The sequence below is a fragment of the Sminthopsis crassicaudata genome, chromosome 1 (assembly GCF_048593235.1).
Source record: "Sminthopsis crassicaudata isolate SCR6 chromosome 1, ASM4859323v1, whole genome shotgun sequence".
NCBI classification, from domain to species: Eukaryota; Metazoa; Chordata; class Mammalia; order Dasyuromorphia; family Dasyuridae; genus Sminthopsis; species Sminthopsis crassicaudata.
The window spans coordinates 445,426,051-445,570,229 of NC_133617.1; the positions used below are offsets into that span (position 1 = coordinate 445,426,051).

Sequence of the window (144,179 nt, forward strand, 5' to 3'; positions counted from 1 at the left end):
CTCAGGACACTAGATAAGTTTAGAGCCAGCCATTTTCCTTTTCTAAGATTCACAGTATCTTGTCCTCTTTTAATGGAGGACTTACCTGATCTTGCCAAAGGAAAATAGAAGAATCCTTATGGACAGAACCACCTAGGATTTTCTCCCACTATTCAGACAATTCACAAGTTACTTGGCAGTGGAGAGTTAGTCTCTCCCCTCCTCACCATTTCTTGGCACCCAAAGGGAAATCGAAGCCTTTCCTAAATTCTCCTAATCCCAATCACTCAGATAAAATCACCAGTTCTTGCATTTATCTGGGCTGTGCTGCATAACTTTCCTGACTGATTTCAAATTTTTCTCACCTGGCTTAGCTCCTGAGCTGAATTAATCCTCTATCTTTGCTAGCTTATTTTCATTCTTGCTTTCTTTGAGTCTCTCTCTTTAGGAGTTTACCCTATTAGAGTAGAAATTCCTAAGCCAAATCTAGAGGGTACTTGCTCAAGGATTCTGTACAGGAGAGACCCCTCACAAACAAGAAATATCCTGGATGATCCAAGAGTTCTGGAAGAAATAGAGTGGAAGGACTTTACCATGAGACTGCAGTCTGGAGACTGAGAACACCAAACTTAAAGAACTTGTGGAAGAACCTCAAGAACAGACTTTTAAGGACAATTTATAACCTTTAAAATTGACTTTGCAATTAGGAATGTTTTGGTGGGAGGGGAAATTAATTGTGCTTAGAGAAATTTTAACAGTATTGGTGTTGTACCTGTTATTTATATTTCCAAAAAAGTTTATAGGAACTCCTTATTAGAAGAAATTGAATTAACATTTTTTTAGTCTGAATAAATTATTAATTCTGATAGGGTTCCTTAATCTGAAATTAAGATATTCTATATTCTATGTGAATTTTAATTGGTTATTTTAAGTCATTATTTAGGGAGATTCTGAGAATTGTAGTCTCCTGTCCCTTTGAACAGGTTAATACATGAACATGTTTTGATTTAGATTGATTATTGAGCATCCTAAAGTAAAATGATTTGTGTAATATTAAATTTAAAACTCATTTACTTAGATAAATATATCTCGAGATATCTTTATATATATATAAATATGCACATATATATAATATATATTTGTGTATTTTATATATATAAATAAATATAGATATAAAAACTTGAGAGTTTTCTAGGATGAAACTGTTACTAGTATTAGTGTAAGATTGTAGACGATACTTATTTAGGATATGTGATCCTTGAGAACTAAATTCATCTAAAGCTTTGATTAATGAAACTTGCTATTTGACATAAAATCTCTTTGGACTGTAACTGATATTATTTGGAATTTTGAATTGAGATATGATTGTCTGATGGATCACCTAGTTAGTAATCCATCTGAAAGGAATATGCCACAAGCTATTCAGAGGAATGTGATGCTGAATTGTTCCAGGCAAAGGTTAGTATCCAGTTGGGAGGACAACCTTGGTCTCTGCTGAAGGTGGGATCCTTTTGACTTAGTTTCTCAATAGTGTTTCTTTGAATTAGAACCCATCTACTTATATATTATTCCTTAGTCTGCCTATAAAGGTAGAATCCTTAAAGTGAGCAAAGGATACTTTATCCTGTCATGCATGTGCTCTCAGACTGAGGCCTGAAGGACCAGTTTTTTTATTATAATCATATCCTTGCTTTTTCTTCTTCTATAAATTATTTTATAATCAAGGCAAATGTTCAATAGATGTAAGATCTTGCAGTTTCCTATCTGAAAATGTGGCCATTATATCCTAAATAAGTAAGTGAGTATTCGGTGGAGTCATTTGTCTGTTGCTATATATATATATATATATATATATATATATATATATATATATATATATATATATATATATATATATATATATATATATATATATATATATATATATATATATATATATATATATATATATATATATATATATATATGTGTATATATATATATATAAATCTGTCTGTTTCTTTTAGTATTTTTGTTGTTGCTGATAGGCATTTTTATTTTTGAAAGGTCACCTACCGTAATTACTGGGAACACAAATGGTGGGGGTGATAGATGGCTCCAGATGGGAGTTGTGAATACAGAATCCCAATTTGTATGCTGAACAGACTCATTAGACTCCAGGCCATGGTCAAAATAATTACTAACCAGATGACAAAGCCAGTAGATTTGTTATAGATTTGAGAGAGCATATAGTTATCAAGGAAAGGGTTTTTATAAGTTCCTTAGTGGGACTTACAATTTCTCAGTAGAAGGGGAATAGCCCATAGGGTTGGGGTATGCCCTTAGCTGTCAGGCTAAATTCTGAAAGGGGGTTAGCATCCTAAAAGAGTTAGCTGTAGGGAGGAGAAGTGGGGTCAGAAAGCATAGTGAAGTTAGGAGAGATAGGAGAGATGTGGTATAGGAAAAGTGGAAAAGACACCACTGCAAATGTTTATTTCTGTATTTGCTATTGCCAGTCTCTCCTAATTCCCAGGGCTTCAGAGAAATCTCTGGTAACTGTTTAATGCCAAGCTTACTTTCTGAGGTCTAGAGAGACCTCTGGCTGCCATAATGGACAGCAGTTGGAACTCAGCAGAGCACTCAAGAGCAGTTGTATGCAAGCTCAAGATCTTTATTCATGGGTCTACATCCTACCTTTTGACCTTTGCACTCTCTTAGTTCCTACTCCCAGCAGAGTCCAAGTGAACAGAGAGCAAGCTCCTTCTCCATATAGGTTAAATAGGATCTATGAAGTCACATGCACTTCCAATCAGAGAAGGAGACACTGCTGTTAAGAAGCTATCTCAATGCGACTAGAATTTCCACTCACAATAAAGTCTCTTTTTTTGCACACAGAAGTTACTTCCAGAGTTCTCAAGCATTTCTTGCTTGTTCACTTCCTGTTTGCACTGAGCAACTTTTTTGTCTTTTGGCCCTTACACAGTACAAGGCAGAATGCTGTGGTGGGTTGACCCAAAGGAAGGTAGCAGCCATGGAATAGCCCACAAGTAAGTTTTATAGGGAAAATTTAACCTCAGGGACATGACTAAGATTTCCACAGAAAAAAGGCTGTGCAACCTGAAGAGAGAAGTCTAGATAAAGATGTACCCTAGGGGAAAAAACAAACAAAAAAAAAACAAAACAAAAAAAACAACAAGTCAGATCTAGAGAAATTGAGATGGAGAACAAATGGTTGGGAAAATGTATCAAGAGGTGAGAGGTATTCAAAGGATAATAAATAATGAGGAGGCAATGTATGGGATAAAATATTTGAAGACCCTCTTTAATCTATAACCTATATATATGTATATATGTATATATATAAAATATACAATAATATATATAAATTATGTTATATTTATATATATTATGTGTAAATTATATATGTTATATTATATTATATATATAATATATAACCTATAATCTATGAATGAGACTTTGCATTAATAGTTAAAAGGCTGCAGTGCTATATTGTCTTGAATGAACATTCCTTTCCTGTTTCCCACCAACTCTTAATTAACATTTAAGTGCTTCTTTTAAAAGCAATTTATTCTTTTGTTTCTGGGATAGATTTCCATGCTTAAAGTATAAGCCTACACTCCCCCAAACAATGAGAGAAAACATTAAGAGAGTGGGGCTTCTGTTCTATTCAATCTTGTGTTTTGTAGTTTACTGACCAACACCTTGTCAAATGGGAGATGCCCTTTCTCAGGAAGTCATAATAAACATCTTTTTTTGCTCATTTTTACCTTGAGGATCTGATTGATTTTGTGGTTGTTGCTGTCCCATAAAATAGTCACAGTCGTGTGGTTTAGGACCATGACTGCAGCTGACTGAGTATGGACTAGAATGAGGAGAGACTTGAAGCAAGCTGACTGGCCAGCAGGCTACTGACAATAACCCAAGATGAGGTGACAAAGACCACCACCAAGGTGGTGGCAATGTTAAAAGAGAGAAGAGGGCATATATGAGAGATGTTATGGAGGTAAAATCTACAAATGTTGACTATAGATTGGCTATGAAGAATGAAAGTGAAAAAGTAAAGATGTACTATCTGAAGTACTCCTAGTACTAATAGGGAAGGTAGAAAAAAGGAATGGTTTTTTTCGAGGGAAATATAATTAGTACATTTTTCAATATATTGAGTTCAACATATATAATAGGTATTGGAAATGGGACCCTGGAAGTCAGAAGAGTGTTAAGGCTGGGTTAGATTTCAGAATCTCCATCATTGAGATGATAATTGAATCCTTGGGAGCTAAGTAAGATCACCAGGTGAAAAGGAAAGAGTCCTTTGAAATATTCATAATTATGTATTACCTGGATGAAGATATGTGTGTGTGTGTGTGTGTGTATACACATATGTAAAACCATTCTATACATCTACTTATCAGTTCTTTCTCTTCTTTCATGTGTTCTTTATAGTTAATTTGGGAGATGACTGAAACTGCAGAATTATACTGTGGAAATGGTTCTTTTGTGAGAGATAAGCCAACTATTTTTTCAGAGTTTACTTAATAACAGCAATTTCTTCATCATTCATTTATGTTATATTAACTAGCACACAGTACAAAAGGATGCATATCAGAAATTGTATGTACATTGAGGCTGAGCACAACCACTTCTATGGAAGGTAATTTTGCAGGAAATGTGTTAACGTTTGAGGTTCTACCGAGTACCAATTTGTCTTTGTTGTTATTATTATCTATTACAGTAAAGAAACAATCTTACAAAATCTGCAACAATTGCCTCCAGAAGATCTAGTAAATGTACTATTTAGCCTTTAATGAATTGAGCTGCTTTTTAATGGCTCCAAAACCGAAAAACAAATAAATAAAACTTTTATATATGCTCAAGCCTCCCATTGAACACCACTCAATATTGAGAACTCATTGAATTTCTGCCAGATATTATTTCAGCTCAGGTTTGCAATGTTGGAGATTTGTGTTTTGGATATGCAATTTGACAATCACTAACTTATTCTTAAGTATTCTGATAAGAAGAAAATAGGACACAAGTGAATATACCTTTCTTTTAATAGGTGCTTTAGTCAGCTCTGAAAGAACTCAAGTAGTTCAACTGAGCAGGAAGTCCTTCCTTTTTCATTTTGCACAGGTCTAAAAAATTTAGCAAGGGGCAGGGGCAGTCAGGTGGCACAGTAAATAGAGTCCCAGGCCTGTCATGAACAGTGATCTCCTTAAATTCAAATATGGCCTCAGATACTTATTAGCTTTGTGACTCTAAACCAGTTACTTAACTTTGCTTGCCTCAGTTATTCATCCACAAAATGAGCTGATTAAGATACTGCAAACTATTTCAGTATCTTTGCCAAGAAAACACCAAATGGGGTAAGAGTCACTCTCAACTGGAAAAAAAAGATGGAATAAAAGAAAGTCTAAAGGTTAATTCTTAGATCATAGATCTTATAATGGAACTTTTCCTATAATGTGGCTGTTACAATCTTCCAGATTTCTAATCATTGGATTGTAGATTTAGGTGTCAGAAAGGACCTTAAAGGATATCAAGCTTAATCCCTTCATTTCACAGTGACTTGCCCAATGTCTGATGCAGAATTTGAACTTGGGATGTCTGACCTCAAGAACAATGCTTCTTTTTTCTATCTCAACTAATTAATTATGCAAAATAGGTATGTCTGCATGGATTGTCTAAATGTCATTAGTGTGTAGCATGGACACATATAGTTTAAGACTTGTCAAGCTCCTACAGAAAGGAGAGCTAAAGATAGTGTCTGTACTGCCAACATTTAAGATAAGGGGTGGAGGATGAGGATAAGAGAGAGGCAAAAAGTCACTCAGGAATATCTTGTCACTCTTGACCCAATTTCTGGAATATAAAGCTAAAATCATAACTGTCTGCAGATGTCAAAAATTTCTGATCTAGTGAATTCAAAAATTCATTTCTCTGCTGTTTATTAAGGAGAAAGATAGCTTTTAGCCTACACTTATCAGCTTAGATCTTTCCCCCCAAATGCTAATTACACAAAAAACCCACCACACATAGTGAATAGTAGGAGCCAAAATGGCAGAGGGAAGCCAGAAAGTTTATCTGGAATACTAAAAGGTCAAGAATTTCAAGGGAATTAATGAAAAAAATGCAAATAAAGGTGGCCTAGCTATACCAGACCTAAAACTATATATAAAGCAGCAGTCATCAAAACCCTTTGTTACTGGCTAAGAAATAAAGTAGTTGATCAGTGGAAGAGGTTAGGTTTACAAAACATAATAGTGTAATAGTGACTTTAGTAATCTAGTGTTTGATAATCCCAAAGACTCCAGCTTCTGGGATAAGAACTAGCTATTTGACAAAATTGCTGGGGAAATTAGAAAATAATGTGGCAGAAATTAGGCATTGACCAACATTTAATACTTTAAACCAAGATAAGGTTGAAATGACTTCATGATTTAGACATTAAAAGGTGATATAAGCATATTAGGAAAACAAGGGATAGTCTGCCTTTCAGATCTGTGAAGAGGGAAGGAATTTATGGCCAAAAAAGAACTAGAAAACATATGTAGTGTTGCCTATTTAATCTCTTTTTGGTCACAACTCTTTGGCAGTGCAATTATTCTTATATTTTCTCTTCTTGATCTGTTTTCTGGATATGTTGTGTTTCTTATGAGATGTTTCAAATTCTATTTTGTTTTCTCATTCTTTATAATCTTTTTTTTTGTTTGTTTTTGCTATTTCTTGGTTTCTCATAGCTTCACTGACTTCCTCTTGCCTGATTTTAATTTTCAAAGAGTTGTTTTCATCTTTGAGACTCAGTATCTCCTTTTCTAATTGGTTAACTTTTTTTTCATAATCTTATTTTTCTTGGATGGTTCTAATTTTTTTTTCCTTTAGTTTTTCCTCAGTGTCTTTCATTTGATTTTTAAATTTTGTTTTGAGTTCTTCTATAAATTCTCTCTGGGCAGGGAGCGATTTCATGTTACTCTTTGGGGTAGAAGCTTTTTTTCACTAAAGTTTCCTCCTTTGAAGATGCACTCTGGTTTTCCCTGTTCCCATAATATGTTCCAATGGTGGGGTTCTTTCTTCTTTGCTGGTTTGTTTTCTTTTTGTTTTCTTTTTTTTTTTTATTTTAGTGTAAGCACCTCTAATTGTACGTTGAGGGAATGGTGCTTCATACTTTCCTTCAGCTCTCCACTTTGACCAAGGACCCCAAAGCAAGAGCTCCATCCTCCTGCAAATGCCCACAACAAGCAGCACTCCTATCCTACTGCTTCTGCACTCACCCCAGGTGCTGATTCTTCTCACCCAAGGCCACGTCTCAGCAGCACATCTAGACTGGTGGTCTCATCAGGCTTTGCTCAGTCTTCCTAGATTCAAACCCCCACACTATAGTCAAGGAGGTGAAAGTCTCTGTGGTTCCTGCTGAGAATCTAGCTATGCCACAACCAGAGAGCCTGAAGGATCCCCACTAGGTGTTTCTGTAGAGCTAGACTGGAGGTGTTTGCACTTCAGAGAGGATAATCCCCATCTAGGGTCTTTCTTCAGATCTTGTAAGTTTGTGTCAGGAGGACTGCTATTCTGCCCAAGCCTTGGTTTTTCATCAATCTATGTTCACCCTGAAGCACAAATTTGTGCCATCTAGTTGACCCTTGAATCTTAATTTCATAATAAGATATTTGAATTTCTAATAAGGAAAATATCAAAAGACATAACTCCTATTAAACAAAAACTCTTTGGAGAAGTTCTCAATATTTTTAAGAGTATAAAGAAGTCCTGAGATCAGAGTTTGAGAATGCTAATCTTAATAATTTCAGTTTCAAAAAAGGCAAAGTTGGATAATGGTTAGAAAGGTGGCCTTAAAAACAGGAAGACCTGGCATCAGAGCTTGGGCTTGTGAGGTAAGCCTTCCGTGTTCTAGGTAACTTTTAAAATTGAAACAACTTTCACGGTATGTGTGTGTGTGTGTTTTAAATAAGCATTTTTGAAAATTTTCTTTCAAATGATTGACTCTGTGAGAAGCTATCATTTTTTTTTTTCCGGAGGCTGGGGTTAAGTGACTTGTCCAGGGTCACAGAGCTAGGAAGTGTCTGAGACCAGATTTGAACTCAGGTCCTCCTGAATTCAGGGCTGGTGCTCTATCCACTGCACCACATAGCTGCCCCGAGAAGCTATCATTTAAGTTTTTTCTAAGTGTGTCTTTTCACAGCATCAGACCAGAGTTAAGCTAACAGGTTTTCTTTCCCTGTTGTTTTTACCAGGCCCTTTTCTGTAGCTCTGGTTTCACCAGGTTATAAGAGGGCCAATGGAAATCTTATTCTTCCACTCCTATGCATCATCAATTAGAGGATGAAACATTTGGCTATTTTAAGAAAGATACAGAGATCTACTTGCACTGGTAGAGGGGAATTTGCTGCTTAATAGCTAACAGTTATATAGTATGTAAAAGTAGCTTGCTTTTATCTAACACTTTAAGTTTTGCAAAACACTTAACAAACATTATCTCATTTGATCTTCACAACAACCCTGGGAGGTAGATGCTGTTATTACCCTCACTTTATAGAGGAGGGAATTGAGGGAAGTGGAACAAGTCCATTTCCTGTTCTTATTTCTATTTAAGAAGATGAAAACAAGGGGAGTAGGTAATGGAAAATGAATAGAAAATTATGACATAAAGTGATGAAATTAACTGTTTCAAGAGAAAACTGGGAAGACTTTTTTATGAATGGATACAGAGAGAGTAGTGAACAAAATTAAGAGAACATTTTATACTATTACAATAATGTTATAAAGAAAAAACACCTTTTATATGAAGGTTATGGAATATTATTGCTCTGTAAGAAATGACCAGCAGGAGGAATACAGAGAGGCTTGGAGAGACTTACATCAACTGATGCTGAGTGAAATGAGCAGAACCAGAAGATCGCTGTACACTTCAATACTGTATGAGGATGTATTCTGATAGAAGTGGAAATCTTCAACATAAAGAAGATCCAACTCACTTCCAGTTGATCAATGATGGACAGAAATAACTACACCCAGAGAAGGAACACTGGGAAGTGAATGTAAATTGTTAGCACTACTGTCTATCTAGCCAGGTTACTTATACCTTCGGAAGCTAATAATTAATGTGCAACAAGAACATGGTATTTACACACATATATTGTATCTAGGTTATATTGTAACACATGTAAAATGTATGGGATTGCCTGTCATCGGGGGGAGGGAGGGGAGGGATAATTTGGAAAAATGAATACAAGGGATAATATTATAAAAAAAAATGTTTAAATAAAAAAAAAAAAGAAAAAACACCTTTGGAAAAATTAAAACACTGTTCAATGTAATAAAACAATTCAAAGAACTAAAAATGAAACATTCTTCTTTTGCCAGAGAGGCAATGATGAACTTAAAAGTGCAAACTAAGATTTTCTTTTTACTTAGCCAGTGTAGGGATATATTTTTGAAAGATTATGTACCTTAACAGTTTTATTGTTGTTGTTCAATTGGGAAAGGAGCCATGGGAAGGAATGATAATTGTTGCTGTTCAACTCATGGTCTACTCTTTGTGATAGCTGGGTGGCACACTGCACAAAACACAGGGCTTAGAGTCAGGAAGACCAACTTCAAATCTAGCCTTGGATACTTATTAGCTTGGTGACCTTGAACAAGTCATTTAAGCCTGTTTGCCTTAGCTGGAGAAAGAAATTGCAGGCCACTCCAGTATCTTTGCCAAGAAAACCTCAAATAGGATTACGAAAAGTCAAACGTGACTGAAAAAATTTTTTTCTTGTTCTTGTTTCTTCTGCCTTGCGGCAAAGGGATTGTGTAGGAGAGAAAATAAATATTTGGAAAAATAGTGTGGCAGGACAAAAGAGGAAAGAAAAAGCTTTTATAGTGGAGGAGAAAGGGATGATGATTAGGGGTTGAGTGAATCTTATTCTTATCAGAATTGACCCAAAGAGGAAATGACATGCATATGTATAGAGATCTACCTTACCCAGCAGAAAATTAGGAGAGGAAGGGAAGGTGAATAAAAGAAAGGGAATATTAGGAGAAGGGATGGTCAGTAGCAAAACACTTTTGAGGAGGGTCAGGGTAAAAAGAAAGAGAATAAAATAAATGAGGTGGGGGGATAGTTAATAGTAATTGGGAAAAGAATTTTGAAAGAAGTTTCTTTGGTAAAGGCTTCATTTCTCAAATATATAGGGAATTGAGTCAAACTTATATTAAAAAAATAAGAGCCATCTATAGAGGGCTGGAATGATTGCAGAAGGCTGGAACTCTGAAAAGATATACTTGAATCTAAGACAACAGACTACTTAAGGCTAAGTACCTACTCAATTTGATATAATGGCTCTATAAACATATATTTTGATGATATGGTGTTATGATAGCTCTCCTCAAGATTGGTGCCTGCTGAATGTCTTGTGGTAAGGTAATCATGAAGAAGGTTTGGAGGGCTGAGGGAGAAAGTCAGAATCTCTCTGCCCCAGAGTGCTCAGCAGGGAAGACTTCAGGTTCCAGACTGGAGTCCAGGATTCATCTTTAACAAGCCATGTGGCAGCTTGGCTGCCTCCTTTACTTCTCCTCCTAAAGACCAAGAACTTTGACTGATCTTGACTCTGACATCCTGAGGTCCTCCAGAAATCTCACCCGGACATTACAGCCATCCCCCAATTGATAAATAATCAAAAGATATGAACTATTTCCAATGGGGTATAAAATCATATATATCCTATGACCTAGCAATACCAATCCAAAAAAAAAAAAAAAAAAAAAAGGAAAAGAACCCACAGGTACAAAAATATTTATAGCAGTTTTTTTCCTTAGGGCAAAGAATTAGAAATTGGGGTATGGTTGAATAAATTGTTATGTGATTATGATGAAATATTATTGTTCTATGGTAAATGATGAGAAAGATGCTCTCAAAAAAACACAGAAAGTCCTCATGAACTCAAGTAAAGTGAAATGTAGAGCGTACAAAGAAATAGCAATTTTGTGAGATGACCATCTATAAATGACTTATTCTCAGCATGATTCACAACTACTTTGAAGGACTTCTGATGAAAACTGCTGTCCATATTCAGAGAAAAAACTGATTGTGTCTGAATACAGATTGATGTATATTTTTTCAAACTTTATTTTTCTTGAGTATTTTTTTTTTTGTGGGGAGGAGGAAGATCTATATGTTTTGTTTTGTTTTTTGATTTCTATGGAAATGTTTTGCAAAACTTCACACATAGGGAGGAAGGGAGAGAATTTGGGACTCAAAGTTTTAAAAACAAAAGTATAACTAAAAATTTTTAATCTGGAAGAGGACATAAAGGGTGATGAAAAATTGTTTGACATATTTAAAGGTCTATGATTGGGAAAAGGGATTATATTTGTTCTCTTGACCCAAAGGGCAGAATTAAGAACAATGGGTAGATGATTCAGAGAAACAGTTTTTTTTCTCTTTCCTTTTTTTTCTTTTTGTTATTTTTGTTATTAATTTTATAATTATAATTTTTTTATAGTACCTATGCATGGGTAATTTTTTTACATTATCCCTTGCACTCACTTCTGTTCTAAATTTTCCCCTCCTTTCCTCCACCCCCTCCCCTAGATGACAGGCAGTCCCATACATGTTAAATGTAGAGACACAGATTTTGGCTTAATACAAGGGAAAACATCCTTAAAATTAGGTTTATCTAAAAGCAGGAGCAAAAGTTGAATGTCCACCTCTTGGAGTTGTTATAGATGGGGTTCTTATTGATGATTGAGTTGAAATAGAATTCTTAACCAGGAGCCCATGAACTTAAAAAAAAATTCTGATAACCATATTTTAACATGGTTGATTTCCTATATCTTTTATGCATTTAAAACATTATCCAGGAGTCTGCAGGTCTCACCATACTGCCATGGCACAAGAAAGGCTGAATCCCTACACTAAAGATTCTCCAATGTCCATTCCAACTCAAAAATTCTATGCAGTTGAGGCTCAGTAGAGTTGTGATATTTAAAATTAAAGTTAGTTATTGGAAGATCAGGTACTAGAACTGTTCTTCTGCCTCACTGTACATAACTTTTTCCAAAATGATACTTTTAGCCTTATTTCTCTCAAATCCTGGATCAGCAGGATTTTCTGTCATACAGGAAGGGGGATTATCCTAATTTTATCTCACATTATTATCAAAATTATTCTATAAAATTTTTTAATTGTCTCAAAAATGTCATAGTGGAAAGAGTTCTTAATTGGACCACAGAGAACTTGGTATGATGAGGTCATAGTGGTTCTGTCACAGTTAAGTGATACAGCTTGAACAGCTTGATCTTGGACAAATCATTTAACCTCCCTCTGGCCTCTTATTCTTTTCCTCTTCCTTTTTCTTTTCTTTTCTTCCCTCCTCCCGTTCTTTTTTTCTTTTTTTTCTTCCCTCCCTTCCTCCTTCCTTTCTTTCTCTCCCTCCTTTCCTCCCTTCCCTCCCTCCTAACCCATTCCTCAGCTTTAAAATAGTCTGTACTCTATTACCTATAAGGTTCACTCCAAATATAGATGTATTTTGAAAAAACACAGGGTTTTTAAATTATAATTTATTTGAATAGAAAAATGTGGGAAATATATATTTGAATTTTTCCCCCTTAGTTTTTGCATTCTTTCATTGGCATATCAGAAGGTACTCCTAATTTCTTTTTGAAAGTTCCACCTAGGCAAAAGCTAACATTACAATACAGGAATTTTTACTTTGGGGTCCACAGATCTCCAAGGAGTGCATCAATAGATTTCAGGAGGTTCTATGAACTTGGACAAGAAACAATTAATTTCTCAATTTTCAGTATACTCTAACTGAAATTAAGCACTTCTTACAATTATGAAAGTAAGTGTAAACTCTGTTCTGTAAGGAGGTCCACAGATTTCATCAGTTAACTTACAAAAAAGTAAGAATTCCTGTATCGTGATATAGTAATGCAGAGGGCTGAAACTCCAAAAAGGTATTCTTGAATCAAACAACTGAGCACTTAAGGCCAATTACCTTTTTGAGGTAAGATAAGACTTTTTTAGCACATATTTGGATAATGGCTCTTCTCACCATTGGTGCTTGCTGAATGTTTGGTATTAAGATAATCATAGACGAGGATTGAAGGGCAGAGGGAGAGAGGCCAGAGTCACTTGGCAGCAGGTTGAGGAGGAGAGAGGTTGGTGACTCCAGACTCCAAAATCGAGGATTCTGCTTGCCGGCCTCCTTCACTTCTCCCCCTAAAGACCAAGGACTTTAATTTATCCTGACTCTGGCTGACCCCGAGGCCTCCAGGGAGCTAGCTAAAAGTAACCTTTTTTTTTTTTTTTTTTTTTTTTTCAGGTTCCTCATTTTTTTTTTTTTTAAATTATACCTTTTTATTTACAAGATATATGCATGGGTAATTTTTCAGCATTGACCTTTGCAAAACCTTCTGTTCCAACTTTCCCCCTCCTTACCCCCACCCCTTTCCCTAGATGACAGGTAGACCAATATATGTTAAATATGTTAAAGTACATATTAAATGCAATATATGCATATATATTTATACAGTTATCTTGCTGCACAAGAAAAATCAGATTTAGAAATAAGGTAAAAATTACCTGAGAAGGAAAACAAAAATGCAAGCAGACAAAAACAGAAGGAATGGAAATGCTATGTTGTGGTCCACACTCATTTCCCATAATTCTTTCTCTAGGTGTAACTGGTTCTTTTTATTATTGAACAATTGGAATTGATTTGGTTCATCTCATTGTTGAAGAGAGCCACGTCCATCAGAAATTATCATCATATAGTATTGTTGTTGTATAATAAGTGTATAATATCTCCTGGTTCTGCTCATTTCACTCAGCATCAGTTCATGTATCTCTCCAGGCCTTTCTGAAATCATCCTGCTCCTCATTTCTTACAGAATAATAATATTCCATAACATTCATATACCACAATTTATTCAGCCATTCTTCAATTGATGGACATCCACTCAATTTCCAGTTTCTAGCCACTACAAAAAGAGCTGCCACAAATATTTTTGTACATATGGGTCCCTTTCCCTTCTTTAATATCTCTTTGGGATAAAAACCCGATAGTAACACTGCTGGATCAAAGGGTATGCACAGTTTGATCACTTTTTTGAGAATAGTTCCAAATTGCTCTCCAGAATGGCTGAATGCATTCACAATTCCACCAACAATATACCAGTGTCAGTTTTCCCACATCCCCATGAACATTAATCATTATCTTTTCCTGTCATTCTAGCCAATCTGAGAGGTGTGTAGTGGTATCTCAGACTTGTTTTAATTTGCATTTTTCTGATTAATAATGATTTGGAGCTTTTTTTCATATGGTTAGAAATAGTTTCCATTTCTTTATCTGAAAGTTATCTATTCATATCCTTTGACTATCAATTGGAGAATGGCTTGACTTCTTAAAAAAATTGAGTCAATTCTCCATATATTTTAGAAATGAAGCTTTTATCAGAACTCAGTAATAATCTCTAATTCTTCTTTAGTCACAAATTCTTTCCTCCTCCACAGGTCTGAGAGGTAAACTATCTATCCTATCTTCTTCTAATTTATTTATACTCTCATTCTTTATGCCTAGATCATGAACCCATTTTGACTTTATCTTGGTGTATGGTGTTAAGTGTGGGTAATGCCTAGTTTCTGCCATACTAATTTCTAATTTTCCCAGAAGTTTTTGTCAAACAGTGAATTCTTATCCCAAAAGCTGGGGTCTTTGTGTTTGTCAAACACTAGATTGCTACAATTATTGACTATTTTGTTCTGTGAACCTAATCTATTCCACTAATTAACTAGTCTATTTTTCAGCCAATACCAAATGGTTTTGATGACCACTGCTTTATAATATAGTTTTAGATCAGGTACAGCTAGGCCCCCTTCATTTGATATTTTTTTTTTCATTAGTTCCCTTGAAATTCTTGACCTTTTGTTCTTCCAGATGAATTTTATTGTTATTTTTTCTAGGTCATTAAAATAGTTTCTTGGGAGTCTGAAAGGGTATAGCATTAAATAAATAGACTACTTTAGATACTATTGTCATCTTTATTATATTTGCTTGATCTATCCAAGAACACTTAGTATTTTTCCAATTGTTTAAATCTGACTTTATTTGTGTGGAAAGTGTTTTGTAGTTTTGCTCATATAGTTCCTGCCTCTCCCTCGGCAGATAGATTCCCAAATATTTATACTACGGCAGTTACTTTAAGTGGAATTTCTCTTTGTATCACTAACTGTTGGATTTTGTTAGTTATATATAAGAAAGCTGATTTATGTGGATTTATTTTGTATCCTGCAACTTTGCTAAAGTTGTGAATGATTTCTAATAGCTTTTTAGTAGAATTTCTGGGGTTCTCTAAGTATACCATCATATCATCTGCAAAGAGTGATAATTTGGTTTCCTCATTACCTACTCTAATTCCTTTAATCTCTTTCTCAACTCATTGTCAAAGCTAGCATTTCTAATACAATATTGAATAGTAATGGTGATAGTGGGCAATCTTGTTTCACTCCTGATCTTATTGGGAATGGTTCCAGTTTATCCCCATTACCTATGATGCTTACTGATGGTTTTAAAATAGATGCTCCTGACTATTTTTTTTTAAAAGTCCATTTATTCCTATACTCTCAAGTATTTTTAATAGGAATGGATATTGGATTTTATCAAGTGCTTTTTCTGCACCTATTGACATCATCATATGATTTTTTCATTTGGTTATTGATATATTCAATTATGCTAATAGTTTTCCTAATATTGAATCAGCCCTGCATTCCTGGTATAAATTCTACTTGGTTGTGGTGTATTATACTGGGGATGATTTTCTGTAATCTTTTTGCTAATATTTTATTTAAGATTTTTGCATCAATATTCCTTAGGGAGATTGATCTATAATTTTCTTTCTGTTTTCAACCTACCTGGTTTAGGTATCAATACCATGTCTGTGTCATAAAAGGAATTTGGGTAGGAGTTCTTCATTCCCTATTTTTTCAAATAGTTTATATAACATTGGAATTAATTGTTCTTTAAATGCTTGGTAGAATTCACATGTAAATCTAGTCCTGGGGGGTTTTTCTTAGGGAGTTGATTAATAGCTTGTTCTATTTCTTTTTCTAAAATGACTATTTAAGCAATTTTCTTCCTCCTCTGTTAATCTGGGCAAGCTATATTTTTGAAGGTTGTCATCCATTTCACTTAGGTTATCAAATTTATTGGTATAAAGTTGGGCAAAATAGCTCCTAATTATTGCTTGAATTTCCTCTTCATTGGTGGAAAGTTCTCCCTTTTCATTTTTAAGACTAACAATTTTATTTTCTTCTTTCCTTTTTCTATTCAAATTTACCAAAGGTTTATCTATTTTGCTGTTTTTTTCCCCATAAAACCAACTTTTAGTTTTATTTATTAATTCAATAGTTTTTTTTTACTTTCAATTTTATTAGTTTCTCCTTTTAATTTTAGAATTTCAAGTTTAGCATTTGATTGGGGGGTTTTAATTTGCTCTTTTTCTAGCTTTGTTTTATCTAGCTTTTTAAGTTGCAAGCCCAATTTGTTGATCTTCTCTTTCTCTATTTTATTCAAGTAAGCCTCTAGAGATATAAAAATTTCCTTTATTACCATAAAGTAACCTTTTAAAGTAAAAAAATCATATGATTATAGGCTCATGGATCTAAGACTGGAAAGGATCTTAGGGGTCTTATAGTTCCAACTTCTTTATTTTTCAGATGAGAAATTTAAGCTCAGAGAAGTTAAGTCAAATCAGTACTGACAAAGCTAGGAACTTGAATTTAAGTTTTTGCACTCTCATGATACAGAACAGATGATGAGATAGGCCACCACGTGCTAGAAGCATATTTATTGTGTTCTGCTCTCTTTCTCTAGTGAGAACAGTATTCCAAGATGTGCTCTCTCCCTCTACAAAAATCAATTCAAATCATAATTAAGTTAGACACAAGACTGTTTTTATTTTTGTTTTTGCAACACATAAGCACTCAATAAATAAGCAAATCAACACAAATATTTTCCCCCTGAATACATATACTTAAGAGTAGTGATATGCAACATTTTAAAAGCAGTTTCCTTAAAAAGCATTTTGTGACAAAATATACAAATCCATTTCTTCCAACAGATAAGAGAGGGCAGATACTCCAACTAACCAAGGTATCAGGAAACACCTTAATTATCTGGGAGGTCATGGACACAGAAGGAATAGGGAGGAACAGTCTTAAAATACATAATTTCTTTTCATCATTGGTGCTAAAGGTCAATTTTTGTACTTTAGTAAAGCAGATTAAGCAGTTTCACCTTCACGACTTCTTATCTACAGATACAAAGGGAAGAATTGGGTTGGGAGCAGGGAAGAGAATGAATGAGTAGAGGAGGAATGAGATAATTAATGTTAGGGTTTGAAAAATTTACTTAGGTTTTTATATGCTTTTCTCCTATAAAGACATCACATTCAGGGGTTAAATTATTTAAATTCACCATTGTCTGAAATCACATTTGAATTAGATTGGAGAGTTTTTTTTTTTTCAATCTGTTCTTTGAATAAGACACCAATTATATACGAGGTAACTCTGCTGAGCTTAAAAATAATGTGAAGTCACTGGTCTTGGAACATTCTATAGTTACCAAAGAAACGGACATAGTAACATGATAGAAGTTATACTTCCTTTGAGATCAAAGGTCTTAGATTTGAGTCTTACTTCTGCATTTATTACTTATGTGACATTGGGCAAGTCACACCAGTGACTCGTTTTCTTCATTTGTGAAAAGAAGGTTGGATGTGATTGCCTTGAAAGGTCTTTTCTAGCTCTAACTCTGTGATTCTATAATCTTTATAAGTAAAAATTGCCTCAATCTTGGAAAATTTCAGAGTCTGGACAATTATCATTGGCTTTAAAATTGTGCCCTTATGAAAGACTTCCTGTTAGGATGCAACTGACGGAGGCAGCACAACATGCAATGAATGCAATGTGCCATTATGCCTTTTGGGATAAAAATCCTGAAGAGAACTCTTAGAGGGGAAAGGAACAGGAAAAGCCAGGAGGAAGTGAACATTCAAAACCCTCTGTGAGACCACATACTCCTAAATGTATCCTTTTCCCCACAGCCTCTGAAGATACTTATCAATGTTGGCTGACTGGTAGTTTAAAGAAAAAAAATCCCACTGAGGATTATGAAGTAGTTTTTCTCTACTACTAATATTTGTTCTAATTGTGGAATTTCTATTTATATTAGAAAGATATCCAAAAGAATAGCTTAAAAAGAGTTCTTTTTTTCTGAGGAAAATCTACTCTTCAGTGTATTCCTGTATTCTCTATTCTAAAATTTGTCACATTTAAACATAAAGGGCTGAAGACCAAGTGTAAGAAAATCATAAAACAATTAAATAACTCATACCATTTTATCAACAGCCTACCTGTTTCTCTGCTCAGTTTACCCATGAGCTGTTTTTAAAAAATCTGTTCTCTTTCTAATTAGTCTTCCATAAATCACATTTTTCTTAACTTGAGAAGCTTTTTTTTTAATCTGTTCTTTTTCATGGAAACTGTAGTTTTTAACCTTTTTCTTTTCCTTCCCTAAAGCTGTAATAAACAAAATACAAGCAATGAAGGTGAACCCTGAAACTGTCTTCCCTGATTTTGGGGGGGAGGAGCCATGGGGGTGAACTCTGAGAAATTCTCCTCTGGGAAAGGCCCACCTCAGGGAATCAAGGTAAGTTATCTTGCTGGTGACTAGCTGCCCCCTCTATTGAGTTGAAACTAAGTCCAGGACCACTCTTACTTAGCTGATCTTAGTGGTCTCATTCAACTGGAAATCTAGGCCTGGGGGCAATGACAACATTGAAGGAATCTCATTCAATTGAAACTCTAGTCTCAGATCTCTTATAAAAAGACAATTTTAAACTCATATCCTTGCAGAAGTCTAAAGTAGTATGCTTTGCCAAGGGACTTCTCCTCTTGGCATAGCTGCCTACTAGGATTCCTGCCCACTGTGAAGAGAACTTCTCAGTGATAACCTCTTGTTATTTCTCTGTCAGGATCTGACTTCCTAGCAAAACTGGTTTCTCAGTGCCAATAGAATAAACTTTTCTTTTGCTATTCAAACTTTTTGGATTTGTGAATTCTTTTCACATTGGACCTGCATTGACCAGAAGGGGTTCCCCCAACTCTCTGCACTGCCACTAACCGCATCACAAGCAATTCTTGGATAAACTAGCCTGACAGGTTTTCTATTTCATGCATCAATTCACAACTCTTATAATCTGCTTTCAATTCAATTTAAAGAGTAAATGTTTTTAGCTGTACTTTCAAAAAACAAATCTTCTGCTCTCCTGAATTTAATCTTAGATTTGGGAGGCAAAAGGTAAAGTAGAAAGGGATGTATGAAAGCAATCAGATTTAGAATCACAGAGCTGATGGGGGCCTTACTCATCATCTAGTCTCTTCATTTTATAAATGAGCAAACTGAGGCTCCTTAACATGATATGATTTGTTCCAGGCTTATCTTGCCAATGAAGAGCAGAGCCAGTGTTAGAAATGTAGCATCTTGTAGAGAATACATAATGGAGAGAAAGCCACTGGTTCTGTAATTAGAAGACCTAGTTCAAATGCTGCTTTGGACATTTATTATCCATGTGACCGACTATAAACAAGTTACTTCAGCTTTATAGAACCCTCTAGGATATTTCCTTAAAAATGAGAAGGCTGTACTAGATGGCTTCCAAGACTCTTCCATCTCTAGATTTGAACTCTTGACCCCCCTGGCCAGGATTCTTTCCATTGCCCCATACTGCCTCTCAATTCTTTATTATGAACGTTGTTTCTTTCTTTTATTATTCTGGATGATGAAAGAAGCCTTGGCTTCTGCTTTAATATTCTGTTGCAACAGCATTTTTTGTGAGGCTAGAGCAACATCATTCCAGAAAAATGTATATCTGATTAAAAAGGGCTGAGTACACTCCAGTAGTATGTTGGTGTAATTTGGGTTGGGGCATTAGGGTGACAACAATTGACAACAATTTTCAAAAAGACTTGCTTAAAATCACTGTCATAATTCTTACCTGCTTTTGTAAGAGCAGAAAACATTCAACATAAAGTGACACCCCGATTGCCTCAGTGTGCCACTGTCTCACGATTCATGAAATTATACAAAGGAAAATAATATATTTAAAATGTAGAACTTCACTTGTCACATAAGCAGATGCAATGTACAATAACCCTTTTCTTGGAGAAATAAAACACTAAGAGTAACAAGGAGTACAGGGAGCTCAAAGGATATTAATATTTCAAGCAGCTTCCTTAAAAAAAAAAACAAAAAAAACAGAAAAACTCTATAGCATGATGGTTTTGGAAAAAAAATCTCAGAGCTCATCTTGTCCAATCCTCTCATCTTACAAATGAAGAAACTAAGGCTCAGAGAAAGAAGTGTGACTTGCCCAGAGCCACATATAGTAAGTGGCAAAGATGAGATTCAAGATCAGGTCTCCTGATTCCAAATTCAGTATTCCTTCCACAAAACTATGCTGATCTTAGCATACTATCTGGGTAAAGTCTTTCCCCTCCCCCCCTTTTTTGTTGCTATATTGCCTTTTTGATTCCATGCTAATTCTAAGTATCAATGAAAACCAATGATTAACATTTAAGTTCCATTTACAATTCAGATACAGAAGAAAGGGAGGTGAAGGAGAACCAGGAGGCTAGGAGTATGATTCTGGTGCAGCTTGGAATCTCTTATTAGCAATCATTTGTCTACTTAATCTCCCTAACTTTGTCAAGAATATGTGAACTAGAGTCAAAAAACACCTCTTGTAAGTAAGTAAAAATTCCACCTGGTTTCTCTGAAATTTTAGAAAAGCAAAGAATTATTTATTGTGCTATTCAATATCTCCAAATGCTTACCTGGTGACCAAAAAAGCTTTATCTTTAAGTTGGGATGAAGAACAACTCTAGGAAGATCTCTGGGAAAAGATGGTCTACTTATTAAAGACAGAAGTCTGAAACCAGACAAAATATATTGGCTAGGCAGAATAAGATGATTTTATTTCAATGAATTTTCCAAAACAGGAGATATTTTATTGAAGAGTTACATATATGCATATAAAGTTTTTCAATATTAGGGATGCAAAACAAAAGAAAATTAGAGTAAGTGCCCCAATTGCTGCCCCAATTGCTCACTTGGAATACTGAGGAAATTTTGGTTTCTTCCTGATTATTGTGGTTTCCAGGGCCAAAATGCATATGCATGAAAAAAAAGCTGTAACATTTATAAAATTAGCAATGAGTTATAGTCCTAAATAATAATGCTCAAAGACTTATTACTGGGGTAAAAATTGTTTCCAATTCCGGGATATGGCAAAGAGCAAAATATTAATAAGTTCAAGTTGCTTTTAAAGGTTTTGTATCATTCTAAACATGAAATATTAATTAACCAACCAATCAATAAGCACTTATTAGGTACTGTCCATGTACTGGGCACTGTTAAGCACTGAGGTTACAAATAGAAGCAAAAAACAAATAACAAACCAGTTCCTGACCCCAATATCAAATCCAGTGAATGAATTTTAAGGCAGTATTTGATTATATTTCATTTCTATTGAATTGGAAATTTCTTAGAATAAATGGGAGTATTTTTAGCCTTAAAGAATTATCTGCTTTTAAGGGAGAGTCTTTTTAAGTAATATCCATTTAAAAAAACACTTGAGATGTATTTTTAAAATGCCAGCTATTGCTTGGTATTGGCTTTTGAAATTCATCAATTGTGACTGATAGTGTAAGTAGAAATTGTCTTTAATTAATGAGCCTTTCCATTTAAAAGTCTTGATCAGTAAGAGTTTTCCCATTATTTGTAAGAGATGAGATAAATTTGAAGATACCTATTGTCTTCTCTGTCTTTGCAAATTCTAATCTGTAGTTCTATGATTCTACTCCCTTTTTCTTTCCAACAGTATAATTTTGATCAATAACAACACTGCACAGTTTATAATTTAAGATGTGTTTAAGGTACTCAAAAATACTCCTATATATGGCATGTAAGTACATTGATGATAATCCTAAGAGGCTTTTACAAAGCCATTTTCCAGCTTTCAACACACATTAACAAGCACAAAACTATCTTAATGTAACATTTAGCATTTTTTTTAATCCAAAACAAAGCCAAAGAACAATAGCAAAATATCTATGAAGTACAAGTTTCAGTGACAGCAAATTTCTAAGTACACAAACTTGCTCTGAAATCACATTCTAAAATTCTGCAAGGTCTCTCTTAAAATTTGTATGCTTGACATGTAATTTTCACAATGAATAACTTTAAATGATTTCGTTTCATGCTTTTTTTTTTTTTTAAGACTTCTTTCTTCATTAAGATTTCCTCATTAGGCAATTTTCAACTTTGTGATTGAAATTTTTCACATGTGTGCTCAAGATTCATTTTTATAAGAAAGAAAAGCATCTCTCACTATCTTTTTAAACCATTTCCATGGAATTAATTTAATATTTCAAATGAATAAAGTAAAATTTATCTTTGAATATGGCCAAAAAACTCTATCTCAAAAAGTAAAATTTTCATATATAATGAAAGCCACTCAACCCAGAAACCTAAAATGATCCCTGGTTTCTTTCTAGTAATTTCTCAAGTGAATGCCCTAATTAGACACAGAAACTTAGTAGTCATTCCCAAAAAGAAGGTATTATATTTTAACCAACTCTTTCCAACTCCACCTGGGCTCAACAGAGAGATGAACAATCATCAGTTATCCCAGGAGAATGTCTTCATAAGTCTAATGGTCTTACACCGAGCTTGAAAAAGGAACAACTTGCTTGCCACCCACATATACTTCATCAATATTTCGATCATCTCCTAAAACAAGAATTAGACAATTAATGCCTACTATGTACATGACACTGAACTTAATACTAAGAAAGATATGAAGATGCAGCTGATATGGCCTTTTGTATTACATAACCAGAATTTAAGGTTAAGTAGTCTTCTCTTCGGATTGAAACCAGAATTAAGTTCATCTAGTATAATTCATATAGGCAGTTCTGGGTTGGAATTAATCACAGTTTTCAGCATCATTTAGGGCTTTGAAATAGCAAAATCCATAATTGTGGAATGACAGACAATTGTGGCTCTCTCAACACTAATGCTAAATGGAATAGCTACTGCATTTATTTAAACTTCAACCAAGCTGTTTCACTTGTAAACAAGTTAGAAAATCCAAATTCTTAATCCACTATATGGCTCTCTTTTAGAAATTCAACTAGCTTGATATTCACTTCAGTTTTTCCCCAAAGTCCTATAATTGTATAGAGAATCCCAAAGAAATTTTCAGTCAACTATACATAATATGAATTGTCCTTTCTTCTGGTCCCAAGTCCTGTAACACCCCAGGTGTTACCTATTAGCTATGGTAGGAATTCAGAAAAGAGAGAGATCAAGGTGGGATGAAGTAATGGAAGAGTTAAGACCTGAATTGGATCTTGAAAAAGGGATAGGCAAAGAAAAATTTTTTAAAAGGGAAAAAGGAACTATTTAGATTTTTTTCAGTTACATATAAAGATAGTTTTCAACATTCACTTTTATAAGATTTTGAGTTCCAAATATTTTTTCTCCCTCCCTTTTTTTCTCTCCCTCCTCCCCAAGACAGACACATTGTTTACAATGTGTTATAAGTTATACATGTACAATCATTTAAAACATTTCCATAATAATCATATTATGAAAGAAATATTAAAAGATAAAGGAAAAGCCATAAGAAAGAAAAAACAAAGAGGTAAAAATAGTATGACCTGATCCACATTCAGTCTCCATAATTCTTTCTCTGGCATTTTTCATCCCATGTCTATTGCAAGTGTCTTGGATCACTATATTGCTGAAAAGAGCTAAGTCTATCATAATTAATCATCACACATTGCTATTACTGCATACAATGTTCTCCTGGCTCTGCTTTCTTCACTCAACATCAGTTCATGTAAGTTTTTCCAGGCTTTTCTGAAATCAGCCTGCTCATCATTTCTTATAGAACAACAGCATTATATTACATTCAAATATCACAATTTATTCAATCATTCCCTAGTTGATAGGCATTCACTTAATTTCCAGTTTCTTATCAACACAGAAAGAGCTGCTACAGAAATTTTAGCACATATGAAACCTTTACCTCTTTTATGATCTCTTTGGAATACAGAGCCAGAAGTGACACTGTTGGATCAAAAGTTATGCACAATTTTAGAGCTCTTTGGGCATAGTTCCAAATTCTTCTCCAGAATGGCTAGATCAGCTCCATAAGCAATACATTAGTTTTCCTGCATCCCATCGCAACTTTTATCTTTATCTTTTCCTATCATCTTAGTCAATTTGGCAGGTGTGAAGATAACACCTCAAAATTGTTTTAATTTGCATTTCTTTAATAAAGTGATTTAGAGTATTTTTTCACATGACCATAATTGGCTTTAATTTCATCTAAAAATTGTCTGTACATATCCTTTTACCATTTATCAATTGGGGAAAGGCTTGGATTCTTATAAATTGACTTAGCTCTCTCCATATTTTAAAATGAGGCCTTTATTCAAACACTGTAAAAATTGTTTCTTAGCTTTTTGCTTCCTTTCTAATCTCGGCTGCATTAGTTTTAATTTAATGTAATAAAAATTCTCCATTTTCTATTTCAAAAGTTATTTATTTCTTGTATGTAATAACTTTCTCATTTTTTCAAAGATCTAAAAAGCTCTCCTAATTTGCTCTCCTTTATGTCTAAATCATGAACCTACTGTGATTTTATCTGTTTATATATTTATAGGATGTGAGACTTTTTGCAGTACTAATTTCCAGTTTTTCCAGCAGTTTTTGTTAAATAGTGAGTTCTTATCCCAGAAGCTGAAGTCTTATCATCATTGATTACTGTGTCTTGTGTGAAATAACCTATTCCATTGATCCACCAATCTATTTCTCAGTCAATATCAAATGGTTTTGATGACTGCAATTTTGTAATGCAGTTTTATAGTCTAGTATGGCTAGGCTATCATCCTGTCTGTATTTTATTTCATTCATTCATCCTGTGCCATTTCATTAGTTGCTTTGATATTTGATAAAGATCAAGAGATCTTTTGTCCTTCCAGATAAATTTTATTATTTTTTCTCTGTACATAATATAATTTTTGGCAGTCTAATTAAAATGCACTGAATAGATTAATTTAGGGGAGAATCATCATTTTTATTATCTTTTTTATTTATTATTATTAGCCTACCCACAATCTGTTGACATTTTTCCAGTTATTTAGATCTGACTTCATTTGTATGAAGTGTTTTGTAATTATGTTCATATAGTTCCTGGATTTGTATTGGCAGGATAGACTCTCAAATATTTTATATTGTCTATAGTTATTTTAAATGGGAGTTCTCTCTATCTTTTGCTGTTGGGCTTTGTTGGTAAAATATACAAAAGCTCATGATTTATGTGGTTTATTTTCTATCCTGCAGCTTGACTAAAGTTAATTGTTTCAAGTGCTTTTAAATTGATTCTTTAGGATTCTCTAAGTACAGCATGATATCATCTGCAAAGAGTGATTGATAGTTTTGTTTCCTCATTGCCCATTCTAATTCCTTTAATTTCTCTTTCTTTTCTTATTGCTAAAGCCAACATTTCTAGTACAATACTGAATAATAGTGGTGATAATAGGCATCCTTGCTTCAACTTAATCTTATTGGGAATGCTTCTAGTTTATCCTCATAACATAAATCATATTCTAAGCCTTTAGTCCTTAATGTAGAAGCTGTTAAATCTTGTTTTATCTTGACTGTGGCTCCACTATACTTGATATGTTTCTTTCTGGATGCTTGCAATACTTTCTTGACCTGCGAATTCAAGAATTTGGCTATAGTTTCCCATAACATATAATGTTTGCTAATGGTTTTAGATAGATATTACCTACCATCTTAAGGAAAGTTGTTTATTCCTATAATCTTTACTTTTTTTTTTTTTTAAACAGGAATGGGTACTGTATTTATCAAAAGATTTTCCTGCATCTATTGATATAATCATGACTTCTGTTAATTTTGTTATTGATACTGTCAACTATGCTGATAGTTTTCTTGATATTGAATCTGCTCTGAATTCATGATATAAATCTCACTCAAACACAACGTATTATCTTGGTGGCAAATTGCTGTAATATCTTTGCCAATATTTTAAAATTTTGCATCAATATTCATTAGAAAACTAGTCTATAAATTTCTTTTTGTTTTGACTCTTCTTGATTTAGGGATCAATACCATGTTTGTGTCATAAATGAAATTTGGTGGGACTTCTGCTATTTTTCCAAAAAGCTTAGAATTAATAGTTCTGTAAATGTTTGGTAGAATTCACTTGTAAATCCATCTGACCCTATAGATTTTTCCTTAGGGGTTCATTGATTATTATTAATTTTTTTCTCTAAAAAGGGGTTATTTGATTTTCTCCTTTGTTAATCTGGGCAATTTATAGTTTTGTAAATATTGAGACATTTTAGTTAAATTGTAAAATTTATTGGCATATAATTAGGCAAAATAAATTGTTTTAATTTCCTCTTCACTGGCAGTAAGTTCCTCCTTTTCATTTCTGATACTGGTACTGTGGTCTTTTTTCTTTTTTCTAATCAAATTAAACAAAGATTTACTATTTCATTGTCTTTTCATAAAATCAACTCTTAGCTTTGTTTATTAGTTTAATAGTTTTCTTACTTTCAATTTGATTAATTTCTTATTTGATTTTCAAAATTTCTAATTTGGTATTTAATTGGGAACTTTTATTCTTTGTTCTAGCTTTTTAGTTGAATGCCCAGTTCACTGATCTACTGTTTCTATATTTTATTCATGTAAGCATTATAAAATTTCTCCCAAGAACTGCTTTAACTGCATTCCATAAGTTTTGGTATGTTATTTCATTATTGTTATTGTCTTTGATAAAATTATTATTTCTATGATTTGTTATTTAACCCACTCATTCCTTAGGATTAGATTTAATAAATAAATTAATTAATTAAAGATTAATTTAATTTTAAAAATAGTTATTAGTCTATCTTTCCATGGCCTTTTTTATTACATGTAGTTTTTGTTACATGATCTGAAAAGAATGCATTTAATATTATTATCTTTCTGAATTTGATTGTGAGGTTTTTAATGCTGTAATTCATGGTCAGTTTTTGTATAGGTGTCCTGGGGTAAGGAAAAGTTATATTCTTTTCCATCGCCATTCAGCTTTGTTTAGAGATCTATTCACCTCAACTTCTTTCTTGTTTAATTTTGCTTGGTTTTATCTAGTTCTGAAAGGGGAAGGCTGAGGTCTCTTACTTACATAGTTCTGCTGTCTACTTCTTCCTGTAACTCATTTAACTTATCTTCTAAGAATGTGGATGCTGTATCACTTGGTACATATATATTTAGTACCGATATTACTTCATTGTCTATAGTACCCTTTGGCAAGATATCATTTTCATCTTTTTCTATTTTAATTAGTTTTATTTTTGCTTTTGCATTGTCTGAGAGCAAGATCACTACCCCTACTTTTTTTTTTTTTATACTTCAGTTGAAGCATAAATGAGTATTCCAACCTTTTACCTTTACTTTCTCTATATTTCTCTGCTTCAAATGTGTTTCTTATTAAACAACAACAACAACAACAACAACAACATATTTTTGGATTCTGGCTTTTAATCCACTTTGCTATCAACTTCCATTTTATGGGAGAGTCATCCTATTTGCATTCACAGATATGATTACTAGTTGTGTATTTCCCTCTTTCCTATTTTTCCATGTTTACACCTTTTCTCCTTTCATTTTTTCCCCTCCTCACCACTGATTTCTAACCCCCACCTCCCTCAATCTGCCCTCTCTTATGTCAGCACCCCGACTCTTTTCTTTCTCCTTTCCCTTCCTACTTTCCCATAGAGTAAGACTAAGTTGGTATGTTATTCTCTCTGTAAAGCCAAATCTAATGAGATTAAGATTCAAATAATGCTTATCCTCCTCCATCCTTTCCTTTTACTGTAATAGGTCTTTTGTGCCTCTTCATCTAATGTAATTTACCTCATTTTACCCCCTCCTTTCCTCTTCTCCCAGTACAATAATCTTTCTGTCTCTTAATTTTTTATATCATCACATCAAAGTCATCTTATATTCACACCCTCTGTCCATGTAAATTCCTTCTAATTGCCCTAAGATATAGTTTTTAAGAGTAATAAGTATTATCCAGCCAGGTAGTAATGTAAATAGTTTAAACTTTAAATAACATTTTTTCTTTCCTGTTTTTATGCTTCTCTTGAGCATTATATTTGAAAAGTGAATTTTCAGTTTAGTTCTGGTCTTTTCATCAGACATAATTATAAGTCCCCTATTTCACTGAATGTCTATTTTTTCTCCTGAAAGATTATGTTCAATTCTGCTAGATAGTTGATTCTTGGTGGTAGTCCAAGTGCTCTGGCCTTATGAAATATCATATTTCAGGTACTCAGTGAAAATGACTAAATCTTGAGTAATCCTTGTTGTGGGACTTCAAAACCTGTAGAGATCATTGGATTTCCCTAACATATAAGAGAATCCAATGATTCCTGAGGAATCCTGATTAATTACTAATTACCAATATTGAGGACAATATTTGAATAGTTTCTTTCTGGCTGATTACAGTATTTTCTCCTTGACCTGATAGTCCTGGAATTTAGCTACAATATTCTTTGGAGTTTTCATTCTGGGGTCTCTTTCAGAAGATAGATGATAGGTAGATTCTTTCAATGATTTCTTGAAAGATGTTATGTAGTCCCTTTTTTTGATCATGGCTTTCAGGTAATCCAATAATTCTTAAATTATCTCTCCTAGGTCTATTTTCTAATTCTGTTGTTTTTCCACTGCAGCATTTTATATTTTCTTCAATTTTTTAATTTTAAAAATTTTGTTTGACCGATTCTTAGTGTGTCTCATTGAGTTGCTAGCTTCCATTTGTCCAATTCTAATGTTTAATGAATTATTTTCTTCAGTTAACTTTATCTCCTTTTCCATTTTTAAATTTCCAATTAAACTTGTAAAGAAATTGTTTTCTTAGTGGATGTTTTTTTCCCATTTCACCAAATCTATTTTTTCAGGAGTTGTTTCCTTCAGTCAGTTTTTGTGCTTCTTTTTCTAAACTATTGCACAGCTTTCATTTCTTTTGCCATTTTTTCTTCTATTTCTCTTACTTGATTTTTAAAGTTCTTTTTGAACCCTTCCAAGAAAACTTTTTGAGTTTGAGATCAATTTATGTTCCCCTTAGAGGCTTCACTTTTTGCCACTGCTGTCCTCTTCTGAGTTCTGTGATTCTCCCTGTTGCCATATTAGCTTTCTAAGGTCAGGGCTATTTTTGGTTTTTTTTTTTGTTTTGTTTTGTTTTGTTTTGTTTTGTTTTGTTTTGTTTTGTTTTGTTTTGTTTTGTTTTAGGTTTAGCTTCTAGGACGCAAGAGAGATTGTTCCAAGCTTCTTTTGCAGGGGGATTGGGGTCTCTCACAGGTTTTCTGTGCTGGGTATGAGGTGCTACCACTTTTTCCACTGTGCTGTGTTGGTCTGGCATAGTCCTTGAAAACTTACAATTTGCCAGAAATTAGGGGCTTACAATTTGCTTCTGAACTGGGCCTGGAGATCTCAGTTAGCTTGCTGAGCCAATAGCCCCCTGAATCAGGATAAAGAGGCATCCATTACTGATCTATGCTTTGGCTAAGAGCTTCCTGCTAGACTTCCCACACTGCACACAAGCTGGGCTGCACTTCCCTTTTACTCAAGTGAGACAAATCTTTTCTGAAATCCTTTAAGATAATAAGATAACTTAAGCTGGAAAGTTGTTTCACTCTATGTTTTTGTAGGTTCTGTTATTCCAGAATCCGTTTAAAGTCTTGATTTCACATTGTTTCTGAGGGAAATTTGGGGAGAACTCAGGCAAGTTCCTGGCTTTTCTCTACTATCTTGTATACAAAAATATTTATAGTAATTCTTTCTATAGTAGCTAAGAATTGGAAACTGAGGAGATGCCCATCAATTGGGGAGTGGCTAAAAAAATTATGATATGTGATTGTAATGGAATATTATTGTGCTAAAAGAAATGAACAGGATGGTTTCAGAAAAAACAAAACAAAAAAACCTTGGAAGACTTACATGAACTGATGCAGAACCAGAAGAACATTGTACACAGTAATGGCAATATTGTATGATGAAGGATTTTTCTCAGCAATGCAAAAATCCAAGATAATCCCATAGGATTCACAATGAAAAAATAAAAATACTATCCTTTTCCAGAAATAGAACTGATATTGTCTTTAATGTAATTAAAGCATAATCTCTCTCTCTCTCTCTCTCTCTCTCTCTCTCTCTCTCTCTCTCTCTCTCTCTCTCTCTCTCTCTCTCTCTTCTTTTCCCTCCCTCATGTTGTTTTCTCCTTTATTTGGTTGAGTCTTCTTACACAAAATGACTAATATGTAAATGTTTTACATGATTACACACATATAGTCTATATTAATTTACTATATCAGAGAGGAGGAAGGGGAGCAAGGGATAGAAATGTTTTTACATGTAATTGGGGGAAAATAAAATATTATTTTATAAAAGAAATAAGAGTAGGTTTACAGACAAAGGGAAAACATTCTAATAGAAACAGCATGATTAGAGGCATTGAAGCCTCTAATGAAGCTGATGAAAACAAAGAACAAAATGTTTGGAAAAACTGAGAAGTTGCAGGAAATAAAGCACAAAAGTATCAAAAGGCAGAGAAGTTTGAACTGGATGTATTTGATAACAGGAATTCACTGAAGGATATAAAGCAGAGTCATGCTAAGATGAAAGTCTAAAGAGAATTGGAAAGGGTGAATCTAGGGATAGAAAACCTAGGAAACTGTCATGGTAATACAGACCAAAGCTAGGGTGGGATATACATTTGATGATTGTGAGTCCTGAATTTTTTTGGAAAATAGTTAAAAACCTGGCAACAGTCTCCATGATGAGACTAAAATGAAGTAAGATTAAAATGAAATTTACGCAAGCCTCTTGTGTAGCATAAATACCAAGGATGAAAGAAATCCAAGGACCCACCTAGATAGAAGAACTTCTGGATGACAGTCTAAAAAACAATGAAAGACAAAAATTAGAAAGCAGAGTTTTGATATTTCCTCTAGAAAAGTACATTTATAGAAAGTCACAAAATTTAGCACTGAAAAGGACCTTGGAAGCCCATCTAATTTAACCTCCTCACTTTAAAGATGAGAAATTTGACACCCTAAGATGTTGTGATTTGTCCAATATCACACTATTAGAATACAGCAGCTACACTGTACAGAAATAAAACCCTGGGCCTGGAATCAGGAAGAATTAAATTCAAACCTAACCTCAGACATCTGCTCTGTAGGCAAGTCACTATACTGCCTGGCTCAGTTTCCTCAACTATAATTACAGTACCTACTGCCTGTGGTTGTTAGAAATATAAATTGAAAAAATATCTATAAAGTGCTTAGAACAGTGCTTTACACACATAGTAGGCACTACACTGTTTTTTCCTTCATTTCCTTCCTTCAAACTTGGATATAAACTCAAAAATTAGTTTCAAATTTAGTGCCTTCCAGACCATCAGCAATCACCATGGCCAAAATACATGAGTTTGTTTTTTGGCAATGAATTTTCATTCTGGTTTTTTTGTTTTTTGGTTTTTTAACAGGGATCTCTACTAGAAAAGTATTTAAAGTGTTTTACAGTTTTTAGAGCTGTTCAGAGAAAAGATGCTCTTAAAGTTTAAAAATAATAAGTATGATAAAATAAATAACCTATTTCAGAAATTGTATAATATAACACCATGATTGGATGAATAGATTTGGCATTAGGAAGCACATTCCACTGTGAAACCAAACAGTTAACAAAATAATGAATTATATCAATGTCAATTTATATAGTTCTTTTCTTTAAGAAGCTCAAAATATGTTACACTTTTTCTAATCAATTCGACTTACCATGCCTATGAAATGGGTCAATTCATAAGTGATATTTTATAAGTGTCATATTTTTTATTTTATTTTATTTTTTTATATTTTAATAGTTTTTATTTACAGATATATGCATGGGTAATTTTACAACTTTGACAATTGCCAAACCTTTTGTTCTAATTTTTCCCCTCCTTCCCCACCCCCCCAGAGAGCAGGTTGAAGTGTCATATTTTTTATTAAATCATTGATTAAAAAAAATAGCCAAAAATGTACAGAAATTTTATTAAACTAAGAGGCACCAAAATATATATGTAGATATGTACATGTGCAGATGAATGTAAATGTGTTTCTATATGTGAGACTGCATATCAAAGTGGACATAGGACCAATTTTGGAGTCAGCCAAATTAAAGTTCAAATCTTGCCTCTCGTGCTGTAAGATCCCAGACAAGCTACTAACGTTTCCTGTGCCACCAACAGGTAACTAAAAACCAGAAGTTACAAATGAATAAAAAAATATGCATTGGTGGAAGGAGTTTTAAACATTGGGAGCTTCCTACTCCAATGAAATTAGAGATCAAACTCCTCCTATGGGCCACTCTCCTTCCAAAAAAAAATAATAGTTTTCCATATGGAAAGAACATGATATTAAATAAAGAATGTGACTGTAAAAGAGATTGCCTTTCTTATGGCTCTCTCTCTTTACTTGGTAATCATGATGGGCAAAATTAGTTTCTATGCCTAATTTCTGCCTTATGAATGTTGTTCATTCATTCAAAAATTTACTAAGCATCTATTTATATTCATATATGGAGTGGGAAGTAGTTAGTCTCAGATTAAAAAAAAGATAAATTCTTCCTCATCCTTGATCCTGATTTTAAAGACTTTATTATTGTTATCTTATAATTATGATTAATGAATATTAATCCAACATAATGCCTCAAAATCATTCCTAATGCAAAGATTTTATCATGCAATTTATGTTTTTTTAAAAATTATTCAAAACATGATTGGAAGATTTTAATAGCAAATGTTTTAAGCTAAGTAGGGGGTCCTACTTAAACCCTCCAAAGACTTTCTCTTGGCTTACCTCTGAAAGCTCTCCAGCCAGATCACCACAGAAGAGATCGATTGGAGAATCTGAAGCCTTAGGGTTGATCAGGAGGGCATCAAATTCTTTTCCAACTTCAAAGTTTCCAATCACATGATCTAATCCCAAGGCTGTAATACAAAGCAAAACAGTGAGTTTATGGCACTTTTGAATCCTCAAAATGCTCAAATGTCCCAAAACTAATGTTAAATTTATGAAGTTTGCTTGTTTGCTGGTGTTTATATTAATTGAGGGGGGATAGCAACTAAGTGTTTCAAGTCAACCATAAAAGTAATTAACTTTTGTGCACTCATTTCAGTTAGTTATACGGATAAGTAGGTAAATTAAGTACATTGAAAGTGAAGTCTAATAATGAAATGTTTATGTTCTTTTTTCACTCAAAATTCAGTAACTGGCTGTGATCCTGGGCAGGGCATTTAACATCTCTCAACCTCGATTTTCCCCAATGTAAAATAAGGGAGTTGGACTTGATGGCCTCTAAGGTCTCTTTTATATCTAAAAGATATGATTTTACATTTAAAATTTTTTCTCTTTTGAGCTGAGCCAATGAATTCTGAAGACCTGCTAAACATAATCCTCTCACACATATTCACACACTCATTCTACCCCAACAAACACCCACTTATCATATACCACCATTACTTAAAACCTACTAGCGAACTGCATCCTCTTTGCTATTGAATCTTCCCTTCTGCTTCCAACTTTTATTGTTTCTTCTATTCTGCCACATACTTATCCTTTTGATACCAAAATCCATTTTTATGGAAGTGACATTATTTCGAGATGCTGTGTGATACAATAAAAAGAATGCTGAATACAGAGTCAGAATAATATTTTTTTTGGATATTAGTTATGAGGCCACTGATGTTATTTTCCCTTAGTGTCAATATCCTCATCTATCAAATTAGGAAAAAGCCAATAGTAATAACCTCATAGGGTGGTTGTGAGAATCTCTCTCCCTCTCCCTCTACTTCTCCCTCTCCTCCCTCCTTTCCCTTCCCCCTCTCCTTTCCCTTCTTCCTTTCCCTCTCCCTTCCGCTCTCCCTCCCCCCTCATAAACACACACACAGTGCTTTGCAACACTATATAAGTGTTATTTATTACTATTACCTTTAAAAATTTAAGTATACCATCGCTCATATATGTCATTGGTGCAAATCCTCTGAAAAGAAACAAGCTTCGTTTTTTTTTTTTTTAAAGGAGCAAATTATTTAATGACTTGGGTATTTCAATGGGATGCTTATTACAGTAACTTAGAAATTTTTCCTGATCACCAGGGCAAACCTAAAGTTTAAGGAAATATGGATTCAGTCTGCAATGCCTCCTTTTTATTTTTTTCTTTTTTAAAGAGGAAGATTTTTATTGCAGAAAGCAAAAAGACATTGTAATGAAGACTCATTTTCTGTGGAAAAAGTTTTGTGCTTTCTTTGCCCAGGGAGAAGTTGATTAACTGGATGAGGCATTTAAAACAAACACTCCCTCATAGGGAGAGAGGCAAAGAGGTTGCTGAGAACAAAGCCTCCTAGGGAGGATGTTGGCTGGGGGTACCAAATATAACATATGCAGCATTGCTCATTTGTAATCTTCAACCTCTGCATTTTCTTCCTTTCTTCAGGAACAAGTTTTATCAATGTCATTAAGGAATACATAATTGATCCTTTCTACTGTTATTCTTTCCATGCACTACAGTGTAGTCATTGTATTGTTTGAATTTGTATATATTTGAAAGTTAAGGTAAACTGGGAGACAACAGTCTGAACACAATCAATTAATTAATGAGGCTATCAGTAACCAAAAAAGTGGGTCAATGGCTTCTCTCTAAGACCAAAGACCTTTGCAATGCCTTTTAATGATGGATAATGAACTTCATGTTCAAACATTCTTTACTACTAGAGTTAAGTTTACTACTAGAGTTATTTATCTAGTAAATAAACTAGAGTCCTCAAAATGTAGCTTTTCTATAAATGTAGTTTTTTGGCCCAATGAAAGTACTAGGTTCAAATTTAGAGCTAAACAAAACTTCAGCGATGCCATTTAGTCCAACCCCTTATTTCACTTTAGGAATCTAAGGGACCGAAAGAGGAATTGACCTGCCCTGGTTGAGTCAGGATTTGAACTTACAATCTGGTATCTGTGCAATGCAACCAAGAGGCACTCTGTAAAACCAACCTACAGATTGGTAGAGATGTACATACCAAGACTACCAGAGAAGTTTGGATTTAAAAAAAGAGCAAACTTGTTTATTTCATTTGTAAAAGTGATTTCAGGAAACCAAATTGTACAACTGTAAAGGGAAAATCTCTGAAATAACAAACAAACAAGTAACAAAGAGGTGACTTTTGATCTTCAAACATCCACTATGTCTAAGAAGGATTTTGGCAAAATTACTGGGAAATGAATTTCACTTTTCTTTTTTCTTTTTAAAAAATATTTATATAAAGGTAATTTTTTTCCCTTCTCAGGGAAAAAAGTCTGCAAGCCAAAGAAATATCACAATAAAAAAAGGGTGCTATGGTCATTAAAAATGGCCGAAGATAGATGTCTTCAATTAGGTTTTTCTTTGTATTTTTGTTGGAGAAGAATTAAAAGTAAGAACACTTGGATAACTGGAAATTCTTCCACTCATGTATGAGACATCTGCCTTTGGATTCTAGAAGTATTTGTCTAGTTCACAGAAAAGTAATACTGCAAGTCAAGTCAATGTATAAAGGCTGTAGACTTAATAAGCCAGTAACCAAAGATAAGGATGTTTCTGATTATACTGATTTGGATATTTCATTAATACTTGCATAGATACTATCCAAGAATCTAGATAATCTTTATTTTAATATGATTTGATTAGTTTCACTGAATTTATAAATAGATTCAAATCCAGATAAATCAAAAGGCATTGATTAAGTGCCTAGTAGAGGGGTTGGTGCTAAAAAAATTTGCAAAGATATATAAAGGCTGGTAAATAACTTTAATGCATTTATAGAAGATCTGTTTTATTGAAAACTATTGTCCTCTGAAGGAATATTTCAATTCTTTGAGTATAGGAATAAATGATATAACCAAATCTACCAGAAATTTTAAGCACTGAAATGCAAATAAAGCAAAAAGCATTCCTTAAGTGTCTACTAGAGGTCAATCACTATTAGGTCTGCAGAAGCATACCAAAGTTGGTAAACAGTTCAAATACATTTATAGAAGACTGGTTTTACTGAAAACTACAGCCCTCTGGAGGAAAATCTGGACTTCCAAATCAAGAAATATTTGTTAATAAAGGACTATATCCAGGGAGCTGTGCTAGGTGCCAGGGAAAATATAAAGTTTAAACAGAGTTATATGCCTGCTCTCAGGGACCTTTCGGATATAAAGAGATATAAAATATGATAGATATGAAATGCCAATTACCTTGGCTTCCTCCAAGAGTTGCTAGTCTGAACACTTCTTTAAGAGTGAGGCTTTTCTCGTTTACTTTTTTCATGTAAAGGGTGTTGGCTACCATGATTGTTTTTCTGATAGCATCAAGCATGGAAGAGGAATAACCACCAGCAACATCTATAGCAGATTAAAAAAATATATTAAGAATAAACTCATGCAGATAAATAAGAATTAAGTACATAAACAAAGAAGTATCATGTAATAGTTCATTGGACTTGGAATCAGAAAGCCTGGTTTTGAATCCTGTCTCTGAAAGGTGTATAGCTGCAGGCTCTCTCTGGCTCTCTGGCTTCCTAAACACCATCATAGTTGGCTTATCTTTACTTGTTCAGCTTCCTGGACTTCCAGGACAACAGCTAGATTGCATTTCAGACACTCCCTTTGATCATTTAAGCTTCAGAGCAGTTGCCCTGCCTAGACACCATTATTACCTCCCTACCCCTTTCCCAATACATCCTTCTTAACCTCTTTTTAGATAGACTCTGACATGGTTAATAGCCTTCTCCTTGACATTCTCTTGACTCCAGGTTTTCATGACCCTGTTTTCTCTTCGCTTTTTGCTTACCTGTGTGAACACTCCTCAGGATCCTCTATTGGATAATAATCTAGGTCATGCTCATTAAATATGGTCACCGTAAGTCTATGTCTTGGGTCCTCTTCTCTCTCTCTCTCTCTCTCTCTCTCTCTCTCTCTCTCTCTCTCTCTCTCTCTCTCTCTCTCTCTCTCTCTCTGCTTTTTTTTTCCTTCCTTATTACTTTTGAGTCACTTTCAATTGTATAATTTTCATTCTAAAGCCATATAGAATAAGACAAAGAGGTGCCAGTACACATTCTGCTCAGACATCTGGGCATGATTCACTTCCTTAAGTGAACAGTTCAACACACATCTAAAAACATCTACTATGTACGTTCAAACCAGAAGGCATCTGTTGATCCATCAGCCACCTAAAAGGCCTGGTCAACATCCAGACTGGTGGGGAAATACAGAGAGGAATCTTATTTTGCTGAATCTGTCAGATGTCTGAATTGCTGGGGTGTTCTTCATTGTTTATTCATTTTGATAACATCATATAAAATAACTGATTTTTCAAGAGTTAGCATTTGTACTTAGACAACTACTGAGAACATAAAAAAATGTTCAAACTTAGAAGGACAAGAGAAAATGCAAGCAAAAGAAAAGAACAATTCAAGTATGTTTAAAATTGTTTTAACACTAAAGGAATAAGAGAAGGCCATTCATCAGGCCTGATACCAGTTCTGATGGGCATAGAAGCTTTGACTTGTATCAGGTGAATCCTATCCTAGGAAGCTCACTACACTGGTGCCAGACAAAAGGTGGACATCTGATTACTTTTACTGCTGAGAAATTCTGAGCTCCATCAATCCACCAGCTTCAGACTGTGCAGGATGGGTTTTAGGATATTATGGTCAGCTGAATAATAGTCTTTAAGGTCATCCCCTTTCAAGCAGCCCTTTAAATAGACATTTAAGAGCACTGGTGTATAATGGACAGAAACACTGGACCTCAGTCCAGAAAGGCCCAAGTTCTGATCTTTCCTCTTTCACTGATAAACTATAAGATGATAGGCAAATCCTTTAACACCTCTGAGCCTCACTTGGGGAAAATAATATCTCTAGGTTGTTGTAAGTCTCAGACAAAGTGATATATGTGAAATGTTTGGCAAACCATGGCTAGGGACCTACTAACCTGTGCCCAGTCCAAGCTTCACATTATGTTTCAGGACATTCAGCACATTTAGTAATCCACTGGAGATCCTAGAGACAGGAGAGAAAGAAAATCCAAAAAAAGAGTACAGAGCCTGCTCCTTCCCACTTTCTCTTCCTTTTTCTTTTTATTCTTTTTTCCTTCCTTTCTTCTTTTTTCCTCTCCCTCCTTTCTCTCCTTTCTTTCTCTCTTCATCTCCCCTCATCTCTCCCACTCAGTGTCTCTCTCTCCCTCTTTCCTTCTCTATCCCTTCCTTTTGCTTCTCTCCCACTCTTTCCTTCTCCTTTCCTCTCTCCCACTCTCTCTTTATGTCTGTCTGTCTCTCTGTTCCCAACATCATACCAAAAAAAAAGTTACTGCTTAAATATTTAGGTGGTGGAAGCGCCCAAGTTAAATTAATCAAAGGAAAGCTTTCCAGGATCCAGGAGAAAGAAGGATAACCAATTGCAAAAGCCTTACTCTGCTGCTAGATCATTTTGCCAGTTACCCTTCAGGAAGGAAATGAAATAGCATCATCAAAAGAGGAAAATAGAAGGGGAATGGGTGAAGGAGAGTAGAAAAAAGTTACCTAAATGGAAAAGTAGTGCAAAAGTTTTGAAATGAAGCCCCAAAGTTAACCATATTATACCGATTTGTTTATTTGGGTCAGACCATTTGGCCTAATATACAAATGGAGGAATAAAAACCTAATTTCGTCTTTTTTTTGGCCTTGGGCCTTGAGGATCTTATTAGATCACATATGGATGATGATTTAAGATGAATATATCCTCTTTAGTTGTAGAGATGTGAATGGGGTTGGGCTAAATAAACTAAGGGCTACTTCTGAGCAAATCTTATATAAGTTAACATCAACAAAGGAGGGGTAGTCTTTTTGGATTTGCTTGACTGTGGAGAGGAATAATTGTTATCATATTTGCAAACACATGTGTGATTAAAAAGGGAGCTACATAGGTGGCATAATAGGTAATGCTGGACTGAATTTGAATCCTTCCTTAGATATTCACTAGCTGTGTGACTTCAAGCAAGTCACTTACTTACTTTAGTTTCATCCATAACCTGAGAATAACAGCACGATCCTCATATGATTGTTGTGAAGATCAGTTAAGTTACTCTAAGTGTTGGCTGTATACATGCTATCATTATGAATTCCTTATATTTATATTAATGAGATATTTCTTAAAAGTAATTTTTAAAATCTTGTCTCTCAGTAACTCTGCAAATTTCAAGTCATTGACTTGGGTACACTCCAATGAATGAGAACTGAGAAGAGACACCTGTATATTCTTGTGAAATGTTTATTTACTAAGAGGATTTAAGAACTTTTCTTTTCCTTATTCATTATCTCCAGCAAGGGACTTTCATTTGGAGCTAGTCTGTACCTGGCCCAAGACAATATATAATAAAGTATTGCTCACCCTGAATGAAATGTTATTTTTCCATGTAAGGACAAATAGGGAGCCTATGCTTCTGAGTAGCAGAATAGTAATAAGACAGACACTGAGAATTCTATTTTTTCCTATGAGAAAAATCTGTAATGCAGGTTACAAAAGTGTAGGACCAGATAAAACAGCTGGATTCTGAAACTTATTAAACCCCAGTTTAAGTGGGGTATTTATAGCTTCTAAGAGGGCAAAGTAAAGTATAACTAAGAAATAATTATTTTGATCTTTAATAGGTCACCTAGCATAGGATAGAGAGAAAACTTGGATAACTTCCATATGAAAGGTTTTGAAAGAGACCGAGGTGGCTTAGATATAGTAACGTAGATAGTCACAGTAGATTCTAAAGTCTGCAAATTAGTCCAACAGCATCACATACAATGTCATTCACACTTTTCCCCCCAGAAACATTTTCTTTCTATATAACCTTATATTGAATTAAGAAACATGTATCAAAACTTTTACTACCATTTCTTTGTTTAAACAGTATTTTAATCCCCCCATTACATGTAAAAATAACTTTTAACATTTGTTGATATGCTTAGTTTTTTGTTCCTAATTCTATCCTTCCTCTCTACTCTCACTGAATGAGCAATCCATTATCAGTCAGTCATCCATATGCAAGAAGATATCTGTTATTACCGTTACTTTTGGAAAAAAAAAAAAAGTTTGACAAGCAACTAACTCCACTAGGGCTCCAATCACCACCCCAGGAAACGAATCAAATAACTCTTTGCTACAACTCATCTGAAGTTCTATCTCTTTTCTACTAGATGATAGGGTTCATTAGGGCAGGAAATGTCTCATTTTAAAAATTGTATCTCTAATACCTAACAATGGGCATCACTTTCTTTCATTCATTAATCTATTCATTCACTGTTAAGCACCACCCCTTGAACTTAGAATTCCTCAAAAATATACTCTCATCTACTTACGACAAGTTTGAATTGGGACAGTGGGAGACTGAAGCTCCACGCTCTTGAAATACTTTGAGCTCTTCATCAGAGAGATAGCAGCCATGAGCCATCACTGTCTACACAAGAAAAAAAAAAATCACATAAATTTATTGCTATGATTTTAATATCTGCCAATTTGGTCCAGAGACATGGTATGAGTTCCTATTTTTACTGTTATAACTGATAAGAACATGTCTAAATTACTTGCACATATTAATAAGTAATTTTTTTTTTGGCTAAATCTTGCCTCACGGAAACTCAGCAAATTATGTTATCTGTAAGATGATGAGGACTAGAGAATCTCTTAGCTCCCTTTCAGCTCTAAAGTCTATCATCCATTTATCTCCATTGCTACATAGGCAGACTTAATTATAACTCCAAATCACAAAATGAATCCCTACAAGAATTGAGGGTTTCTTATATTAAATAAAATTTCTTTAAAAGAAAAAGGTCTCGGGGGCAGCTAGGTGGCACAGTGGATAGAGTACCAGCCCTGAATTCAGGAGGACCCGAGTTCAAATCTGGTCTCAGACACTTAACACTTCCTAGCTGTGTGACCCTGGGCAAGTCACTTAACCCCAGCCTCAGAAAAAGAAAAAAAAAAGAAAAAAGAAAAGAAAAAGGTCTCTATTCAGCAGAACCATCTTTTGGGATGTTGTGGAATCATAATTTGATATCATTTCTTCATTTTGCTTAAGTTAGGTTCCAAAGGCCTTGTGACATGATGCTATTTCATCCTTTTAGATGAAAATAATTACATTTCTTTGAAGGAAAGAGCAGCATGGGATGGAATCTCTGATGATAGGCATCCCTTTGTTTTTAATTGAAAAGAAATCTTGCTCGCAATAAAGCAGGCCTTGCCTAGCATTTGAAACCACTGCTTATCTCTCCATAGTTTGGCAAAATCTATAAGGTTCTACAGAACAGGATCTTTCTCTTCAACAACTATAACAGTAAGAACAAAAGTTGTATCAAAATAATTTTCTATTTTGAACTGCTGCAATAAATTTTCTACAATTTACATGTAAAGAAACTACATATGCAAATTTGAAGTTTAATTTATAAATCACATGAAAATAAATGTAAGAATGTAATCATTCCATTTACAACCTTTATGTTATGCAAAAATTAGTCTTTTCTTGTTTCAATGTTCATGTTCCCATAAATCTGAAGTTGCCATTGAATTTTTGTTTCCATTGACTGAGAAAGTAAAAATTTGTTTCGTGAATTAAACTACCTTTACCCTTTTTTCTTGAGGTTCAAAACACATTTAAGCTGATTCTCCAAATAGGTCTAATGCAGGGAGGCAAAAAACATAAGAATGGTACTCAGAAAGTTTATGTCACTCCATTAATCAATAAACATATACTTAGTCCCTACTACATGTTAAGTACTATGCTAATAAATACTGAAAATAAAAGTAGTAAAAAAAGTAGTTAAAAAAAAAAAGAAGTAAAACACAATCCCTACACTCAAAAGGCTTACAATCTAATGGGAGAGGCAACATGCAAATAAATATAAATCATATACAGGCTATATGTAATCCTATACAAACTGGAAACTACAAACAAGAGGGAAGCCACTAAAATTAAGAGAGATTGAGGAAGGCTTCCTATAGTAGGTCATCCCTTCCTGTAGAAGGGACTTAAAGGAAACCAAGGAAGCTAGTAGTTGCAGCAAAAGAGTTTACTTTTCAATAGCTCCAGGATCAAATATAAAATCCTCTATTTGGCTTTTGAAGCCCTTCCCACATTTTCAGTCTTCTTACAATCTAGTGACCCTGGCCTCCATGCTGCAAAATACTCCATCTCTGGTCACCAGACATTTTTATTGATTGTGTCTTGGAATTATCTTCCTTCTCTCTTCCTTTCTTCAAAATCTCATTCTATAAAGAGCCTTTTCCTATTCACTTTAATGTTGGCCCCTTCCTTCTAAGATTATCTCCAAGGTATCCTGTTTTAATTTTATTCATATACAGTTATTGTCATGTTGTTGCTCTAATTAGACTGTGTCTCCTGAAGAGTGAGATCTATTTTTGCCTTTATTTGTATCCTCAGCACTTAGCACAGTGTCTGGCATATTGTAGGTGCTTAATAAATGCTTGTTGACTTGATTTTTCTCCTTTATATGGCTTTGGAAAGAGTAGGAATAGCATAAGTAAAATATGTCTGGCTATTCATTTAATACATACACTTATGTACTAATAATTAGTCACTTTACAACTTCCATAATGTACTTTGAGAAACAAAGGTTATGTAGCTCAAAGTATATTAAATAACTTCTTTAAAAAATTTATTATAGTCAATCTTCCATTAGCTACATTAATGGCCAGAAGAGAAGCAATCTAAAAGACTAGATAAGGCAAATTTTGCTTTAGATCGAAGTACATGCCTTTTTTAAAACTGTAATTTAATATAATATGCAAATTAGTTTAAATTCCATTAGAATATATCAATAGTTAGTAGAGTACAAATTCAGAAGTATACAGACTAGAAGTTAACAGAAATTTGCAGAAATCCTCATTGGGATTTTTGAGAATTGACTATATACTTATGCCACTCAATAATAGATATTTAATTTCAGAACAGAGAAAACATATCGTTATTTTTAATAAAACCATCAATCTACAAATGGCATCACAGCCTATGTACAGTGTTAGGGTCTAAAACAAGTTTCACTCATAGCAAGTCTGCAAGATAGAAAGTTATATTATTATCTCTATCTTATAGATGGAAAATTTTAGTGTCTATGAATTTAAATAATTTTTCTTTGATCATGAAACTAAGGAAGTATTAGGCTTTCTAAATTCAATTTTCTTCCTAATCTGCATGGCTACAGAAGAACTGTGCAGATGCACAATTTTTTTTTATTAAGAATTATATCTTCATAAAGAGGGAATCTGACCTGAGAAAAATTTAGATAAAACATTAATTTTCTAGTATGAAGAACTTAAAAATTAAAATTGTGAGGACCCTACACACTCTCAGATTGACTAAGATGACAGGAAAAAATAATGATAAATGTTGGAAAGCACGTGGAAAAATTGGAACACTAATACATTGTTGATGGAATTGTAAACTGATCCCACCATTCTGGAGAGCAATTTGGAACTATGGCCAAAGGGTCATCAAACTGTGCATATTCTTTGATCCAGCAGTGTCTCTACTGGGTCTGTAATCCACAGAGATTAAAAAAAAAAAGAAAAGAAAAAAAAGAAAAGAATTCACATGTGCAAAAATGTTTGTAAGAGCCCTTTTTGTAGTGGCAGGGAAATAGAAACTGAGTGGATGCCCATTAATTGGGGAATGGCTGAATAAATTGTTGTATATGTATGGTATGAAATATTATTGTTCTATAAGAAACCATCAGTTTTGATGATTTCAGAAAGGTGTGAAAAAGACAAACGAATTGATAATAAATGAAGTGAGTAGAATCAAGAGAACATTGTACACAGCAACAAGAAGATTATGTGATGATCAAATGTGATGCGTTTGGCTCTTCAATAAAGAGGTGCTTTAGGCCAGTTCCAATAGACTTGTGATGGAGAGAGCCATTTACAATCAGAGAGAGGACGATGGGGACCGAATGTGGATCACAACATGGTATTTTCACTTTTTTTTTGTTTGTTTGATTTTTGTTTCTCATTTTTTTGATCTGACTTTTCTTGTACAGCATGATAAATGTGGAAATATGTATAGAAGAATTGAGCATGCACATGGATGATTTGCTCTCTAAGAGAAGTGGGTGGCAGGAAGGGAAGGAGAAAAATTCAGAACAAAAGGTTTTGCAAGGATGAGTGTTGAAAACTATCTGCATATATTTTGAAAAAAAAACTATTGTCAAAAAATGAAAAAATTAAATTATGAGGACCAAAATGACTAAAATTTTCAACATATTTAGTCAAAAAACCTGATTAATAAATGTCATAAAAGCCTATCTTTTACATTACCTTGTCTGTCAGGAGATTGTTTTTGTCATATACATCTGTGTAATTTTTATAATTAGGAAATAACTTTTTCACAGCTTCAACTTCATCAGGAGTCTCACTTATGTGGCTCTACAAGAAATAAGATGGTATTTTCAATTTTTTTTTACAACATAGTTTTACAAAATTAAACTTTCCATACAATAATTTTTGGGATAGTTTGGCTTGAATATATAAAAGGGTTTTCTGGGAAGTCAGATAATGGAAATTATGATCTTTCACAGTCAATAATCACTTAATGAGAGCAAATTAAATCTGTTCAAAGTTAAACTCTAGTCAAAAATTTTGAAATTCAGAAACTTATCAGAATAAGTAAAATGTTTTCTGTGAAGACAAAAAAAATATCTTTTCTGGTAAATTGCCTTGTCAAAGGTGAAGAAATCTATGTTACTAAAAAGTTTAGCAGATATCAAAGAATATAGGTGACATTATTTATTGGAACCATGCATTGAACCCGGAGTCCAGACACTTAGATTCTAATCCTATCCCTTTTCTGAAGGTATTGTGTGACCTTAGGCTAAGTGCCTTTATCTTTCTAGTTTTTACTTTCTTTATCTGTGAAATGATGACATTTAAGGTCCTTTCTAATTCTAACATGCCATGGTCCTAATTGCCCTGTTTTTCTATAGTCTTTAATTTAGTCTTTTCTGGGGAAAGAGGCCATGCTCACTTGTGATAAGTTCCCTGACTTCAATCTACACAACTCTCTGTTTTCCTGTAGGCCCTTGCACATTTCTTAGCAGATTGCCGTGCAATCTCTAGACTAAAATAACAATAATCTCAGGGCAATCAATGGTGGTATGTGTATAGGCTAATAATCCACTAAGCAACTTAATTTCAAAAATGACATTGTATCATTCCCCTTATCATCGGTATTTATAGTTTGTACAGTTGTATCAATGAAATAATGAGTGAGTGAATGAATCAATTAACATTTTCATCAATGTTAAGTATTAAATTGTAAATACAGGTCCCAAAGAGAAAGAGAATCAAAACTATTTATTTGTCCTTTGACAGATTGGTGCTAATCATTCATTCTTCTCTGTTTTGGTGGTCAGCATTCTTTCTGTAGGCATAGATAATAGTAAAGATTTGATCTTTGAAGTTCATTAACTTGACAGAATTGGACAGACAATTCATGTAATTTAGCTCACAAAAACTATAGTGCTCAAATGTACCAAAAAGTAGGATATAAATTATAGTCAAAATTAATGAGACTCAGGAAAGCCAGACTTTATTTTTTTTTTTTAATTACCATAAAAGTGGTCAAAAATTCTTATACTACCTCTGCTCTACCTGTTCTTTCTTGTAGTACCACTGAATTATTCTCTCCCCCCCCCCCCCAGGCTTGGGTTAAATGACTTGCCCAGGGTCACACAGGAAGTGTTAAGTATCTGAGGCCAGATTTGAACTATGGTCCTCCTGAATTCAGGGCTGGTGCTCTATCCACTGCGCCACCTAGCTGCCCCTGAATTACTCTTACGTAGAGAAATTTTAGTACACTGTATAATTAAGGCTTGATATTTTACCACAGCTATAGGCTTTTTCAAAATTTCAGCAACTTAATGATAAAATGAGACATAGGGTGATTTGCCTTTTGTTTTTGGTTACTGCTGTTAAAATAAGAAAGACACTTGGAACAAAAGGATTTTTAAATGTATTTTTGTAAGGTGAAAAAAAAAGCTTTTCAAATGGTAATGAGTTTTCCCCTAAAAGAAGACTGAGTGTTCTGGAAAAGTGTCATATAAAATACAACTAAGAAAGAAATAAAATAATCTAAATCTTCAAAGAAAATAACTAAACAACCTCTCTTATGATCTGCCACATTAATGGATTATGAAAATGTCTTTTTCTAAAAGAGCATTATGGGCACATGTTTTAAGCTAATAATTCACCCAACAGATCAACAAATCCAAAAAAAGACTAGTGGAAGGTGCAATAATAATGAGAATGAACATTTATGCAGTATCTTAAGATTATGACAGGAGTAATGTCTAGTTAATACTTCAGCTTCCTCATGTGAGATGAGGGAGTTAAATAAGATGATCACTGGTTTTCTAATTGTAAACTACTAGGATTCTATGAGACACTGAAAAAATTAAGGACTAATCCAAGGATGTGTAGTCCAGAGACAGCAGGCAACTATTATTAGATGTGAGAACATAAATACTCACCTGAACATGTAGCTTGTGGTCCTTCGCTATCTCACCAAGTTTATGCATCAGAGTCTCAGAGCAGGAAAGGGAAAAACGCGGTGTCACTATAGGCTTTACCCTAGTATACTGGAAAACAGCCAAAAGATATTTAATATGAAAACATGAGGACTTGGCCCAAGAAAACAAACCCAAGTTTATTACTTCAAAATGAAAGGGGGCTGACTTTACAGTCACATGGAGTTGGAGTGATTTTTTTTTTTTAAATTACAAACCTTGATTCCAAAATATATTTATAACATAGGGCTAGTTACAGACATTACTGAATTAATTATAAGGTACTAAGACCCCTGAACTCAGTGACCCTCCTCCCAAATTCAGGCTGATAAATATATTCTGAAAAGAAACCACTGGTCTAACCAATTGTTAGGTTTTTTTTTTTTTCAACTAAATATAATTCATTAAGAATAAGCTAGACCCAAATAATCTACTAATGAAGAGCAAAACCAGGACAATGCTGCATAATCTAAGAAAGCTCAATTTAAAGAAATGTTTTTAGTTTTATTACCAGAGACATAATCATAAGTTTGCTGTTTTATGGCATTACTTACTTCCTTTTTTAGCATTTCATCAACAAACCTATGGCAAAATAACAAACAGCAAATTAGGAAAAGCAAAAATCTACAAGTAAGCCTTCTTTTAAAATAATAATGGGTCCACATGACAATTTTTATGCAAAAACCCTCTAATCTCACATCAATTTTATCACTGATAATTAAAAAAATACAAGTGGTAATTACTATGCTTTTTCATTTTGAATCAAAAGCATGCTGAGTAAAATCAAGTGAAAACATAATTATACATTCTAACATCCATAGAAAAGCTCTTCCTCCTTTGGGCTGGGCTATTCATGAGTGTTTCTACAGAACTAAATCCATTCTAGTATTTTAAGCTCTATTTCTGGAATGTTGAAAAACATTATGTTCCACATATAATATGGTAGTAAAGATTTAATCTTGTGTTGAGACTTGGAAGTCAGAGGGCTATTTTCAATTCATAGCAAGTGGACAGCTATTAGTCAACTTCTAATGGATTTCTTCACAGAGACAAGTTGCAGCAGGCAGTTAGAGAAGAGAAAATTAGTGAAGGGAGGAAACAAACTGGTGGAGTTAAGAAATCGTGTGTCTGGTAAAGCAATTGGTGACAAGTTACTGTAAGTTATAGAGGAAGCAACTGAAGATGTTGCCATCTTCAGATTCATGTAAATTGAAGCCACTATATGTAGCTACTACTTTCATATCTATTTCCAAAGGGCCACTAGCTGGCACAGTGGATATAGTGCCAGTCCTGGAGTTAGGAAGACTCATGTTCTTGAGTTCAAATTTGGTCTGAGACACTTACTAGCTATGTGACTCTGAACAAATCACTTAATCTTACCTTCCTAAATTTTATTATCTGTAAAGTGAACTGGAGAAGAAAATAGCAAAACTACAGTATCTTTGCCAAGAAAATCCCAAATAACTAAAAACACTATTGAAAACAATGGAATCAACTTAACATCTTTACATGCACAACATTTAATTAATTTCAATTCCATTAAGTGTCTTAGTACATGCAAAGCATGGAGTTGGGGTACTTAGGATAAAAAAGATAAAACTTCTGATTTCAAGAGCTTAAATGGTGGTGGATGGAAGGGCAAGAAACAACACAAGCAAATAAGTCAAAACAATAAGTATATAATGTATTTACTCAATTCAAGAATAATATAAGTATTGCAAGCACGGAATATATATTCCATGTCAAAATATTAAATAATAGCAGGCCGTTGGGTCACAACCTACATGCTATTCACATGCATAATAGCTGAAAAAGTTCTACACGTATGCCAAATCATAATATAGTGGTTATCAGTTTGCAAGGATTATTGGAATGTCCTTGCAAGCGAGATAGATTTTGCTCACAAACCAAGAAATAAACCAAATTCTTGTCATCCCGTGACCAATTCTAAAGGCAGAAAAGTTCATCAATAGATAATGAAACTTTTTTGATCATAGCAACTCAAGAAGGGAGTCGAAAGTGCTGGACCTGAAGTCAGAAAGACCAAATGGGACCCCAGACACTCACTTACTCTGTGACCCTGGGCAAATAATAGTACTTATTTCCTAGGATTGTTGTGAAGGTTAAATGAGTTAATATTTGTAAAGTATTTAAAGTGTTCTATAAATGTTATTTATTATAACAATAATAATCATAATTACTGTAATAAGAATAACTTCTACAATGTTTCCCTTTTCTAGGTACATTTAGAAGCTAGCCATCCTTAGTTTTATCTGCTACAATTGAAAAAAGAATTATTTTTAGATAAGGATTGAAAATTTTTTGACTCTTGTAGCACAAATGAATTCTTCATATGGGTTACTCCTATGCATTTTGAGACAAAAACATGTGAATACTCTTGTCAAATCATCAATGTATTGTGGTGACAGTCCTTTTGGGAGGCAGCCCACACCCACATACCCACCCACCCACAAAACACAGGTTGAAGATCTGCCTCTGACTTATACTGGCAATGTAACCCTGGACAAGTCACTCATTTCTCAGTGTCCTAGGCAATCTTCAAAATTATAGAAACAGTTATGACCTGAATTAGGCAAAGAGTATTTCTTCACCCAAGAGATTCATACATCAAAGAAATTATGATGTTACCTATTACTTTCTCTACTTGGGGCACTGAAATTAAAGAAATATTGAGGGGATTGTTATGCAATCCATGAAGCATACTAGTGTCATCAGAAAGCAGAAAGTTATGCAATCTGTCATAAAGTGTGACAATATTACTCAGTTGCAATTATTTGGGGTTTCTTAATTACAGTTGTATAATACAAAGATCTCCCTCCTTGCACCCCTCCCCCAATTCCTCTTTAGAAACAGACCAAGAAAATAACTTATCTATCTCTTGCAGCTAAAAATATACATTTTTCTCTAACAAATATATGATTCTTTTTATATAACCATCTGTGTTTTATGGATAACTATCTTACTTTTTCTTTGTTTTACACATTTTTACTTTGAAAAATGCTGCCCTAAAAATGTGCATATCAGAAATCTGTTATGTGAGGCTCAGGTTAAATTGCCAACCATCTTGCAATCTGCCATCCCCTCTCCCCTCCAGCTGAAACAAATACTTGCTCATTTACTAATTACTCTTAATAGATAATTAACGCTGACTTCAAGAACCCAGATTGGTGAGTGTCAACCCTTTTAATTCATAAGAAAAAACTCAACTACAATACATATTGTGGTTGGTATTGTCTGATTTTTTTTTTTTTTTTTTTTGGTGACTCCAAGGACTTTGGCTAAGGGATTTTTCTTGGCAAAGATACTGGAATGCTTTGTCATTTCCTTCTCTAAAGGATTAAAGCAAATTTAAGGGACTTGCCCAGAGTTACATAGCTAGTTAAATATCTAAGCTGTAAGAAATTTAATAACTATTTATAAATCAAGATCAAGGTTTTCACCTTTTCTCCTCTTTATCCAAAATCAATTAGTGTGGAAAATAAAAATACTGTCTTAAAGATAACACACAGAAAAAGAAATTCTAAGTTTGGGCAAAAAAGTGCTCTTTTGTTTGCTCAGATAAGTCTAGAGGAAGTGCTGATTCTCTCTTGTTTTAACAAATTATGTGGAAATTGATGTCTCTATTGACCAAGATTTGGGGGACATAGGTCACATACTCCAAGACTCTAATTTTAATATTAGCTCACCTTCTATTATAATATGCATTCTCTTGTTAACCAATCAGAGTTGATTTTCACTTTCAAGTGAAATCCTTTTTAAAAAGATTTTATAACTATCAAAGATCCAAGAGGTTTGGTTTTTTGGTTACTTGGGGGACAATAAGTTTCTTTTGACTGACTTTTTCAGATGTTGTCAATAAAATTGATCTTAATTTACCCAGAAACTTGGTCTAACAGAAATTTTTTAATTGTCATAAAATCAAATTTGAACTTAGATGTTTTTGACTTTAGGCCCAGTGCTCTATCTACTGAACCACCTCATAATACTTATATTTTTTATACACACACATACATATATATACTTTATATGAATATATACACACAAGCATATATATATATACAAAGATACATATATATATATATTACATAGTGTGTGTATTTATACTCAAGATTACATGTGTATATATGCATAAACACACACATGCATATTGGATGGTTAAGATAGAAATTGAAAAGCTCTCTGTCTCAAAATATACCAGCATTTTACCTTTCTGTCTCTTTAATTGACTCCTCCATGGTTTCCTTGTATTCTGGAACAGTGTCATTCATATCCATGCAAACTTTGCCCACAAATGCTCTCTGCCCAAATTTATCTGCAAAATGTGAACAAAATAAAAAGCCAATTCAGATTTTCTGTTTAGAGAAAATTATTTAGCCCCAATCTCAACTAATTTAGTATGGAAATTTGGAGGTCAGAAAACATGACTTAAAATTTATCACTTATTGTTATGACTTCAGGAAAGTTATTTCTCCCTTTGGGCCTCAGTTTTCTCATCTGTAAAACGAAGGTAGTACCTGAACCACATATCTCATAGGGTGATTGTAAGGCACAAATGAGATAATTAATTTAAAAGTGTTATATGAATTATGAAATATTAAGCAAATTAAGTTATTTTAATGTACCAATTAATCTATCCAAAGGTAATAAGCAAATTATTACTCTGAAAAGCATCTAAGAGGAGTGTTAGTCATACTCTATCATAATTTCCCAGTATAGTACATTATCTCTCTTTTTTCCCCTCTCAATTTACTATTATATCTATTCCCTTACTTTTTTTCACTCTTCCTTTTCTTTCTTTTTATATAGAGTGCTAGTCAATTATCAATAGCAAATTCAGTTACAAAAAAAGGAAGGATGTTAAATAACTCAGTCTGTATTCATGATTTTGATGGAATTTTAATTTCACTTGGAAAGCTAAACAGACACAGAGAGGTATATATATTTTAAAGTATCCCTCTGTTATTTGTAAAAGTCTTCCTACTTTTATGAGATGTAAGGAAATCAGTTTGTAAATATTCATTTACTCTATAAAAATGAGTATATTAGAGTCAGTTCAATTTCAAGAAACAACAAATGCTTATTATGTGCAAGGTATAATATCAGCTGTTGTGGATACAAAAATAAAGCTGAAACAATCCCTACCTTATGTTCCTTATGTTCGACTTTGGGTGGGCAGGAGAGATAGATCAGGGGTATATGACTACATTTTTGCAAAACTCTATTTTTGAAATACAAGATTCTATATCCTGGAAAGAAAATCACCCGGCCAAGAGAAAAGTGCTAATATTTAGGGGAAGAGGGAAAGAGAGAAAAAAGAAAATCAAGAAAATATTCCTAAAAGAAGTGATCCACAAGGAACACTTTTTATAAGAATACTATAAGGAACTGCTTTGAAGAAAGCTAAAGATTCTACAAAGTGTGGAGGACCACTTTAGGCAAAAGTACAGGAGTGGGATATGGACTATCCTGTATAAAGGAGCAGTTAGTAGACGAATTTGAAAGAACAATTAGTGTTGGAAGGGAAATAACGTGAAAGAAGACAGTGAAGATACATGGAGGCCAGACTGAAAGGGCCTACATTGCCAGTTTGAGGGCTTCATATTTTATACTAGAGGCAATAGGGAGTCATTTATCTCTCTCTATCTTAAGTCTCTTACCATTTTTACAAGCTGCTGCTGGATTATAATTCTTAAAATATTGATTGTTCTTCTGCTCAAAACCATTCCCTGGTTCCCCAGTAAATGATGAATAAAAGCCAATGTTTCATAGCTTGACATTCTATGCCTTCTAAAATATGACTCCAACCTACTAATATTCTCTCTTTCAGTTTTCTCTTAATGATACTCCTATTCTTAACTCTGTTCAAAGTTGCTTCCTGTACATATCACTCACTTTTACCCACAACATTACTCCTATCTGGAATGCAACCCTGTATGGCATATATGGTGTTCCAAAAGTTTTAAAGAAGTTGTAAACCTTAATAACTGGAAGACTTATCAATAACCTTAAGACTTATGGGATAGTCTATATCTGTATTATTCCAGATAAGGAAACTAGGGATTGGAGTGCTTAAGTGACTGACTCAGGGTCATATAGCTATTAAACAACTCATAACTATCTATATCAAAGTGAATTTGTTGGAAACTCTGAAAAGAACTCCAAAGACCAAGACATGTACTTTGACCACGTATTTCCTCTATTTGTGTTTCAGCACAAATATGTGTCTACTCTCACCAGGCACTGAATGACTGGGTAAAAAGCAGAGTATGCCTCCTTGGATTGGGGGGGGGCCTTTTTGGAAGAGGGTAGGGTCTTATATTTTGATTTTTGCTATCGCTTCTCAACAAATGTACTTTTTGTAAAAGCTAATTGATACTGGTTAATTGATATTGAGGAGATGTTAACTGGTTATAAGATTTTGAGAAAGCACACTAATGGGGACTCATGAAAGTGTAGTTGCTCAAAAACTACTTGCTAAGTATCTGGACCTACTAATTCTATTTTTTAATTAATTTTAATACACATTGCTTTGTGAATCATATTAGGAGAGAAAAATCAGAACAAAAGGAAAAAACCAGAGGAGAGGAAAAAAAACAGAAAAAAGGAAGTGAACAGCATGTGTTGATTTATATTCAATCTCCATATTTTTTCCTCTAGATGCAGATGGCATTTTCTATCCAAAGTCTGTTGGGATTGTCTTGGATTACTAATCACTGAGAATAACCAAGTCTTTCATAGTTGATCATCATGCAATCTTGCTGTTATTGTATACGATGTATTCCTGGTTCTGCTTGTTTTGCTCAGCATCAGTTCATATAGATCTTTCCAGGCCTTTCTAAAATCAGCTTGTTCAGCATATTCCATTATCTTCATATACCACAGCTTATTCAGCTATTTCCCAATTGATAGGCATCTACTCATATTCCAATTCTTTGTTAGCATAAAAAGAACTGCTATAAAGCATTTTTGCACATGAGAGTCCTTTTCCCTCCTTTCAGATTTCCTTGGGATACAGACTTAGTAACGGCACTGCTGGGTCAAAGGGTATGTTTTATAGCCCTTAAGCACAGTCTGAAATTCTGTTACTACTAATTCTAGTGCCAATTAGAAGAATGAACTCAAAACCTGTGCCCCATTATCTTTCTTGACTTTTTATATATTAATCCCCCATATTAATCACATTCTTTGGTCTAACGACACCAGCCAGCTCACAAACTTCCTACATAATGCTCTGTCTCTCCTCTATGGTTTGGGTCTATGGCGCAGTGGAAAAGATGATGAGTTGGAATCAAAAGGTTCAAAAGTTCACCTAGATCCTATGTAATCACCTGACCTCTCAGGATCTGTTTCCTTTTCTATAAAATGAAGACGTTGTATAAGATGGTTTCTAAGGTCCCCTTCCCACTCTAAACTTATGATTTTTTGGTCTTTTGCACTGACTGTCCCCTATGCCTGAAATATATTCATTTTTCATTTCTACCTTCTAGAATAGTTCCTTGGTAACTTCCTTTAAGACAGCTCAGTTTGTGCCTTCCTTTAAGCTTATATTCCAACTGATTCCATATCTCATTTGTAACTTTTTCTACACATATTGCCTCCTCCATTAGAACAAGAAGAAGCCCTTCTAACTATGCTCAAAGGGCTATCAAACTGTGCATACCCTTTGATCCAGCAGTGTTACGACTGGGCTTATATCCCAAAGAAATACTAAAGAGGGGAAAGGGACCTGGATGTGCCAAAATGTTTGTGGCAGCCCTCTTTGTAGTGGCCTGGAACTAGTAACTGAGTGGATGCCCATCAATTGGAGATTGGCTGAATAAATTGTGGTTTATGAATGTTATGGAATATTATTGTTCTGTAATAAATGACCAGCAGGATGATTTCAGAAAAGCCTGGAGAGACCTACATGAACTGATGCTGAGTGAAGTGAGTTGAACCAGGAAAATATTATACATAATAATAACAAAACTACATGATGATCAATTATGATAAACTTGGCTCTTCTCAACAATACAGTGAGGCAATTCCAAATGACTTAAGATAGGAAATGCCAGTGACAGTCAGAGAGAGAAGTATAGAGACTGACTGTGGATTGAAGCATAATATGTTGATCCTTTTGTTGATTTATTTTTCTTTTGATCTGATTTTTCTTGTACAACATGACAAATATGGAACTGTGTTTAAAAGGAGAGCAAAAAGTGAAGTGAGTAGAGCCAAGAGAACATTGTATACAACAATAATAATATTATGTGATGATCAATTCTGATGGGCATGATTCTTTTCAGCAGTAAGGTGATTCAGGCCAGTTCCCATGGATTTGTGATAGAAAGCGCTATCTACATCTAGAGAGAGGACTGTGGGAATTGAGTGTGGACCACAACATAGCATTTTCATTCTTTTTGATGTTATTTGTTTGCATATTGTTTTCTTTCTCATTTTTCCCTTTTTCTGATTTTTCTTGTGCAGCATGATAAATGTGAGAATATGTATAGAAGAATTGCATATATTTAATTTATATTTGGATTTCTTGCTACCTAAGGGAAGGGATAGGGTAAAGAGTGAGAAAAAATTTTGGGACACAAGGTATTGCAAGGGTGAATGTTCAAAACTATCTTGCCATGTATTTTGAAAATAAAAAGCTAAAAAACCATAAAAGAAACTTGCTAAACTAAAAGGATAGCAAACATTTAACTATATCAGAGTGCTTGCTGTCTTCATGGAGAGAAGATAATGAAGAGAGGGGAAAAATTTTAGAACACAAAATTATACAGAAATGAATGTTAAACTATCTATGTATTTGGAAAATTAAATACTACTAAGGGGAAAAAAGATAGAGGAAAAAAAGAATGGGAAATTCTTTTAGACAATGACTATTTTTTTGCTTTTTTCTTTGTATTTCTAATGCTTAGCCCAAGTGTTTGGGATATAGTAAGCCCTTAAGATTTGTTGATTGACTGATTGCTTGGAGGAGGAAATACTAATCCAGAATGTGGAATGTATTAAAAGATTTAAAGTAAGATCTGAGTTTGAATCCTGTCTCTAGCATTTACTATCTAGATGATAGTAAATCACTCAACTTCTCCCTTCTCCATTTTCTTGGGGAAAATACCTACCACAAAGGATTGTTGTGAGTATCAAATGTGATAATATATGAAAACCTTGGCAAATCTAAAGTGTTAAGTAACCGAGAGTGATGATTATTACCCAGCATAATATCTTATGTACATCAGAAGCTTAGTAAATGTTAGTCAAATTGATTTGAATGTATTTAGTATTCAGTATTTTACTACTTTGTACTGTTACTTACCTTTTCCTGAAGAGTCCTCTTAGTCCTCCCAATCAGCAGGAGGAAGGATGTCTTAGGGGAAGGATATTTCAACCGCAAAAGTCTTTTTGCAGATATTCAATAAATGTTTATTGATGAAGGTGTGGCTGCTAAGAGGCAATTAAAAATGCTTCTAAAAATTCTCAACTAAGAAAATTTGATTTCAGTGATGTATATAATCTTTAGGCTCAAAAGCCACAAACATAAAATCAAGGTTAAAAAAAAAAATCAAAGGGAGTATACATGCATAACCAATATCAGACTACTTATTGTCTCAGAGAGGAGAAAGGAAGGAAGGAGACATTTGGAACTCAAAATATTTTTAAATTAACGTTTAAAATTGTTTTTACATATATAATTAGAAAAATATTATTTAAAAAAAACAACAACAAAACTCCCCTAGGCCTTCAATTTAATGAACTATATCTAGGACTGTTCATGTACAAATCCTAGCCTGGGTGAAGATATCAAAAATTGGTCCGAACTGGCAGCTTCTATATGACACACCTTCTCATAATCTGAACTACTCACCTGTAATATCAGCAAGGCGGAGGGATGAGTCAGTGTGGATTGTTCCAAAGTAACATGCTGTGGTTGTACCATTCTTCAGAGTTCTCCTCTAAAAATAGATCATAAAAACCAAGGTTCACTTGTGCCCCCAAAAGCGACATGATAGAAAGGTCTAAAAGCTTAATTCTAATATTTTAATTTTCAGTCATTTTTATTTGGAGCTGATTTCTTAGAAGGTATAATTTAATCAGGAACAAGAATATATTCTGCAAATTTCAAATGTAGAGAAATTATGTACTAATTCCTTCTTTAATTTATTTCCTTCACCTATACAGCTCAACAGTTCTGATTTTGTAAGATGTCTTTCTAATGAATCTCAAATTGAGGGCTGGGTAATAATTTCTAAACTATATTGAATTTAAGGAAGAGAAATCGGAATTATAACATTTCTAATGGGACACACAAAATGTATCTAGTGAGCAAATGATTTACCTGAGGGAATATTATCTTTGTTCATAGTTGATCAATTGTACAGAAAAGGTTCTGTTGTACCACAGTTCCCTTTTATTGTCCTGCCTCAGTTTCCTTAATTGTCCTGCCTCAGTTTCCTTAAGTTGTTCTGCCTCAGTTTCCCTAATTGGTCCTGCCTCAGTCTCCTTAATTGTTCTGCCTCAATCCTTTAGTTGCAAACCCCGCCTCCAGTTCATGAAGACTGATATAACTCAGGGCTACTTACCCTAAATTTATAAATTGTCAATGTGTAAACTCAAGATAAGGGGGAGTCCAGACTTCCTGGCTCTAAGCTGAATACCTCCTCAACTCCCACTTTGTTAGAATTTATGGTCCTACTCTCTATCCTGTCACTGTTCTTCTTGATCCCAAATTGTAAGAATGTCCAGTGCTTCTCCCCCATCCCCCATCAGACCTGGACTGACAGTCCCTCCCTCTCTCAGTGCTCTGACTCCGCCCTTGCCTCGATCTACCCCTGTAGCTGAACCACATACATACATACATACATACATACATACATATATATATACTTCATGGGAAGCACACATTAGTTGCTGGATGCTTTGGACATCAGCCCTGGAGGCAGCATGCCTCTAGCACACTCTCTCCCTTTCAAATAAAATATTAAAAACTTTCTAATCTCTATCTTGTCTCAGTGTCTCTGGCATTAGAGTTCTAGTTTTGCCATTAACTTGCTATGTGGTCTAGGACAAAGGAGAGGTTAACTATGGATGAGTGGGAATGCTGTGAATTCTAATGGATCTGGCTTTAAATCCCAAAATTTGTGGGATTTGGACAAGGTGCTCAACCTCTCTGGGCCTTAATTTCCTTGTTGGATGAAATCTGCTCATCAATTGGAAACTGGATGAAACCTCAGGATCCATGCTGGCTGAAAATGGGCACTTAATTTTTTGTGTGTCATGAACTCTTTCAGCAGCCTGATAGACCCTAATGGGCCTCTTCTCAGAATAATGTTTTTAAATCACTGAAGGAAATGTTAAGAGCTCAGTGAAAATAATGATTATTATTTCCCTTTTTAGAGTTCATGTATCTCCTGAAATCTGTCCATAAACTGTTAGTCCCACGTTAAGAGTCTTTAGCCTAGGGGTCATCTGTGTTCTCTTTCTGCTCTAAATCTATGTCATTTAACCACCGTGGACGTCAGTTTCCTCACCTATAAATTGAAGGGGTGAGACCAGATGATCAATGAGGATTTTCCAATCATTTAAAGCTGTAATAGTTTTTAGTTAGTCCTATTTGCCTTATGGAAATGAGCTGCCAACAGATCCAGATCCATTGACAGCTTCATAAACAAGCCAGGAAAGAAATTCAGAAACCAATTATAAAACAAACAAGAAACAGAAGTGATGATCTTAGCCAATGGGCCACTTTAGATGTCTTAAAGGGAGCTCTTAAATAATTTGTCTAGGATACAAAAGCTTCTGCAAAGTAATTTAATTAAAAATATGGATGATTATCATATTTTCCTTTTGACCAGGGCACAAGCACCCTCCTTCTTCTTCTCTTTATCTATCTCTAATCTTAAAACAATGCAGCTAAGTGATATAGTAAAATGGGTTTGGAATTAAAAGAATCATCTTGATGAATTCAAATCCAGCCCCAGATACTTACTAGCTGTGTGACCCAAGGCAAGCCTTACTTAACCTTTTTCCCCTTAATTTCCTCAACTATAAAATGACATGGAAAAGGAAATGGAAAACCGTACCAGTATCTTTGCAAAAGATACCTCCAAATGGGCCATTGAGAGTTTGACATGATTGACAGTGACTAGGCAATAACAATGACAAAATCTTAACAATGAGAGATCTGTACCCAGCATTGCTCAAAAAATCTGAAAAGACTCACACCTATGGAATAAAGCAAACTCCTTGGCTTAGCACTTAAATTTCTCCACAATCTGGCTCCATCCTTCTTCATATTATTCCCCTTTCTATGTTCCTGCATACCAGGAAAACTATCTAACTAGCTATTCCCAAACATTGTCCTGTCCTTGTTCTTTAGCTTTTTTTTTTTCCCATTGAACATGGAGCTGAAAAATATCCAGAAGAGAAATTCAAAGAAGTGCACGTGAAAGGTCTGTAAAGTAGACACAAACCATAGGAGCTACTAGGGTGTCATAGAAAGAATATCAGGCTAGGAGTCAAGCAAACCCAGACTCTTCCACCTTGCACTTGAATCAACAAAGAAAGTTTCTCTGGGCCTCAGTTTCCTCATGTGTAAAAACAAGAGAAATTAGGCTGAATGATTGCTAAGATCTTTTTTGGGCCCCAATGTTTATTCCTTTTGACTGAATATCATAGACTAGAGAATGCATATATGATACTCACAACCACTCGGGTATAGACTTCTTCAGCAAAATCTTTATTGCTAAATTTGTTTTCTGTTGGAAATGTATATTTGGTTAACCACTCCAAGAGAGGGAGATCCACATTACTTCCAGCAAATGCATATTGTGGCGCGTGGATATGTGTATCTACCAGGCCAGGAATGAAGAACTCACTAGAAATTAAGATGAGAGAAAACAGGTTAGCTGCACATGAAGTTGTTTTCCATATCCTTCCAGGTTCTCCCTCAACAATATCCTAATAGATGTTAATGGCACTGATTGATGATCTTTATCAGGGATTCTCAAACTACAGCCCACGGGCCAGATGCAGCCTGCTGAGGATGTTTTATGCAGCCGGCAGGGTTATGGCAAATGGGCTGAGGGGTGGAGACAGAGTGTGAGGTTTTGTTTTTACTATAATCCAGCTGGACAGGACTGAGAGGCAGTTACATTCTCTGACCTCTCTTCTCTTCCCTCTTGTCTCTGATTTATTTCATTCCTAATTCACAAGCAACATCTGCATCAGCAAAGGCTAATTTTCAATTCCTTCAAGTGTGCTATGATACACAGCTGTGGGGGCTTTGGGATAATCTACTTGCCTCTTCAAACTAAGGTATGGTCCTTAACAATTCCCTGATTTTTTGTTTTATGGGAACATCATTATTTTTCCCCCAACAGCACAGTCAGTAAGTTTGTCCAATATTGTGAAGCAGCTGTTATCTGAGTCTGCATAATGAGAAATGCAAACAGCACTATCAAAGTCTTTTCATCCGATCATCTGGATGGTTGCAGGTTGAGATACTATAGCAAGTGTTGAATCTTGTGAGATATCATGGAGGCAAACTTTCTGACAAATGGAGAAGAGGACTGTAGTCAAAACAGTCATTTTTCATAAGTCTCTCATCAGTCTCCTGGCTTGGCCCTTTAAAAATGTATTGCCCCATTTAATTATCCGGACTGAAAAAAGTTTTTCTGGGTCTCTTCTCCCTTTCCTATCCCAAGGGTTACTGAAGGAACTTTCCTGGGAGAATCCTATTCACAAACAGGTCTCGAGCACTACTGCTTCTTTGTTTCTTGTATTTCTTGTGTCATTGTTCAAGTGCCATTTGTTATAGGAGCAACCTGCTGGGGATCTAATTCTGATCAGCAGAACAGATCCTTTCTTTTTTTTTTTATTATGGCTTTTTATTTACTAGATATGCATAGGCAATTTTACAGCATTGACAATTACCAAACCTTTTGTTCTAATTTTTCCCCTCCTTCCCCCCACCTCCTCCCCCAGATGGTAGGTTGATCAATACATGTTAAATATGTTAAAGTATAAATTAAATGCAATATATGTATACATGTCCAGACAGTTATTTTGCTTACAAAAAGAATTGGACTTTGAAAGGAACAGATCCTTTCATGTGAGATGATCACAATACAAGGAGACTGAGAGGCAGTTGCATTCTCTCTTTCTTCTTGCCTCCAATTTATTTCATCCCTAATCCACAAGCAATATCTGCTTCAGTAAAGGCTGATTTGCTATTCCTTCAAGTGTTTGATTCACAGCTGTGGGGGCTCTTGGAGTGCCCCTTCAACTTAGGCGTGCTCTTTAACAATAAGGGATGCCTCCTCCAAATGAATGGAGGTATAGGAGTAACAGGTTGCAATTGGTAATAGGAAAAGAGGTAACAGCATAGAATTTTATGTAGCACTTAAAAGTTTACTAAATGGTTTATGTACCGTATAGCCTGTGATTTTCATCACAATCTTATGAGGAAGATGTAGAGGGATGGAACTCTGGAGAAGTATACTTGAAACAAGTATAACTCAGTTACATCAGAATTGATGAGATGATGATTCTCTAAGTTCACATACATACTTAGTATGGTGATGTAATAGTTCTCTAGTTCACACATATTCAGTATAGTGTAATGAATGATGTAATTATATCTGGTCCTAGGGATTTTTTCTTAAGGAGTTGATTAATAGATTGTTGTATTCCTTTTTCTAAGATGGGACTGTTTAGCCAATTTATTTCTTCCTCTGTTAATCTGGGTAATCTATATTTTTGAAGGTATTCATCCATTTTATTTAAGTTATCAAGTTTATTGGCATAAAGTTGGGCAAAGTAACTCTTAATTGCTCTAATTTCCTCTTCATTAATGGAAATTTCTTTCATTCTTATGACTAACAATTTGATTTTCCTCTTTCCTTTTCCTAATCAAATTTGCCAAGGATTTATCTATTTTGTTGGTTTTTTCATAAAACCAACTCTTAATTTTATTTATTAATTCAATAGTTATTTTACTTTCAATTTTATTAATCTCTCCTTTTACTTTTAGAATTTCAAGTTTAGTGTTTGGGAGTTTTAATTTGCTCTTTTTCTAGCTATTTTTAATTGTAAGCCTAATTCACTGATTTTCTCTTTATTTTATACAACAAGTAAGCCTCTAGAGATATAAAATTTACCCTTATTACCACCTTGGCTGCATTCCACACACTTTTTATGACATGTCACTACTGTCATTCTCTTGGGTAATAATCTATGATTTACTGTTCACCCAATCATTCTTTAGGATGAGATTATTTAGTTTCCAATTATTTTTGGTCTATTTTCCCCTGGCTTTTTATTGAATGTAATTTTCCTTGCACCATGATCTGAAAAGGATACATTCACTATTTCTACCTTTCTGCATTTGAATTTGAGGTCTTTAAGTCCTAATATATGGTCAATTTTTGTATAGGTTCCATGAACTGCTGAGAAGAAAGTGTACTCCATTTTGTCTCCATTCAGTTTTCTCCTAAAATCTATCATACCTAACTTTTCTAGTGTTCTATAACATCTTTCTTATTTATTTTGTGGTTTGATTTATCTAGTTCTGAGAGTGCAAGGTTGAGATCTCCCACTAGTTTTGCTGTCTATTTCTTCTTGCAGCTCTCTAAACTTCTTTAGGAATTTAGATGATACAACACTTGGTGCATATATGTTTAATATTGTTATTGCTTCATTATCTATGCTACTCTTTAGCAAGATATAGTGCCCTTCCTTATCTCTTTTAATTAGATCAATTTTTGCTTTTGCTTGATCTGAGATCAGGATAGCTATCCCTGCTTTTTTTACTTCACCTGAAGCATAGTAGATTCTGCTCCAGCCTTTTATATTTTTCTGTATGTATTACCCTGCTTTAAATGTGTTTCCTGTGAACAACATATTGTTTCTGGCTTTTAATCCAGTCTGCTATCAGTCTCCGCTTTATGGGGGAGTTTACCTCATTCCTATTTACAGTTAAAATTTCTAATTCTGTATTGCCTGCCATCTTATCCCCAAATTATGCTTTTCTTTCTCCTTTCTCCCTTAACCCCCTCCACAATATTAGACTTATGAGTACCACTTGCCTCACGCAGCCCTCCCTCTTTAGAATCCCTCCCTCCCCTTTGAAGTACCTCCCTTTTCTTAAACCTTTTCTTTTCTATTTCTGTATTCCCTTCTATTTACCCTAACCCTTCCCTTTTTGCTTTTCCAGTTATGGGCCAGAACTCTGAACTTGAAACAAAGGGTTCTTACAAGGTGCTAAGTCAGTGGAATTGATAAAGCCAATGGTTATTTAGTTTATCATGATTCAGTATGATTGATTTAATCTTACAACAAATAATGCTTTCCTAGTGATATAATAATTGGTTTATACACAGTGTAGAGTATATAAGCCAAGAGCCTCAGCCAGGATTCATTAGAAGAGATTCAGAGGGCAGAAAAGACAGGCGGGAGCTCGAGCTCTCAGAACCAAGAATAGAGAAAGAAAGCTCTCAGAAAGCTAACCAGGCCCCAGGAAAGGAGACAAGACTTTGAAAGAGATAATAAAGGATTTGGACTTTAACTCCTGGCTACTCATGTGATGATTACTGAACTGAAAGGAAGGCTGCTCCAGAGACCCCAAGAAAACCAAACCAGAAAAATTACATTTCTCCTCCCACTGGGAGAAGTTTCTATTTAAGCCAAATATGTCTAATATTTTCTCTTTGAGCCAAATTTGATGAGAGTAAGATTCACACTATGTACATCCCCCTCCCTTCATTCCCTCAGATACAGTTGGTTTCCTTTGCCTCTTAGTGAAATGTAGTTTCCCTCTTTTTATCTCCACTTTTCCCTTTTTCTAGTTCCTTTTTTATGTTATAAGAGTAAAACCAAATTATACATGTACATAAAGAGTACACCCATAATAGAAATACAATTCTTAAGAGTTCTTTTTACCTTTTTGTGCTTCTCTTGAGTCCTATATCTGGAGATCAAACTTTTTGTTTAGCTCTGTTTTTTTTTGTTTTTTTTTTCATTAGGAATAAATGGAATTCACCTATTTCACTGAATGTCCATCTTCCCTGGAAGAAAATGCTCAGTTTGGCTGGGTAAGTTATTCTTGGTTGCATACCAAGTTCTTTTGCCTTTTGGAATATCAGATTCCAGGCCCTTTGATCCTTTGATGAGGATGCTACTAAATCCTGAGTGATCCTCGGTATTTGAATTGTTTTTTTTTTTCTTCATCTGATAATTCTGGAATTTACTTGCAATATTTCTTAAAGTTTTAATTTTGAGATCTCTTTCAGTAGGTGATCGATGAATCTTTCAATGTCTATTTTGCCTTCTGTTTTTATAATATCTGGGCAGTTTGATGATTTCCTGAAAAATAGTGTCTAGGCTCTTTTTTCCATCATGGTTTTCAGTGAATCCAATAATTCTTAAATTATCTATTTTCCAGGTCTGTTGTTTTCCCAAGTAGGTAGTTAACATTTTTTCTCTATTTTTTTCATTTTTTTGGATTTTGCTTGACTAATTCTTGATGTCTCCTTGAGTCATTCATTTCCATTTGCTCAAGTCTAATTTTTAATGAATTATTTTCTTCATTTACTTTTTAAAATTTCTTTTTGTATTTGTTGAGTTTTTAAATGAGTTATTTTGTTCTATAGAATTTTTTACATTTTGCCAATTTTTTTTAAAGAATTATTTTCTTTTTCCAGTTCACAAATTCTGTTTTTCAAGGAGTTGGTTTTTTTATTCACTCTATCTTTTAATGAGTAACATGACTTATCCTGACCCTCTTACAAAGCTTTCCTTTCCTTTCCCCATTTTTCTTCTAGCTCTCTTTTAAGATCCTTTTTACTTTCTTTTATGAGAGCCTTGTGTGATGGGACCAGATCATATCTACCTTTGGATATAGAAACTGCTTTTAGTCTCCTCAGGGTTTGAAGTCTGCTCTCTTTCCATATAAAAGCTATCAATAGTTAGAGCCTGCTTTGCTTTTTTACTCTTTTTGAAAAAACAAAAACTACAGTTTGTTTGTTGGAGGCAGTAGGGTATTTCTAAGCCACCTCTACAGACAACAGGAAGTATGCAGTGGGACAGCACCCACTGGCTGCGCTTGGATTAGCAGTTGTGCTGAAATCAACAGCAGTGGAAAGGCAGCTACTAGGACTGTGCTGGGACCAACTACTGGGGCTGCGCTTGGATCATACTGAGTCACTGGGATGTTGGGTGGGTGTGACCAAGTCCCAAGAGAGTCTAGCGTTTGGGGGTTACAGTCTTTACCCCCTGTGTTTATAGCTTCTCTGCTGATCTACTAGCTTGCTGCCAGAGCAAAGTAGATCACACTGTGGTAAACTTTTCCCCCCAGATTTTCCACCAGCAGAGACTACACCCTGCCCCCCTCAAGTCTGCTCAGTATGAGCTGTTTCCCATACTCTCACTGCACCTGACCCAGCCTTCCCAAGCCATAGCAAAAACTGACCTTTTCTGGCAAATTTCGAGATTATCTTTGATTGGTAATGTGTTGTACTCCCAATATTTGTGGATTCTGACAGTCAAGCTCTAATTCTGAGGCTGAATTTCGTTAAAATTTAGATTGAGGGAAAAGGAGAGTTTAGGAAGATGTGTGTGTCCTCTCCACCATATTGGATCCACCTCCACATTTTGTTTAGTTTTTAATCATATTTTTTCAATATCTCTTATCTATCAATACTATGATCACATTTGAATTGAGTATATGTTGACTTAATTTGGAAGGTCTAATAAGTCCTTTTATAATTTCTTTGCTTCTTCCTTTTCTATAATTGATTACATTACTCAAGCTATATTTAGAAGATTACATAAGTTGTAACTGTCTTCATATTAATCTTTTTGTTTATTCTCATAAACACTTACATGCAAGATGACAAAGTTGCCTTTGGAAACACAAAAATACTACCTCCAATAATTCATTATTAACTTCTCTAAAGAAAACCTGTGACTCATCCTTCCATTTAATAATAACCACTCTATGTCTTTTGGTGTCTGATAGGAGGTCAGACTCTCTGAGGCTATGAATTTCAGAGAAAGTGTTGACTTGCATTAGTATAAGAAATTTCTTCATCCAGATTATTCTGGAAAGATTATTCAAGATGAATTTGAGAGAGCACTCTGAAAGGTGGAAGACCCTTAGAAAGCAGTTATATTAATATCAATGAAATCACTGGTCCAGTCACTGCCACTGTCATTCTTTAGTGAGAGTGTCCATACTGTTATGATTCAGTTCCTCCAGAAGTCAGATGACTTCTTGGTCATTATCCAAGGATCTCACATTTAGAATACACCAGTGAAATTGATGGTTAGCCTAAAAAGTGATGCTATTTAGCACCTTCTGCTCCCCTTTCCAGTCTACCACCATGAGTGTGGAAACAGAAGGTGGCCACGTAAGACTGAGGGGCATATTGCATTTTTCCTTGTTTCATGTGATTTCATTGCTGGAAAAAAAAATCCCTATCAAAACGCTTGTCTATTTGTTACAACTCTTTCTATCCTTAATCAAAACTGATTCTAAGAAAGCAGATATGACCTGGTGCTAAGCCCTGTACTCAAAGCCTTTCTAACATATAGCAGAACATTCCAGAGCTTGAGCTCTACTGACATTACCCTGACATTACTCAAGGTCCCTACTTACCATCATAAGGCACTGGAAAGCACAAAAATATTTAATAAATAATTATTGGCTTGAGTTTGACAGTCTTAATGCAGATGAAGAAAGTTTTTCCACAATATTATAGTAATTCACTTTTAATCTAACATTTACCCTAATCATCTCCAACAAATTTGATTAAAAAGAGTATGAAGTCACATGTTCAGACTTCTAGTGAAATAACATGTGACTTAAACATGTATTTTAACAAAAGAAAAGAGAAACTGAAAAATATTCACCATCCTCTTCACTGATGTAAACTAAGGACCAAGGGGCTTTTCCAGCTGTCATGAAGCTGAAATCCCCTATATGAATGTATTGTCTCCCCTGTTAGCATGAGAACAGGCACTTGTCTTGCTTTTCTATCTGCATCCCCATCACTTATCCCTGTGATTTGCATGTATAAAGTATTAAATAAATTCATATAATAATAAGCAAATAGGTAGAGAGGTTGTAAAGGCATCAAACAGATGTACTCACTAGACTTTCAATGAAAGGAAGAAGAGCCATTGGATAATTATTATATGAAAAACAGTATCAAGTGAAGGTTTTTTTTCCCAAAGACTTAAAAATACCTGTGGATGTATGCAGACAGATGAGAAGCCAGGGACGAAGTTTAAGATACTATAGATCAAAACATAACTGAGAGAGCAATGTTTTTGAGAAGGATAACAATGAAGGGTTACATCCCCAGCAGCATTGCAGATGGTACCTGCTACAAGACAACAGTCTTGTACGCTACACAACAATGTGTAGCAAAGAGAAAACATAATCAAAATGCTTATTAAAATGGATTTGTTTTTTACTCAAATTGGTGACAATTCAAGGTAAGTATCTATACTTGATCCCTTCAGGAATTACTTATAATTTTATCCACATTCGCTCTTGTAGAACACTTGCACATTTGTTCATATTTAGTTCAATCCTTGCTTATTTCCTAAGGGCAGAGATCGTTTCATTTTTTTAGCTCTGAATTTCTAGCATCTAGCTCAATGCCTAATACTTAAAATCCTGATGAATTCATGGTTTTCTCAAAAGTGATCTGCAAACTTCTTGTTCTCCCTTATTTGTTTAGGTATCTAATCCCCTATTCAGTCACTCAGAGCAGAGAATGTATTTCTTCCTATTTGCATTTCAATTTCTAGGCCAGTACCTGGCCTAGCATTGAGTGGAAATTTATTAAATGGAAGGCTGAATGGCAGTCATAGGAGGCAGGTTCAAATCCCAGTGTTGCTACAGGCTGTTCATCAACCAAATGAGAGGGTTGAACTAGAGGACCACTATTAAAGTCTCTTCGAACTCTAATTTTATTAACAGAAAATTGTGTTGAAAATTCAGCTACTTATAAACCCAGCAATAAACAACAGAAATGAAACAAGAAGGGAAAGGTGTTCATTTCTCTCTATTCTCTTCTACTTTTATACAGTGCCCTTAGTATTTTCTGGGCTTTCAATTCAAGTGCCAATTCTCTTCATCTCATCATTCTGTTCCACACTTGAAACACAGCTCAAACATCTTCCCTGACTCTAGAAATCTTATAATCTAATAGGGGGGAGGGGACAAGTACATATTGTGTGTAGGTTTGTGTACATATATAAAGCATAAAGTTAATAAATATGAACATACAAAGTTGAGAATGCTATTTATTTTAATAAATTTATATTTATAAATTTATTTTATTTTATAAATTTAAATTTATATTAATAAGCATTTTGATTGCACTTTGTATTTGCTAACATGCCTGCTGACTTCTAGTGGGTGCCATTTGCTAGTGTCTGAATTTGCTAGTGCCATTTTCTTTGAAAGCATATACTATAAAAAAGCTAAAGTCAGAGGGAAAGGACCCAAATATACAAAACTATTTATACAACAGTTTCTGAGGTAGCAAAGAAGTAGGTGTTCACTAAATAGGGAATGACAGAACAAATTATGAAAAATGGATGTAAAAGAATATCATTACATGTTTGTGGCAGCCTTCTTTGTGGTGACCAGAAACTGGAAACTGAGTGGATGCCTATCAATTGGAGAATGGCAGAATAAATTGTGGTATATGAATATTATGGAATATTATTGTTCTGTAAGAAATGACCAACAGGATGATTTCAGAAAGACCTGGAGAGATTTACATGACCTGATGCTGAGTGAAATGAGTAGGACCAGGAGATCATTATATACTTCAACAACAATACTATATGATGATCAATTCTGATGGACGTGGCCATCTCCAACAATGAGATGAACCAAATCAATTCCAATAGAGCAGTAATGAACTGAATCAGCTACACCCAGCAAAAGAACTCTGGAAGATGACTATGAACCACTACATAGAATTCCCATCCCTTTATTTTTGTCTGCCTACATTTTTTACTTCCTTCACAGGCTAATTGTACACTGTTTCAAAGTCAGATTCTTTTTATACAGCAAAACAACTGTTTGGACATGTATACATATATTGTATTTAATTTATACTTTAACATATGTAACATGTATTGATCAACCTGCCATCTGGGGGAAGGGGGTGGGAAAAAGGGGAAAAGTTGGAACAAAAGATTTTGCAATTGTCAATGCTGAAAAATTACTTATGTATATATCTTGTAAATAAAAAGCTATAAAAAAGAATAATATCATTACAACCTAAGAAATGACAAATCAAAAAATTCTGAGAAATAAAAAGTGAAATGAGCAGAACCAGGAATGTAATTTATAAAACGATTAAAACAATGTGAAGGAAAATAACTCTGGTAGACTTCTGAATTCTGATCAAAGTAGTGACTAACCATGACTTCAGAAGATTGTTGTTGAAGAAAATAAAGAAGAAAAGAATTCAGAGGGAAACAGAAATAGGGTAACTTTGTTATTACCTTGTTAAACTTACTAAAAACAAAGAGAAATCCATGGTTTCATAACAAATACTTTTTTTTCTTTAATGAGTAGACAAACTGTGATTTTTATTGATAACAAGGAATTGCCTTTTGAGTAAACTTCTAACAATATAGTTTAGAATAACGTAAGAGTCTTAGCACTGAGGTTAAATGATCTGTCAAGAGTCACATAATCAGTATCAGAAGCAAGACTTGAACCCAAGGTTTTTCTATCTTCAAGGCCAGCTTTCTGTTCACCAGATCACTGGTATCAAAAACAAATAGAAATCATTCCCAGTATACTACCTTAAAAAAGGTACAAACTAACAATCTGTTTTACTGTTATTTTCATTTATTTTGTTAAATATTTCACAATTACAATTTTAAAATATTTCCCCTTAATATTTTTTCCAATTATTGGTTAGAGGTTTTCAACACTCACTTTTATAAGATTTTTCCAATTTTTTTCTCTCTCCCTCCTTTCTCTTCCCCTCTGCAAAATAGCAATCTGATAAATATTACAATCATTTTAAACATTTCCATAGAAGTCAAGTTGTAAAAGAAAAATCAAAACAAAAAGTGAAAACAGTAATCTTCAATCTGCATTCAGTCTCCATAGTTCTTTCTTTGGATGTGGATAGAATTTTCCATCCTAAATCTATTGGAATTATCTTAGGTCAATGTATTACTGAGAAAATTTAAGTGTGTAATAGTTGTCATTTTGCTGTTTTACTCTTGATTCTGTCAATTCACTCAATATCAGTTCACCTCTAAGTCTTTCCAGGTTTTTCTGAAATGACCCTGCTTTATCATATCTACTAGAATAGTCACGTTACATTACATCCTAATACCACGACTTACACAGCTATTCCTCAATTTATGAGTATTCCCTCAACTTCCAGTTTCTTAACACCACAAATACAGAGGTGTTACAAACATTTTTGTACACTTCATTCCTTTCCCTTTTTTTATGATCTCTTTGGGATAGAGACCCAATTATGGCACTGTTAGATCAAAGAGTATGTAAAGTTTTATAGGCCTTTGGGAATAGTTCCAACCCAATTACAATTTAATCTGGTTCTGGCTACAGTTAGTTTTGTGGGCTGTATGTTGAAGTTCAGGAGTCTGCTATCTCTGTAGTATGTCACACTTTCTCTCTAAAGGTATGAAAGAAGACATACATAATACACACATATTATGTATATAACGCATAAACTTTTGTTGCTTTTATTTAGGCAGGAAGAAGTTAGTGAATAGTAACATAGATTTAAAAAAAATAAGTAAAAGATACAGAGGGGAAAAAAAGGAATTCTTAAGGGAAAATAAATAGGGCAATTTTATTTCTACCTTGCTAAACCTAACCTTATGAAAAACAAAAAGAAATTCATCATTTCATAACAAATACCTTTTTTTTTGTTCTTTGTATATCAAAATGTATAATTAAGTCTATAATAAACAAGTTATTATGAAACCATGATAGGTCCCCTGGGGGAATGACTATCCCAGGTTCAAGATACCCTGTGGATTCACTCCTAAAGCTACAAGTCACAAGCTTCCATTCAGACACTTATCTTCTTTCACTAGTCAGACAGTATAAGCAATTAGCAAAGACATTTACTGAGATGACACCTCAAGAGCCATAGCAACAAAAGATTCTTTCCCAAATCTGGGATTTACTCTTTCACACATATTTAGTGTCAGTGGGAAGATACACTTCCCTACACTCTAAGTGATATACACTTAAAGTACTCTAGTAGGGAGGTGTGCACATAAAAAAAAAAAACAACAACAAAACCACTCATACATATGGCATTCTGGGACCCTAACATTCTTTCCTTTATTGTGATCATGCTCAGCTGGGCTTTTTGTCCCTGCTTCTCTCCAGAGTTCAATTCCTGATGATCAGGGATGGCTTTCTTCTCAACTCACAAAACCCCTCCTCACAGCTCTTTTCTCCACTGACAAACTCTACAGAGTGTTATCTTGCTTTTTAAAGGACTATCATGGCTACCAGGACCAAGTTAGCCTCACTCTAGTGCTATGGCTTGAGTGAAGAACTTTTTCACATCTCATTAAAGGGCAATAGAGACACTTCTTTGCTCTCCTTTTTAAGGCTTCAACACTTATTTTGCTTTACTACCTGCCACTTAACTTCTATGACTTCATTACCTTAACTAGGAAATAAATTGATTAAAGCATAGTGGATATAGCATGCAGGACTTAAGAGTTAGGAAGACATAAGTTCAAATTAAGCCTCAGTTGTTTATTACTTATGTGATTTTTGGTAAATCACTTAATTTCTCTGTGCCTTAGTTTTCTCATTTGTAAAATGAGCATAAAATAGCACCTACCTCAGAAAATTATTGTGAGAATCAAATGAGATAATTATCTTATATATACATATACATATTTATATGAATATACATATGTATATATATACATGTATGCATATACATATGTATGTAGATATAGTGCTTTCCAAACTAGATCAATGTTTGCTATTGTCTCTGGCCCCCTAGTACAAAAGAAAAAAAATTTAATTTCTTTAAACCCACTGCTAAATTTTTTTCAGGTCCTAGCTTAGTTGTACTAAGAGATGGCAGAGTCAATCTAAATTTTATGTGAATTATCTTCTTTTCCTCAGACTTTGACAAGTCATGGTCTTAGTAATTATCATACTCGTTCCACATAGCTATTAATTCTTTTTAAAAAATTCTTGGAAGAAAAATGGTGGGCATAATTTCACATTCCCTTCAAAAGCATACTTCTTTAGGTACAAGATGAAATGGGTATTTTCTTTCTTCTATTTACCTAAAAATAGATCAGTTTGTTCATTTCAAGGAGATTGTGGGCAACCATAAAAACCACTTCTGAAAACAAAAAAAAAAATCACAACCACTATTAAAACCTTCTGATCAATTAAAAAAATGTTCAAGATTATTCATAAAAAGGCCTCAATATTTCATGCTGTAGACCACTAATTGTCAAATATGTTTATCATTCAATTTCATACTCTCTTCTACCCTCTTTTCTCATAAGGGCTCTGTGTCCCAAGGGAGAATTTACTATAATCAAACTCCAATTAATGCCATCAAATTTTAAAAATGGTTTATAATCCATTCTTTATGCTGATTTTAAATTAAAGAGATTTTTGCAGTCTTTAAGCTTCCTCTAAGTATGTGGGCATTTCTAAAAGGAAAGCACTCTCTTTTAAAGTCACTAGAATATTCTGGAAGGAAACAGAACATATCCCAAAAGTCTTGATGCACTTTATTAAAACTGCACCAAGACTTTTGAGATGCCCCATATATAACAAACAACCAAAAATCTAAATTATCCACATCCAAAAGCTCTCTTGTGCCTCTGTTTTTGACAATTCAAAAAAGGGTCTGAAGGAAGAGGATACAAATCCAGAAAAACACTATTCCTCTCAAAGTCTCTCAGCAAATTTTCCATTCATTGTAGACTTCTTAGATGAAAGAATCTTATTTCCTTCCATCTCATCATCGGACTATATTCTTCTTTCCAATCTTCCAAATTCCTGGTAGAATATGAGAAGTGGGGCTAGAGAATCTAGACCCCAGGAGGTCTGGAATAGGTAAATAGTAGCATTTAATAAGGCCAATGGGAGGAAAAGAGGGAAAGAGGAATTTGGAACCTACAGAAAGTACAAATAAACCCAGTACCTAAAAATTTTGTGTTCATCAGGTTTAACTGTTTTTGGTAAAAGAAGAACTTACTGCATACTGAGTTCTCTCACTTCGATTGGTGTGAAGCCCCATTCTGTGGCCAATTTTTCTTGCTGGGAAGCATGTTCCAAAAACACTATCTTTAAGGAAAGAAAAAAGAGTCAGGAAGTTAATGAAATCTCTCTCACATAAACACATAGACACACACACACACTCTCTCTCACACAGATACATACACATGTATGTAAAGTTTAATGTATGTCTTTTAAAATGTGAATCTAGTACAGTGGAACTAAATGATTAATAACTCAATTTTCTAGGTAGATTTTTTTTTAATTAATAAAAAGGTATTCCTGTCTGCCAACAAGTTTATATATTAAGCATTGTGTGCAAAGTTCCAGGAATACAAATACAAGTACAAAGAAAAATAGTCCCTGTCCTATAATAATTTACATTCTAGAAGGAAAGATAACATAAAAGGAAGATGAAAAATGGCAGGGGTAAAGTATAGGCAGAACCAGAGGTATCCCAACCTGACATAGGAGAGGAAATTCTACAAGGAATCCCAAGTACAGCCAACAACCAGGAGAAAAATGACATAGATGGCCTGGATGCCCGCCTTAAATGGAGTAGAGGCTTTTGTATGCCAGGCATTGTGTGAGTAACTAGGGATTCAAAAAACAAACCAAAAAAATGAAATAATCTCTATTCACAATGTATTTTCTTTCTATTGGAGACACTAAGTGTAAATATGCAGCATAAATATAAAACTTACATATATATATATATATATATATATATATATATATATATATATATATATATATATATATATATATATATATATATATATATATATATATATATATATATATATATATATATATATATATATATATATATATATAGATGATACAGTGGATAGAGTCCCAGAGCAAGAGTCATGAAAATTCACCTTCCTAAGTTCAAATCTGACCTCAGAAAAGTGACCCTGGACAAGATTATTTCAATTTCCTCATTTATAAAATGAGTTGGCGAAGGAAATGGTAAACCACTATAGCATCTTTGCCAAATGAGATTACAGAGTTGGACATGACTAAACAAGATGAGGGCCTGAACTAAGGTGATAGCTATTAACAGTTATTTCTGTAAGTTTTATCTCTGGTTTTCCTACCAGGAGCTTGAAAAATCACAGTTCAACTATTCGTTAGGTGTTGGGATTACTAGGTGAGAACTGAGGTTGTCTGGATGGTGACAAGGTGAGAATTCAGGTTTTCTGGACAATTACAAGGTGAGAACTCAGGTTGACTTGATAGAGGGGGCAAGCTCATTGGCTGGGGTGGTTCTTCCCAGAAGCCCTTGCATTATCCCACGCCCATTCTCTGGGAGGATAAAAAGAGACAGCAATGGGCGCAGACAGCAGATCGGCCTGGAGAAGGATAAGAGCTGGAGGAGATTCAGAGCCAGGATTCAAGAAGGAGGACTCTGAATTGCATCAGGCTTGACGGGGCTCTCTGCAGGAAGGGAAGTCACTTCTTTGGACAAGAGTTAACAGCAACTGCCTGGAGACAACGGTTCGTTACAGGAAGAAGAATCTGTCGGAGAGATTTGAGTAGAAGACACAGCAGATCTCTTCCCAGAGAGAGATCCAGCAGCTTCTGGAGACAACAGCGCATTACAGTTGGCGCCCAACGTGGGGCAAGGACTTTTGCTTATCCTGACAAGAGGAGCTAGACCAGACCTTCGCAATTTGGCGCCCGAACAGGGACAGACACAGTCCTGATTCCAGTGGAAAAGCTTCTGATCTAGATCTCAGTCTCTCTGACCCAGAACCGTGAGTAACGAGGAAACTTTGTTAAAGATTAAGTGAGCGTGCTAATAGATAAATAAGGAACTTAACTTGTTAAGGGCTAAACCAGGAATCTCTTATAGCTGAAATGGGGCAGATGTTAGCTATATTCAATCCCTGGACCTCAGCTGACTCATCCCCAGCCCCAGAAGTAACCTCAGCTCCACCCCCATTCAGGAGTGGTACTATAGAGAGTATAATCAACATAATTGAGGAGCAGAGTTTACTTGTAACCTGGGTACAGATTGCTAAACTCTTGGCTGCATTAAGACGCACATCCCCTTGGTTCTTAGAGGAAGAAAAGATAGATGTAGATAAATGGAAGCTAGTGGGATATGAAATGAAAGAATTTCAAGCAAAAAATGGGCCTCGTTCAATTTCTGCAGAAGTATTTTATATCTACAACATAGTTCAATTAGCCTTAAACTATCAAGCAAGTTGTAGGAGAAGGAAAAGTTCTAAAAATGAACAGAGGAGGAAGTGTGAGGAAAAAAGGAAAGATCAAGATCTTTCCCTAGAGCAAGAGGATTTAAATGAGGAATTATGGTATGATTCTCTTGAAGAAGCTTCAACCCTGCCTAGAGAACAGATTATTGACAGGCCCACATCAACCCCACCTTCAGAGATGGAGGAAGAAAGAGGGGAAGAGGCAGAAACACAAACAGAATTGCCTGTGAAGAAGCCTAAGCCTATGACAAGATTAGAAAAAGCATTGGTTAAAGCTAAGAGAGAAGGACAGGATATAAGTGATTTTATACATGCATATCCTGTGATTGAAAATACTGACTCTGTAGGTAAAAAAAGGAGAAGATATGCACCTTTAGATTTGAATAAAATTAAGGATTTGAAAAAAGGTTGTACCCTTTATGGGGCTACATCAGCTTATGTCAAAATGTTACTAGATGGTTTGTCTTATGAAGTCCTAACCCCGAATGATTGGAAATCCATAGCAAGGACATGTCTGGAACCTGGAGAAAATTTATTATGGCTTGCGGAATTTCATGAATTATGTAAAATTCAAGTCAGATGCAATTTGGAAATAGGAGTTAACACACAATTCACTTTTGAGCACTTAGCTGGTGAAGGTCAGTATGGAGAGAATTCAGAACAGATTAATTATACCATGACAATATATGAACAAATTGCTAAGGTTGCAATAAAAGCTTGGGGTGTCCTTCCTGGACAGAAAGATCGCGGAGAGGCTTTCACTAAAATACAGCAAGGTCCCAATGAACCTTTTGCAGATTTTGTGGGACGTTTGCAAACTGCTGTCAAAAGAACTATTGGAGAAAATTCAGCTACAGAAATAATGACCAGACATCTGGCTAAGGAAAATGCCAATGAGATTTGCAAAAGAATTATATGGGGATTAGACAAAGATGCTCCTTTAGAGGAGATCATAAGACGCTGTGCTACAGTGGGAACAAATGCTTTTTACACCCGGACAATGATGAATGTGGAAAGACAGGGTCCCTCCTGGCAAGGGCCTTCTAGAGAAACTCGGCGATGTTTTCAATGTGGAAAAATTGGACATCTAAGAGCTCAGTGTAGGTATGGAGATACAGTGAGAAGACAGGGTGAGAGAAGACCTAAAACCCCATGTCCAAAATGCAACAGAGGACTCCATTGGGCATCAGAGTGTAGAATAATTCAGGGAAATGGGACGAGGGGCCCAGGTCCAGGGCCCCAGGCAAAAAAGACTTGGGGCATGATGGCAGCTGATGTTACACCCAAAGAACCTTTAGAAGGTCAGGACTCTGATTTGATCAACCAGCAGAAATGCAATCACATGGCAGAAAGGGATTACCTGATAAGTCAGCCAAAAGGCAATCAGATTGCAAAAATGGATTACACTTGGGGAGAATACAGGCCTTTTAAACCAACAGGGCTTTGTTCAGTGCAAACAACTCCAATGTAATTGCCAGATGATGAGAAGAGATTTAAAAAGTGGTAAATAGAAGGAAATTAGATAGGCTGGCTGCCTGGGAGAGAGGGTTTGCTTGTATTTCTTCAGCAGGAGAAGGAATCAGATGGGTGCCAACAAGTCATATTCGCCTTGTCCATCAGAGAGAGACAGAAAAAGAGAAAGACCTCAAAATAAAGGAGAAGATCTAAGAAACATCTGACACTGAAAGAGCATGGATAATAAGAAGACTGTTAAAGAACTTAAAAACCAGCAGGAATCATTGGACTTCCTCACACAAGATGAGAATAATGGACAATGGACTTATGGACATTTATAAATTTTCAATTTATGATTATGATTATGTTATATACTTCTAGCATGTGTTATGTTACTATGTTACTATGTGCTTATGTAATTTATGTAATTATCTGTAATACTTCCCATATTGATGGATTTATGTTTCAAGGTCATGACTGTCCTATGTTCTAAATCAAAAGAAAGGGGGAGATGTTGGGATTACTAGGTGAGAACTGAGGTTGTCTGGATGGTGACAAGGTGAGAATTCAGGTTTTCTGGACAATTACAAGGTGAGAACTCAGGTTGACTTGATAGAGGGGGCAAGCTCATTGGCTGGGGTGGTTCTTCCCAGAAGCCCTTGCATTATCCCACGCCCATTCTCTGGGAGGATAAAAAGAGACAGCAATGGGCGCAGACAGCAGATCGGCCTGGAGAAGGATAAGAGCTGGAGGAGATTCAGAGCCAGGATTCAAGAAGGAGGACTCTGAATTGCATCAGGCTTGACGGGGCTCTCTGCAGGAAGGGAAGTCACTTCTTTGGACAAGAGTTAACAGCAACTGCCTGGAGACAACGGTTCGTTACAGGAAGAAGAATCTGTCGGAGAGATTTGAGTAGAAGACACAGCAGATCTCTTCCCAGAGAGAGATCCAGCAGCTTCTGGAGACAACAGCGCATTACAGTTAGGAAAAATCAATTAAACATTTAACAAATATTTATTAAAGTTTCCAACAAGATCAGGGGTGAAACATTGCCCACTATCACCATTATTATTCAATAGAAATGTTAGCTTTCGTAATAAGAGAAGAAAAAGAAATTGAAAAAATCAGAGTAGGCAATGAAAAAACAAAATTATTACTTTTTGCAGATGATATTCTGGTACACTTAGAGAGTCCTAGAGAAATCATCAGCATTTTTATATATCACTAACAAAGTCCAGCAACAAGAGATACAAAGAGAAATTTCATTTAAAATAATTATAGATAATATAAAATATTTGGGAATCTACCTGTCAAGGCAAAGTCAGGAATTATATGAACACAACTACAAAACACTTTCCACACAAATAAAGTCAGATCTAATCAACTGGAAAAATATTAAGTGCTCATGGGAAGGATGATCTAATATAATAAAAAATGAGAATACTATCTATAGTAATCTACTTATTCAGGGCCATATCAAACAAACTCCCAAGAAGTTATTTTACAGAACTAGAAAAAAATCATAACAAATTTCATCTGAAAGAACAAAAGGTCAAATTTCAAGGGAATTAATGAAAAAAATGCAAATGAAGGTAGCCTAGTTGTACCAGACCTAAAACTATATTATAAAGCAGCAGTCACCAAAATCATTTGGTACTGGCTAAGAAATAGAGTAGTTGATCAGTGAGAATTAGATTAGATTCACAAGACAAAGTAGTCAATGACTATAGTAATCTAGTGTTTGACAAACTCAAAGATCCCAGCTTTTGGGATAAGAACTCACTATCTGACAAAAACTGCTGGTAAAATTGGAAATTAGTATGGCAGAAACTAGGCATTGACCCACACTTAACACCGCACATAACAAGGCTGAAATGGGAAGCAGTAAATTGGGAAAAAAAACTTTTACATTCAAAAGTTCTGATAAAGACCTCTTTTCAAGAACTGAATCAAATTTATAAGAATTCAAGCCATTCTCCAATTAATAAATGGTTTCAGGGGTTCTCAAACTACATATGGCCCACGGGCCAGATGCGGCCTGCTGAGGATGTTTATGCGGCCCGCCGGGTTATGGCAAATGGGCTGAGTGGCAGAGACAGAGTATGAATTTTTGTTTTTACTGTGGTCCGGCCTTCCACAGTCTGAGGGACAGTGAACTGGTTTGAAGATCACTGGGTCAAAGGATATGAAAGACAATTTTCAGATGAAGAAATTGAAACCATTTCTAATCATATGAAAAGGTGCTCTAAATCACTATTGATTTTGCATACCCTTTGACCCAGCAGTGCTACTCCTGGGCTTATATCCCAAGGAAATACTAAAGAAGGGAAAGGGACCTGTATGTGCCAAAATGTTTGTGGCAGCCCTTTTCATAGTGGCTAGAAACTGGAAGATGAATGGATGTCCATCAATTGGAGAATGGTTGGGTAAATTGTGGTATATGAATGTTATGGAATATTATTGTTCTGTAAGAAATGACCAGCAGGAGGAATACAGAGAGGCCTGGAGAGACTTACATCAACTGATGCTAAGTGAAACAAGCAGAACCAGAAGATCATTATACACTTCAACAATGATACTGTATGAGGATGTATGCTGATGGAAGTGGATATCTTCAACATAGAGAAGAGCTAATCCAATTCCAATTGATCTATGATGGACAGAATCAGCTACATCCAGAAAAGGAACACTGGGAAATGAGTATAAACTATGAGCACTGTTTTGTTTTGTTTTGCTTTGTTTTTCTTCCCAGATTATTTTTAGCTTCCGAATACAATTCTTCCTTTGCAACAACAACAACAACAAAATTCGGTTCTGCACATACATATTGTACCTAGGATATATTATAAAATATTTAATATGTATGGTAATGCCTGCCATCTAGGGTAGGGGGTGGAGAGAAGGAGGGGAAAAATTTGGAACAGAAGGGAGTACAACGGATAATGTTGTAAAAAAAAAAAATTACCTATGAATATATACTGTCAAAGAAAATGTTATAATTATAAAAATTAAAAAAAAAGAAAAAGAAAAATAAATAAATAAATAAATATTTTTAAAAAAAAAAATCACTATTGATCAGAGAAATGCAAATTAAGACACTACACCCCCTTCAGATTGGTTAAGATGACAGGAAAAGATAATGACAAATGTTGGAGAGGATGTGGGAAAACTAGGACACTGATACATTGCTGTGTACTGATCCAACCTTTCTGGAGAGGAATTTGAAACTATGCCCAAAGGAATATCAATGAGCCAGCAGTGTGGCAGCCCTTGTTGTAGTGGCAAGAAACTGTAAACTGAGTGGATGCCCATCAGTTGGAGAATGGCTGAATAAGTTATAATATATGAATGTTATGGAATATTATTGTTATATAAGAAATGATCAGAAATATGATTTCAGAGAAGCCTGGAGAAACTTACATTAACTGACTTAAAGTGAAATGAGCAGAACCAAGATCATTGTACACAGCAACAAGAAGATTATATGAAGAACAATTCTGATGGACATGGCCCTTTTTAACAATCAACTGATTCAGGCCAGTTCCAATGATCTTGTGATGAAGAGAGTCAGCTACACTAAGAGAGAGGATGACTGTAGGAACTGAGTGTGGATCACAACATAATATTTTCACTCTTTTTGTTGTTATTTACTTTCATTTTGGTTTTTTTCTCATTTTTTCCTTTTTGATCTGATTTTTCTCATGCAGCACAATATTGGATTTAACCTATATTTTTAATATATTTAACATATATTGGATTACTTGTCTTTTAAGAGAGGGAAGGGGGGGAATTTGGAACATAAGGTTTTGCAAAGGTCAATGTTGAAAAATTATCCATGCATATGTTATAAAAATAATAAGTTTTAATAAAAAAATAAAAATAAAAATAATCTTTATTGAAGGAACATTGTGTAGCAGAAGGAAGCCTGAGTTAGAAGCCAAAGATCCTGTGTTCAAAACCTAATCTAAATCTAATTGATTCTATCTCTGTGACCTAGGATAAATTATTTACTCTCACTGGGCCTTAGTTTCTTCATCTGTAAAAAGATCAGAGTATTTAACCTCTGAGGTCTATCCCAGTTCTAAATCTATTATATATATATTATATAAGATCTTGAATTAGCTTTATAATTTGAAGGATACAAACTATAAAATAAGGTCTTCACCTAAAGGAATTTACAATGTTGTTGGGGAATTAACACATACACACATATTAATGAATAATAAAAGTAGTGGATCATAAACACCACTCAACAATTAAGTACTTAATGGAGTTTAGAATAGAGATATTATTGCAGATTAAAGTAATCAAGGAAAGCTTTCAATAAAAGACACCTCTTATGGGGTGACTGGCATTTGAATTTGTAGAGGGAGAAGAAACTGATGTGGGTGAATTCTTTATGACCTGAGTGAATTCTGTAAAATTATGTAAAATTACAGAAACCATGTTCCCTTTGATCTATAGCTCCAAATGGTTTCATATCCTCTCAGAGTGCGATAAACTGTGCTATTCAAGATCAAATCAAACGCCTATTGATCTTGTCAGGAAGTCACAATCCCAGGAAAGATTTCAGATTCAATTGAGAATTATCAAACTTCCCCTAGACTTACACATAAAATAGGTCTTCTGGAAAATGATTCTTTGCAGCAGATCCTTCTTCATTAAGAAAGATATGCCCACTAAGAGAATGTCTCTTGTTGTTTTGTCATAGCTTCTGGGGGTTAATGAATTCTTTTGTTTCAGAATTTGTCTTGAAGCAGAAGGTACCTCATTCATTGCCACACCTCACCATCTGGTGGTCCGTTTACAGGATTCTCTGGCTGAGGTGAGCCCTCCTTCCTCTGACCCTTTTATAGCGAGGGCAGCTCACACTCCTAAGACATTGTTGAGCTGTCTGGGGCTCTACACCCAAGCAGAGTTTTTTTTGACCCAAAACACTCAGCCAGAAAACTCCCATGACTTGACAAAAAACCAAAACCAAAACAAACAAAAAAAAAAAAAAACTTTACTTGGGGAGAATTTTTGTCATATCCTTCTCTCTCTCTAGAGACACCTACAGAGAATGGAAAGAGCTATTGAATAGGAAAAGCTTGGGGCTTGTGGGAAAATGGGACAGCATCCTTCCTCTATTCCTAAAGATTCTCCTTATACTGTCTCTTTAAAAAATAGGGACAAATCGGCTTGAAAGATTTCAAAACAAAAAAGTTCACTTATTTTTGCAACACTCTCTAGCCTCAATATAAGTAAGAAAACCAGAAAACATGGACAATGAATGGCTCAATCAATTATAACATTATTAAAGAGCTGGACTTATTTTGCAGAAGTCAAGGTAAATGGAATGAAGTTTCTTATATTCAGGCTTTCGATGAGTCTGTCTCAGGGCCCTGAATTAAAATTAAATTGCAGAATGCTGCTGGCCAAATTTAATGCAGGGGAACTGGAGATAGAAACTGACCCTTTAAATGACTCCCTTTTTTTCACTCTTTAGGTGCACAAGAAGTGTCTTGCAGCCCTCAGCAGAACACTTGCAAATTCTCTCCACCCTCTTATCAAAAGCAGGACCTTGAGTCCCATACTATCTGACTCCCTTCTCCTCCAGAGTCAGATTCTGGGATCATCCCACTTCTTAGTCCTTCACACATGAAAAGCAGCAGATTCTGACTCCAAGCAACAAAATCTAAGAATATTCTGGACAGCAGCTGTGACAGCTGACCGACCTATGTTCACTATCTATATAAATGGCATACCATTAGAAGGATTGGTAGACACTGGTGCAGGTTGTACAGTTATTAGAGGTGCCAACTGGCCCAGTCACTGGCCAAAGATTAAGGCAGACACCTATATGTCTGGCGAAGGAAGATCAATAAAGGCTGAAGTTAGTGCTACCCCTTTGAGATGGACTTTTCAAGGCAAAACAGGAGTTTCTACTCCTTTTAAAATCCCCATCAATGTGTGGGGAAGAGACATTTTACAACAATTAGGATTACAAATGAGTACTTTGATTTTTTTAGGCAGGGCTGCTGTTGAAGGCCTGCCAACACTTTTACCTGTTCTTGTCCATGGAAAACTAATACACCAGTGTGGATAGAACAGTGGCCCTTAGGTAGCTATAAAATTCAGGCTTTATTAGATATAGTACAGGAACAACTTGATCAAGGACACTTACAATTTTCTCTAAGTCCTTGGAATTCCCCTGTATTTGTTGTAAGAAAGAAATCTGGAAAATGGAGGATGTTGACTGATTTAAGAAAGGAAATGAACAGATGGAAACTATGGGAACTCTTCAGCCTGGACTTCCATCTCCTACTCAATTGCCTAGAGAATGGCCTCTTTGGGTTATAGACATTTAGGATTGTTTCTATTCTATCCCTCTAGAAAAGGAAGATATGAAAAGATTTGCCTTTTGAGTGCCAGCTTTAACTTAGTTGAGCCTTATAAAAGATGAATGGACAGTTTTGCCACAGGGAATGAAAAACAGCCCTACTATGTGTCAAATGTATGTTGCTGCTGCTCTTACTCCAGTATGAAAAGCATTTCCAAAAGTAATGTTATTACATAACATGGATGATATATTGGGATATGCACCTGAGGAACAAATGTTAGAAGCATGTCTACAAAAGACCATGGAAACACTAAGAAACTACAAATTGCACATAGCTCCAGAAAAAACTCAAAGACATGCTCCTTTTCAATATTTAGGATATGAAGTATATCCTAAGGTGCTTACATTACAAAAACTCTCCTTAAGAACAGAGAAGCTAAACACCTTAAATAACTTTCAGAAATTGATAGGAGATATCCAATGGATGTGTCCAGTGTTAGGCTTAACTACCTATCAATTGCAAGCATTGTATGACATTTTAAGGGGAGACACTGCTTTAAACTGACCATGTCAACTTACAAAAGAAGCTCAAGAGGCTTTGAGAGAAGGTTGAACTGGTTTTATCCAATGTGGTTGAAAGAGTCAGTTGGAAATATCAGTTTTTGCTACACAAGAGGCACTCACAGCAGTGCTTCATCAAGGAGACAGTGTGATAGAGTAGGTGAACCTCCCAGCACAATCAGAAGAAAGCCTTACTCCTTACCCAATGCTTGTGGCCAGAATTTTATTAAAGGCCATTAAGGGAGCAGTACAATTATCTGGAATAAGACCTGACAAAATATACATCTTTTATACCAATGCACAAATCAATGTATGCTGTGAAACCATCTCAGAGTGGCAAATTTTATTGGCCACAGCTCCAAATTTTACACATGGGTCTCTATTAAAGATAACCCTATTATTACATAATTGGCCATGGATTTTTGAAGAAAAGGTTTCTAAAGTTCCTCTTAAAGGACCAACTATCTTTACAAATGCATCCAAATATAACATTTGTTCTGTATACTCTCATGACTTAACTATAAAGAGAGTAGTCAGAACTCCTTTTCAGTCCACTCAGCAGAATGAATTGTATGCAATCATTCTAGCTTTTACTTATTATCCAGGAGATATAAATACAATATCTGATTCAGCCTATTCAGTAGGTGTGGTACAAAGAATTGCCACAGCCCCAATAAAATTTGTAGCCTCTAATACATACCAGCTCTTTAAAGAACTTCAAGAGCAAGGGAGAAAGCATCCAGGTAAGATTTATATCTTGCATGTCCATAGTGGGCTTCCAGGTCCTATTTTTTTTAATGGTAATTCAAAGGCAGATAGCCTCTTAACTATGTTGGTCAATACTCCTTCATTTCAGGAAGCCCAAGAATCTCATTCTAAATATCATCAGGCTGCTCAAGCTTTATGTTTACAATTTGGAATAACAAGAGAGGAAGCTAGAAGCATAGTAAAAGCTTGTACAACTTGCCTTCCTTTCCACACTTTTACGTTCCCTCCAGGGAAAAACCCTCATGGTTTGAGACCTAATGAAATTTGGCAAATGGATGTGACCCATTATAAATCTTTTGGTCATCTGTCTTTTATCCATGTTGTGGTAGACACCTTTTCAGGATTCACTTTTGCAATACCAGCAGCAAAAGAGACAGCCTGAGTGGTCACTGAATTCCTATACAAGAATTTGCAATTATGGGCGTCCCACAAGCAATAAAAACAAATTATGGGTGTGCCACAAGGAAAAAAAAACCCAAAAAACCAGGTAATGGACCTGCATATACTTCTAAACATTTTGCACACTTTTTTGCACAATATAAGATTTTACACACTACTGGCATACTCTTTAATCCTCAAGGACAGGCAATAGTAGAGAAGAGAAATAGAGCCATTAAGACGCTCTTCCAAAAACAAAAGAAAGAGGAAGCCACAGTTAATCCTAGAAAACTTCTAAATCTAGCTCTTTATACTATTAACTTCTTGATTTTTGACAAAGATGCACTGGCTCCGGCAGACAGGTTTTATAACCCACTGGAAGGGCAGTGTCCAGTGTGAGCAGCTCCATTATCTTTAGCTAATCGCCAGGTGATATGGAGAGATCTAGAAAGTGGTGAATGGAAGGGACCAGATACATTAACTGCTTGGGGGAGAGGTTTGCTTGTATCTCTACAGATGGAGAAGGAATCAGATAGGTGCCAACAAGCCGTATTCACTTTGTCCATTGGAGAGAGAAGGAGCAGACCCTCAAAACAAAGGAGAAGACCCAAGAAACATCAGGTGGTTCCATCACTGATTGTGCCCACCACTGAAAGAGCTTGGCAGTTATGCCATTTGACTCATGAACATCAAAAATTGTTGGACTTCAAAACTCTCAGGAATCAATGGATTCTCTGAGACATGATAAGATTGTTGTAATTCTTGAAAACCCTTAGGAATCATTGGGATTCTCTGAGACATGATAAGATTGTTGTAATTCTTGAAAACCCTTAGGAATCATTGGGATTCTCTGAGACATGATAAGACTGTTGTAAGACTTGAAAACCCTCAGGAATCATTGGATTCTCTGAGAAATGATAAGACTGCTGCAGGACTTCAAAATCTGCAGGAATTATTGGATTTCCCAACATATAAAAAGACTGTTGCAGGACTTCAAAAAATTCCAGGGATCATTGGATTCCTGACATGTGAAGCAACGGACAATAGATTGGTTTTGAACTATCTCTTGATTGCTGAAGGAGGCGTATGTGTGACTGTTGTTTATATACCCTCCTTCTAGGACTTCTGGAAATCTTTTACAATACCATATTGTTTGTTATATCACTACTTGCATGTACAATTCATTTTGTTACATCACATTGAGCCTGTACCAGCTGTGGGGAGAGTCATCACTAATAGCTTGTGCTTTATTGCTATGTGCTAGTGTAATACCTCCCAGGCTGATGGGTTTGTGTCTCTAGTAAGACCCTTCAGCCCTGAACCCGCCAGCAATATCTGGCTTTTGACTCCCCACTTCCCTTTGGTGTTTTTCATCTCTCTTCCTGAGAAGTCAGGGAGAGTGTGATCACCTCCTTTTGGGGGTTCTTACCTCCCTGAGAAGTAAGGTTTGGCATGACCACCTGTGTTCTAAAACAAAAGAAAGCCGGAGATGTAAAGGGCTGAAACTCTGAATTGGTGCACTGGAATCAGACAATTGAGCACTTGAGGCTAATTACCGATTGAACAATAACTCTATTAGCATATGCTTGGAAAATGGCCCTTCTCACTATTCTGAACTGATTGGATCTTTTGGTGTATACAGATAATTGTAGGAGGGATTTGGAGGGTGGAGTAAAATAAGCCAGAGTCACTTTGGAGGAAAAGAGGAGAAGGGAGGTTAGTGGGGAGTCTCGTTGAGTTTTGTCTATCTCTTTTACTTCTCCCCCTAAAGACCAAGGACTTTTGCTGATCCTGATTCTGGCTGATCCTGAGGTCAACAGGGAGCTAACTTGGACTTCCTTATAGAGTGATAATGGGCTAGCCTTTACCTCTCAGATAACCCAAGCAGTGGCTAAAGCACTTAAAATTTCTTATTTCCATACTGCCTGGCATCCTCAAGCCTCAGGGAAGGTAGAAAAAATGAACTACACATTTAAGAGAGTCCTTACTTAAACTATGCCTAGATATTGGAGAGGACTGGATAAAGAACCTCCCTTCAGGAGACAATTAAGCTGAACTCCTTTGAACTTCTTTATGGAAGGCCTTTTCTAACTAGTAGATTCTAGTGGATTCAGAGCAGCACCTGGTTTGCTACACAGCTTAGTGCCATTCAAAAGGCTCCCTCTGAATGCACATATGAGCATCCCCCTAGGCCCATAGAGGTTCAGGCTCAGATTATCTCCCTTGTAAATCCCTGGGAATATGGTGTACCTAAAAACCTGGAAGCCCCAGGGGTCTGACTCCCTGGGTGTAAAATGGAAAGGCCCAAACAAGGTCATTCTGTCCACTCCAACAGCAATTAAACTGGAAGGGTCCCCCAGCTGGACTCATATTTCTACGATTAAAAATGTTGCTCCTGTTACCTCTTTTTCAGATATCCCAGAGTACTCCTGTGAGCCCACTGAGGACCTGAAGTTTCTCTTCTGCAAGAACCTTGACAAATCTCTGGAGAAGGAAGGGTGAAAATGCCTATAATCTCCTTCCCTCCTCATCATGAGGACTCTACTCCTGATGCTCTCTCTCCAGCTTTCCTGGTCTTACTCTGTGGGCCCTCACCAGTGGGGTGGTAACTTCCTGGTCAGACTAGGACTTGTAAGGAAGGAGGTGTCCAGGATTGTTGGGTGTGGCCACAGATGTGACCTAATGCATTCTTTGCAAAGGTCCCATTCCCAAATGTCACCATCTCTTCCCTGGACACCACCCCTTTTGTACTAGCCAACCCCTAGGGGAACTACTCTGTCCCCTGTTTCTGGCTGGGACAGATCTCATATTTACATATCACCACACTTCAGAGACAGTGGTTGTTACTGTCTCCCAAAATGGCCAGGTTTATATCTCTGATGTTGGGATGCTGACCTGAACCACCAATACTGTTTATGCAAATGAGTGTGATCTCTCTCAAGCCTGCCACAATTTTACCTGGGAAACTAGCTGCACAGGTGGGTCACAGTCTAGGTGCATTTAAGATTATGTACCTCCCCAAAAATTAACCATAGGCAACCCATTCTTAGATTATCCTGGCAAACTCACTCACAATGCTTCTACAATACTTCCTTTGAACCTTTTCCCTAACGTCCTGAAAACTAACACTCCAACTGATAGAATGCTATGTGACTACTATCATCCATGGGGGCAAGCAACAAGGAGACTGCTACAAAGTCTCACTTCAGGTACCATATCTGTTCACCTAAGGGATATGTTTTTTTTTCTATAAAGTAAGTTCTCCATTCCATTTCAATGTCTTTAAGGGGCCTGTTAAGAGAAATGCCTCCGACTGGGACCCTATCCCACCTGTAATTTTCTCCACCCAGTGCCTGACCCCTTTCAAGCACTATGGGTCCTGTACCCTAGGCTACTTAATTGCCTCTTTCTCTGTATACAATGCCAGCCCCTCAAACACAGCCTCCACCCCTTCAAGGAGACAAAGTGGGGATTTGGGGAAAATGTTCTGTGGTACTTAAAGAAAGGCACTAAAATGCTAATTCCCTGGGTTGGATATCTGGAACATGAAAGCTTTCTCTCCAACTTGACAGCCACAATCAACGATCTGGACAACAAAACTGCACATTCTCTCAGGCAAATACAAAAAGTCCCTAGATTCTCTTGCTAACATGGTTTTAGATAATCTAAAGGCCTTAGATTACCTCCTTGTCTCTAGTGGAAGTGTCTGCATTCTGATCAACACCTCTAGCTGCATGTACATTAACAATTCAAAGGAAGACGAGCTATGCATAGAGAGAATCTTACAGAAGGCTGGTTGGATACAAGACATTCATGAGCAATTTCTTATGCCTCCCCAGTCCTGCTCTGGGTGGATTTCCTGGCTATGGTCTCTTCTAACCCCTATACTAACTCCTTCTAATTATTATATTTTTGCTCATATTCAACCCCTGTATTTTCAGGTTACTCATAAGATTTGTTTCTTCTAGGCTTCAAGCTATAAATTTTCAACTTCTGCGACCTGAGGATCATGGGACAACTGATGGGCAATCTTAATATCCGCTGGATGCTGCAGCTGCTATCTCCAGATCTTATATCTCTCCCTCAAGCACGACCCCCCATTAACATAGGGACAGCTCTATGATCGCTCTCAGTGGGAAGAAACTTCAGAAGAATAGAGATCTCCATCCCTTTTCCAAAAGAATTTGGGGTTAACTTCTCGAGGGGGGAGATGATGCGGGTGAACCAGAGTTCACTCTGAGTGAACTCTAAAATTACTTAAAATCACAGAAACCATGTCCCCTTTGATTTATAGCTCCAAATGCTCTCACATCCTCTCAAGAGTGTAATAAGCTGTGCCATTCAAGAGCAAATCAAACTCCTACTGATCTTGTAGGGAAGTCACAATCCCAGGAAAGAGTTCACATTCAATTGAGAATTATCTAACTTCCCCTAGACCCCTAAAATAGGTCTTCTGGAAAATGAGTTTTTGTAGATCCTTCTCCATTGAGAAAGATGTGCCCATTAAGAGAATGCCTCTTGGTATTTTTTAAACAATAAAGCCTCCTCCTTTGCCATAGCCTCTGAGGTTTAGCAAATTCTTTCCCTTTCCAAACTCACATCTCCAAGCAGAAAGTACCTCATTCACTCATCACCACACTTCATCAAAACTATATAAGCAGTGTTAACAGAGGCAGCAACATGTCTGCGGTGAGGCAGAATGATCCTGATTCACATTTAAATAAGGTTTTAAGGATTGCAAAGATTTCTTATCTCATTTGCTCCTCAGAAGAACCCTTTCTAAATAAGAGCTATTTATAGCCATTTTACAGATGAGGTTCAGAGGCTCTTGTCTAGAGTCATTCTGCTACTATGTACACAAGGCAGAATTTGGCAAGTTTACCTGTTGGTAAGATTATATATACATTACTCCTTTTCTCACATTCTGATCTAGCTGGTCTGGCTTTCTCATCATTTCTTATTGCAGACAATATGCAGCTTCTTTCATATTTTTGCTCTGGCTATCTTCCATGCCTAGAATACATGACTTCCTCAATTCTCCCTGACATTCTTGTCTTAATTTGAGAAACTATCCTTTACCCAAAGCCTTTCCTATTCCCCTTCCCCCAACTCCCATCCCCTATTTCTTTGTATTTAACTATTCTATATATTTGTATTTATTAACTATATATATAAAAATAAATATATACATATTTTATATAGCTAGTTGTCTCCTCCATTAGAATGTAGGTTCAGGGGCAGTTACATTGCCAGGTGGATAGAGCATCAGCCCTTGAGTCAGGAGGACTTGAGTTCAAAGTCAGCCTCAGACACTTAAAAGCTACTAGCTAGCTATGTGACCCTGGGCAAGTCATTTAACCCCAATTACCCTGCAAAGAAGAAAAAAAAATACAATGTAGGTTCACTGCAAGTAAGGGTTATTTCATTCTTTGTTTTCATATTCCCAAAATATAAGACTGAGAAACATAAAGTTATGTTCCCGTAGCTGAGAAAAACCAGAAGCCTAGAAATGGAAGTAGTCTCAAAGAGGGGAGCTCTTGAAACCAGTTGAAACTAAATAAAACTAGTCAGAACTAATTGTGTGGTTAAAACAAAACCAAAACCGAAAGTAGGGCAAAGGTCTTAGCATGCTTACTTGCCTCATAAACATTAACTTCTTCCCAGGAGAAGCTAAGGCTCATCTTAATGGTCATACAATATGTAGTGGGAGGGGAGACATATTAAGAGGTATATATTTTTGGAAGATAGGGAAAAAATGTTAACTTCTTCACCCCAGTTACTGGGGAAATAAGTGGGGGAGGTTCTTTGTAACATAGAGAAGGGATAAAAGGCTATGCTCTTGTGGCTGTGCTTATTCTGCGTTTTCATACCCACTCCTGAAATAATGTATTTACTCAACTCATCCTGAGTTTGTTCATTTACTGCATGCTTATTTGGGGTTCAGAATTTTATTTTTAATGAGATGGGCATACAGTAGGTGGCTAATAAATACCTATTTGATTGGAATAAAGAAAGGAACTCTCAAAAAGAGGAAACTTAACTCTACCAATGCTCTTCAATATCTTCTCTTTAACTTTTTGTCTCAGGAAATTACCTAGATCACTGAGGAGCTAAATGAATTGTCAGAATATGTCAGAAACAGGACTTGAGCCCAGATCTTCCTGGTTTAGCAGCCAGATTTTTATTTACAATTCCATGCTACTTCTCTTTGTATTACTATTATTTGTTTCCCAAATGTAATATTTTCCTGATGACAGAAAACTAACGAAGAAAGGAGCCACTTGGCCTTACAGCAAGCTAACACAAGAGGCCTCACACAGCCCAGTCCCTTAAAGATGTAGTTCCTTCTTTGTAAGAATCGAACGAAGCCTATCGGTAAGCAGCTGAGTTTTTCCTTTAGTCAAATACATCCATGCTCTAAAACCTAAAATTAAGAATACTTGGGATGAGCAATAATGAAAATGTCAGAAATCCTAACGCCAAAAATGAATGAGTAATGACTGTCGGCTGATGAGCAGGATCTTTATAAGATATAGCCTTGCAACACCAGATGGAGAATTTGGGCAACCAGCTTGTTGCTATGGAACAACATACAGCCATCCTATCAAATCCATCCAAACACAGCTGTGAAAAGAGTCTAAGAAGGTAAGACCAGAAGCATTAGTGAGCGCTATGCAACAATGAGAATTGTCACAGCATACCAGTTCACATTAAATGATTTAAGACAAAACTAATCAAATGTGAAACTCAAAGGGACCTTAAAAATCATCAATCTAGTCCAGCCACAGGCTTAGAGTAATTCAATTCAGTAATTTAACAAGGATAAGTGTATACTAAGAATACACATCAAGCACTGCATTGTGCCAGATGCTGAGAATACAAGGACAAAAATGATTATTTCTGCCCTCAAGAAGCTTATATTCAACTAGAATGGGATAACTGATAGATAAGTAAGTACAAACATACATGTAGAGAAATTTGTATTTTATCCTAGAAATAATAGGGAATCACAGTTTCTTGGGTAGGGGAGTGACATGATCACAATTATATTTGTGACTTTGTGATTAATTCTATGTGGGAAATGGAGTGGAGACGACAGAAAATAGAGACTATTTCAATAGTCTGAGAAAGAGGTACGAGGACCAGATTGTTGTAGGGTGGTGGTATGAGTGGAAAGGAAATGGATATTAGAGTGGTGGAAATAAATTTGATAACTTTTGGCTAATAATCGGATATAGAAGATATAGAAGAGTAAGGAGTCAAGGCTGAAGAACTCAAGGTAATTGGAAGAATTAGTGGTACCCTAACAAAAACAGAAAAAAAAATAGGAGGCCTGATAGATTTCAGGAGTTTAAGTGGAAGATACTGAGTTCTGGTTTTAAGAAGTCAAAATTAAGATGTCTATGGAACAATCAGATGGAGATGCTGAGGAGAAGGTTGATTATATGGGAACGATTATTATAAATACTAAAAATGAGGGAGAGATACAGTATATAACCAAAGAAATTCCAACAGGACCTATTACTATTAAAGCTAAAAATGGGAAGTTGATAGAGAAAAAGATATTGATACATATTAGGAAATTTTCATATAAAATATTATGGATATAAATCAACTGCCATTGCAAGGAAACTTAAAATTTCTAAAAAGCCACTTTTGCAAAATGCAAATAAAAGAGAATAAAACAAGAGATTATATACAATTATATATATCTGAAAACTTTTAATTATTTTCTGATAAGCTAACTCCTGAACAAAAGCTGACATTCCCTTAGAACTAAATCTTCCTTCTTGATTCTGTGACTTCTTCAGAATCTAGGGGAATTAAGATAATTTCTGTCTTTAAGTACATAGCTAAATGTAAATTTTATCTTGTGTCTTTGAATTTCTATTACTCAATTATTTGGCACTTAGCTTCTTTTGAGTGTGGTGAGGCTGCCCAAAATATTTTTGTATAAATAGGACTTCTTTATCCTACCTCATTGTCTTCTCCCAAGCTTAGTTTATATTTCTAGGTTAAATCATTTTCTTCTCTTTTTCTTTTAGGCAGTTGGGATTAAGTGACTTGCCCAGGGTCACACAGCCAGGACGTGTTAAGTGTCTGAGGTCACATTTGAACTCGGGTCCTCCTGACTTCAGGGCTGATGCTCTATCCACTGCGCCACCTAGCTGCCCCAAAATCATTTTAATATTAAAAATTCTTCTGCTACACATTTTGCTTTTCTGAAAGGTTGAATTAATTCGCAACCCCACAATCTGTAGTTTCGTAGCTGTTTTGCCACAATAATATCAGAACTGAAATTAATCGTCTTTCATTATTTCTGAAGAGGCAATAGGACACAGTGAATGGAAAAACCAGTCTCAAAGCAAGGAAGACATGGTTCCAAGTTCTACAGATAATACAGACTTGCTTTGATCCCCTAAGCTTAACTTCTCAGTACCCAAGGCAACTAGATTAGCACAGATGTAGATATTTATCTGTTCCCTAAATCAGTGAAATCATAGATAAATTGCCTAGTCCTAATTCTTTCATTATCTTTGCCATTTGGATTGAAGTGAGAGTCATAATTAGGGACAGCTTAAGTGGTACAACAGATAGTCTAAGCCTCACATCAGGAAGACTCATCTTACTGACTTCAAATGTTGGAGTAAAATTGTTTATTTGTTAATCTTATACCACAATAAGTTCCAAATGGTTCTGTTATGTAAATATTTTTAAATCACATGTATGTGTGTGCAAGTGTAATACTGTGGGGAAAAAAAATGGCTACAAGAAAATTAAGCCCTACCTCCCAGTGAACAAGCAATATGATTAACTACCAATGTGACCAGTGGCAAATTAAGCAAACTCTTAGCATTATAAGTAATTTCTAAGACTATAAGTTTCATAGGAGATGCTAATCTACATTAGTAGAGGAAGTTTTCTTATTTGAGAGATCCTTATTCCAATGAAATCACTGATTCAGCCCACCATTATCCCTATGTATATACATGTGTTTTTTCTTTCTCTGTCTCTCACTCTCTCTGCCTCTGCCTCTCTCTCTCTCTCTCTCTCTCTCTCTCTCTCTCTCTCTCTCTCTCTCTCTCTCTCTCTCTCTCTGTGTGTTTCTTTCTGTGTCTCTCTCTATGCAAAAGGAGTGAAGTGACTTGCCCAGGGTCACCCTGCTAGTGTCGAGGCCAGATATGAACTAAGAAAGATGAGCAATTCTAGGGCCACCAGTCTAACTACTGCACCATCTCTCTAGCTGTTCTATGGTCATATATGTGTACCCAAGGTCATACACACATACATAGTAACAGAATTCAGGTTCAAATGTCCAAATCCAACTCTTTATCCTATAACATAACTATGTGTGAACAGTTCATATATGTGTATACTAGTTTGCAGAAATATGTAGGAAGCTCACTCTAGATCAGGATTGTTGAGAACTTATATGTGCTCTGCCACTTAAAATCTTTTCAAATATATTCACTACTAAGGTCTTGAAAATCCTTAAGAACTATGCTTAGGTGCCACAGAAATACAGCATACTATATAGCAAGATATTTTCAATGATCATTAATTACATAAAAGTGCAAAGAATACCTTTTTAAAGCTATTCTACTTCTAGTGACATTCAAGGATTGAAGCATGCAACGTAATTCAGCACAACAATCTTAGAAGAATTAAAATTTCAAAAAATTCAAAGGACAATGAATAGGCACACAGTGGTTGTATGTAGGGTGTTATTAACCACATTGTTATTTTTGTTTTTCTTTCATTCTTAAAGAGAAAGGTGATTCAGTGATTTACGAGGATTTTAGTGAGGTGGACTGTGCAAAGTCACCAGCTTCACCATGACATACATGTCAGAAGTAAATGCAAAAACATCTTTGAGTATTCATATAACTAGAAAAGAAGACTGCAATCTCACATGGGTGGGAGTAATCTCCCCATCAATGCAGAACACAACCCCTACTTGGCAATCCAAGCTAGAATGAGACACAATAATACTAGCTAACATTTATATTTCTATTAGGAAGTTAGGTGGTACAATATATAAAGGATTGACTCCTGGAATCAAGAAGACTCATCTTCCTGAGTTCAAAAACAGCTTCTGAGACCCTGTGAGACCCTGGGCAAGTCACTTAATCTTATCTAACTTAAATTCCTCATCTGTAAAATGAGAAGGAAATGGGAAACTATGCCAATATTTTTGCCAAGAAAATCCCAGGTGAAATCATGAAGAATCAGATATAACTGAAAATGACTGAATAGCAACAACAACATTTGGCTTTAAGGTTTGCAAAGCATTTTATATATGCTATTTGATTTGCTTTTATAAGCCCTCTGAGAGAAGTGCTATTGTTATCTACATTTTTCAAATACACTGAGAATGAAAGGAGTTAAATGACTTGCCCCAGCATCATGCAACTAGAATTGAGGCAAAATTCAAACTGAGGTCTTTCTGACCCCAAATCCAGACACACATACACATTCAGAAAGAGAGAGAAGAGAGAGACAGAGACACAGAGAGACAGAGAGCCAGAGCGAGAGCCAGAGAGAGAGAGAAGAGCAAGAGAGAGAACACACATAAAATATTTTGCAAAACTTTAGGTGCTATAAAAATGCTATCTCTCATTATTACCTCCCCCCAAAGTAGCTCCTAACAACAAATACAAATAAGCTCTCTATGGAGTTTTTAGGAAAATATGGCCAAAAATTGCTCATGAAATGAGGGCTATAATCAGGATTAATAGAGGTAATACTGCTGTAACAAACTACTTGTCATTTGCAATAATAACAATGCTAGAGGACAATTAGATGTGAAATTGATAGTGTACCTGGATACCTAAATACCTAGATAGTACCTAAAGTTCAAATCTAGTTAAGTTATCTGTAGCTAATTTATCTAAGTCTTTTTCTGGCTCAGCTTCTTCCCTATAAAATGGGGATGATGATAATAGCAACAGGATTATACCTGAATAACAATTACAGGATTTTTGAGAGAATAAAAATGAGTTAGTGCAGAACACAATCCCTAGATGTCTTCTCATCCTAAGTGATTCTTGTTCATTTTGCTGGAAATAAATCTGACATTTCACTATAGGCATTTTCTCTTTTTTACCACTTAATTGTCAGTATCTAGAAAAAACTACTCAACAAAAGTCTATTCATATGAAAATTGTGGCAAGCTTAGCTTCTGTCAACCAGAATAAATGTCCCTTGTACAGATAGATTATTCACCAAAGCGAGGTGAGCTTTTAGAAGAGTCTTAGGTAAAGCAATGGAAAGTCCAAGTATGCATGTATACAATGCCTGTCACACTGTCAATGAACCTCCAAGAACAATCCATCTTTGCTCTTGGCTGCCTGACTGCAAAGACATTGCTAAATTGTCTATGGCACTATGAAATCAAATGGATTTTCTGAGATTTTTAAAGAAAACTTCCCCAATATAAATCAGAAGCTCATTTTTAACATATAATCTCTACAAAATTGCCTGAAGGTAATGAAAGGCTGACTTATTTATCTATCACACTACAATTAGGTTATGTTAAGCATCTTGAACTCAGGCTCTATCTACTTCACCACCACTAACCCCCATTAAAGTAATTTTAAATTCTGCCTTGGGATTTATCTTATTTACTCAAATACAATGAACTATACTGTCATAGTGGAAATCTTAGTCAGAAGATATATGTTCTAGTTCTGACTAAAAGCAAGTCAATTAATCTCTCTGTACTTTGGTTGTCTATATCCCAGAATTGTGGAGAAATCACTTTGTAAAGCAGGATAGAAATGACAACAATAAATGTTGTCAGCTTACTTATTCAAGAAATCACAAAAGTCTGGAGAAGTGCAGGAACCATCTGCACTGTGAATGAAAGCATCAGGAATATGAAATATGAATGTGGGATAAGCAAAATTTTAATAAGCATAATGTATTGAGTTTAAGTACTTCTAAGTAGTCTCCAATGTAAAGATTCTTAAGGGTAAAGGTTTTGCAAAGGTGAATGTTGAAAACTATCTTTACATGTATTTGGAAAAATAAAATACTATTTAAAATAAACTTTATTTTTCCCAAACAAAAGATTCCTAATTTCTAAGAGATTCAGCAATTCACTAAAAAGCAGTCAATTACTTTAGTTCCATGAGCTTCACCATTCATATGTATTTATATAAAGCTCTTAAAAATAATAAAAGTATAGAAAATTGGCCTGTAGTTTAACTGGATACCCCTATATTGGAGCAGGTTGCCTTTGTTTTTCTTAAATTCTTTTTACCATGTTTGTTTCCCTCCCCTTTGTCACCTGTCCCAGTCAGTCACGTATCTCTGTGCTTATAACAGTTAAGCACTGGATTTTGCTACAGCAAAAAGGGATACATAAATCCTAATTAAAGCTTCCTGTCTAAAGGTAGGGATTTGTTTATTAAAGGAGAGAAATTACTGTATCTCCTCATAACAAACCATGGCCTGTATCTAATATCTCAGAATTAACTCAGAATAATTCAGAAAACAACAATAAAAATTTTTAATTCAAACAACTGGTCACTTTGAAAAAAATATTCTTAAGGAACTAAAATGAGTTTGGCTAGAAATTATTTGTAAATGTTTAGAAATTATTCTTTTGTGTAAAAAATGTCATAAACCCAATTTATAGCTAAAATGGGAAGGGAGAGAGGTAAGAATTGGCCTAATAAAAAGTTAAAATAAGAACACAAAAAAAGTTGAATCCCATCTAATTAACCCTAATTCTGTTGTAAGAGATTCCAAAGTTTAACATTTTTATGTTGCTTCCCTTCTCTGGCATTCAGTTTCTTCCTCTGTGAAATGAGGTTGTGCAATATGACCTCTGAGATGTCTTAACTTTAAAACTTAGTAACTTGATAACCCAGGTCTGCTTTCATTAAAGGATCTGATTGTTTAGAAATTCTTCCAACTATTACAGCATTTTACCCTACATACTTTTGTTTTGTATATTGTATTTACCTGATGAATTAGGTCAGAGGAGCAGGAAGAAGGTAACTTCTTGGGGAGGGGGAAGAGAGGGTAGTTTGGAATTCTGTTTTAAAGGAGTTCTCAAGTAGGAAAAGCTCCATCAATGTGGTCAAAACATGAATGGCTATGATCAAGGATAAATGATCTCAGAATTGTATCTGGATAACTAACTGAAGACCTTCAACCATGAGATCTTCAACCATGAGAATGATATATAATAATCTCAATAAAGTTTCTACTTTGAATTATACCATAAACTCTAAGCTGTAAATAGTTGGGGGTTTTTTTCTTGACAGTCATAAAAATACTTTGAATTATACCATAAACTTTAAGCTGTAAATAGTTGGGTTTTTTTTTTTCTTGACAGTCATAAAAATACATGGAGGCCAGGCAATTCAAGATTTTGAGTGTCACAGAAAAGAATTTGGACTTCATTTTTCTGAAGTTTAAGAATTACACATATCAGGCAACCTTACTCTTTTTCTGACAAAGAGCTACTTGTAAATTCCCAGAAGCTTTATTAACTTAAGGATATGGGGAAGCTATTTCCAGGAATATCTCTAAATAAAAGAGGGCATTGCAAAAATGCCTCACTCTTCTCTCCTAGCAAACTCTAAAGATGGAGCAATAGTGTTGACACCAGCTTGGATACTAGTAAAGGTTTTAAGAACTACAAATAAATCTCAATTTACTGGTAAAAGACCCCTATACAGGACATACCAAAAGTCTTAAGAAAGTTCTAAGTATCTCTATTACAGCTTAAAACAGATCTAAGACTTTTGGAACACCCTGTATTCTAGGTTTTCTGTAAGGAGACAGTCTCCTATGTCCTTCTACCTGCCTTAATCCAAATTAATCCTATTGAATATTGTCATACTCTGCCTTAGGCTGATCCAACTATGATCAGCTATCTGATCCAGCTATGATCATCATGGCTGGACTGTTTTATTTTTAATTCTGAATGCAATAATTTGGAAAAAATATCACAGGATCTGAAAGCTGGAAGAGATATAAGTAGTTATTTAATTCAAATCCCAAATGAATTTTCACTGTAACATACCTGTCATCCAGCCTTTATTTTGCAAAGAAGGAAAACTCACTATCTCTTAAGGTGGCCCATCACACTGACAAAGCTCTAATCATTAGAAAGTTGTTTTTTTTTTTTTTCCTTGACATCAAGATTAAATTGGTCCTTTGGTTCTGCTATCTTGGACATCTTCCACATGAGAGCTCTGGAAAGATAATGGGTCTCGAAATCATACCACATAAAGATTGGTTGAAAAACTAAGTATGGAAAGAAAAAATGTTTCCAGGAAGTTCTCTTCAAGTAATGGTAAGTCCTTTTTCTCATGAAAGGGACAATGACTTATTCTGTAAGGTCAGAAGGTCAGTGCATGAAAAACTAATTAGAGCTGTCCAAAAGTAGGATAGGCTGCTCCAAAAGGTAATTGAGTTTTTTCTCAATGAAGGCCTTCAAGAAAAGATTAGATGATCAGTTGGTACAATGTAGAGATGACTAGTATGCAAGTGTCAGTTGTAATAAAATGACCTCTAACTCTCCAACTTGGAAATTCTGATAAGTCTTTCTGAGATTATCTCCAATTTAACCTGTATTTATCTTGTTTGTACATAGCTGACTTGCACCTTTTCTCTCTTGCCTCCTATTTAGATTTTTGAGTTCCTTGAAGCAGGAACTGTTTCTACCTTTTTTTTGTTTCACCAATACTTAACACATAAGTTTAATAATTCCTAATTGCTTCCTTGAAATTCTGATATTCTATAAATTTTTATTCCATCAAGATGGCAATGAGGCTAAAGTTAAAACAAACAGTACTCTAGGAAATATGAAGCAGAACCCCAATCAATGATTGATCATTAGGCTGCCTTCACATACATATATAATCATATACTTTTTTCATTTTCCAGATTGATCAAATTCAGTTTTATCCTTGCACTTTGTAAAAGTTGGCTTTAAAAGCCCTAAAATTTTGAAGCTCAGCTTTAAAAAATCAGCCTGTATTTGGGCTGAAGTAAATATCTTTTTGTAGGTATGGGTGCTCTCTCTATGGAAAGACATTATGATGCTGTGATTAAAAACATTATCTCCTTGTCCTAGCTGTGTGACCCTGGGCAAGTCACTTAACCCCAGCCTCAAGGGGAAAAAAAAAAAACATTACCTCGATAAATCTCTGAAACAAGCTAAGCTTGTTCAGACTAGTTATGTAGTTTATTATGATGTCCATGCTTTGGGTTATTCCCATACTGTCAGAATCTGGAAAACATTCTATTCCATCAATTTAACTTTTGAACTCAGGGTCATTTCCATAACACTATGAAGTAACAAAGAAGAACTACAGCGTATATAGGTGAGCTACATATTTCAAAACAATGGTTTTTTTTAATTCAAAAGATAATCCTTTACAAAATTTAATATTCAGCATGTACATACTTTTTTATAGCTTTTTACTTTCAAAATAAATGCAAAGATAATTTTCAGCATTCACTCTTGCAAAATCTTGTGTTCTAAGATTTTCTCCCTCCCTTCCCTCACCATCACCCCTAGACAGCAAGTAATCCAATATAGGTAAAACATGTGCAATTCTTCTATACATATTTACACAATTATCATGCTGCACAAGAAAAATCAGATCAAAAAGGAAAAAAATGAGAAAGAAAACAAAAAGCAAGCAAACAACAACAAAAGATGAAAATATTATGTTGTAATCCATATTTAGTCCCCACAGTTCTCTTTCTGGATGCAGGTAGCTTCTCCATCACAAGTCTATTGGAGTTGTCCTGAATCACCTAATTGTTGAAAAGAGTCACGTCCATCAGAGCTGATCATCTCATAATCTTGCTGTTGCTCTTGGTACTACTGGCTTCCCTTAGCAAACAGTTCATGTAAGTCTCTCCAGGCCTTTCTGAAATCATCCTGCTGATTGTTTCTTATAGAACAATAACACTCCATAACATTTATATACTATAACTTATTCAGTCATTCTCCAACTGCTGGGCACTCAGTTTCCAGTTCTTTGCCATTACAAAAAGGGCTCTTACAAACATTTTTGCATATGTGGGGTTTTTCCCCTTTTTTTATGATTTTTTTGGGGGGAATATAAGACCAGTAGAGACACTGCTGGATCAAAGGATATATACACAGTTTGATAGCCTTTTGGGCACAGTTCTAAATTGTTCTCCAAAATGGTTGGCTCAGGTCACAATTCCACCAACAATGTATTAGTGTCTCAATTTTACCATTTCCCATTCAACATTTATCTTTATTTTTTTCTGTAATCTTAGCCAATCTGAAAGGTATGTATGGTATCTCAAAATTGTCTTAATTTACATTTCTCTGATCAATAGTGATTTAGAGCATTTTTTCATATAACTAGAAATGGTTTTAATTTCTTCATTTGAAAGTTGTCTGTTCATATTCTTTGACCACTTATCAATTATAGAACAGCTTGTATTCTTATAAATTTGAATCAATTCTCTATATATTAGAGATGAAGCTTTTATCAGAATCCTTGGGGGTCAAGATTTTCTACCAGTTTTCTGCTTCCTTTCTAATCTCGTTTGCAATTGTTTTATTTGTCCAAAAACTTTTTAATTTAATATAATCAAAATTATCCATTTTGCATTTCATAATGTATTCTAGTTCTTCTTTGGCTACAAATACCTTCTTTCTCCACAGATCTGAGGTAGACTATCCTTTGTTCTTCTAATTTGCTTATAGTATTACTATTTATGTTTAAATCATGAACCCATTTCAACCCTATCTTGGTATATAGGTATAGGTTAATGCCTAATTTCTGCCATACCATTTTCCAAATTCCCCAGCAATTTTTATCAAATAATGAGTTCTTATCTCAGAAGCTGGGATCTTGGGTTTATTAAACACTAGGTTACTATAGTCATAGACTATTGATGCACGGAATTTTTAATAGAAGAATGAAGCTTTATTTTGGAATTTGTAAATTTGGAACACAAGGTTTTGCAAGAATGAATGTTTAAAACTATCTTTGCATGTATTTGGAAAAATAAAATATTATTGAAATGTTAATTAAAAAAACTTCCTGCTGCTCTTAAAAAAAAAAAAAAAGAATGAAGGAGGAGCAATTCAAATGCCACATTTTTTATGCCTTCCTCTCTATCCCCGTTATCAGTCAGGACTTATTTCTCTTAAAACTTATTACATCATTTTATTCTTCTCTGCTACAGCTTACCACATATTATTATATTATTAATATGTATTACAGTTAGCTTTCTTCACCTTCTTCACTTCTTCTAAGTTCCATGAGGGCAAGCTTTTACACAATTCTTTGTGACATTCCCAATGTCTAGCACAGAAATCCCAACCAAATAACAAATATTTGTTGGATTTAATGTGGATCATTATGTTTACAGATATTTCCTCTAATGGCACTGTAGAAGTAGTATAGTTCAGTGAATTTTTAAAGTCAGGAACTCTTGAGTCCTCCTCCCTGGAGGACTTTTTTCCCCTTCCCTTCTCAGCATATCTTCCCTCTCTCCCCTCTCCCTCAAGCTCCATTACAAATATAGTAGTGGTGGTATGACACTGGGTAAATCACTTAATTTCTCAGTGCTTTAAGCAATTCTTAAAGACTTTAATTTTCACAAAAGATGAAAATTAACTAATGGAGGAAATACCCTCTCACTGGTATTTCCAGACTAATAAAATCACAAGTCCAATATCTGTTTCTTCCTTGCCCCCCTCCCTTCATCAGATTTATTGTCTTATATTTTTCACGGCAATAGACAGTCTGAGATTGCAAGCAAGATGTAAAGGTGAATTAATGCAAAAAGAGATAAAACCATGTCAAAAAATACAAGTGTGGCTTGCTCAATCATGAAAATGTCAAATCATGAGCCAACTTTTAACTTTATTTCAAAGAACATTCTGTAATTAACTATATAAATGAGGAAAAATAGATGACTAAATTTAGCAGTCCTGTGGAACTCATCTAGTATCTCTAAATTCCCAAAAGGGGGTGGCAAATACATTAAGTGAATTAAAATACATGCAATTTACAGCCAATCAGTATTAATTGTAAGACAACATTTAGTCACAAAACCTCAATAATAAAGGGCCTCAGAGTGACCTCATCTCATCCAAGCACAAAGTAAGAGCTTTGATTTTCCAAAAAATGATTAGCTAGCTTCCTCTTAAAGACCCCCATGATAAAGAACTCCTTGCCTCCCAAGAAAGCCCATTCCAGTTTTTGATAACTTTTCCTTATATGAAACCAATATTGTCCCTTCTGCTTCCAAAAACTACTCCTAATTTTGTATCCAGGCATCTTGTGAATTACAGCTCTTCAAGTACTGTTATGAATCTCAAAAGTATTTTATTCAATAAGAGAAAACAAAAGGTTTGTTATATAGCCCTGAGTATCTACTTAAATTTAAATACCATAAATGTCTAGGTAAGCCAATGTATCCCACCTTCATCCTTTAAAAAAAAACAAAAAAAAACATGTTTAGATACATGTAAATCCTTTTAAAAAGAGCTTAAATCATGTACTGGTTGCTTATTTTTCTATGAAAACAGAAATTATGGAACGTTAAGGTAGGCATTGTCAGGCTTGTGTACAGATTTAACATAAAAATCCAGAAGCATTTAAAAAATATCACATTAAACAAAGTTAACAGGGATTGTGATTTGGAGTCATGACTATGAATGCTTAAAATCTTAACACTGTAATCACTTATTTTCTGTACTCATCTTGTCTATCAGGAGGACTGTTTAAAATAGCTCCCTGATATTGGATTTCCATTTCTGAATCATATGCAATAACTCTGTCATCTTGGGGAGCAAAGGTATAATTGTTCCTAGAAACTTTGCTAATGGATTTTAAAAGACTAGAAAATATATATTAGGAGTAGATTTTATTAAACATAATTAGGGGAACTTTTCTTTGTAAATTGCCCATGTTGACTGATGAAAAATGGTATAGCCTGGGCTTCCCATTTCAGCCTTTTGCTGAAATGATACTGTTTTCTTATTTCCCTGCCCTCCCCCCATTTAGCAAAATAACCTTAGCATTTAAAAATGTACAATTATTCATAGTGTTTGTGATTTGACGAGTTGTCAAACAAGAAACCTTAAAATCTTGGTTACAGAAGAAAAAATTTAGGGAGGAATGGTCCAGAACATGTGATGGGATTAGAGGACAGAGATTAGGTTGTAGAGAGGTAGATTAAGTTGGGCAAGGATAAGTACAAAGTAGGGAAAGAAATAGTAGAGGAAAATTATTTTTACTCAGCAGATGTAGAATCTGAATCACAGAGTCAGAGGTGCAGGACTAGGGAGTTGATCTGCTATATACTGCAAGTAAGAATTTGTTTATTAGTTTCTTCACCCTCGAGGATCTTGTGAAAGTGAAAGCAAGGGTCTCATTTTCACGGTTTCCAAAAAAAAGAGAGGCAGGGTTTTAAAATGATGGAAAATTGTGTCTATGCAACTGGGTGGGTAAATAACTAGTATTCCAATCTTTGGGGAACAAAGGCAATAGAAGAAATATTTGCATATGGAGCAAGAATTTGTCAGTCTCAAATCTTGGAAGCCCAAGCCTTCTATTTCTCTTAGCACATAAGGCTTAATCTATCTGGCTACTCAAGCATCACCCTATTCAGGAATATATAATTTTTTGCATTATACTAATCTGAGTACATGTTGTACTCATGTGTATCTTCTTACCCCTAACCCCAACTTATTGCTATCTATCTACAGGAAGCAAGTTCATTGGAGTCAGGAGCAATGTGATTTTTCATCTTTTTATGCCCTGGTTTTAGCACAATACATAGTACAGAGTAAGTGGCTAAAATAAACATTTGTTGAATTTCTGTCTTCTTGCAAATCACTATTTAAAATATTGAACACTGAGAAAATGACAACCCTTTGGTGCACTTTGGCTTATAAAAATCCACTAATGATTACCTAGTCTATCCCCTTGAAATCATCCTTTAGAGAATCAATCCTTGAAGAGATGGTAGCCAGTAATTACTTCTGCAGATGCTATAGCCCATTGCCATTACAGCTATTGAAGATTTGTTAGTCAATAAACATTTATTAAGAGTCTACTGTGTGTCAGATACAGTGTTAAGCATAGGGGATACAAAGAAAGACAGAAAACAATCCCTACCCTCAAGAAACTCACAATCTAAAGAAATAATTATTGGAAGTTAGGTTTGGAAAAGAAAGTTCTTACCACTGCAGACTTTAACAGCATCAAATGTTTCAACATCAGAAAGGGATATGATTTTATTAGTGGAAATAACATTACAGAAATTGTATTACCATCTGTTTTGCCTCTATCTTACTGACCAGGAAGTCTTTCTATATTACTTATAGCTGAAATTTACTATAACTATTTTTTTTCTTAAAAGCAGTTTTTCTTTTGGTAATCCCATTATGATTCTTCTAACATGATAAATGTTTAATACTTTTTCATCAATTCATTATTAGATCCAGTCATTCAAAATTATAAATCCACCTAAATCTACATCTTTTTGTTTTGCCCATAATTTTTTCCCTGATTTATCAATCTAGGAAGCCCATAAAAAAAGGAAATGCAATTATCTTGGTATAGTATAGTTTTATGGCTTCATCATCTTGGGAGGGAGAGAAAAATAGGAAGGAAAAGGAAGAAAGGAAGAACAAAAGAAAGATTGTTGAAAATTGAAGATTTGTCAGGGGAAGGAAGGAACACAAGAGAGAGGGTGAAAAAGAGAAAGGGAGTAAGAAGGAAAGAAAGGGGGAAGAAGGAATGGCTTTCTATCCTCAAAGAGCTTATATTAATGTGACTTGGGGAAAATCCTTTCCCTCAACCTCAGTTTCCTCATCATAAAAAATAAAGGCATTTGATTTGGCATTCTAAGGTCCCTTGCAACTCTAACATACTATGATTCTAGAAGTGAATATTGAATTGATAGGCCCATCTCAAAGCTGGTGAGCCTTGAATTGTTTTGTGAAAACAAAGCCAATTCAGCAGATAGACATGAGTTTCCCAGAAGAAATAAAACTCATTGAACATAAAAGTGGTACCTAGCAAGCCATCTCATCAGTCACCTCTATCATAATGTAGATACAATGTTTCAAAGAATTAATTGAGAAGCTCTTTTCCATCTGAGGGGCTGAATAACTTTTCATTCCATTTCTCTTATGGACAATTATAAGTCTTTGGAAAAAGCAATCTGAAAGAGCAATCTGACCTGACTAGGAAAAACATTTCTGAAAAACTACTTTCAGCACTTCGATACTGAAGGCAAGAACATCTTAGCCAGCTAATATTAAACTCGGTTTCAGAGGTAAGAAAAGGCTACTCAACTCAATTCTACTCTTCAGGCTGAAGAGTTCATTATATTGATACTTTTTAAAATTAGAGGAGAGATGAGTCTTGACAGCCTATATTTCTCAAATGGATTCCCTCTTCCCTGCCAGATACCCGTAGAGCTCTTTGGGTTCTTTCTCCTCTTCATTCCAACTGCTACATTTGTTCCATCTTGTAACTGCTTCTAGGTGTTTTAAGCTAAGGGTACAACTTTACATTTATTTCTATTGAAGTTTGTATTAGACTTATATATTTATAACCATAGGTCATATATGTGTGTGGGTATATATACATACAAATGGATATATAATAACTACCTGTCATATATGTGTATACAACTCTATCACATATAAAATATATACACTATATTATATATGTGTACATATAATATATATCCACATACACCACATAAACTCTCTCTATGTGTGTATATATATGTGTGTGTGTGTATGTATATATATATATATATAACCCTACCCACTGTAAACATCTTGAGGACAGAGATTATTATTAGGTATTAGTTTTTGATATCCTTAGTTCCAAGTGCTTTGCATACAGTAGGCATTTAAAAAATGTTTATTGAAGTGTCTATCCCAGGCAGGATTGCAGAATGGAAGAAAGGTAAATGATGGGAGTCAGCGACTCAGATGAATAATTCACAGCAGAGAAGAAAGGAAACATCAAGTATAACCATCCTCCCCCTTATTGAGGAAACATGGTGTGCACAAAATCATACAATGTTATAGTTTTTGTTGTTCAGTCATTCAATAATATGTCATTGTGAAACCATGGGCCATAGCTAGATGGGAATTTTTCTAGTTTAATTCCCTGATACATGAATGCCTTTTACAACATTTCAGAGAAGTGGCCCTCTAATCTTCACTCAGATACCCCAGGTACACTGACAGGAAATTCAATGCTCCACAAAATAATCTATTTCAATTATAAAAAGGCAAAAGAGGCAACTAGGGGTAGTGCTCCAAAAGTAAGAGAGATACTAGAGAAAGAGCTTGCCTCAGAGAGATTTGGGTTCAATCCTGCCTTTTACACATTATATCTTTGGTTTTGTCTTTTAATTTTAATTTTTAAAATATTTTAATTTTATTTAATTTTATCTTTGTTCATGGGCAATACCTCAGTGCTGCAGGCTAGATGTGTTACACATGACAAGGGTATATGTGGCCTGTAACAATCCTAAATATGGTCTGAACCAGATTAAAATGTAATTGAGAAATAGCTGACAAAATAAAGAAAAATACAATAAAACAATAAATGATCTTGACATGTAATTTCCTAAGTCAATATGTGTCTCACAAGAATTTTTATCTTTATCTTTAGTGACCCCCATTTCTATGTGAGATTGACACCATTGCTTAAACTATCCTCAAAAATTATAAAATATAAAGTGCTGACTTTGATGGAAGTGTTTTCTTTACTTGAGAATTTCCTCTGCCAATAAAATCACAAGTCTAGGCCCTATTCTTAATCCATCTAAAAGCAAAAAATTCTTTCTTAAATTAGGTTAAAATATGCCTGCCTATAAATTCTACCCATTGAATCTTGCTAGCTCTGTTCTCTGAAGTCACAAAGAATCAGGCTAATCTTTCCCCCATAGAGTCCTTCAAATACTTAAGGACTCCTTTATAAGACTCATAAGTTTTCTCTTCTATCAATGAACCTTCCATAGACCCTTCAATCAATCCTCAAATGACATGGTTAATTATTTACCATCCTGACAATTATTGTACTCCTAGTCATCTTCCAACACTCCAGTGTCCAGACCCTTCTTAAAATATGGTAGCCATAATACCAATCCAAGTATTACCTAGCCAGGGCAAAATAGAATGGTGCTATCACTATTCGTGTTCCGAATATTATCTTTCTACGAAGCTATCCTGTGCTTATGTTAGCTATGTTAGCTTTTTAAGCTATTGTATCCTAATTCTTAGTGACTCATTCTGAACTTGCAGTTACCTAAAACCCTTTGAATCGCTATATTTCCTCTTTCTTGTAACTGTTTGCTTGTTGGTGTTGAAGCGAAGGACACAACTTTACATATATCCCTGATAAATTTAGCCCCCACATAATAGGAACTTTTTGGATTCTGATTCTATTATTTGGGATACTGGCTATTTATCTCAGATATGCAAAATCCACAGATTGCATCATCTACAGGCAGCACACCATCTATGATTTCAGTGTTTAAAAAAAATACTAAAAACTGCTGGGCTGAGGCCTTGGTCTGGGAGCACAATTAGAGACTTCCCTCTCTTCCCTGATTTTTTGATTCATTAATCAACTCTTTTTTGGCTATAGTCAATCAATAAATGAATATTATATGCCTACTATGGATGAAACACAGTGCCAAGTGCTTGAGATACAATTAGAAAGAAATAATCTTTACCCTTAAATACTGTTTAATCCATTTCTGAATTCATTGAATTTACCCTTGTATTTCTTAACCTTTTCTGAAAGGATATCAAAATTGCCTTTATTAGGTCCCTTGCTGAAATGCAAACATATCTCCATATTGAGATTCTCTCAATCTACTAGTGTTTAAAAAAAATGATCTTTTTTCCTCCATTGAACCCATGCCAATTCCAAGTGTTCATCATTTCTCTTTCAAAATACTCACAGATTTAATAACCAATTATAGAATTTTGTTGGAAAATGATAGCCATTTTCCTGGTCTATAAAATGCAGAATCAACCATTTCCTTCCATTTGCTACATCTATGCTTTCAACAATTTTGCCCCAAATATTTCCTTTATCGTGGCTTCTTGCCATACTTTTTAACCTAAAAAAATGAAGTTGTGCAGTGATGTTTCAAGATTTTTTCAACAAGATAAGGGGGATAAAAAAGAGTCTCTTCCTCCTCTCTTATTTCCTTCAATTCTTTATGAATGTAACCAAAGAGATCTATGGCATCTTTCTGGACTCTAAAACACAGCTGGAACCAGCACTGGGTGACCAGAACATGGTCTCAAGTGACAATTATTCAAAGAGTACATGTTTTCCTCCATCCTCCTACAAAACAACATCTATATGAAAGGTCTTGCTTTGGGCTGACGCAGCCCAATGACCTAGCCCAATTCTGAAACTCCCAGGTTCCCATAGATGTCATGCTCCCTTTCCCAGGGCTGCCCTTCTATTTAACTGGACTTCTCCCAAATAATTCAGTTACTAGGATAAGTACATAATCACTATTAAAGGAGGCATGTGCCAACTACTATTCTTTTAATGGGAAAAACTAGCCTAGCCTATGTGAAGTTGAAATTGCTCTTACCACTCACCATTTTTTCCATAGTAAGCTCACTATTTAACACAATTCCCTATACAAAGTAATGTCTGGAAAAAGTTGTCAGTGTCTATAACAAACTGGCATGTTTCGTACCAATAGAAATAATTTGCTTTTATTTCCAACCCCTCATTATAATCACTGTTACCATTAATTTACCATTAGCTGCTGTTTGATGTGGGCTCCAGGGACATCATGTCTCTTGGAGAAAGAACCCTTCACGTGAAATCCCATCATCTTGTAACTTTGATAATTCAACACACTGTTTCCACTCTTTTCTGATTAGAGGTCTGGAAGGCAGAGCAGTAAACTCTTCCTAAAGCCTTTTTTTTTTTATACAGGGCTAACTTCATTTACATTTAGTTGCTCTATTTGGTTTCAAATTCACAAACATCAAACCCCCATAGACTGGATACCCTCTGGTAGCATCCCCCATCCACTTGCTTCCACATGTCCTTTCCATTTTCTTTTTGTGTACTATCTTCACTTATTAGATTATAAGCACCTAAGGACAAAGATATTTAGCACATAGCAGACATTTAATAAATGCTTACTGACTAATTGTGGGGGAACTCTACTTCAGAGACAGGAGCTGCAGAGGTATATGCATACCACTCTAAAGGCCTTTGTTTTTGTTTTTGTTGTTTGTTTGGTTGGTTTGGGGGTTTGTTTTTGTTTTTGTTTTTGTTTTGTTTTTTTTGTTTGGGGTACTTAAAACCTTAGACCTAATTTAGCTTTTCTGTACTTGATACTTGGGCATCTAGGTAGGACTTCAAGACCTGTGGGCAGAAAGAATCATCTTCTTGAGTTCAAATCTGGTCTCTGACACTTACCAGCTGTGTGACCCTGCAAAAGACACTTAACCTTTTTTGTCTCAGTTTCCTCATTTGTAAAATGAGCTGGAGAAGGAACTGGCAATTCAATTCAGTATCTTTGCCAAAAAAAAAATCCCAAATGGAGTCAAGAAAAGTTGTATGTAAGAATCTAAAATGTCTGAACAACAATAACTTGATATTCCTCACAGAGGACAGTTAGGAAATTCTTGTCCCCTGATTTAGAGTCTCCTTTTTTGCCTTGGTGAAAATCCCTTTCCCTTGCTACCTCTCTCCTTACTCTCACCCTTATACAATTCAATCTTAGTTTTCCCTCTGCTCTATCATTCTAGCTCTTCCCTTTTCACTATGCCCTTTAGAACTACTATCTAGTAATAAAATCAAATTTCATCTGGAATGGAAACTCCCTTTTATCCCCCTTATCTTTATGGACACTGAACAGATCTGTTTACTTCTTGTTATCTGTAAAATGAAGCAGTTGGAGTAGATAGCATCAGGGTCTTATGATAATTTTACTCAAATTTAGCTTTCTGCTGAAAGACCCAAGTCACCCAATCACAACCAAACACCACCTTTTAGCACCTCCCCCAAAGCTCCCTGTTATTTTGTTCTTTGTGGATTCCTCCCAACATGGCTAGGAGGAGGTGATGTACCCTTCCTTTTGCTTTCCCTAATGGCTTTCTAATGCCACTTTTAGATTCTTGACCTGCCACAATCACTCATTTTATATATGAAGAAAACTTTAGTCTAGGCCACTTAGGTATCCTGCTCAATTTTACTTAGGTGGTAATCAGTACTGAGGAATCATCATAACCATGATGACTGGTGACTAATTTTAAAATTTGTTTTTATTTTCTCTTCTTTCTACCTTCCCCCAACCTGAGGGAGTGGAACAAGAAAAACAAAATCCCCAATAAAATATATACATATATATACACACACACATATAAACATATATATGTATATATACACATATATAATAGTCACACAAAACAAATTCTCATATTGTCCATGATCAGAATGCATGTCTCTTTTTGCAGCTTGAGTCTCTTGTCTGTCAGGAAGAGAGCACGTGCTTACTGGTTCCCTTCCAAGTCTCTTGAAACATATCCAAGTCTAGGTCCTCATTCTTATTAAATCTTCAGAATGTCCTATGATGGTTTTCAAACTCTCTCTCCTCTATCTCAGCCAAACTCCTAGGAAAAGTTGTCTACATCTGTTGCCTTCATTATTTGAATCTATAACATCTCTTTCATCCAACCTCTTCCCTCCATCTACATTCTTTTTTTTATCAGAATTATTGCAACTTTCTACTAATTGGTCTCCCTATTTTAAATCTCTCCCTATTCCAAACTATCCTCCATATTGTTGCCAAGGTTATTTTCTTTAAGTGCAAAATTGAACATCTTACTCACCTACTCAATAAATGCCAAAGGCTTTCCATTGCCTCTTAGATAAAAACAAACTCCTTTGATTAGCTTTTTAAGATCTCCACAACCTGGTCCCAATTTATCTTTATCTTTCCAGTCTCACTGTACATTGCTCCACTTCTCATCCTCCAGATCTAGCCGAACTGGTCTTCTTTTTGTTCCTCATGCACAACACTCCATCTCCCATTTCTATATTCAATACTTGGTTTGAAATTTTGCCTCAACTGTGCTTCACGTACCCTTCTCTTTTGTCAAGAGAGCTCAAGCATCATTTTCTGATCTAACTCTTCTTTCCCAAACCACCCTCTACATAATTCCTTTGCATTTATTTGTATTTTCCTTATATTTACTCTGTATATGATTTTATATATATGCATATACATATATGTATACATGTACATACTTAATATTTCCCTCACCGAGGCAGTAGGTGGCTCACTACCTGAAGCACTGGCCTTATAGTCAGGATCAGAAGTTAAATTTTACCTCAGATACTTCCTAGCTGAGACCCTTGGCAAGTCACTTCACCTCTGTCTACCACAGAGTCTTCATTTGTAAAATGTAGGTAATGAAGATTACCTCCCAGGATTGTTGTGAGGATCAAATGAGATAGCATTCTTAAAGTGCCTGGCAAATAGTAGGGGCTTAATAAATGGAAGTTTCCTTTCTTCCTTATTAGAACGTAAACTTTTTGAGAACAGGGCTTGTTTCATTATATTTTATCTTCACAGTGTTTGGCATAAGTAGATGCTTAATAGATGATTGTTGATTGACTAAAATAAAGATGTGAGCTCAGATTTTCTGAGTGAAATCAGTCATTTTAGTACTACTAGGCCACTCTGGATTCCCAAATTAGTCTCCAATACAATCTTTGTTCCTTCTAAAAACTCTGGCCTCCCAATTCTTCACTATCTTCAACATGCCCAGTTCCTATAGTATCTGTCTTCATTCTATGTCAACCATAAGCCGGAGTGTCCATACCACCCCAGCCATCCAAATGACTTTGCTCCAACCAACCAATCACTAAGCATTTTATCAAAAGCATTGGATCTGGAATCAAAGGGCCTTGGTTCCAATTCCACCTCTGTGACCCTGAATCAATCCCTTACTCCTTAGGCCTCTATTTCTTCCTAAATTAAATGTAGGGAGAAGACAGCTTCTGAGGCCTTAATCAATTTCAAATCCATGAATCTGTAACTGATTAAGCAATTTTTTTATTCATCATTTTTAAAAAGTTATTTCCAACTCTTCATGATCCCATTTGGGGTTTTCTCAGCAAAGATATCTCAGCTCATTTTACAGATGAAGAAACTGAGGCAAATAGGATTAAGGGACTTGTTCAGGATTACTCAACTAGGAAGTATCTGAGGCCAGATTTGAACTGAAAAAGATGATTTTTCCTGACTCCAGGCCCAGCCCTCTATCTGCTTTGCCATCTAGCTACCCTACTATTTAAACATTTACTATGAGCAAGATACAATGCTTAATAATGTACACACACACACACACACACACACACACACACACACACACACACACACACAAATTGGAAGCTACAAAAATCTGTTTCTGGCTTAGTCAAATATATAGGATACAGGTATGAAATGTAAAAATTTCAAAATTAGCTTATAATGCTTTTCTTTAGTTTTCTGCTGAATTCATTGTGACTGACTTTTAATTACTATGGTGAGTCATTCTTTGGGCCTGAAATTCTCCATGCACTCACAGATACTGTTGCTTTGACTTTCTATGACTGGGGTAGAAGGTGAGGTCATACTGCTCTTTCTTTCTACTCTAAAAGTAGTATAATAGCCAGCCTAAGATTGAAGAGAAGAGGGGAGCCACATGGGAATGGGGGGTGAGCATAGGATAGTTCTTTTGCTTCAGGTACCCACCAACCTTTCTGGTTTAAAGAGAACTGAGCTCACAATCAACACACAAATCTATCACCTGTCTAGTGATAGTCACACAGAGATTAAGGGCTCATTAAGGATTAGTAGCTGATGCAATTCAGAGTCTTCTTGTGTTCAGATGGGAAGACATTTTCTAGGCCCCATTACTTTGTTTATTTAAAAAATTAATAAATGATTCATCATAGCAATGCTAGAGAAGCAAAGGCACCCAGCAATTTACAACTGAGGAAAAATATTAAAGATATATAATGCAACAAACGTTGTACAGGAATTCCTTAGACAGAGCTACAATTAAAAGTTATGCCTTATACCTAACAAAAGTTCACTGATCAACTATTTGAATTCACTGATTCACTGATCAACTATTTTCGTGTGTCAGTCAACTTGACCAACTTATCTTTATATTCATTCAAGTCTTACTTAATTTGATATAATATTATAAGTTACCAAGTATTACCTAAATATTGCTTTGAATTTTAACTGGTAAGTTACTTGCAACAATTAATCAAGCCCTATCTTCAGATTCTTCTGTAGAACCTAAAAAAGTTGACTACCCCCATAGGTGACTAAATAGCCTCATTATTTTTCTCAGTCACTTATCACCCTGAGCCTGCCCCATATTTAACCAAATTCTGAAAAAAACAAACAAACAAACAAAAAAAACTAAGAGCTAAACATAAGAACCAAGCAGCTAGTTGTCATGTAATATAGAAACTCCAGCTCTAGAGTTGAAGAGGCCTTGAAAACCTCAGCTCTAGAAATGAAGAGACCTTCAAAGTTTATCTCTAAACTAGTCCAACTCTTCCTTTTTTTTTTTTTTTTTTTTTTACAAAGACACTAAGGTCCAAAGTTAGCTTTGAAACTAGTTCCATCCAACATTTTTCTCTTCTGGACTAGTAAATCAACAGCTTTCAAGGCCACCTGTCACATCGATCTAGAATTTAAAGTTTTATAAAGACTTCCCATACATTAACCTAGTGAGGTAGGTAGGACAAATATTATTTTACAGATAAGAGAATTAAGGCTCATAGGTATTGAGTGACTTGATTAAGGTCATGCAAGCTACTAAATATCAAAGAAGTGACTTTAACCTAAGTCTTGATCATATTTTTAGTGAAAATCTCAGCCCTTCTAAACTGAGTTAGGCCAAAGCACTAACCCTGACAGTTTCAGGTCAAAGTCCAGTGTAATTAGTTACAGTATAATGTCACTGTTAATTTAACTCAATCATTAATTCAATAATAATTGAGGACACTTATGATATGAAAGACACTGTATTAGGATATATAAAAATGCCCTTTTTACATCAATCTTGATGATTCTGGGGTCAAACATCTGTGGGTTCATTGGTAACATAAACCTGTTACCTTCAGCTTCCTAAAATAACAAATCAATACCGGAAGAGTGCATTTTATCTTCAAGTGTCTGAAAGCTGTGTTCCATCACCTAGGTAACACAACAGCAAATGTCGCAGTTAGGATTTTTTAAAAATCATATTTAAAGTACCTTAAGAGATAAATATTTTGGCCAATCATTAGATTTCAGAGGCAAGAATCAAAACTGAAAATACCCTTGTTAGCATTTTTTGATTATAGATAATTTCTTAGGTTTTACAGGTCATCAAGATGTAGCTCTATTTTTACTTGCAACATTGTTGATCAGGAATGAGTTCAGGGTATTACCAGATTCATCCTTATTCTCTAAAGCAATAGGGAAATCTACTTGTAAACTTGGTGTAAGGCAATATTTTATATCCCATCTAATTCTATATTGCATTGTAGTAACATCACGACACATAATATTTTTAGATTAAAAGTAAGTGTAGTACTGATGAAAACAGTTATAGCTATAAAAGAATCTCCATCCCTCCCCCTTTTTAAAATACTGCAAGTGGCTCAATGTTCACAGGAAGCATCATCCGCTCACTTAGATGCAACCAGAACTGGTAACACAAGTAATCTGTACTAATACGGTTCAATACCCTCTCTTCAGGTCAATCTTTTTCATGTTTATACATTTCTTCTTAAGCAATGATTAGGTCCTAGGCTTTCTTTGAGCTCCCACCACTGAATCGGGTCCTCCCGCTAGGAGAAAACGGAGCCTAAGAAAAGTGACAGGTCATAATGCAAACATGTGAGGGAACCCTTCTGGAAACTAACAAAAGCCAGAGCTAAACCTGATACCTAGACAATCGGGTGCATTTTAGCCGGCTGTGGCAAAGACACAGGTTCGACCAAGTTTAACTCCCGTGCACCTCTCACCACTCTCCTCGGCCTGGCTCCAGACTGTCGCGTACCAGGGGCGAAGTCCTAGTCCTGGACACCCGCACCCGCCTCCCTTCCTGAGGATTTGCCTGTCCCAGCCAACCTTCTCCCGGGCAGTCAGCCCAGATGCTTACTTTGCCAACTTCGCTTACGCCGAGGATATGGTCGTGCAGCACTTCCATGGGAGAGGTCATGGTGGAATGGACGAAAGTCCCTTTGAAGATGTGTGCCAGGGGCGTCATGTGGGCAGCACACATGCCAGAGGCGCTAGCTGGGCAGGAGACTGAAGGAATCGGGGCTCCGGAGCAGAGTCAACACTCACGGAAGGAGCTATGCAGGAAGCTGGGGACGGTAGACGCAGCAAAAGCAACACGGGCTTTTTTTTTCTTGCACCCGGCAGCAAGTATCTAGAATAGCCTACCCCCTGAAGGCCTCGCCCAGAGATCCTCGATTCCAATAGGCTTTCTTCCAGCGCAATGGGTTCCTCCACCCCACCCCACCCCACCCCTATTTTCCCTTTGGGGAGTGGCCAACGAGGTTGCAAAATTCTTTTCTCCGCCTTCTATTTTTTTCGCTATTTAACTCTCTTTCCTCCCCACCAAAAAAAAAAAAAAAAAAATCAGCTTAAATTTTGAAGTTAAAGTTTTGTGATGGAAGATTCGGAATCACTGTCTTAGGTTAAGATGTGAGTGAATGAAAGGAGTGGAAAACGAGAGTCCTGCCTTGGTCTGGAGAACAAAACAAGCTTTAAAGAGTTCCCTTGCTTCTCCCTTTTAAAAAGACCATGCATTGAGAATTGAGAAAGAATATTTGAATTTAGAATCCAAGGTTTAGGATTTGACTTTCAGTTAGGATACTGGCCTTAGATTACTGCCTCAATTATTGCTAGTTCTAAATCTGTGATCAGCAAAATGAAAGGTTGTACGAAACTATTTCTAAGGGCTCTTACAGCTCCAGACTCTATGGCAGTAGTCCAACCCCACAAATTTAATGGTTACTGTTAGTCCCTCCTGTTATAGCTTTTTATAGCTCTTTATAGCTTCTAGAAAACATAGTTCTGAACTTTTGCCAAAAGTTGATTAACTTAGGACCCCAATAATTTACTTTCATTGTAATTTAGCTTTGAGGGTTGTTTTTAAGTTTTGTGAAACTTCTAGTTGAAATCATCATTTTCTGTCCCCATGATGAGTTTACCCAGGACATCAGAAAAAAAAAAAAAAAAAAAAAAAAAAAAGATTCATGTTTCCTTTGTTACTTTGGTCCAGTCTTGTTCTGTTTTTGCTTTCTATCGCAAATGTCCATCCCAGTCACTCTGACATCTTTATGGAGTTGTCAAAACTTGAACATCAGTTATCCAGTGTTCTTGCTCTTCCCTTTCACAAGTCACACCCCTTGGGCCAGATTATACTCCATACTTCTACTTGCCTACTTTGAAAGGAGGTTAAACCGATGTCAGGCTAGCCTGGTGTGCATTGGTTTTTCAGTTCCTACTTAAAAGTTATTTTCAAAACTGAGTATGCAAAGACATTCTCTGTATTTTCAAGAGCACAAAATGGAGAACTCAATGAATACTATTTGATGAGCCAAAGTCCTAGACTTGGAAATTCCTTTTCCAAACCTCCTTAAAAGACATCCTTCTGATTAAAAGTGGTAATACTTGTTGATCTCTGTGAGAGAGAAGGAAAGAAAGGGAAAAGAAGGGAAGGGAGAGAAAAGGAAGGGAAGAGTAAAGGAAGAGAAGGAAAGAGTGGAGGAGGGAAGGGAAAGGAAAAGGAAGGAAGGAAGGAAGGAAGGAAGGAAGGAAGGAAGGAAGGAAGGAAGGAAGGAAGGAAGGAAGGAAGGAAGGAAGGAAGGAAGGAAGGAAGGAAGGAAGGAAGGAAGGAAGGAAGGAGATAAGGGAGGAAGGGAAGGGAGGGAGGGAAAGAGGAAGAGAGGGAGGGAAGAAGGGAAAGAGGAAGGTAGGGAGGAAAATAAAGTAGATGCCCATTGGCTGAAGACTGACTTAAACAAGTTGTGATCCATGAAGGTAATGTAATATGGAGTTATAAGAAATAATGGGTATAAAAAGACAGAGCTACATAGGAAGATTTATTTGACTAGATGGAGAGGCAGGATAGAAAACCAGGAAAACAATATGCGTAATGATTGTAGCAATATAAAGAACAACAATAAAACAAAAATTGAAACTGAGTGTTGTTAAATTGTAATGATCTAGTTTGGCTCCATAGTAAGAGTGTGAGGATACACTTCCCTCCTTTCTTTGCACAGGCAAAAAGTTATAGGTTTGGAACACTACATATATTGCCTAACTTGATTGATATATTGGTTAATTTTTTAAAGTTTTTGTTTCCATGCCTTTCTTTTTTATCCTTTGTTTTAAGGTATCGTTTCTTAGATGGGGAGAGAGAGAGAGAGAGAGAGAGAGAGAGAGAGAGAGAGAGAGAGAGAGAGAGAGAGAGAGAAATATAGGAAATGATGATGTTTATATGTATATATATGTATATGTATATACATATATATTAATACATAACAATTTCAAGAATAGGAAATATATATTTATATGTGTGTATATATTTAGGTACATGTAAACCTATATTCTTGAAATTGCGATTATCTTAAGAAAAAAAAGCATATGAACCATGAAGAACCTATAACAAAAAATGACCATCTTTGCCTCATCAAAAGTGGGAAATTTTGTTGTTCTCTAGGACTAAGATTTAGGAAGGGACTTCAGTGATCATGCGGATCAATTGGCTCATTACACAGATAAGAAAATTGAAGCTCAGAAAGATGAAATAACACTTGTCTTCACTCTGTTCTGATTTCCTGACTTCACTATTTTCTCTACCTCTTCTACCCAGCCCAAACTCTGCTTCCCAGCAGCAGGCACAGAGATCATAAAAGAAATGTAGAAATGTATTCTTTCTATGTATTTCAGAATAGAAGATGATCTGCCATTCCCACAATATTTCTTGTTACCCTGAGAAAAAATATTAAAAACAAAAACAGTTTCTCAGAGTGTATGTGCATGAGGGGAAGGAGGAGCTGCAGAATCTGCTCTTCATAGCCTCCCAGACAACATCATTCTATTTGTGGATTTCTCCACATGTTCATTTCCTTCTCAAACAGCTCACCCCTAAGAAAGGACCATAGTCCTGTTTCTATTCCCAATCAGGCTGTTGCAAAGTCAAAAGTGTCCAAGAATCATATCCCTTAGTGCTTTTTTACTTCCTAGCCCAGATCCCACAGCACTGATTGTGAGCTTCAATAATCTGGTTGCTTCCTTCTGCTTGATTTCTCTACCATCCTCGGATTGTGTATCTCCTTTAGATTGCAAAACTTTAGCAAGGCTTCAGCAAGGCATTCTTTTCCAGACATTCCCTCTTACCCTTAATGGTTAGTGAGATTCTCAGATAATAATAATACTTGCCATTTACATAACACTTTACATTTTCCCAATGCCCTTGTTACACAATTACTGATTCTTGAAAATTGTAAAAACAAGTACTACAAGTGTTATTATTTCCATTTTACAAAAGAAATTGAAGCTAGAAGAGGTTAAGTGTTTTAACCTACCTCATCTGGTTCCAAGTCTATCACCCCATCCATTATGCTGTACTTAAAAAGAAAAAAAGTCTGGAAAAAACATTTTTTTTTAAAAAGTATGTTATTAAGCACATAAAGATAACCTGGCCCCATAGAGTTCAAGGTTTGGTGTCAGGAAGATCTGTATTTGAATCCTTATCTGATAAAAGCCTAATCATTTCTACCTTCAGAACATCTCTTGTATAGGATTCCTTCTTTCTACTCACACATTTGTCAGCCTGGTTCAGACTCAGTACATGAACTACTTCAATACCTACTTCCTGATCCCTGTTTCTCCCTACTTCAGTCTATCCTCCTGATATGCAGTCATTTTCCTGTTCAATAATTACCTCTCATTTACCCTATCTACATCATATTTGTGATGTGATGTATGTGCAATTCATAGTTCCAAATGATGTATTTGGGGTTCAGAACCAAATATTGAGATTGATATAGGCACCAAATGCTGGGGTCCAGTCATGTGAAGAATTGTCAATGACCATTCTCTTTATTTTTTAATTAATTGATTAATTAATTCTTATTACAGCTTTTTTTATTTACAAGACATATGCATGGGTAATTTTTCATCATTTGACACTTGCAAAATCTTCTGTTCCAACTTTTCCACTCCTTTCCCCTATCCCCTCCCCTAGATGTTACATAGACCAATACATGTTAAATATTTTAAAGTATATGTTAAATACAATATATGTATACATATTTATACAGTTATCTTGTTGCACAGGGAAGATCAGATTTAGAAAGAAGGTAAAAATAACCTGAGAAGAAAAAAAACAAAATTGCAAGCAAACATTAACAGAAAATGGAAATGTTATGTTGTGATTCATATTCATTTCCCATAGATCTTTCCCTGGGTATAGCTGGTTTTCTTCATTATTTAACAATTGAAACTGATTTGGTTCATCTCATTGTTGAAGAGTGCCACATCCATCAGAATTGATCATCATACAGTATTGTTGTTGAAGTGTATAATGATCTCCTGATTCTGCTCATTTCACTCAGCATCAGTTCATGTAAGTCTCTTCAGGCCTCTCTGTATTCATCATTCTGGTCATTTATTACAGAACAATGATATTCCATAACATTCATATACCATAACTTATTCAGCCATTCTCCATTAAATTTCCAGTTTCTAGTCACTACAAAAAAGGTTACCACAAATATTTTTGCACATAGATACCCCTTCTTTGAGATATAAGCCCTGTAGAAACACTGCTGGATCAAAGGGAATGTACAGTTTGATAACTTTTTGAGCATAGTTCCAAATTGCTCTCCAGAATGGTTGGATGCATTCACAGTTCCACCAACAATGTATCAGTATCCTAGTTTTCCCACATCCCCTCCAACACTGATCATTATCTTTTCCTGTCATCCTAGCCAATCTGAGAGGTGTGTAGTGGTATCTCAGAGTTTACTTAATTTGAATTTCTCTGAACAATAATGATTTAGAGAATCTTTACATACAGCTAGAAATAGTTTCCATTTCTTCATTCAAAAATTGTCTGTTTATATCCTTTGACCATTTATCAATTGGAGAATGACTTGATTTCTTATAAATTAGAATCAATTCTCTATATATTTTGGAGATGAGGCCTTTATCAGAACCTTTAATTGTAAAAATGTTTCCCCAGTTTACTGCTTCCCTTCTAATCCTATCCACATAAGTTTTATTTGTACAAAAGCTTTTTAACTTAATATAATCGAAATTTTCTATTTTGTGATCAATAATGACCTCTAGTTCTTCTTTGGTCACAAATTCCTTCCTCCTCCACAGGTCTGAGAGGTAAATTATCCTATGTTCTTCTAATTTATTTATAATCGCATTTTTTATACTTAGATCAAGAACCCATTTTGATCTTATCTTGGTGTATGATGTATGGATCAATGCCTAGCTTGTGTCATACTAATTTCCCAGCAATTTTTGTCAATGAATTCTTATCCCAAAAGCTGGAGTCTTTGGGTTTGTTAAACACTAGATTGCTATAGTTATTGACTATTTTGTCCTGTTAACCTAATCTATTCCACTGATCAACAGGTCTATTTCTTAGCCAATACCAAATGATTTTGGTGACCACTGCTTTATTAGTTTTACATCAGGTACAGCTAGGTCACCTTAATTTGATTTTTTTTTTCATTAGTTCCCTTAAAATTCTTGACCTTTTGTTCTTCCAGGTGAATTTTATTGTTATTTTTTCTAGGTCATTAAAATAGTTTCTTGGGAATCTGATTGGCATAGCTCTAAATAAATAGATTAGTTTAGGTAGTATTGTCATCTTTATTGTATTTGCTCAACCTATCCAGGAGCATTTAAGATTTTTCCAATTGCTTAAATCTGACTTTATTTGTGAGGGAAGTTGTTATGGGCCAGAGCTTGAAACTAGGTGCTAATGCTTATGTACTTCAGTCACACCCTTATAGGAGTTCACACATTAGAATTCACACCTTTATGTATTCTGATGGAAGTGGATATCTTCAACATAGAGAAGAGCTAATCCAATTCCAATTGATCAATGATGGACAGAATCAGCTATACCCAGAGAAGAAACACTGGGAAATGAGTGTAAACTGTTAGCATTTTTTGTTTTTCTCCCCAGGTTATTTTTACCTTCTGAATCCAATTCTTCATTTGCAACAACAACAACAACAAAATTCGGTTCTGCCCATATATATTGTATCTAGGATATACTATAACATATTTAATATGTATGGGAATGCCTGCCATCTAGGGCAGGGGGTGGAGGGAAGGAGGGGAAAATTTGGAACAGAAGGGAGTACAAGGGATAATGTTGTAAAAAATTACCTATACATATGTACTGTCAAAAAATGTTATAATTATAAAATTAATAAAAAAATTTCACACCTTTAAGAGAATTCACACATTAGTTCACATATTAGAGTTCACACCTTTAGAGAGCATATATAAGCTAGGAGCCTCAACTAAGATGGACTTCAGGAGATTCACAAGTCAGAAGCCCACAAGCCCACTCTTGGAGTCTGAGTCAGATTCATTCCAACTTCCACCTTTGTGCTGGGACTTCGGGAGATTCAGAGCCAGGGTTCAGTCGAGGAGATTCACAAGTTGGGCAGATTCACAAGTTGGGCAGAAAGAAGGAAGACAGAGAAGTGGGGGCAGGAGAGCACTGAAACCAAGATCCTGGAAGGCCTCCAGAAAACTAGCCAAGCCCCAAGTGAAGGAGATAACATTTGGAAAGAGACAGTAAAGGATCTGGACTTTAATACCTGGCTGCATTTGGGATGATTGAACTGAACTGAAACTAAGGCTGCTCCCAGAAGCTCCCCAAGAAACCTGCTCCCAGAGGAGATTACAATTTAGAGAAGAACATTACAGAAAGTGTTTTGTAGTTTTGCTCATATAGTTCCTGACTTTTCCTTGGCAGATAACCCTAACCCAAATATTTTATACTATCAACAGTTATTGTAAATGGAATTCCTTTTTGTAGCTCTTGCTGTTGGATTTTGTTAGTGATGTATATAAATGCTGATGATTTATGTGGATTTATTTTGTATCCTGCAACTTTGTTAAAGTTGTGGGATTATTTCTAATAGCTTTTTATTAGAATCTCTGGGATTGTCTAAGTATACCATCATATCATCTGCAAAGAGTGATAATTTGGTTTCCTCATTATCTACTATAATTTCTTTAATTTCTTTTTTCATCTCTTATTGCTGAAACTAGCATTTCTAATACAATATTCAATAGTAATGGTGAAAATGGGCAACCTTGTTTCACTCCTGATTTTATTGGGAATGGTTCCAGTTTATCACCATTACATCTGATGCCTACTGATGGTTTTAAATAGATGCTACTATTTTAAGGAAAAGTCCATTTATTCCTATACTCTCAAGTGTTTCTAATGGGAATGGGTGTTGGATTTTATCAAATGCTTTTTCTGTATCTATTGAGATGATCATATGTTTTTTTGTTAATTTGATTACTGATATAGTCAATTATGCTAATAGTTTTCCTAATATTGAACCAGCCCTGCATTCTTGGTATAAAACCTATTTGGTCATGGAGTATTATCCTGGGCCTGATTTTCTGTAATCTCTTCGCTAATATTGTATTTAAGATTTTTGCATCAATATTCATTAAGGAGATTGGTCTATGATTTTCTTTCTCTGTTTTCAACCTACCTGGTTTAGGTATGCCTGTGTCATAAAAGGAATTCCCTATTTTTTCAAATAGTTTATATAGCATTGGAGTTAATTGTTCTTTAAATGTTTGGTAGAATTCACATGTAAATCCATCTGGTCCTGGGGATTTTTTTCTTAGGGAGTTGGTTAATAGCTTGTTCTATTTCTTTTTCTAAGATGGGACTATTTAAACAATTTGCTTCTTCCTTTGTTAATTTGGGCAACCTATTTTTTTAAAGGTATTCATCCATTTCATTTAAGTTATCAAATTTATTGGCATTAATTGGCCAAAGTAACTCCTAATTATTGCTCTAATTTCCTCTTCATTGGTGGAAATTTCTCCCTTTTCATTCTTAAGACTAACATTGATTTTCCTCTTTCCTTTTTCTAATCAAATTTACCAAGGGTTTATCTATTTTGTTGGTTTTTTCATAGAACTAACTCAGTTTTATTTATGAATTCAATAGTTTTGTTTTTTTTTTTTACTTTTAATTTTATTAATCTCTCCTTTTATTTTTAGAATTTCAAGTTTAGTGTTTAACTGGGAGTTTTTAATTTGCCCTCTTTCTACCTTTTTTAGTTGCAAGCTTAATTCATAGGTTTTCTCTTTCTCTGTTTTATACAAGTAAGCCTATAGTGATATTAAATTTCCCTTTATTACTCCTTTGGTTGCATCCCACACATTTTGGTATGATGTCTCATATTGTCATTCTTTTGGGTGAAATTATTTGTGTCAATGATTTGCCATTTCACCCATTTATTCTTTAGGGTAAGATTATTTAGTTTCCAATTACTTTTTAGTCTATTTTCCCCTGTCATTTTATTGAATGTAATTTTTATTGCATTGTGATCTGGAAAGGATGCATTTACTATTTCTTCCTTTCTTCATTTGAATTTGAGGACTTTATATCCTAATATATGGTAAATTTTTGTATAGGTTCCATGAACTGCCAAAAAGAAAGTGTACTCATTTCTGTCTCCATTTAATTTTCTCCAAAAGTCTATCATACCTAACTTTTCTACTGTTCTATTTACCTCTTTAACATTATTTATTTTGTGGTTTGATTTATCTAGTTCTGAGAGTGCAAGGTTAAGATCTCCTACTATTATAGTTTTGCTGTCTCTTTCTTTCTTGCAGCTCTCTTAACTTCCTTAGGAATTTAGATGATACAACACTTGGTGCATATATGTTTAATATTGTTATTGCTTCATTATCTATGCTACTCTTTAGCAAGATATAGTGCCCTTCCTTATCTCTTTTAATTAGATCAATTTTTGCTTTTGCTTGATATGAGATCAGGATAGCTATCCCTGCATTTTTTACTTCACTTGAACATAGTAGATTCTGCTCCAGCCTTTTACTTTTACTCTGCATGTATTACCCTGCTTCAAGTGTGTTTCCTATAAAGAACATATTGTAGGATTCTGACTTTTAATCCAGTCTGCTATCAGCCTGCGCTTCATGGGGGAGTTTACCCCACTCACATTTAAGGTTAAAATTACTAATTCTGTATTTCCTGCCATCTTGTTAACCCCAGATTATGCTTTTCTCCTTCCTTTCCTCCTTACCCCCCTCCCAGTATTAAACTTGTCAATACCACTTGCCTCACACAGCCCTCCCTCTTTAGGATCCCTCCCCCCTTAGAGTCCCTCCCCTTTTCTTAAACCTTTCCCTTACAATTTCTGCATTCCCTCCTATTTAGGTTATTCCTTCCCTTTTCACTTTTCCCCTCCCACTTTTCAATGAGATGAGAGAAGTTTCTCTGCAAATCGAATATGTCTAATATTTTCTCTTTGAGCCAATTCTGAGGAGATTCGTACTATGTTCTTCCCCCTCCCTTCTTTCCTTCAGATATAATAGGTTTACTTTGCCTCTTCATGAGATGTAGTATCTCCACTTTTCCCTTTTTCTGGTACAATTCCCTTTCTACCTCTAGTTTCTTTATTTATATTATAACAGCAAAACCAAATTATACATGTATTCTTTATGTATACTCATAACAGAAATATAGATCCCAAGATTTCTTTTTACCTTTTAAAGTTTCTCTTGAGTCCTATATTTGGAGGTCAAACATTTTGTTAAGTTCCTGTTTTTTCATCAGAAATAGATGGAATTTACTTATTTCACTGAATGTCTATTTTCTTCCCTGGAAGAAAATGCTCACTTTGGTTGGGTAAGTTGTTCTTGGATGCATACCAAGTTCCTTTGCCTTTTGGAATATCAGACTCTTAGCCCTTCAATCCTTTAAAAAAAAAAAGGATGCTGCTAGATCCTAAGTAATCCTTATTGTGGCTCCTCTGAATTTTAATTGTTTTTTTTTTTTTTCCTAGCTGCTTATAGTATTTTTAACTTGGTCTGATAGTTCTGGAATTTAGCCACAATATTTCTTGGAGTTTTGATTTGGGGATCTTTTTCAGTAGATGATTTGAATGTCTATTTTACCTTCTGTTTCTATAACATCTAGGCAGTTCCTTTTGTTGATTTCCTGAAAAATAGTGTTTAGGCTCTTTTTTTCATCATGATTTTCAGTAAATCCTATAATCCTTAAATTATCCCTCCTAGATCTATTTTTCAGGTCTATTGTTTTCCCAAGTAGGTATTAACATATTTTTCTTTCTTTCTTTCTTTCTTTTCTTTTTTTTTTTTTTTTTTTTTTTTTTTTTTTGTTTTGCTTGACTGATTCTTGGTGTCTCCTTGACACTTCCATTTGTTCAATTCTGATTTTTAATAAATTGTTTTCTTCATTTCCTTTTAAAATTTCTTTTTGTAATTGCCCAATTGAGTTTTTAAATGAGTTGTTTTGTTCTATGGAATTTTTTTTCCCATTTTGCCAATTTTATTTTTTAGAGAGTATTTTCTTTTTCAATTCATTAATTCTGTTTTTCAGGGAATTGATTTCTTTATTTCATTCTATCTTTTAATGAGTTTACATGATATATCCAGACCCCTCTTGCAAAGCTTCCCTTTTCCTTTCTCCATTTTTCTTCTAGCTGTCTTTTAAGAATCTTTTTAATTTCTTCTATGAGAGCCTTGTGTAATGGGGGACCAGGTTATAATCACCATTTCTGGCTTTATCTGGGTACAATCTGCTCTTAGTCTCCTCAGGGTTTGAAGTCTGCTCTCTTTCAGTATAGAAGCCATCTACAATTAGAGCTCACTTTGCCTTTTTACTCATTTTGACAAAAAAACAAACAATAACACCAACAAAAACAAAAAAACAAAAACAAAAACAAAAAAACTGCAGTCTGCTTTTGGGACAGTATGGTGTTACCAAGCTTCCTCTACAGACAACAGGAAGTAGCAGTGAAGGAATAGTGGGGACAGCAATGGCTTCGCTGGGATCAGCGTCTGCACTGGGATTAGTATCTAAACTGTGGTCAGTGTCTAAGCACAACCACAACCACAGCAGTTGGGCGTTGAAATCATGCTGAGTCCCTCTTGGTACTGGGTGGGTGTGGCCAGGTCCAGAGAGACTTCAATATTTTGGGGTTTTAGTTTTTACCCTTTGTGTTTATAAACTTTTCTGCTGATCTATTGGCTTGCTACCAGAGCAAAGTAGTCAACACTCTGATAAAGGTCTTCCGGAAAATTTTCCCATAGTCTGAGACCATATCCCACCCCCTCCAGTCTGCTTAGCATGAGCTGTTTCCAAGCTCTCACTGACTACTTGCCTGATGCTGAGCCTGGGCCTAGCCATCCCTGCTCGTGAGTAAAAAACACATCTTTTCTGGTGAATTTTGAAAATTATTTTCTGTTGGTAATGTATTGTACTCCCAATATTCATGGTTTTTTTATAATCAAGCGCTTATTCTGAGACTGTTTTCATAAAAAAGTAGTCTGAGAGTAAGGGAGAGCTTAGATAGTTGTGTGTATCCTCTCTGCAATCTTGGCTTTGCCCCCTCCCCCCCCCCCGCCCCGCATAGATTATTAAAAGTGGACACTGGAAGGATCTGCATGGAATTTGAAGTCTGAGGACTAGAATTCAAATCTCATTTCTATCACTAACTACTCGATGATGTTGGGCTCTCTTCTCCCATTGGCACTGAGTTCCTGTTTTTCTCACATGCACAATAAGGAGATTGAATTAGATAACCTTCTGAACTCTTTCAGTTCAAAATCTTTATTTATGAATTCACATCCCTCCCTTGATAAACAGTAGCTGTGTGACATTGCATAATTCACTAAATTTCTTTGTGTTTAGGACTTATCAGGTACTAGAAGACCTGTAATATTAGAAAGGCTTAAAAGACTCTGGGGAATGATGAATAAAATGATGCCCAAAAAAGTCACTATAGGAAAAATTTATGTAGTGTAAAAAAAAAAAAATAAAATCACAGATCCTTTGAATATTCATATGTTATTTTGCAAATTAATTGTAATAGTATATGAACATGCTAGATTGTTTAAATGACTCGTTTGGCCACTGAATTTTCACATAGACTATTTCTCAACTAGATTGTTTCTGTATTACACATAATTGATTAATTTTGCATTTCAAATTTGTTTTTTATTGGTAGAAAGCCAGCTAAGTTGAATAATATACTAGGAATATCCAATGTTTACATGCCTGAGTTGACCAGAAAAAATCAAATTAATACAGACTTGCTTTTTTTCTACTGGTTATGTGAAAGGTTGTCATCGCACTATAAAATAAATGCCTGCCTATTTTATTTATTCTTTTGTGTATCTAAATCTATCGGTTTCCATGGTGCACCATATTTCACCATGGAAACTCTGACAAACTTGTTATACTAAAAAAAAAAAAAAAAACCACACATACACACCACAAAATTTGAGGTGATGAGAAAAACTTATTTTCTGCAAAATCATGTTCTTCTAAGTAGGAAGCATTGAAAGAAAGCAACCCCATAATAAGCCTTATTTTTCAGTTTATATGTTGGAGGTCAGGTTTGTATAAATTTAGAAAAGGTTACTTGCCATGGCTTTATAGGAAGAAGATTATTTATTCTGAGCAGAAATTAACCACTACATGATTGGCCCATGCCCATATTTCCTTAGAATATATATTTGAGCATCCATTATTAAGCATTGTTCAGAGTGCTTTTGTATTCTCACTAAACTCACAGATATAAACACCATGTCTTTTCATAACTGAGAAATGAGGTATTCTGGCTAAAAGGATGTTGCCATATAGCCTAGGAATTTACTTAATACTGATAAAAAATAATAACATTATGTTGATACATATATAATCTAGAAATAAAGGATGATTTGAATATTGGGCGGCTAAAAAAAAAGAGAAACTTAAAAAAAGAATTTGGCTATGAGATGAATTTAGTTTAATTTCTATCAACAAATAATTATTCTACAGCATATTATGTGAATGCAAGTTTGCATACATGAACAAATGAATGAAAAAAAATCATTAAGTTTGTACTATATGCAAATAGGAAAACAAGGTAGTTTCTATTTTCAAGGAGCTCACATTCTACTCAAATTAATCAACAAGCATAGTTTTGTTTTGTTTTCTGTCAGTTGAAAAGACCCTATTATCCATGGGATAGAGTAATGAAATAGAAGATATTGCACCTTCTTTAATATAAATTTAGCCAATAAATCCATATCCATTTCTGATTTTGGAGGTGTTGGTGGAACTGATTTGCTTGTCCTGTGGTAGGCAGCCATTGACAGTTAGTGGGAGTGTCTGACCTCATGTCTATAGCATTTGCTTCCCTAAATGATGATAAAAGTGATTGAGTTGAAAGCAGGGCTAGTAGTTTGGTTTTGTTACTGACTCTGAACTTTATCACCATAACTTAGCTTCCTTCTAATCCTGGAACTTCTCTCCTCCTGGGACTCCTTGCCCTGGAACATCCCTTCAACATATTGGCTCCCTTCTCCCCTTGGCAAGTTCCTTCCAGGGCCTCCATTTTGAAAGCCCAGGCAAACCATGTTTCATTAGGGTTCTAATAAAGACCTCATTTCTAAAATACATGGAAAATTGACTGAAATTTATAAGAATTCAAGCCATTCTGCAATTGATAAATGGTCAAAGGATATGAACAATTTTCAGATGAAGAAATTGAAATCATTTCTAATCATATGAAAAGGTGGTCTAAATCATTATTGATCAGTGAAATGCAAATTAAGACAACTTTGAAGTACCACTATACAGCTCTCAGATTGGTTAAGATGACAGGAAAAGATAATGACAAATTTAAAGAGTATCTGGGGACACTAATACATTGTTGATGGAACTGTGAATGGATCCAGTCATTCTGGAAAGCAATTTGGAACTATGCTCAAAAGGTTATCAAATTGTGCATATCCTTTGATCCAGCAGTGTTTCTACTGAACTTATATCCCAGAGAGATCTTAAAGGAGAGAAAGGGACCCACATATGCAAAAATATTTGTGGCAGCCCTTTTTGTAGTGGCAAGAAACTGAAAACTGAGTAGATGCCCATTAGTTGGAGAATTGCTGAATAAGTTATAGTATATGTATGTTATGGAATATTATTGTCCTATAAGAAACAATCAGCAGGATGATTTCAGAGAGATCTGGAGAGACTTATATGAACTGATACTAAATGAAATGAGCAGAAACAGGAGATTATTGTACATGGCAAGAGCAAGATTATATGATGACCCATTCTGATGGACATGACTCTTCTCAACAATGAGAAGAATCAGGCCAGTTCCAATGATCTTATGATAATGAGAGCCACCCAGAGAGAGGACTGTGGGTGAATCACAAGATAGCATTTTCACTTTTTTTGTTGTTTGTTTAAATTTTATTTTTTCTCATTTTTTAAACTTTTTGATCTGATTTTTCTTGTGCAACAAGATAATTGTATAAATAAGTATAAAATAGTACAAATATATTGGATTCACATATATTTTTACCATGTTTAACATATATTGGATTAGTTGCCATCTAGAGGAAGAAATGGGTGGAAGGTGGAGGGGAGGTGGAAGTAAGGAAGGAGAGGGGAGGAATTGGATGGTTTTGCAAAGGGAATGTTGAAAAATTATCTTTGCATATATTTTGAAAATAAAAAAACTTCAATTAAGAAGAAAAAGAAAAAAGAAAAGCTTAGCATGAGAAACATGAAATTTTGTCCTCTAAAGATATTTGTAAATGAAACTAAAAGGAGGAAGAGAAATACAAATAAAATCTTTCACTAATGGCACATTTTTTGTGAATAGCAATAGGGTCCTCAAATTTGTACTCCAATATTTAATACTTATATGAGAAAGTAAAAATAGGCCCAATATTTAATACCTATATGAGAAAGTAAAAATGAGAAAATTAAGTTGAGACGAGTAACTTGATCTGACATAATACAGAAAATATTTATTTTAGAAATTACACAAGGGACTTAAGATTCATTTTTTAAAAATATATAATAAAGAAGAAAAAGTTATAAAAGAATGAGGGGAGAAAGCACAAGCCAGTGGTAATGCCAAAAAGGTAACTAAGAATCTACCAACCAAAGTTGCAACAACTAACTATATATCCATTTTTTCAGCTCTATAAACTCTTTTTTATTGTGATCTGTGCAAGTATTGAAGGTGTTTTTGTGGTAAGGCCAAAAAACCCACTAATTTCTCTAATGCTTTCCATAAATGTCTGCTTGTTTTAATTATACAACATTTTTCATTCAAATAAGTGTAAAATTTCCTTCTTAGAATTTTTAACTTCAAGTGTTATTCTTTCTCACTCTGAGGAATACAAATGAATCAATATCACTCACTATAGACTTTATACATGGATACACACATTTAAACAAAGTTTATAAATAGGACTTTTGTCTATTGAAAATTCATTTCCATTTCCCTGAGAAATATGAATTAGCATTTCACATTTATAATTTTGAGGTGGGAAGGGAAGAAAATTACAAATACCTGAAGTCCCCTAAAAAGAGGGAGTGTTTCTAACACATGCTGGAGATAATAGTTTTTTCCTACCCAGAAAGAGAAAGCTAGAGAGCCCATATTTGTTTGGTACTGTCACACCTCCCTAATTTTGGGAATTACCACATCTGCTTAGATGGAATAGATACCCAAGTAATTTAATACAGATAACAATTTATTTAGCACTACATGCAATGTCAGAAACAAATCAAGTGTCAGTTTCCTGGTGGCCAAGTACCCTGACCTTTGATTTCTATAATTATAGGGTGAAGGAAATAAAACAAACAGAATCTAGGAATTAATTCACCTAATTTCTTCTTTGAGAGAGGACTGGGACTTTCTTTAAAATGTATGCTAGTAGGGAGAAAGAAGTAGTTTTATGATTATCCCAAAATTGGGTGCCTCACAAAACAACTTCAAAAAAATGTTAAATAAAGGACAAATGGAGTTATTGATGAGTTTTCTTTTTAAAAAATGTTAATAGCATTATCATTCCATTCTGGATGTAAATTTGGAGGACCATAGCATTCCACTTCTACTCTAGATAATTTTGAAAAATATTCTTTAATAAATTTCCTTTGAGCACATAAAACTTGATGTGGTATAACCTTTGGGAATGATGTGAGTTCTAATGGAGAATACTCTGTTCCCATTTTTAGAAATCAGGAGAACTCTTAACTATGCCTACCTTGTTCCCATTATCAATTTAATCTCACACAAAGGGAGGTCACCCTCCTGGGAATGTTTTATCTTGTCAACATCACCAAGGCTTGCCCAATTCACTAAATCAGTATAGATCCTACAGATAAGGAATCTTTCCTTTCTCTGAGCAGGCACACTAGAAATACTCTTCCCCTACATGTAAATTTTGTGACTAAAACAGCCCCATTATTCTATGTTCCCAACATGCAATTACTGACATAGATATAATACTCATTCAACTTTGTTCTCCCCTAGGACCTTTTCTTATTCTCTAGACCCGACCCTTACCTCTGACTTTTAAAGGGCTCCTTCACTCACAGCTGTCAGCTAGATTATCTTGATCTCCCTAACTCCTTTGATGAAATAAAATAACTCCTGGTGGCTATGATAATGCTTTTGTGAGTTTTTTGCATTCTAAATAGCTTTCCCAGAATCTAGTGCTTCATCAAGACTTATGTGTGGGTTTTCTTTTTTCCTCTCTAGTGCTGGCATAAGATTATCACATAGTCATTCATTTGGAGAAATATTATGAAGGAAAGGAATTGAAATGATTTGAAGATATTGATCATCTCCTCCTATTAAAATTCCTTAAATCCAGAAGATAGTCCAACTGCTGTAATTTGGGTTGCTCTAATTTTTATTTATTTTTATCATTTATTTTTATTAAACCTTTTGCAAAAAGCCTTTCCTTATCCCCTTTAATGGTAGTATTTCTCACTAAGATTATTTCCAATTTATTCTGTATATACCTTGTACTAAAACTCCATTAGATTGTGCATTCCTTAACAGTCAGGACAGTTTTTGCCTTTCTTTGTATTCCCAAAATTTATTATAATGCCTGGTACTAGTATTGATTAGATAATTTCTGACTTGATGGCTTGAAATTATGAGATTGGAAAAGGAAGACTTTCACAGACAATTGTTTATAGAAGATCATATCTTCATAGTTAAGTGTTAGGCTGATGGGCATGGAGAATATATGATTTCACCATGTTTACTGTTTGTTGGTTACCAGGTCAAACCATATGACTTGTAGATGCTGACATCTTTATATACAAGTTTATACAGGTTAAACTATATACAACTTTAAAGGCTCTCCTTCGGCAAGGTATCTTATGCATATGCTAAAATCATGCTATATTTCTTAAAATAATTCCAGATTTACTTTAGAAATCCTGCAAGGTAATATTGTTGACATACTTCATCTAGCACAACAGTATCTCATTCCTGTCTTGTTGGACACATTTGCAGCTGTACAAGATCTAAATGCTTCTGTGAACAATTTTTGTAATAGTGATTGTGGACAACCTTGTTACACCTCTGATTTATTGGTAATACTTCTAGTTTATCCCATTATATATATTATATATGCTTGCTGATGGTTTGAAATAGATGTTACTGATCATTTAAAATAAAACTCCATTTATTCCTATGCTTTCTAATGTAATAGAAATGGTTGTTAGATTATTGTCCAATGCTTTTTCTGCATCTACTGAGATTATCATATGATTTCAATTAGTTTGGTTATTGATATAGTCAATTTTGCTAATAGTTTTCCTAATATTGAACTAGCCCTGCATTCCTGGTATAAATCCTACTTGGTCATGGTGTTGTGTGGGACATGAGAGACCCCTACCCAAAAATGACTACTCAGAGATCACTCAAAGTAGAAAGCAGATTGTGTATTATAGCAACTCATAGCTAATAGACTAAATACCGCTAAATGTCAAACACTGATAAATATCACCAACTAAGTAAATGTTCCTATAACCAACTAAGGTTTAAGCAAATATATGCCTGTACATATTGTACTTAGACAGTCATAGGGAAACACAGGAATAATGAAAATAAAGAAAAAGAATTCACACATTATTTTAAGTTCTTCATCTCTCCATTCCACACAGTGTATATCTGCTGAGTCTCAAGTTCTTCATCTATAAGATCTATAAGATGAATAGTTCATCATAAATGACTCATCATAAAATTGTGTCATTATTTAGCATTGAAAAGTATGGTACATATCTTTTTTTTTTAATTTTTTGCTCTTAGAGATGAGGAAACTGAAGCCTAGCAAAAGTATATTTAACTAAGGTCACACAATCAATCAATCAAAAGGTACTTATTAAGTGCCTACTTTGTGCTAAATACCATGCTAGGCACTGGGGCAGAAAGGAAAAGTTCCTACATTTTATCTTAGAATAGAAAATCCCTCTCTTTTTTTGAGAATTAATTCAAGCAACACCTATGTCAGACCTTTTTTCAATCCCCCCAAATTTTGTTATCCTCCCTCCCACATGAACTGCTTTATATTTACTTATATTTATCCTTTTATATTCATTCTGCATATACATATCTATGTAGATATCAAATAAGATAATATTTGTAAAGTGTTTTCTTCCCTGATTGAAGGTAGGGGTTGTTTTAATCTAATATTTGTATATTTGGAACACAGTGCTACACATAGTAGATAATTAATTGTAGATTGTAGACACAGTGGGGCAGCTAGGTGACATGGCAGATAGAGCATCAAGTCTGGAGTCAGGAAGACTTGAGCTCAAATCCAGCCTTAGACACTTTATGAGCTATGTGACCCAGAGTAAGTAACTTAACTCTGTTTACAGCCTCAGTTTTATCATCTATAAAATTTGCTAAAGAAAGAAATGGCAAGCCACTCTAGCTTCTTTGCCAAGAAAAGTCCAAATGGGATCATGAAGAGTAGGACACAACTGAAAGGACTGAACAACAAGATCTTGATTGATTGGTTGACTAAATTCAACCTGACTTCCACAGATAATAAGTAGCAGGGATCTTCAACTCTACAATTCTTTAAATCTCAATAATCTTTGTCTTCACCCAAGAAATACATTGTTTTTTGTCTAAGACTATGGGGACAGAATAAAAGAATTAGAAGACTTGGATTCCATTTCTACTTTTGGCATTTATTACCTGTGTAATCTTGGACAATTTTCTAAAGCTTCCTGGGCCTTTTTTTTTATCAGTAAAAGGAGGACAATATGACTATTGAGGTATATTACAATTCTAGATTTATAATCCTGTGTCATTGTGTGACTTTTGGTAAATTCCTTAACCAATCTGGGACTATTTTTTTCATCTGTAAAATAGAGTAGTTGTAGTGGTTCCCTTCCCATGCTAATTCTATAATCTTAATATAAAATAATAAGTTTAGAGACATAAATTATTGTTAATTACAACTCAAAATCATATAATTTTATATTTACGACATATGGTAACATATATACAGAATTATATAATAAATTTCTTTACAAATTGTTTTCTTCGCACTTATCAAAGAGGTAAACAGGGTTGCTGTATTGTCCTCAATTTACATAGAACATGGAAGCTCAGAGAAATCACTGTTAGAAAGTTAGAATGAATTAGAAACTGAGCCTGGGTCTTTTGACTCCATATTACTTTTTGATACTAACTTTCTGTTATTCCCTTGTAGACAGATAATCTTATCAGGTAGAAATCTAGTCCTACTGGAAATTCTCTCACTGGAAAATTAAAGATCACTTGTAAATTCTGAAAAATAATTTGGAATCATGGGAGAAAAGTAACTGAAGTGTTTGATTTGTGTATATCCAGCAGCATATACTGAGCATATCCTATAAAAAAAAAAAATTTTAACCAAAAAAACAGAAGCAAACCAGAAAGAAAACATATATAATAGCAAAATATTCATATGGGAATTTTGGAACAGGAAATAAAATGTGTGCCTATTGACTAGAGAAACAATATATAAAATATGTCAGCTGAAAATAATGGTTTATTACTGCCCCATAAGAAACAATGAATTGTCTTATCATTGTAAACATGTATGAACTGAGACAGAACCAAGAAAGCAACATGCACAAATATTATAATTATTTAAGTTAAAAGAACAAAATGAAAGTTAATCCTATGTGATTATAATATCTTGCTAATTACCCATGTTTCCCAAAGAAATAAGGAAAATAGATCATAGGGAAAGGAAAGACAATGGGTTTGAGATGGCTTATATGCAATTAGACCATTTGTTTGACTTATTTTGTTTTGCTTAACTGTTTTTTTTTTCTGTTATTAGAGAACTTTCTCTGGAAGAGTGAAGAGAAAGGAGAATGGTTTATCTGGAAATAAGTGGCAACTATGAAGAGACAATTGACAAAATAAGAGAGTGCTTTCCTTTAAAGAAAAGTTATTAGAACTCAATCAACTTGGTCAAAAGATGGCACTTTTGGCTTCTAATTGTAGAGACAAAATTGAAATCATATTGTGCTATAATCACATGTGGATGCCATGGAAAGAAACTGCAGTTGCTTGTAGTCTCCTGACCTCTTTCTATGGCAACCTTAGGCAATGCAACAACTTACACAGAAACATGTGCTTGTTTAACAAAGAAACTTGTTGGGCATAGACTCCAGTCTAAATAGTTTCTAAGTGACATTGTAGGATCAGTATTATAGAAGTGGTATCTAGTCAATATAGAGTAATATGTAACCTATGCAGCTATTAGTCAGTGTTTCATTTGCATTAGAATACTATCCCAAGAGGCTAGCTAAAAGGAGCAGTGGATAGAGCACCAGCCCTGGAAGTCAGGAGAACCTGAGTTCAAATATGATCTCAGGCATTTAATACTTCTGAGCTATGTGACCCTGGACAAGTCACTTAACCACAGTTGCCTCAGCAAAAAAAAAGAAAAAAGAATACTAACCTAAGAAGCACAATTTAATTTCATAGAATTTGAAAGTTAGAAGGACCTCAGACATTTTAATCACCTAACCAAACCCATACCTGATCTGGAAGGGACTTCAGACTAATCAAACTCATACCTGGAATTCTTTCTACAAAATCCACAAATGATCGTCTAATCTTTCTCCAAGTTTTAAGGGAGGAGTGGGAGGTAAAGTTCAGTATCTTCTCAAGCAGCCACTTTGAGACAGTTAATTTTTAAAAATATATTTTTTCCTTATTCTCAAGGAAAATTATCTGATTCTGCAACTTTCTTTTTTGGCATACACTGTTGCCTATACCATTAGTACTTCTTCCATAATATCTGATTTGGTAGGTATAGTATATGTGATGGGATTGATGTAGGCACTAAATAATGAGATTGAGAGTAATTGGTACCAAGTGTTGGCATTTGATAGCAATTCATATGTAAAGAATTCACAATGGATTTTCTCTTTGGCAAAAGATAAATTTATTTCTAAAAAGAGGTTACAGACAAAATGAGGAATGATAAATTGGGAGCAGGAGAATCTAGGCTATTAGAAGGCTCTTATTTCTCTTTGATACTGAAAAAATCCTAGGCAGTTCAATCTGTAAGGATTTTCTTATTTTCCTTAGTAAGATCAGATGAGCCTTCCATTAGAAAGGACAAGATATTGTGAATCATGGGAAAGGAACAATTTAAAGTAGCTATCTCTAAGATTTTGTATGTTATGCCAGAAGATAGCCCTCTAGATAATAGTCTTAAGAACATGGAGAAAGTATCAAAGTACACAGAGAAGGAGAAAAAGAAAATTATTCAATACTATTGTTTTGTTTGGGCAGGTGTCCCACTCAGAAGAGATGTCTTCTGGCCAAGATATGGATCTTTTGGGGTCTGGGTGTGCCAAAAACTGAATTAGTATGTGAATTAAAAGGAATCTGTTAATTCTTTATTTTTTTAATTTTTTAAATTTTAGATTATAGCTTTTTTACCCATATGCATGAGTAATTTTTCAACATTGACCCTTGCCAAACCTTCTGTTCCAACTTTTCCCTTCTTTCCCATCCCCTCCCCTAGAAGGCAGGTAGTCCAATACATGTTAAATATGTTAAAGTATATGTTAAATACAATATATCTTGCTGCACAAGAAAAATTGGATTTAGAAAGAAGGTAAAAATAACCTGAGAAGAAAAACAAAACTGCAAGCAGACAATAACAGAAGGAATGGAAATACTATGTTGTGGTCCACACTCATTTCCCATAGTGTAGCTTGTTCTCTTCATTACTGAACAATTGGAACTGATTTGAATCATCTCATTACTTAAGAGACCCATGTCCATCAGAATTGATCATCATATAGTATTGTTGTTGAAATATATAATGATCTCTTGGTCCTGCTCATTTCACTCAGCATCAGTTCATGTAAGTCTCTCCAGGCTTCTCTGAAATCATCCTGCTGGTCATTTCTTACAGAACAATAACATTTCATAACATTCATATACCACAATTTATTCAACCATTCTCCAATTGATGGACATCCATTCATTTTCCAGTTTCTAGCCACTACAAAAAAGGCTGCCCCAAACATTTTTGTATATATGGGTCCCTTTCCCTTCTTTAATATCTCTTTGGGATACAAGCCCAGTAGTAACACTGTTGGATCAAAGGATATGCACAGTTTAATAATTTTTTGAGTATAATTCCAAATTGCTCTCCAGAATGATTGGATGCATTCACAATTCCACCAACAATGTATTAGTGTCCCACTTTTCCCACATCCCCTCAATGTCCTCATTATCTTTTCCTGTCATCTTAGCCAATCTGAGAAGTGTGTAGTGGTATCTCAGAGTGGTATCTGCATTTCTCTGATCAATAATGATTTGGAGCATCTTTTCATATGACTAGAGATAGTTTCAATTTCATCATCTGAAAATTGTCTGTTCATATCCTTTGACCATTTATCAATTGGAGAATGGCTTGATGTTTTATGTTAGTCAATTCTCTCTATATTTTGGAAATGAGGCCTTTATCAGAACCTTTGACTATAAAACCATTTTCTCAATTTATTGCTTCCCTTCTAATCTTGTCTGTATTAGTTTTGTTTGTACAAAAACTTTTTAACTTAAAATAATCAAAATTTTGTATTTTGTGATCAATAATGATGTCTAGTTTTTCTTTGGTCACAGATTCCTTCCTCTTCCATAGGCCTGAGAGGTAAACTATCCTATGTTCTTCTAATTTATTTATACTCTCATTCTTTATGCCTAGATCATGGACCCATTTTGTTCTTATCTTGATGTGTGGTGTTAAGTGTGCATCAATGTCTAGTTTCTGCTATGGAGGCTGAAGGAGAAGAAAAAGGAACCAGAGAAATTCTATCCTTGGGACCCTCTCTTGGTACTGTCTCCTCCCTATACCCCACAGCCAGCCATCCCTCCTACAACTTCAGCTCCAGAACTCCCCTCCTTGATTCCACCCCAGAGATGAGCCAAGGAAGGGAACTCAATTGAATTTCAATCATTAACTATTTCCTCTCCTGGCCCTTTTCAGAGGAAGTGTTAAAAACAAGAAAACTTTCTACTCCCCACAAAGACTAGCTTGTTCTCACTTAGAGAGGTCCCACTTTCCCAGGGAGGAATCAGGTTTGTAAATGCTCCCTTGAGTAGTATGGAGGTGAGAAACTTTAAAAAAGAGATGAAAGTCCTTTTAGAAGATCCATCTGGGTTAGCAGAACAGTTTGACCAATTCCTAGGTCATAATATTTACACCTGGTCAGAATTGATGTTAATCTTAGGGATCCTTTTCACTGGAAATGAGCAGGGGTAGATTAGAAGAACTTCAAGGATGACCTGGGCACAGGGAGGACTCAGGGGACAACAAAAATTCCCCCTCCGGGATCTGAATTGGAATCATAATGTTGAGGTTGGGAAGGGACCCCAAAAAGTTAGGGGTCATAGATCGGTGTTTTGAGGTATCTTGAAAGAATTTTCAGTCTTGAACCCATTTCCAATTCAAGGGGCAAAATTTATTGAAATGTAATGTCATTGAAGTGGTCTAAATTTCAAGAGAATTTTGCAAAGAAACAAACAAAAAGAAACATTTAACTAGTTCTTCATGTTATAGATAAGCTAATTTTATGGCTCAGAGGTAAGAACAAGGAGTGGTATCTGGAATTTGGTTATCATTGAACTATAATAGACAGTAATTTTGTTGAAAGATTGTTAGAACAATAGTATTCTTAGGTTGGGTGTGGGGGACCTGGAGATGAGAGATTCCAAAGCCAGAGGACTTTGAATCACTGACTTATTGTGAGAACAGCAGCCCCCTAAAGTCAGGAGACCTTAAAATTATTGCTATCTCCCCTAGAAACTATGTTATATCAATAACAATGCAGATGATAGAGAAAGTATGAAGGACTTAAGACAAATGATTGTTCAGGGTATTGGAAATGCAGTCCCTTGAAGTCAAAATAGGAATAAAATAACAGAAACTAAGCAAGAAAAGGAAGCCTTTTTAAATAGACTCAAGAAACTTAAGAGAAAATATTCAGGGTTAGGAGAAAATAATGCTATGATGTAGTCTGTTTTAGGCATACTTTGACACCAATTCATGGTCAAATAGAAATAGAAAGCTCCAGAAGCTCCAGAGATGGCAGGTCAAGCCCTTGGATGAAATAATAGAAATGGCCCAGAAGGTATATGTAGCCAGAGGGATTGAGGAGAAGAAAAAAAGAAATTATGTTACAATCTCTCTAACAACAAGAAGAGGAACCTAAAGTTATGCTTTAGACAGTGCAAATAATTGCTAAGTCTGTAATGAAAAATCAAATACAAATTGGAAGAGGCAGGGTCCTTCCCCTTCAGGGAATCCAAGCCAACAGGAGATTCAGAAAAAGCAAAGGGAGTAGGCCACTCAGAATGGACTTCACTAACTTGTTTCAATAGTGGATAAAAAACATATGGGGAAGGATTGCCCAGAGGGGAAAAGGAAACAAAAGAACTACTCCTTCATAGAAAAGGAGAAGGAATGTCAGGAGCTTATTGAAAGAACCCACCCACAGTCCTTGATAAATTTAAGGGTGGCACCAGACAAAGAGAAATTGGTTTTCTTGAAAGACACTGGGACTATGAGATCCTCCATAACTCAATTGCCTTCAGGGTCCAGATTGTCCAAAGACACTCTTTTAATTTCAGGTGTAAAAGGAGAGAACCTCTTACTAAGATTTTGGAATTAGAATATGCTGGAGTGCTAACTTTGGGGAAATTTCTGCTAGTCCCAAAAGAAGGTGTAACCAAATTGTCTATTCAACTGATACCACTGGGGACTCAGATTATACCAATTAGAAGAATGTGGTTATTGAGAAAGGAGGAATAAAATAGTGTAATGCCAGAGAAAGTGAGGCAAAATAGAGATTATAGAGTTATAATATTTTATTTATTAGAGAGCTTAATTAATTGACTGGATCGGACTGTTGTCTCCAAGTATCCTGTCTCGAATATGAGATTCCAGAGATTCTTTATAGGATTTCAGTGATAAAGAACAACAATTACAGAAGGGGGGAGTGGGGAGAGGCAGAGTGAGCACTGGTCATTCTGATAAATTGGGAAGGTCTGGAGTCATGATGTCTAAGATAGAAGGTCTTTCTCCTTATCTGGATTAAATATTTACAATTTATAACTTTAGAGTAGCTAGCCCTAAATTATATCTGTCCTAATGGTCAGGTGTTAGGGCCCTTACTAGGTGCTAAGTCAATACTTAACAATTCTCTAGTTCAGAGGTCACACCTTTTAAAAGTAGCCAGCTCATTGGTTGTAAGTAGTTCCCACAAACCCCTGGGAGTACCCAGAAGCCCATTCTCTGCAAGGATTTAAGGAACCAGAATTCAGGAAGAAGAGCATTCGAGATTCTACTGTGGGGGACTGGGGACACTTGGACAACAGCAGATTCACAAGAACTAAAGGAAAAACCTGCTCATGGAGATTCACAACTAGGATTGACTTCCAGGAAACCCACAATCCCACACTCTTGGAGGCAGAGTCTGATTCATTCCCATGTCTACTTTCACTCTGGCTGGAGGCTCCAGAAGCCTCCCAAGAAACCTGCTCCCAGAGAAAAGAAAAGAAACCTCCTACCAGACAAGGATTATAATTGAGAGATAACAGGACTTCACATTTTGGTGCCCAATGTGGGGCAAGGACTTTTGCTTATCCTGACTCTGGCTGATTCTGAGCTTTTCAGGGAGCCTGGACTTGACATTTTGGCACCTGAACAGGGACAGACAAGATCCTGATTCCAGTGGAAAATCTTCTGATCCAGATCTCAGTGGAAAAGTCTCTCTGACTCAGAAATAAGCATGAGTAATAAGGAAACTTTGTTAAAGAGCTAAAGTAGAATTTCAGTGAAATGGGGCAAAAACAGCCTTCTGTTTCTGTTCAAGGAAAATGTTTAGAGAGCATTGTCAAGGTTATGAAAAGCCAAGGACTGATTATAATTTTGGAGGAGATCACTGAATTTTTAAAAACTGTGCAGGTCATATGTCCTTGTTTTTCTCTGGAAAAAGAATTGGATCTAGAGGAATGGAAATTAGTAGGAGAGGAATTTTGTCAATACTACAACAAAAATGGACCTAACTCAATTTCCAAAGACACACTTCAAACATACAATATAATTCAACTGGCTTTAGGAAATTATAGAAGTTAATATAATAATAAGGAAAAAGAAGAAGGAGCAAGAGGGGGAGGTGCCAACTAAACTAGGTGAAAAGGATGAATCAGATAAAAATGGAGTTAAGTACAATTCTGAGCAACAGGAGCATTTCCCATCTCCTCCCTCAATTAACCCTTTAGGAAGAAGGAGGAGGGAAAGAGGCAGAAACACAAACAGAATCGCCTGTTAAGCAGCCTATGACAAGATTAGAAAAAGCATTGATTAAGCCTAAGAGAGAGGGACAGGATGTAAGTGATTTTATACATGCATATCCTGTAATTGAAGAGATTGACTCTTTAGGTCAAAAAAAGAGAAGATATACTCCTTTTGATTTGAATAAAATTAAGGATTTGAAAAAAGGTACTCTTTATGGGGCTACATAGCTTATGTTAAAATGTTACTAGATGGTTTGACTTATGAAATCCTAACCCCTAATGAGTGGAAATCCATAGCTAGGACATGTTTAGAACATGGACAAAACTTGTGGCTTTCAAAGTTTCATGAATTATGTAGGATTCAAGTCAGATGCAATATGGAAACAGGAGTTAACACACAATTCACTTTTGACCAACTAGCAGGTGAAGGTCAGTACGGAGAGAATTCAGAACAGATTTATTATCCCATAACAGTGTATGAGTAAATTTCTAAGGCTGCAATAAAAGCTTGGGGTTCCCTCTCCAGACAGAAAGATCGAGGGGAGGCTTTCACAAAAATAGAGCAAGGTCCCAATGAACCTTTTGCGGATTTTGTGGGACGTCTGCAAACTGCTGTCAAAAGAACTATTGGAAAAAATGCAGCTACAGAAATAATGACCAGACATTTGGCTATGGAAAATGCCAATGAGTCGTATTCTCTTTGTCTATCAGAGAGAGACAGAAAAAAAGAAAAACCTCAAAACAAAGGAGAAGGTCTAAGAAACATCTGACACTGAAAGAGCATGGCTGATAAGGAGACTGTTAAAGAACTTTAAAACCAGCAGGAATCATTGGATTCCTTAACACAAGATAAGACTGTTAAAGGACTTGAAAATCAGCAAGGATCATTGGATTCCTTGAGATGAAAAATTGTTGATGAAACTATTGCCGGACTTCAAAACTTGCAGGAATTATTGGATTCCTGGCAAATGAATTAATGGACAATGGATTCCTTTTGGACTATTTCTAGGACTTATGGATATGTATAAATTCTCAATTTATGATTATTTGATCATGTTATTTGTTACATCACTTCTAGCATGTGTTATGTTACTATGTATGTAATTTATGTAATTATGTGTAATATCTCCCATATTGATGGATTTATGAATACCTATTTCAAGGTCATGACAACCCTATATTCTAAATCAAAAGAAAGGGGGAGATGTTAAGGTCCTTACTAGGTGCTAAGTCGGTACTTAACAATTCTCTAGTTCAGAGTTCACACTTTTAAAAGGAGCTAGCTCATTGGTTGTAAGTAGTTCCCACAAGCCCCTGGGAGTACCCATAAGCCCATTCTCTGGGAGGATTTAAGGAGCCAGAATTCAGGAAGAAGAGGATTCGAGATTCTACTGT

At 35.1% G+C, this 144,179-nt stretch overlaps 1 protein-coding gene across 2 annotated transcripts; it reads right to left on the reverse strand.

Moving 5' to 3' along the window:
* Positions 1–20,993: 20,993 nt before the first annotated feature.
* GDA (guanine deaminase) lies at positions 20,994–116,320 on the reverse strand. 2 transcript variants are annotated; one of them, XM_074280698.1, is made up of 14 exons: positions 116,006–116,320; positions 73,070–73,158; positions 59,502–59,673; positions 56,665–56,752; positions 51,015–51,120; positions 47,342–47,369; positions 46,752–46,859; positions 44,542–44,649; positions 40,572–40,669; positions 38,180–38,247; positions 36,443–36,589; positions 33,026–33,156; positions 31,056–31,083; positions 20,994–22,832 (listed from the first exon to the last, which is right to left on the reverse strand). In XM_074280698.1, the coding sequence occupies exons 1-14, from the start codon at positions 116,126–116,128 to the stop codon at positions 22,762–22,764; spliced, it is 1,365 nt and encodes a 454-aa protein (XP_074136799.1). In that variant the 5' UTR covers positions 116,129–116,320; the 3' UTR covers positions 20,994–22,761. The 2 variants fall into 2 exon arrangements, with proteins under 2 accessions (XP_074136799.1, XP_074136800.1); XM_074280699.1 differs by lacking the exon at positions 31,056–31,083 and having other exon boundaries at positions 20,994–22,859.
* Between the last annotated feature and the right edge of the window lie 27,859 nt (positions 116,321–144,179).

Coding starts and splice junctions, on each gene's coding strand:
- GDA (XM_074280698.1), bottom strand. CDS start 116,128: ATGTGTGCTGCCCACATGACGCCCCTGGCACACATCTTCAAAGGGACT. Junction 56,753..59,501: donor AAGTCTATACCCGAGTGGTT/GTGAGTATCATA, acceptor ATCTATTTTTAG/AGGAGAACTCTGAAGAATGG. Junction 47,370..51,014: donor TCAATTAAAGAGACAGAAAG/GTAAAATGCTGG, acceptor ATTTTGCCATAG/GTTTGTTGATGAAATGCTAA.